At 42.1% G+C, this 116,656-nt stretch overlaps 3 protein-coding genes across 3 annotated transcripts; 2 read left to right on the top strand and 1 right to left on the bottom strand.

Moving 5' to 3' along the window:
• Positions 1–11,676: 11,676 nt before the first annotated feature.
• LOC142204499 (aminopeptidase N-like) lies at positions 11,677–40,452 on the top strand. The gene is made up of 20 exons (XM_075275813.1): positions 11,677–12,344; positions 12,782–12,924; positions 13,661–13,791; positions 14,713–14,854; positions 15,580–15,734; positions 17,312–17,425; positions 19,221–19,364; positions 22,008–22,073; positions 22,547–22,612; positions 23,862–24,040; positions 25,518–25,594; positions 25,972–26,105; positions 27,732–27,787; positions 31,441–31,588; positions 35,195–35,286; positions 36,676–36,783; positions 37,107–37,274; positions 37,824–37,964; positions 38,185–38,263; positions 40,291–40,452. The coding sequence occupies exons 1-20, from the start codon at positions 11,677–11,679 to the stop codon at positions 40,450–40,452; spliced, it is 2,973 nt and encodes a 990-aa protein (XP_075131914.1).
• Positions 40,453–62,678: 22,226 nt separating this feature from the next.
• On the top strand, positions 62,679–102,215 carry LOC142204858 (aminopeptidase N-like). The gene is made up of 20 exons (XM_075276184.1): positions 62,679–63,274; positions 65,196–65,338; positions 72,454–72,578; positions 73,350–73,479; positions 74,565–74,719; positions 75,246–75,359; positions 75,698–75,841; positions 76,859–76,924; positions 79,112–79,177; positions 80,728–80,903; positions 82,489–82,565; positions 84,009–84,148; positions 85,755–85,810; positions 86,993–87,140; positions 88,074–88,165; positions 90,149–90,256; positions 96,931–97,098; positions 100,411–100,551; positions 100,634–100,712; positions 101,990–102,215. Exons 1-20 carry the CDS (start codon positions 62,679–62,681, stop codon positions 102,143–102,145), a joined length of 2,880 nt encoding a protein of 959 aa, XP_075132285.1. The 3' UTR covers positions 102,146–102,215.
• Positions 102,216–103,632: 1,417 nt separating this feature from the next.
• CFAP161 (cilia and flagella associated protein 161) lies at positions 103,633–116,437 on the bottom strand. Its single transcript, XM_075276183.1, has 7 exons — positions 116,267–116,437; positions 109,849–109,938; positions 108,596–108,834; positions 107,936–108,017; positions 106,905–107,063; positions 104,795–104,868; positions 103,633–103,848 (listed from the first exon to the last, which is right to left on the bottom strand). Exons 1-7 carry the CDS (start codon positions 116,333–116,335, stop codon positions 103,668–103,670), a joined length of 894 nt encoding a protein of 297 aa, XP_075132284.1. The 5' UTR covers positions 116,336–116,437; the 3' UTR covers positions 103,633–103,667.
• Between the last annotated feature and the right edge of the window lie 219 nt (positions 116,438–116,656).

Raw genomic sequence — 116,656 nt, 5'->3', positions numbered from 1 at the left:
TGCACCTCAGCAGTACGGGCTAAGATTTTCCCTTCAGACAAAGGGGTTAGATCTGCTCCAGATACCTGAAATGGGTATTTCAAGGGAATCAATTCAATTCCTAGGGCTTGTGCCACCACTTCATGGATGAAGTTCATGGCGGCACCTGAATCCACCATTGCCTGACATGCAAAAGTTTTATTACCATTAACAAGAATAGCAGGGAGTAAACATTTCTCAATATTATTAGGAGGTACCTGTGTGCCTGAGTGACCCTCCCGGAAATCACTCAGGCATTGGCGTTTCCCGGCGGTGGTTTAGGTCTGGTTGGACAGTTTCTCAGGATATGTCCAGGTTTGCCGCAATACAGACACAGAGCGTTTTCTAGGCGATACTTTCTCCTGGAGGCGGTTGTGGACCCCAATATCATTGGTTCTTCTTTAGGTATAGGACTAGAGGTAGGGACAGCAAAAGGAGGTATAGGTTCCGAAAGGACAGAACAGGATTTAGCTGAGGACCCAGGTTTGCTTAATTTCTCTCTACGCCTTTCCCTAAGCCTCCTATCAATAGAAATAGCCAAGGACATAAAGTCTCCTAGATTTTCAGGGACTGGATGACTTACTAGAGCATCTTTTACAGAATCTGATAAGCCTTGTCTAAAAAGGGTTAACAAAGGTCTGTCTGTCCACCCTGACTGAGAGCTCCACTGACGAAACTCCGTAGAATAGTCCTCGGCAGTTCTAACTCCCTGCTGAATAGACAACAGATGGGACTCGGCCAAGGCAACTCTATTAGGGTCATCATAAATCTGACCTAATGTTTGAAAAAACTTATTTAATGAATTCCATTCAGGAGCTCCAGCAGGTAGAGCCAAGGCCCAGTCTTGTGGTGACCCTCGTAGAAGGGACACCACCAGCGCCACCTGCTCTGCTTCAGAAGAAAGGAAATTAAAACGAAAAAATAAACGGCAAGATTCCCGAAATGTTCGGAATCTGTCTGGTTTACCGTCAAAACGGTCAGGCAAGAGCATTTTAGGATCCTGACGGGTATTCAATGTGGGAAAAACTGGTGATTGAATAGAAGCACCTGCAGCGGCTGATGCTGGATCAGGCAAAGCCTCCAGACGCTGCGAGACTTGGTTAATTAACCCAGCCATGTCCTGCACCTGCCTTGACAGTTCGTCCAGGCGGTCAGTTACGGAGTGTTCGGCATCCATACTAAACCGCCGGGCGGCCTGCCTAGGGTAAGGGCCAGCCATTATGTAAGGATTGGAGTCAGGGGCAGGCAGTGCAAAGTGACACAGATGGGAAAGCAACACTGTGCAACTAATGACAAAAGGGGTCGCAGGCCCTGCAGCTATAACTATGCTGTAATATCTGAGATAAGGCAGACCCATGCACTTCCTAATTGAAGTGCGCCTACCAAGGCTCCTGACACTTGTATCCGGCGGCTAGGATAAGGGGAGAGGAGGCCCTGAAAGTCCTAGGGACTGGAGTCACGGGGGTCACACCTAAACAGAAAGCACAGTGTAACTGCAATGCAAAACAAAAGACTAAAACAGCATGGAACCAGGGAGGACCACAAGTCCCAGCAAGACACAGAAGAGAAGGCGAGGTCAGACGAGCAAGAGGTCGAGCCAGGAGATATAATAAAGGTACCGAATCAAAAGACAAGGGATAGTCAAAAATACAAGCCGGGCAGATTAACCAAGAGAACAGACCGAATATTAACAGACAGGGAATCAGACTGAGCAGGGGGACCAGGAACCACAAAGTGAATGGCTGGCAAGGATCCATGCCTGGGTGGGGTTTAAATAGCAGCAGAGAACACACCTGATGGCTAATGACATGGAGACTGAAGGTAAGGAAAAGATTAACCCTTAATGACCTAAGCACACCCAATAGAACTCCTAACACGTCTCCCAGGGAGACGCCGCGCAGCAAGGAGACCGCGGCGACTCCATATCCTGACTATATATATATATATATATATATATATATATATATATATACTAGCCTCTGCCCGCGACTTCGTCTGCGGGTTGTTGGATCGGATGATCCTCCTATATTCAGCGAATTGCTGCAGTCGATGATTTGCCTGCTTTGGCATTTTGGCAGCTCTTAAGCTGTCCTGCTGCTGAACTTGTTCCTCGTACCATGCCTGTGATTGTTCCGGCATCTCAGCAACTCACTGGGACACCATATAATGAGCATTTTGTTGGTGTTGATGATCCACCTGCTCCGGCTTTTCAACAGCTGTCAAGCTGGCCTGTTGCTGAACGCGTTACTTGCGCTGTGCCCATGATTGTTCCGGCATCTCAGCAGCTCGCTGCGACGCCATATAATGAGTGTGTTGTTGGTGTTGATGATCTGCATGCTCCGGCGTTTCAGCAAGTCTCAAGCTGGCCTGGCACTGAAGTTGTTCTTCGCACCGTGCCTGTAATTGTTCCAGCATCTCAGCAGCTTGCTGCAACAGCATATAATACATGTGTTGTTGGCGTCAATGATCCCCGTCAGGTCCACTTGAGAAGAGCTCTGTGACTTCTGGCTCCTTCATAGCTTTCGTTGTTTGCGACAAATTAGAATTTCTTTTTCCCAACATGTTTAAAATTGACAAACTGCCAATTTGGATTGATGGTGTGAGTCAAACACAACCCCAAGGCAGCAGGCCTGTTGCCTAGGAGTTATAGTAAGGCCGGAGACTGCAATGGATATATCAGGGACAGATCTATTAGATGGTGGAAACAGCAGTAGTTCAGTCTTACCCCTCGTTCACATCTGTGTTTGGTAATCCGTTGAGAGAGTCCACATGGGGACCCTCCGAATGAAATACCAAACGCATTGGCAAGCGCAATGCAGTGAAAGCACACAGACCCCATAGACTATAATGGGGTCCATGTGCTCTCCGTGCAGTGTCCGCACGGAACATGCGAACAGAAAAGTACTTCATGATCTACTTTCATGTCTGCATGATTCGTGTGGGCAGCACGCGGAGAGCACACGGACCCCTTTATAGTCTAGGGGGTCTGTGTGCTTTCACTGTACACCGCTTGCTAATGCATTTAGTATTCTGTTCAGAGGGTCCACATGTGGACTCCCCAAACGGATTACCAAACGCAAATGTGAACAAGGGGTTAGAGAGACTATATATACCCTTCCTTACAGCGCCATCTACCCCCCCCCCCCCATACCTTCTGTAGTCATGTTTTGTTTTTGGTTGTCATACCTTTTTAACCCTCATTTTTCTTCTAGATTGGCATTCTGATTTTTGGACTATGCTTCATATATTGTACCGTGCCTACTCTGTTCTACATATCTTGTGACATTCTTATTGCTCACCTATGTATTTCTCAGTTGTGTAATTCAATAAATACCTTTAAAACTAAATAATACTTAACTAATTTTATGGTAACTGAGTAACTAAGGGCAACTCATGAATATAATTGCATAGCTGAAATGATATAACAGTCCAGGTCACATGATTGTTCATCATATAGTGAATAGGTGTCATTAAGAATAAGAAAAGGGACAAGAAAAGGATGATAGGACAGAGAAGAGAAGTCAGTGCAAAGATACCATTAATAAAAACTGATAAAGATCAAGATACAGAAAGCTGTAAAAAATATTCCAATGTGCAAAGTACTATAAAGTGCAATAAATGGCTTCATGACGTAAGTTTCATTTTATTTTATAACCATACCAGCTATAAAAAATACTCTTTGACATTGATCAGCAGACAAATGCTTTTAAATCATTAAAAATGTGCCTATTTGTAGCACACAGAGGTGACCTCTGTGGTGTCAACATTTCACCACTACAGCCAATGAGAGATTGCCTACACTGATCATATGTGATGGCACAGAGCTAGAGCCATGTGAATCATCATTATAGTATTTGCTAATAATAATTGGCTAATATATTGCATTCTCCATTGTATATATGTATTCTGCTATTTCCTTTATCACTGACATTTTCACATATGGCCTTGGTACTATGTTCCTTCCAAGAATTTTCACCTATTACCTAATGACTTGTGAAAGAAACAAAGATTTGGTGGGACTAGTGCACGTTACAAAAATATAACCTAAAAGAAATAATACCTCATGGTTCAAGGTTAAAAAAAATCCCACCACAATTTATTCCCAAAATTTTCTTTAAACAGTGGAAAATGATCCTGTTCCATCAGTGTTCATTGCGGTTAATGTACTTAGTGCTTACTCATGAACAGGCATGTTTGACTACTAGAGGATATTAACTCCTTCCCACCGACAGCATTTTTTGATTTTCGTTTTTGACAACCCCCCTTCCAAGCGCCATAACTTTTTTATCTCTCCGCCATATGAAGATTTAATGTTCGTTATGACGCCACCATTGATTATTCTGTACAATGTACTAGGATGCCGGGAAAAAATTCAGAATTGGGGGATTTGAAGAAAAAGTGCATTTGTGCGATTTTCTTATGTGCTTCGTTTTTACGGCGCTCACTGTGCAGCTGAAATGTCATGTCACCTGTATTCTATAACTGTGCCAATTTTATTTTTTTTTAAAGTCGCCATATTCTGACATCCGTAACTTTTTTATACTTCTGTGTACGGGGATGTATAGAGCGTCTTTTTTTGCAGGGGCTGGGTGTAATTTTCAGTTATAACATTTTGGGGAATTGTTATTGCTTTGATCACTTTTTATTCAAATTTTTATCAGAGGCAAAACTGTGAAAAAATGGCAGTTTGGCACTTTTGACTTTTTTTCCTGCTACAGCGTTTACTGTGCGGGAAAAATATTTTTTATAGATTTGTAGAGCGGGCGTTTTCGGACACAGGGGTACCTAACGTGTATGTGTTTCACAGTGTTTCAGTACTTTTATATGTGTTTTAGGGAAAGGGGGTGATTTGAATTTATATTATTTTTTATTTTTTATATTTTTTTTACTTTTTAAAAAACATGTTATGCATTTATTAGACCCTAGGGGTCTTGAACCCCAGTGGTCTGATCACTAATGATCAATAGTACCAGGGATTCTATTGCTACATAGAGTAGTCTGCAATAGAATCCAGTGATTGACAGGCTGAGGAGCCTTCACAAAGCTCCCTGCTGTCATGGCAATGTGATCCCGGAGCTTGCCATGGTGCCTTGCCAACATGATCCCGGACCTGGGAAAATGGTGCCTCAGTCAGCTTTGACCGTGGCTCTGGAGGGGTTAATGCCCACGATTGGTGCGGGCACCAAATGTGGGCATTAGCGTTGGGTGTCTGCTGTATAAAACAGTAGACACCGGGTGGCCACCATAGCGCACTATCGGCTTTCCAGCGGTATATAGAACTGCCTTTGCCCAAACCCATGAAAGGTCCTCTTTAACATCGGATCCCGGAGAGGCGAGTAACAGTGTTTATTATGTTCTCTCATCTCCCCTGGGGCTCCGATTTCAAACCTATTCAAATGAATGGGTTCGAAAAATGCCTGCAGGTTTCCATTTCCTGCCCAGTTTCGGGCAGGAAACCGAAACCTGTATAACAGAGACCCCGGGAGCAGATGTGAACGAGCCCTTACTGCTAATTCCATTTTGCCAAATGAGCTGATGATGTCATATCATCTGAGTATACAGAGACCTACCAGAGATAGGCGAACCTCTCCAGATTAGTTTAGTTTTCAGTTATGGTAGCTCGGGTCCCTAGTCTGGGACAAACAAGTTTGGTATGAGCCACAACTTTAAATTGGCTTAAAGCATATTTCAGAATACTCTTGTGGCTCCTAGAAAACTGTAGATCCAATTTCAAGCTCTCTAAGGCAAGCACAGCTGAGATTATGTCAAAGTGAAAAGTGAGATTATTATACAAGAGTATAATAGATGGAGGCCCAGGGGAAATATAAAGAATTAAAAAAAAAAACATTCATACTCTCCTTCCGTTACCTCTCGTGGGCCTCCTCGCAGCATCTGGCACCCCCCATGGTCCAAGGGTCATTTCTGAGACCTGGGTCATTTCTGACACCTTGTTCCTGTATGATGCTGTTAGGATTGGGTCCCGCAGGGTCCACTCTCAGCTCACAGCGCCACCTGCGGGTCAATCTAACCCTCGCCCTCGGCCTCATGTAGTGAGGTGTCTGGAGTGTAAGTCCAGATTTTGGCCCACTGAGCATGCGCAGGCCTATTGGAGTCGCTCACAGGCTAAGTGTCACTTCTTGCCTACTGAGCATGAGCAGTGAGGGCATGGTCACCACCCTGTTGGGCGGGGACTCCCCTTTAAAAAGTGTGAGCCGACGCCCGCCTGGCGCTCACACTTTGAATCAGATTGCATGAAGTTTGTTCATGACAGTAGGTCAGGGCTAGGCTCCAGTATCCAGGCAGGGGTTCAGACTAGGCCTGTAGTTAGTACCCAGTAAGACCTGAACTGACAGCTCTATACCAGGGTTAGGAGCAGTAGACACTGTTCCAGCCCATAGAGTTGCAGCAGGCTTGGGCTCTCAGTTAGCCTCTTTACTGTCCAAACTTCCTATACTCTCCTGGCTGTTGCAGGAGAATGTTTAGTTGCTGACCTGGGGTGAGTTAACCCTTGGCAGCCTTGTTTGCTGTTTCAGCTGTACTGAGCACCTGTCCAGTGAAGTAAACTGGCAGGGCTTTCCTGCAGCCTGTACACATTTAGTACTGCGTCTCGTGTCTTCCAGTGGAGTTAACTGGTAGGGCACTATTCAGACACTCAGCCACCCATCATTGGGCCTGTGGACCTCGCTGCAGTACCTTGCAGACTAGAGGTTCTGTTTAAAAATATTATTTTTTAATTAATACACAGAACCATAACAGATGCATGTACTGAATTTTGTGGTGCACCACTTTATTAACACATATAGTAGCTTAAAGGAGGTACTGCTCATAGCTAGAAAAGTGCGCATTTCAGTCGTTCTTATGTGGCTAAAAACACTGTGTTGAACATGGAGTGACAAAACAGCCTGCCTTTTGTGCCACCTCACCTGTGACATTACAACTTGGTGGATTTCCAACTTGCACATGCTAGAGAGTCTATGTAAGCAGCAGAAAGCTGTGAATGATTATTGCAGGTAGCAGACCACAGGGACAATGTGATATTTCAAGAGTGAAAATTGGAGGCTCATGAAGGAAGGGTATGGCATTCTCAAGCCCTTTGAGGTGTCCACTAAATTTGTCAGCAGGGACAACTGCAGCATCAATGATGTCATCCCTTTGTTATATATATTACAGGAAACACAGTGTCAAGCATATTACTAGCATCAGGCATAGAGGTGAGTACTGGAAAACAATGCTTAGACCCTTGAAGGAAATTTTCCCTGCCTCCTAAAGGGAAGCAAAATTGGCATATTATCAGGATAGGCTGGAGACCGCAGCAAATGCCAGTTGTAGGTGTGCCTGGGTGGCCTCTGCCCACTCCCAGTCCACCCCGCTAAATCAGCTCTCCTCCTCCTCCAGCAGTGCCACAGCTACAAGTAGAAGGATGAAAATCAGCAGCACGTATAATATCAAATACATGATGAACCACATATATTTCATCTCGCAGCACCAACCAGACTCACAACAGACAACTGACACCCACCAGCTGCACCCACAGGTACAGTAATGCCACACATATTACCAGCTCTTCCACTACTGCCATCACTCAGTCAGACATGTTCTGCAGCTTGACTCATCATATTATTTCATACTGTACTGCCTCCCACTCATGTCACCACAGCTACCGCCACTCAGTAAGACCTGCTTCATCACATTCTACTATACAACTCTATTGTTGCTATAGTGTTGGTATAAAAGAAAAAAAAGTTATTTTAAAAAAGGTTCCCATGTCAAAACATCCATGCCATTGCATCTTTCAATCAGTTGTACAGTCATTTTTCTGCTATCATGAGTCTTCTTGTGATTTTCAATTTCTTCAATTCCTGTCCAGGGCTCTGTTACAACCAACCACCGATCTAAGAGGTGACTTGAACATAAATGACAAAAGAACATCACAAGAAAATGTCAAATAGAAAGTAGATGGGATCAGGGATCCGCGCTCAGACGTCGTGTGGGGAAATGATAGGTTCGAGGACCATTTGGTTAGAACTGAAGATTTTTAATATGGATAAAAACAGTAGGCACAACGCGTTTTGGATTACAGAAATCCTTTTTCAAGTGCAAGAAATCACAAGATCACATCAGGCGGGATGCATCCCTATCATTTCCCCACACGACCTCTGAGCGCGGATCCCTGATCCTATCCACTCTCTAGTGCTACTCCCGGTCCTCTGGTGTCTCCCACGGAACCGCTGCCACTCTCACCGAGTCCATCCATCTTGTATTTGCAGATTTTAGGTGTTGTGACTCATTCACAACCCCTCCAGGTGAGAGGCTTTATTGGTCGTTTACTTTCACTATATAAGTATTAATTTTCCTCCGCAAGTGATAACACACTTAGAGAACTCGGTGTCTTTGTTCTTGTTTTGCAAGAAAATGTCAAATGTCAGGAATGACAACAGCTGACCAGGCTTACAGATTACCAGGCTGTAATCACTGAAACGAAGGATATGGAAATGGTAATCACCCTATGTTTTTATTTACACTGCCTATGGCCACCACTGACCATGTTATTTTAGTTAGACATGTCTTTAACTTGTGGCTTTGATTTAAAATCCAAGAAAGACAACATTGTATGAAGATTTCACAGTGTTAATCTTGCAGACATGTAAATAGTTTGGATAAGATAAAGTTAATAACTTCAATTTGTCTTGCACAATCAGTTATATATATATTCATTTTCTTCCGGCATGAACTGTTATCACTAAATACCTGGACTGTAGTTTCATGGAATTTATAACTAATCTAATAATCAGAAACTGGAGAGATCTTGGAATATGGTTTATTAACCTTCACTAAGAAAATGCTTTTATGGCAGAGAGAATAAAGTGATGAATATCCACCTCTTCCTGGATCCTAGGAAATGTAAAGATTGAGAGTCCTCAATAATTGATACCTTTTTTAATGGCAAACAAAAATGATGACAGACTGCGAGCTTTTGAGACTACTAGGTCTCTTCATCAGGCATGGTATAACGCAATTTCTGATGGCGAGCACATTTATACAGGAATAGAGTGTTTGATGCACAATTGATGGAAAGCAGTACATACAAATAAATAGATAAGTGAAAAAAAAATGTCAGTTCACAGGACGGCTCTCTGAGTTTATGGTTCCTTTGATATATCCACCAGTACAATATATTTTTTCTTATACAAATGGATCCTAGGAGTCATATAGATACTGTATGGAATAGTAGAGGAGATATGTATTTATAACGGAGATGGGGTTTATGATGATATCACTTTGTATGGTTGAAAAGCGTAAAAACCCCACAAAGATTTCTGGTAGAGTACTGGAGAGCAGCCACACTTACATGAAACATGATGTACCATTAATCTAGTCATCTGACCTGTTCCTAGCAGCATGGTGACCTATTGAAGTCCAGATCGTCATTGAAGGATAAACACCAGGAGAGCACTTAGACAATGGCCTTTTCATCCAAGTCAATTTAGTTCTGTGGCACAGTGGGTCAGCTGGTACAGCTAATGAAAAGGATAGATAGATAGATAGATAGATAGATAGATAGATAGATAGATAGATAGATTTTCTTCTGTAGATTGAAATCTCTAATGGTGAGTCTCATACATAAGCAGGGGAGTTTTTACACGAGTGCAATGGAGAAGAGGGGAGTCCCATTGTGCTAATTTATCACTGCTTCAGCCAAACATAGGGGGATTGCATTATTGACTAATGCCTTGGGCAACTCTTGATAGAATAGTGAAAGGGAGAAGAGGGTGGAACAGGATCCCTGCACGCAGTCAGGACAGACAGAGAGTAAGAAGACCCACTATGGACAGTTTTGCAGAGTTTCCCAGAGAGAATCTGAATTTGCGGGGATTGTTTCTGAAAACTTGGCACAGTTGGCATGTATGTGTTAAACCAGGCTATAAGGCCCGGGCTCGCATACTGAATTGCCACGCACACTACAAAGCTACTTTACACACCTCTTAGTAGCTGTGTCCCTAAAAAACCATATAGTTGCATCCAGAGCAGTTTAAATGCACAACTACATTGCTAATCTGTAACCAGTAGGCACATAAAGCATAAAAAACACACATACTGAGCTAGGTATATTTTTGAGGAATGCCAATATATAGGTACAGTCAACTGCGCTTTTCTATACAGTAAGAAAGTTTGTAAAATAAAACAGCCCAGCTGTGGTATGGGGGCCCAAGCATACATTTAACAAATATGCTGAGCGCAGTGCATATACTAAACATGCTGCAAACATTTACTTGCCTAAACCTATCATCGACAATAAATATCCTTTCCAGGGCCAAGTGGCTTGCTGGCACCCAGCCCCTTACCTTCTAGCATATATTATAGAATGTCCCAGCACTTCTTCTCATCTCAAGGGGGCTCATGAAAGACATTTTGCTGTCAATCAATAGTAAAGTAAAATATCACAGTACACCACACAAATCCAGTGGGGAATATATATGTACAGGATATTCAATAAATAAAGATGTTAAGGTGTAATCCACCTTCATCAGCGAATATCATACATGAGGAAGGATACTGGAAGCTTATGGATGCCCAAAATGAAGCAAAACCTTTCTGAGGAGTGGGAGTCATAAGTAGGATTAAGACAAAATTGAATACAGGTATATAAAGATAGTAGTATGTGTGGTTTATTAAGACTTTAGAATATCTAGTGTATTGTGTGCCACGCAGTGAGAAAATAAAAGATATCATTTAACTCTTTGGGTTCCATACATGAGATAAGTTTGATTTAAAGTGCTTTGTAAGGGCTAGTTCACACGGTGCAGGGGATGGCGTATTCTGGTCCTGATAGTGACGCGGCTTCCGACAGTCGTGGCTTCCCGCTCCTGAGTAGGCCCAAATGAAAGGGCCTAGTCCGGAGGGTGGTGTCGTGAGGCGGACGCCGGGGCTGAATCAACCACAGAGTCCGCCTGAAGAAAGGGCAGCTCGCTTCCTTTTTCCGTGATCGGGAACATACCGCTCACGGAAAAAAGGAAGCTAGTGCTCTACATAGATCTCTATTTGTGAGGGGGTTGATTCTGAGGAGAATTCAGCGTCAAAATCCGCCCTCTCTAGCCCCGTGTGAACTAGCCCTAAAAGAACAAATAACATATTGTGATACGACGGAGCATTGTGTCAAATGACAAACCCATTTATGTTACATCAGATCCACCAAGCTCTATCACATCTATAATATTAATGTTGCCTCATAGCTATATTAAACCTATTTAGGAGAAAAAAGGTACCTTTGTGAGGAAAATGGCCAATACTATGTATTACATAGTATAGAAAGAGTAACTGAAATCCTACAACTATGTGGAGTCTTGTAAGTTCCCTTAGAGAAATTTGACCTTGCAGATGTATAATCTTACACTTAACACAAGGAATACATGTGGTTGAAGCTTATCTTCTTCCATAGGTGTACTGTACATGTCAGCTGTATATTAACAGACTGATTTGTCAAAGTTGAGGTCAAGTGCAGAAGATTTGGATAGATAACTGATTTGACCAGCTTTTACTTCAACTAGTTAAAGTTTGACAGATCAACTTATTAAACTCCTACCTTTGGGTTGTGAGGGGGTATATAAGGGAAAATGGACAGCATCTTCATTCTGCCTTCCTGCATCACCTCCTGGCACCATGGGAAAAGGCTTCTACGTGACCAAGCTTGTGGCCTTTGTCTGCATCTTCTTTGCTATTGCTGCAGTGGCCACAGTAATAGCTCTGGCAGTTGTTTATGCGAATGAGAAGAACAACAATAAGGTAGAAAATGGAGGATCCACAACAACTACAACCAGCCGTCCGACCACCACCACTACAACCAGCACTCCGACCACCACATCAACGACCACAACCACCTCTAGTGGAACCAGATCAACAGTAAAACCTACAACCACAACTCCTGCATCCAATGAAGTATGGGATAAATATCGGCTTCCAGGACATTTAGTACCAGAACACTATGATGTTGACCTCAGACCTATTTTAACAAAAAATGCCGAAGGACTTTATATCTTTCATGGGGGCAGCAAAGCCTATTTCACATGTAAAACACCAACACGACATGTCATTATCCACAGTAACAAACTCAATTATACAGTGGATCCAGTGCTCACCGATGAAAATGACAATGAGATCAGCGCAAACAAATACTTTCTAGTGGAGAAGACCAATTATTTAGTACTACCTCTCAATGTACAACTGCAGGCTGGGACAAAGTATATACTTCACACTACATTTGTGGGGGAACTGGCAGATGATCTGGCAGGATTTTATCGCAGTGAATATGTAGAAGATGGCGAGACCAAGTAAGTATCAATATAATAATGATAAAAATAATAGGCACTCTATCTATCTATCTATCTATCTATTGCATATCATCAGTAGAAATTCAGAAATTCATGTATTTTGTTTTTATCCTTACTTATAATAGAGGAGTAACAATGTATGAGCTCCTCCAAGGAGCTTTGAAAATGGAGGAACAGGTAATTTCCTTGTAAGGGTGTCTTCTGGTCTCCACGGCGAAACCGTTTTATTTTTTTAACTGGACACAAAGTCGCATATGCAGGACTTTTTGTCCGGTTGTTTTGTAGCTTGTTTTTTGCTAGATTGGTTGACTTTTTCCATCTATACAATATTGAGGTACATTTTGCTTGTTGATCACTCAAAATGTGATGTTATATTTATATCGCAGCTATTATGATTGACTCCAGTATTTCTCATTATCATGTCTGTTCAATGACAGGATCATAGCCACTACACAGATGCAGGCTCCTGATGCTCGGAAGGCTTTCCCCTGCTTTGATGAGCCGGCATTGAAGGCTACTTTCAACATCACCCTCAGACATAAGCCAGATCATGTGGCACTGTCAAACATGAATCGTATAAGTAAGTGTTTACTGTTATGAAATGTATATAGAAAATTAAATAAAAACTCCCCAGTATACGCATTCAATTACTGAAAGTATATAAGGCTGAAATTTTGCTTAAGCATAGGTAAAAGTGATGAAGGAAGAATATACTGAATTAATATATATTAATATCTACTTAGCTGTAACAGGAATGTTTAGGTTAATTATATATTCAAATATTTTACCTAAAGGGGATTTTGGCCTATGTTTAGAATGATATATCAATATTAGATGTTAGAAGGGGGCCTGGGTCTCGGCAACCTAGCTGAAAAGTTGTTTGAGGGTGCTGTAGAACTTTACAATGAAAATATTGTGTCATCATAATTTCATTTGCGTAACAATCCTGAATGTTAAATTAATTTTCATTAAATATAGTCTATGTAAAAATTTGTTGTGCGCGATGATCTCATGGACTGCATTGAATGCTCACCCACAATGAAGAATAAATTGGCATACACATGTAAACGAGCGCTGTTTAGTTGACTACAGCAACCAATCTGAGCTCAGCTTGAGTATTGCAAATTGCTTTGGCAGAATGTAAGCGGAGTTGTAATTGGTTGCTAGGTTGATATGTTTTTGTGTTTGACAGTCTTCATAAATGCGGGCATGCCACATCTATATGTATACTTATAAAGTTCTGGACGCCCGTTAAACCATCTACAATAAAATATTTGTTGAGCTAGATTGTGTTGACTCAAATGATCTTGCTTCAGGTGAGATCACTGAACAGTTGGGGACTGAACAATGGATTATCTCTACGTTCGATAAGACTCCAAAGATGTCAACATATCTGGTGGCCTTTATAGTTTCTCAGTTTCACTCTGTTGGAGACGATAGGGTAAGTATATATTTTTGCTCGCATCAATTTACAATATATATACATAAAACTGATGCCAGAAATGAGCCCCACCGCACCCACTAAAACTGTCAAGTTTTAACAACACTTTTAAACAATGTTAATAGCTATTGCCAAAATTTCCAGTTTTTTTTATGCCAGAAGACTGATGCACTGCCCTTGATAAATTCCCTGATAGTGTTGACTATGTTTATTAATATTTTGCATCATATATTTCAGTATATTTACATAACGTTTCCTTCGCCTTTCATGCCGATATTCTGACTCCTACTTGATTCTGATTACCGGAGAGCATTGTATTGTAGAAGTACAGCTGATTCCTGGACAGTAAGGACACAACCAAGCCCTGTGCATAGAAGGAGCCCTGCATGATAGTACATGGACCATGTCTGTCTCTTTTAGTGTGAAGCCAGACTGTGTGAATAAATATATCGGCCCATAGAAGCTTCTCCCACCAGAATCTGATGACGTATGCACACCATTTTATTTTCTGTTGTATTCTTACAGAAAAACCCCTCTGTGTGCCTAAATATGGTAAAAGATTATCCCACATTTTGCTTTAGGCCTCATGTACACATCCATTTTTATCTTTAGTATTTTTACACTTCATTGTTGCATCAGGGTGTCAGTTTTTAAAGTGGTTTTCCCACAAAGTAAACTCAGCAGTACCTTTGTCTTGCACCCCATTCAACTTGAGGGCTGCCAGGCTGAGTGTGCACTGGACTCACTTCAAGTGCTGTACTTCGGCTATCTTCAGGCAAATAATAACTAATTTTTATTGACTGGCAGTAAAATCAGTGTTGTATATTAACCCCTGAATACTGGAAAGCTGATTCAATGACTTCTAAAGTAATACATATAGGCACTGATGCATATGCTAGGAAATGTTTAGTAATTTTCCTCTTGTACATCAATATACAGGTTAAAATCTGGGGCCGTAAAAGAGCAATTGTAGATGCGAATCAAGGAGAGTATGCACTGAATGTCACAAGGCCAATTTTGGAATTTTTTGAGCAATATTATAATGTTTCTTATCCTCTGCCAAAATCAGGTATGTGTATATATTGCATTTATGTACAATGGTGGTTTGCAATACAAATGTATATATAAAATTATAAAAAGGCATCCACAGAAATCAAAAAGTTTAATTCACCTAGTCCCAATGATTCTACTGGTGAACCATCCAGGAAGCTTTAAGAAAAAAAAATCAATTTCCTGCACAGATTCACGGACAGCAGATTTTACCTTTTGTATTGCAGGGGGTGAAATTGTAAACAAATCTGAAGCAAAATTGACTTACTGCAGATTAGTAAATCTATAGTATGACCTCAATTATGCTCAGATCTTCTCCCACTAAAACCTTATTCCCACGTATTGTATGATAAATTGCTATGGGTCTTCCATACAAAATCCACAATAAAAATTCTGTACAGAATTTCTTTTGCTATAATTCAAATATAAGTTTCTCTGCAGTTTCCCCATGACTTTCATCTATTGCACTGACAAGGCTGAATTTGTCAGGCAATACCGGAAGTAATAATTAAAATGCTGCAGGATTGAATCCCTACTACAGGTCAACTTCTACTGAAAGTTTTTTAAGTGGTATCTGAATTGGATTTGTTTAAGACTGCAGATTTTGCTGCGGTTTTTGGAGCCAAAGCCAGGAGTGAATTGAGCAGAAGGAACCCGAATGCTGATGTGAACCGGGCCTAAGGCTATGTTTGTAGAAAGTTGTGTGGTAAAATCTGTATTTTAACAATGAGGTCTCTCCCCTAGACCAGGTAGCCCTTCCAGACTTTGGTGCAGGAGCCATGGAGAACTGGGGACTTGTAACATACAGAGACACAGCACTTCTTTATGACATTCAGGAATCTTCCATTACTAACAAGGAGAGGGTGCTTACTATAATAGCCCATGAGCTTGCACATCAGGTTGGCTATCATATTAATATTTTTTTATGATATGTTGTCCTTGTGTACTTGACTATTAGTGAATTCTATGAAGGTATCAAACCCCCTTCCATATACTAGAGGCCACATGGTAACTTGTGTCACATGACGGCACGTTTCTGGCGTGCAACTTACTGTCACACAACTATTTTCCAACTGCAGTTTGAATCACCAAATTACCAAATCACAGATATGTTGCTCATGAGTTATAATATTTTATACAACCTGAGACCAACAGACTCCCAACAGGGATTCTTTACAGCTGTCAGATACATATTAGATGCAGGTTACAATACACTCACATTGAAAATCATTAGATACAATGTCACAATGTGACACGTAGCTGTATAGCCTGAACCATAAACAAAAATTTGACAGTACTATTCCTATAAACATCTATGTGTGCAAAGTTAATCCACAATAAGGTTAGGGCTACACATAGACGTGCTGTGTGACAGAAAGTCTTAGACAAGTCATAGGACCAAAAATATCGGCGCCACATGATTCCTATTTGCTTTTGTCTGACTTTTTAGAGCTGAGATTTGGCTCACGAATCACAAACATGTCACATGCTAGTCAAAAGTCCCGCTTGCATTTTGACCTATGACTAGAAAGACCCATGCAACTGGCAACTAAACATCCAAGAAAATTATATTTTTTGCATGTTATAGTCTTGTAATGTCATGCATAGCAATAAGTCCAAAATAACAATCATTGGTCGTGATGTTTCATGATCTTTATGTTGGACAACACTTGTCACCATGTAGGGCTGGCTAGATACACCATTTGATTTAGGTAACTCTCACATATCTATGTGTAGGGGTGGGTTTAAATGCTTAGTTTCTGCTCACAGACTCCCTTTAAAGTCGGTTAAAGGGTTTATCCTTAGGATAGACCATAAGTATGCAATCAGTGGGGGACCACATGTTGGCACAGATCAGCTGTACAGGGCAATTTCTGGTACCCATGCTATACACAATACTTGGACAAAAGCAGAAAGCTTTGTGTCCTGTGCAGTGACCAGGTGGGTGCCCATTAAAGTCATTGGGAGCTGAGCTGCAGTGATGGCATCTGGCTCCTATACAGGTGACAGAGTTTTTTGCTTCTGGCACTGAACTGCCCCTACCAATCTGGTATTTATGGCCTATTCTAAGGATAAACCATAAATACCAGTCAGGTATTTATGGCCTATCTTAAGGATAGGCCATAAAAACCTCATCCCTGGAAAACCCTTTAAAGTCAAGTGCATCAAAACTTACAATTTAAGGTCCGACAGCTACTGTCCACTGCTATTGTCCGTTCAAAATCTTGTGTCGGACATCTTTGAGAACGGACAGTTAAGGACAGACACGGAGTGTAAAAGAACGCACCCGATGTCCATTTAAATCAATTCAAAATGTCATGGACACAGCTAGTGTCCGATGCTAATGTCCACACAAGATTTTGAACGGACATTAGCAGCGGACACTAGCTGTCAGACACCAACGGTAGTGTGAACGCCCCCTTAGATTATCTGTTATACACCATGGTAACAATGATCACTTCTCTTACTTTTGTAGTGGTTTGGCAATCTTGTGACAATTCGATGGTGGAATGATCTGTGGCTGAATGAAGGTTTTGCCTCTTATGTGGAATATTTAGGAGCCGACTATGCAGAGCCCACCTGGAATATAGTAAGTTATGATTTTCTTGCAATAGCATAACAAATCTGGATGAGAGACAGCCATGAAGACTGAACAACAAAAAGGACTGTCCCACAGTCAACATTTATCATCTATGCAAATGATATGTGATATTAGTTTTATTGTTGGGACCTACACTGATCACTTCAATGGGGGTCTGAAACCCCCTAACCATTTCTCTTTACTGCACAAACACAGTGAGGAGAAGATGAATTGAACAGTGATCAAGTATGCACATTACTCCTTCAAAGTCTATGACGGAGATAGCTAAGCTATATATGATCTCTATCAATCCCATAGACTTTAAAAGGAGACACTGCATGTATGGGCAACCACCACTCCATTATAATTTCTTATTGCAATTGTGCCTTTATTAGCAGTGGGGCCTTGGAACCCTCATTGCAGAGATCAGTGAAGGTCCCAGCAATACAGTCCTCAGAGGACTGACATACTGTATATCACCTATCCTGTTGATGTGTTATAAAGGTTGAATGTAGATATATCCTTTTACAAACAAAGTTAGTGAAATAAAACTTAACTTTGTGAGTATACCTTCCATATATATTGTGGATGTTTTCTGGCTACAGACAAAACTATAATAATATAATATACTCAGAATAAATAAAAAGATAGATAGATAGATAGATAGATAGATAGATAGATAGATAGATAGACAGCTCAGTCTGTCTATCTGAATTATAATATTACATACTGTAGCTAAAGATCAATGAATAACATGGCTGAATAGACTATTGGTCTGCATGTTGGGGGACTGCTTTTGACAATGCTACTTGGACTCGAGTGAATATGCCATAGAGGCAGACCATGCAACTTGTATGTGGCTCATGGAGTGAAAGTACCCAAACCTGGTTTGTTTAATCTCCTTTCCTATAAGATGGCAAAGACAAGTGCAGACTCACCTCTCCAGTAACTGCAGTGTTATCTCACACAGGAGTGGGGAATTGATACAAGGGTCATGAAAATGGTATACAGTAGAAGAGGAATCAAACACCAGGCCCTTTTGTCCTGGGTGGGAAACCCTGACATAATAATGGGCTAGGACAATTTTGATCTATACCATCCACACCACTGGCTATGCCACTATGTCATTTAGCTCCTGCAGATATAACCGGAACTCCCACCAGTATTCTTTAGGCTACGGTACAGGAGAATGTGTTATATTTCTCATAAAAAAAGAAAAGAAAAAAGAAAAAAATGCAGGGCACTTGCTATGGTAGCAAGCTTGATAAAATGCCTTTAGGGCACAAAACCATCGTTGCTTTGCATGTCTTCCAGGCATACCTCCTCTATGTACTGACTTTTTACTAAAGATGCAATAAAGTATTTCTGTGAGTTTTAAAGACACCTGGTGAGTGCACTGCATTTTTTTCTTTTCTTTTTTATGTGTTATCTGTGCTATATTGCAGTTGAGCACCACCTTATCCTAAGTAGGAGCGTCTACTATCTGACCACAGCTCCTAGTCTCGCATATTTAAAGTCTCTTTTTTTTCTAATTAATACCTGTTAATGCAGTAGTGCTACCTTTTGCTATTTTCTACGTGTCATAATTCTGCATAACATAATACAGGACACTAAAAACTAAAAATCATGTATTTGTCCATAATGATATGTCATGTATACATATATGTGAGATCCATAATAACTAGTATGTTGGTCTTCACTGACTGTTGCAATCCCCAACACAACCACAAATGAAAGGAATTGGTTTGCTGATTAAGGAAAAATAACATACTGTCCTAATAAAGCTTTGTTGTCACAATTACAGAAAGACCTGATCGTGCTTTATGATATCCACCGAGTGATGGCTGTTGATGCTTTAGCCTCTTCTCATCCACTCACATCAAGGGAAGAAGATGTGAACTCTCCATCTGAAATAAGTGCACTTTTTGATTCCATCACTTACAGTAAGGTAAATTGTTTAACATACTTAAGCACACACATGCATACACTTGTTTTACATTGGCATCTTCCTGTCCTGTGCCTTTCCTATAACTCTCATGATTCCTTGGTCTGCACTCAGAGCTGACTCACTCCCCCCTCACACACTCTCCCTTCCTGTTTCCCTAGTTAGTAGAGATGACCGAACACTAAAATGTTCGAGGTTCGAAATTCGATTCGAACAGCCGCTCACTGTTCGAGTGTTCGAACGGGTTTCGAACCCCATTATAGTCTATGGGGAACATATACTCGTTAAGGGGGAAACCCAAATCCGTGTCTGGAGGGTCACCAAGTCCACTATGACACCCCAGGAAATGATACCAACACTCTGGAATGACACTGGGACAGCAGGGGAAGCATGTCTGGGGGCATAAAAGTCACTTTATTTCATGGAAATCCCTGTCAGCTTGCGATTTTCGCAAGCTAACTTTTCCCCATAGGAATGCATTGGACAGCGCTGATTGGCCAGAGTACGGAACTCGACCAATCAGCGCTGGCTCTGCTGGAGGAGGCAGAGTCTAAGATCGCTCCACACCAGTCTCCATTCAGGTCCGACCTTAGACTCCGCCTCCTCCGGCAGAGCCAGCGCTGATTGGCCGAAGGCTGGCCAATGCATTCCTATGCGAATGCAGAGACTTAACAGTGCTGAGCCAGTTCTGCTCAACTACACCGTGTGCCGGTCAGCCCATCTGATATAGCAGAGCCGAGTGTGCTAAGCACACACATTCAGCTCTACTTCATCGGACTAATAGAATGCATTGGCCAGCGCTGATTGGCTAGAGTACGGAATTCGACCAATCAGCGCTGGCTCTGCTGGAGGAGGCGGAGTCTAAGATCGCTCCACACCAGTCTCCATTCAGGTCCGACCTTAGACTCCGCCTCCTCCGGCAGAGCCAGCGCTGATTGGCCGAAAGCTGGCCAATGCATTCCTATGCGAATGCAGAGACTTAGCAGTGCTGAGCCAGTTCTGCTCAACTACACCGTGTGCCGGTCAGCCCATCAGATGTAGCAGAGCCAAGTGTGCACACTGGGCTCTGCTACATCTGATGTAGCAGAGCCAAGTGTGCACACTCGGCTCTGCTATATCAGATGGGCTGACCGGCACACGGTGTAGTTGAGCAGAACTGGCTCAGCACTGCTAAGTCTCTGCAGTAGCAGGCTCTGCTACGTCAGATGTAGCAGAGCCGAGTGTGCACACTCGGCACACAGTGTAGTTGAGCAGAACTGGCTCAGCACTGCTAAGTCTCTGCAATCCCATAGGAATGCATTGGCCAGCCTTCGGCCAATCAGCGCTGGCTCTGCCGGAGGAGGCGGAGTCTAAGGTCGGACCTGAATGGAGACTGGTGTGGAGCGATCTTAGACTCCGCCTCCTCCAGCAGAGCCAGCGCTGATTGGTCGAGTTCCGTACTCTGGCCGATCAGCGCTGTCCAATGCATTCCTATTGGAAAAAGTTTATGTCACAAAAATCACAATTACACACCCGATAGAGCCCCAAAAAGTTATTTTTAATAACATTTCTACCTAAATAAAGGTTATCCCTAGCTATCCCTGCCTGTACAGCTATCCCTGTCTCTTAGTCACAAAGTTCACATTCTCATATGACCCGGATTTGAAATCCACTATTCGTCTAAAATGGAGGTCACCTGATTTCGGCAGCCAATGACTTTTTCCGATTTTTTTCGATGCCTCCGGTGTCGTAGTTCCTGTCCCACCTCCCCTGCGCTGTTATTGGTGCGCCAGGGAAGGTGGGAGGGGAATCAAATTTTTTTGGAGTTTGCCACGTGATGTTCAATTCGAATCGAACACATCGAACAGCCTGATATCCGATCGAACATGTGTTCGATAGAACACTGTTCGCTCATCTCTACTAGTTAGCCATTACATACTCAGCGGCCATCTTTAATCTCCAAGTTCTAGTAAGTTGAAAAATTTTAGCCTAAACTAGATACATCACATTGCACCAAAGAAGCGCCATATTGTGCCAAAGGTGCACCACATTTATACCAGCATATAGTTGTAACCACAATAGTAAATATGGATGACTGACTAGCTCCTTAGCCTGCCTCTACTCTCCCTGCCCAGTGGCACAGTGACTAGAACATGTCATCTAACTTTTATGTTTGGAGAAAACCTACCATTTGGTTATGAATTTGGTTAAGTGAAAAATCTTAAATTAAGTCATAAAGGCAGGTAGTCGAATACTGGACCAAGTCTGTATATTAAAAAGCTTTACACATTCATGCCCACCTAAATGGAAGTCACAGCAGAGCTTCTCTTAATGGTAGGCAGTACCATACTTTGTCCCTGTCCCAGAGTATTATCAAGTGTTCACAGCAGGGTTTCCCCCTCCCTGTATCAATGTGTCTGAAGACATCACTGCTGTGCATGTTCTGCTTTTATTATCAGTCGGTGATCATCTCTAGCAGGACATGGAGCTGGATGATATCAGAGACAGACTGACATTGCTAAGACTTGAAATCCTAGTCACCAGGGCTGATTCTGTAGCCACTTCCTGCATTAGACACACATTAGATGACATCCGTCATAAAACACATAAAAAGAAAATGGCTTATCTATCATTATCAGTTTCATATTGCACTTGCATTTATTTCAGGGTGCATCAGTTATTCGGATGTTGTCCACATTTCTCACTGAAGACCTCTTTGTAAAGGGACTACGTGTAAGTACCAGCCGCTGATCAGATGATATTGCTATGGGCCTCCATGTATGCTGCTCCTTTATTTGTCTACCATGGATAAGCTATACACCTGTCATGGCTATCTGCTATATGCATGCAATGATGGCTATAACTACCATACTAGGAGACTCAGAGGCCATATAAGGGTTTTGCATCAAAAGCCATTTAAAATGAAGGTAATGTAATACTAATGTGTAAAAGTGCGTGAGAAGTAAAGCTAAAATGTTTGTAAACTGCTAAGGACTCATGGACACTTTCACATTGTAGCTCTGTATGGTTCAGATCCATAATGGAGCACCCACAGAAATATAAGGGCCCATACTGTACCTATTCTAGTTTTGTATAGATTTTCAAGTATGACTTTGTGTACTGTCATATTAGCTCCATGTATAGTGCACCAGACATCTTATTATTCAGATGTCAGTCTTAACCCAATTTTCTGCTTCCTTTCCTAGGACTACCTCAACAAATTTGCCTATGAAAATACAGTGTATACTAATCTGTGGGATTCCTTACAAGAAGTAAGTTTAGATAAATGATCCATTTCTTATATTGTCTATTTGTGCATACAACAGGAAGGGATTTTCAGCTGTATCTCATAAAGAGGGTCCACTTTCATGCAAATATATGAAAGGTTTTGAGTGTGACGGCTTATTCACACAAGCAAGTTTCTTAGTCATTGCCTTTTAGGGTTGCAGCATCCCGATAGTTGGCTACACGTACAGTTTTACTTTTCCCAACAATAAGAACTGATTCTCTTTTTTGAACAGTACTATATATTATAGCGACAATGCAAAACAATTATTTTTTATTTTCAAATGTAGTAAAACTTTGAAAGAAAACTACAAATTTGGTATCAATGTAATTTTATCTATCCAGTTATCAAGCTGTTTGTGTGGCATGGCGCAAAATTTAAAACATAAAAAAAAATGGTAGAATTGCTGCATTTTTCCTTTTCCTACGTGAAGGAGTTAATAAAAGGTCATCAATTATATATATGTACTCCGAAATGATGCTGCCTTACAACATGTCCTGCAAAAAATAGGCCCTTATACATTTACATAGGTGGAAAAATAAAAAAGTTATGACTTGATGTGCAATGATGGAAAAAAACATTAAAAAATGGTTTGGTCATTAAGGATCAAAATAGGCAGGTCTTAAACGGGCTTAAATGGTAAACTGGTTACCTGCATTTTACAGTCAATGAGCAAAATACATGAACAAAAATACATCATGCTGCAAGTTACCTTAAGTTCACACTAGCGTTCAAGTCTCCACATGAGACTCCATCACACATTCTCCTTAAAATTAGTGGAGAGAAAAATCCTGCAAGGAGGTCTTTTCTGTCAACCATTTCCGTCAGAAATCAAGCAGATACCCGGAGGACCTCAATATAGTCTGCGGTTTCCACATATAACCACTTTTTAAACACACAGAGTTTCCCCATGAGGACATAAAGGACAGAAACCTGAACGCTAGGGTGCACCAAGTGTAAGTGGTTAGTGTCAGTGGCTTGTACAGGAGAATCACCTGCCCTTCATAGAGTCTGAGAGATCTTTAGTTTGTCTTTTAGTTAATCTTTAGCTATGTCACAAGTGGTAATGTAATGAGAAAACAGAATTCACTAAACAGGTGCTATTTTCTATTGCTTGTGTATTATGAGAAACAGACTGAAACACATCTAAGCCAAAAACAACATGAATGGCCCACATAGACAATGAACACAAATGTTTCCTTTTTGGATCAGCGACCTTCTGCTCTTTATTTTAGGCCTATGAACATGAAACACATGATGTTACCCTTCCAGCCTCAATCGAAGAGATCATGAACACATGGGTCTTGCAGATGGGTTTCCCAGTGGTGACAATAAATACAGCAGATGGATCTATAACACAGAAACATTTTCTTCTAGATCCCAATTCCACAGTCACTGCTGAATCTCCATATAAGTAAGATGAGTTTTATAAGGAAAATTATTCTTATCTGACAATGTACATGTGACTAGCTGAACTGCTTTATCCAGTTGTTCTGGAGTTGTTGGATGCAGTAGCCACATGGTGAGTTTATGGGGCTGATGTACGGTGAGTCGGGGGAGCCATGTACACGTTAAACCAAGACTGCCAGACTGATGTTAAAAATAAGGCAGGATCATTTTTTAATATAAAAATTCCAATCTTATTTCAAAATGGCCCCTTATGGGCCAGCTAAAAGACAGCAATCCCAGAAAATCCCTATAAATCTGGTCTTCTTTAATTTTGCTCTTTGCACATTGGAACACAAATTTATATAACAATACAAATTTAGAAACAATCCTGGAGAGTTTTGCAATTTTTAATTTGCATTTTATATCAGTATGTCAAAGTTTTCAAGAGATCTGATTGTAGTCAATGAATGGGAATCTGATCCTGTTATATGAAAAGTGTGATAAAAAAGTGAGGACGTGGCTTTGCTGGAAAGGGATATGACTTTCCCTAAAGGAGTGTTGCATAAGATGCCATAATGCGACCAGAATTGTGGCAGAAAATTGTATTGCAAGGTTAGACAGCTAAGGGGTGATAAAAGGTTAGAGGAGAATGTTTTATAAGAGCAAGTTTTAAATTCAGTTTTTTTGGATTCTGCGTTGGTGGAATTTGCCCCAAGTTTATAAAATAAATAAAAAAGTTGGCACACTATTAAGTCTAACACTATTTCTGTTCTGAGATATTACTAAACTTCCTACTGTACTTTCTCCTAAAAAGTTGCATTGATAAATCTGGTATAAATAATACCAAACAGCACAAGGCCCACTTTTCCATCCACTCTTCAAATATGGAGGAAACCCTTTATCTGCAACTTTTTGATGCCAGTATTCTGGAGTACAGGACTTCATACCTTCCTCCTAAGAAGTCTTTCACATAAACTACTTTTATGTCCATATAAAAAAAAAAAACAGACATCACATGGACAGTACATACATCTATTATAGTCGTTTAGTCAACGGTCCCTGAGCTACATGCATTACTTTAATCTCACGTGCTTTCTAGACTTGCCCATGCAGGTCTATGGGGCACAATAATAAAAGGATTAAACATGGATGCTATCTCTGTGCCATCCTTTTTTCACGGATTAGAAAGGGGATTTTTCGTAATTTTTTGTGGATGAAAACTGAGTGACACACAGAAGCAAATAAAAATTGACACAGAACTGACATGAATGAAAAATGGATCTCCGCTTGGGTATTCCACAGTCATCCCTATTTACAGCTTGCAAGATGAATCATTTGTATGAAACCAGACTTACAGAATCAGCCACTATGATACATTTGTTGTATTTTTAGACTGCTGAAGTTTATACTGCCTGAATAGTAGATAGAATTGATAATTTTACTATAAAGTTCTCTATTTGTAGCACTTTTTTATGTCTAACTTTATCTTAAATCTTTTTCAGATATATATGGTATGTTCCCATTTCTTACATCACCAAAACATCTGATTTAAGAAATGTCTGGCTAAGTAATCAAAGAGGTAAGAACGTTGTATAACGTTATGATGCTACTTTTTTCTTTATAAGCTATATAGTTTGCAGTGTTGCACTTGAATTTAGAATAATACCTGGCTTATTTAGAAAACTGCATTGAATTATATATTTTCTGTATATATATATATATATATATATGCAATATATGAAAATTGCAATAAAAAATTGACGGCATGCTTTTGCTGTAAAGGGGTGTGATTTTTGTTAAAGGGATGCTGCATAAGATGCCACAATGTCACCCATATCGTGGCATAAAATTGTAGTGCGATAAACTTGGAGGCGATATGCGAGCAATCTTGTGCAGACCATGAGCGTAGCTTTATGTGTCACATAAATGAGAATTCACTGTTATGTTCCATTTCAGACACAAATACTGAGTTTCGAATAACTGGAGACAACTGGTTACTTGCAAACATTGATGTGACTGGATACTACAGAGTTAACTATGATGATGGAAACTGGAACAGATTGTTTAACCAGCTGGAGACTAACCTTACTGTGAGTATTATCAGTACATGGGAAGGTTGGTGATACACAAGATACTACAGTGTGACTCATAAGGAAAGTACGTGCTGTATAGTGAGTAAATAGTAAACCAGCATTGTAGTGTGGGTTTATATTAGAGGAACTGGTACTTGTCCCCTTTGCTAAATCTGCTCCAGGCTTTGGCTCCATAGCAAAATTTGCAAAGAAATTAATGCAGCTTTTCTAAAACATGTAGTAAATAGAGATGAGCGAGTACTGTTCGGATCAGAAATGAATGGACATAGCCGGCACGCGGGGGGTTAAGCGGCCGGCCACCGTCAAAGCGGAAGTACCAGGTGCATCCATTCATTTCTATAAAGCGTGCTGTTCGGATCGGCTGATCCGAACAGTACTCGCTCATCTCTAGTAGTAAACTTACAATGGTCCAACACAGAGATTCCTGTTTGTGTTTCTATGTAATCAAGTTCTCCAACCCAATCAATATCCAGAAGAAAACCACAGCACACACAGATATTGGGTGCAAATACAAGATATTGTCCAAAACATGTAGCCTTGCCCTAAAACAGTAAAAAAAAAAGACAAAAGAACATTCACAAATTACAAAAACCATTTGCACATATGAAAACATCCTTAGTTCAAACAATCAATAAGTGACAGCTGAATCTGACAGTTTTGTCCTTCGTCATCAATTCTTGAGACTAGAATTAGTATAGCATGGTGGAGATTCAGCACTATGGTCAGCGCCGTATTATTACCACAGAGAACATAGTATCAGGGGTGTAACTTCAGGGGGTGCAGAGGGAGCAGCTGCACCTGGGATCAGAATCCTTAGGGCTAGTTCACACGTGAGTATAAGGGGAGGTTTTTGACAGCGGATTTCACGTCCAAAACCTCCCCTTATAATGGTGGTCTATGGAGACCACCGGGCTTCTTTTCTCCGCTAGCGGCGGGCTGCCGCTAGCGGAGAAAAGAAAGGACATGTCCTTTCTTCAGGCGGAAGCCGCGCAGGCTGAGCCGCGCAGCTTCCGCCCCCGGCAGCTCCCTCCTATGTCGGCTCATTCATTTGAGCCGACAGCAGAGGGTTAAGCCGCGACAGCGATGGTCACGGCAGGCGGGTTTTGACAAGAGAGAGACGCGGCTCACCGCGTCTCTCTCTGTGTCAAAACCCGCGCGGGCAGTTCACGTGTGAACTAGCCCTTAGGGAGCCCAAAAGCACTGGCATAACTTAAGTAGTTCACTAGCCCATAGGTCACCCTCACCACATGAGAGATGATTAAACTCCTTTGATTACTCTTCTGAAAATTGTAAATTTATTACCCCTGTCCTCTGGTAAACTGGAGTGAGTCGAGTTATCACACTTAGCCTTTTTATACCAAATGGAGCAAATGGTCAGAGTATAGTCTAGGATGGAGGTTGTAGTGCAAAAAAGATGAAAATTGCATTGGGGGTGAGGGGAGGAGGGGCTCAAGCTGGACTTTTGCACCAGGGTCTTTAAGGCTCTAGTTATGCCACTGCATGGTATCATTCATGCCTGGAGCAGGAGTCAGAGAGTCAGGAGTCAGAGTCATTTATAATTTACTTCTTGTTTACTACTAGACAAAAAAATGGAGTCATGTTTTTTCCCCTCATTTTTTACAGGTAATTCCAGTTATCAACCGAGCTCAGATTATTGACGATGCATTTAATTTAGCCAGGTGAGTGTACACCATATATAGTATTGTCAATGGTTTTATGATGAGCCCCATATACTATCAGACAACGCATTCATTAATCTACCGCATTTTCTGTATTAGGGTATAAAGGCAGATTCCTCTGCCCAGGACTTCACTCTTTAAGCCAGAGCAGAAAGCTGCTAGCATCTAAAACCATTCAATTCATTCATTACATGGCTGCATGTAATAGTACATAGGGTATCATCTGCCTCTGTGTCCTCTCTGTCCTGATAAATACTGCACCTTCTCAGACATCTGTGCCTTTTCCTTTCCTGTCTTTTGGCTATCCTTTCTACCCTGTTGTAGATCCCTGACATGCACCTTTGCTTCAGCTGCAGATGTGCCATATACAAATGTAACTCAAAATAAAGACAAAAAAAGAGAGACACCGAGCAGCCTATAGTGTAGTAATTCTTAATTCCAGTGGCAAAATTTACAAAATACAGGTTCTCACCTGATAGGGTTGTGTTCACACAACCCTTTGGAGGTGTTGGAACCAATCAACAGAGGATTCTTCTCTGTGTGGGGAGGGTTACAGCTGCAAAGAATTCCAGAACACCCCAAGGTGTAGACTGACAGTACGGATAAGGACCAGACAAGGACCCGCTGGGAGATCCAAGTCTCAGGAATTGCGCTTCCACCACAGTGAGAATCAAAACGGCTTTATTTGGCAAAACAACACTACGCGTTTCAGGCTACGCACAGCCCTTTATCAAGTGTAATATGCTGTACAGCCATGCCAGATGCACCTGGCACGGCTGTACAGCTTATTACACTTGATAAAGGGCTGGGCTTAGCCCGAAACGCGTAGTGTTGTTTTGCCAAATAAAGCTGTTTTGATTCTCACTGTGGTGGAAACACAATTCCTGAGACTTGGATCTCCCAGCAGATCCTTGTCTGGTCCTTATCCGTAATATACAAATGTAACACATAGTTCATGTAGAGATCTTTCTCTGCTATCAGAGAAAGATCTCTACTATTCATGCTATTCTACCATGAATAAATGAATAACTGGAAATTGTCAATAATATTAGCTCACATGTTTATTTTGCTAGGGGGCTACACGGTGGCTCAGTGGTTAGCACTGCAGCCTTGCAGCGCTGGAGTCCTGGTGTTCAAATCCCGCCAAGGGCAGAAAACCATCTGCAAGGAGTTTGTATGTTCTCCCCGTGTTTGCATGGATTTCCATCCCATATTATAAAAAAGACATACTGATAGGGAAAAATGTACATTGTGAGCTCTATGTGGGGCTCACAATCTACATTTAAAAAAAAAAAAAACATGTTTATTTTGTTCACTAAAACAAGCAGTCTAGTAATTTATTATTACTAGGATGTCATTCTAATTTTGAGTCTTGATATTAATATTTTTTTATACTGTACATATGTAGGACATGGAAATATATGAAATGCTATTATACTCTACTGGGCTAATTCAGAAACTGTTTTTAGTTTAAGACAAGTGCAATATTGTCTGCACAGTGACTTATGATATGAGCCAATTTAGTTCAACATGTAATATCAGATAGCAGCTATATTATATCTGTATCTAGTGAATTAGAACATTAGAGGACTGTTTATTTTGCTCATATCTAAAAAAAAATTGAAAACACGAAAGCAGACCCAATACAAATCACTTCTGGATAACATATAGAAAAATGGGTATAATATGGATATGCTTACAGAGCTCCATGTCGATGAGAATATGTATATTTATTCTGCACACAATGGGACAGATGATCTAATAAAAATGCCCCAATTCTGGTGTTACAAAAAAAAAAAAAAACTGGCATACGTACTTTATTACACCTCATCTCCTGTATGTTTTAGACACTTTCTAATAGTTTCTGTACCTCAGCTGAAAGGTTGGTTTGGCCTGTTGAAAAGGAAGGAAGGGGTTAACATGCAAAACTGTGGGCCAGAAAATGCACCAAAATTGTGTGCTACATGTTTATTGAAAATTAAACCAACTGAGGCCTGGTTCACATCTAAGTTTGGTATTCCGTTCGGGGAGTCCGCTTGGGACCCCCCCAAACGGAATGCCGAATGCATTAAAAAGCAGTGAGCAGTGAAAGCACAGGGACCCCATAGACTATAATGAGGTCCGTGTGCTTTCCGTGCGGTGTCCACATGTCATGAACTACTTTCCTCTCCGCATGACTTGTGCAGATACTGCACGGAAAACACACAGACCTCATTATAGTCTATGAGGTCCGTGTGCTTTCATAAGGTCACCGCTTGTCAATGCGTTTGGACTTCCTAACTGGGCCTAACAAGTGGTGTAAAGTCAGACTACATAGTTTTAAATTATGCAAGATTTTCAAACAACATGAGACACTTTGGAAAATCCGATGCAGCTTGAAACTGTCTAGTTTGAGTTTGCCCTGTCTAAAAGTTAGAGAGCATTAGTTATCTCCCCCTCCTATATAGCCATTTTTCTTAATCTGGATTCACACTGTTATGATATGTCCATATTATATGGACTGAGTTAGAGCTGGAAATTGTGTCATGACTGGAATTTAGGACTTGCACTTGCAGCATCATAGAGCCCTTAGCCACCAAAAATCTGTCTATACTAAAACAGTACATACTAAATAGGGAGGACATGGATGAAAGATAGTCAGTGACTATATGAGATTCATGCCGTGAGAAGGTAGGGGGTGCAGCAGATTTGCTAGAATACACATCACAGTTGTGACAGCACATCACAGCCTACTAGGGTTGAGTGATCTTTTTAGGTGGGATCGAGGTCGGAGGTTATTTCCCACAATGCTTTGCTACTGGCCAAGCATTGTGGGAAAAACTAACAATGTTAGCTAGGTCCCATAGGAATGAATGGATGCAGCCAGCACACAGCCTGTGCCGGCATCCGGCCGCTTAAACCACTGCATGCCGGCTGCGTCCATACATTCTAATGGGAGACTAGCTAACAGCTCTAGTAGCTAACACTTACCTGCATAGTTCGCTGCCCCCGCCTCCCAGGTTAGTGTTACAGACCTAGGAATAAGGTGGGGCTTGTGGCTTAGGAGAGTGTGGGCGGGTACTGGAAGGGGAGACGTCAGTGATGCCCCTGTACCTGCCCACACTCTCCTAAGGCACAAGCCCCGCCTTATTCCTAGGTCTGTAACACTAACCTGGGAAGCGGGGGCAGCGAGGCGAGAAGAGGAGCGAGAACAGCAGGGACCGGACCAGCGATCTGTGCAGGTAAGTGGACACCAGGGGGGACTAAGTAGCCAGAGGATTTTTTTTAATCATTACACAGTGTGGAGTCTAACAATTAAAGCGTTCAATTTTTAGACTCCATGCTGTGTAGTGAATAGGATCGTTTTAAAATCCGATCTTCGATTATTAAAAAAATCCCATTGACTTGCATTGGGATTGGAATTGGGACCAGGATCGGGTTCAAATGAAAAATGATCGGAAATTGGATTTTAAAATCGATCCTGAAATCTCAAGATCGGCTCAACCCTACAGCCTACCTATCCCACCAACATAAAGATAGAAATGTACATTCAGAAAACACAGCAGATGGAAGAAAAAAAACCAAGTATTTAGGTTATATGCAATATATTTGTATGTACATTGTCTAATATACAGCTAGAACATGTAAGGAGGGATTTTGATTTTGTTTTTCAGAGCCCAGATAGTAAGCACTACAAGAGCATTGGAAACTACCAAATTTCTGGTCAATGATGTGGAATACATGCCCTGGCAGGCGGCTCTCAGCGGTCTCAGTTACTTTACACAGATGTTTGATCGATCAGATGTATATGGACCAATGAAGGTAAAAGAGCAGAACATTTTGTCTTTCTTCTTAATATAGAGAAATGTAAATCATGATCTATTCTTTACACAACAAAATCAAATTTAGTCCAGCACGGTTTTGTCCAGCTCTGCCAAGTCTTACAAGGTCCCTTGAGCCAGAAAACCATTGGGACTTTAGAAACTGACTAAACAAAGTCATTGCTGGTAAGCAGATGGCAATATCACTGATTGATGCCGCCTCCTGCCCATGAAGAGATGTCTGGGAGTAAACTGAAGCTCAGAAGGGGCAATTATTCTACATAGGGGAGGGGGCTAGAGTTTATGCTTAGGATAAGCAAATGGCCGCACTGTATATATGGCTAAAAAATGTGGCCCCCATCCTTATATTATCCTGTGACTATCATAGCTATTGTTTTATGAATTGCTATTTTATAATTTGTGTACTGTAGCCAGGGACCCAATGGTTTACAAGGGTTTGGCATTACAGTGGTTTTCTTATCATGGAAAGTAATGATATATTGCAAAGAGAACTGTGCTGCATATGGAAAACCGTGAAAGGGAACCCAGCCAACTAGAAAAAAATAGCATATTCTACACATATAACTACTGTATATCGTATTAATATTATAAATGTGAAAGTTTGTGAGTTTGTGGGTTTGTGGGTTTGTGTGTTTGGATGTTTGCATGTTCGGATGTTTGTTCCTCAATCACGGAAAAACTGCTCGACCGATTCGGCTGAAATTTTCCACAAACATAGTTAATACACCCGATTAAACAATAGGCTACTTTTCGTCACAATAGCGCACATACGTTTGTGCCAGGACCCTCACAAAACCCAAACTCACACCACCATCTCTGCAATCTCACACACTTTGGACCATAGCAAGCCACAAAATTCATATTGCCCTCTTCAACCTCGCCCCTAACCCCACACAATCTCATATACATATACTTTACCACTTTGCCCCTCACCTTAACGATACTCCAGGAGGCTCTCTTTAACGCTCCGGAGCAGCCATGTTTGCCGACCCCCACCGCTCTGACAATCCGTGACACCCCCACCCATGTCAATACCCCTAGGCGGTCTAAAAAATGCAAAAAAATTTTTTAAAAAAAGTAAAAAAAATATAAAAAAAAATAAAAAGGATTAAAAATTCAAATCACCCCCTTTCCTCTAGAACACATATAAAAGTACTTAAAACACATACATATTAGGTATCCCCACGTCCGAAATCACCCGCTCTAGAAAGCTATACAAATATTTTTCCTGTTCGGTAAACGCTGTAGCAGGAAAAATGGTCAAAAGTGCCAAACCGCTGTTTTTTCACTGTTTTGATTCTGATAAAAATTTGAATAAAAAGTGATCAAAGCAATAACATTTCCCGAAAATGGTAGAACTACAAAGTACACCCGGTCACGCAAAAAAAGACGCCCTATACATCCCCGTACACGCACGTATAAAAAAGTTACGGCTGTCGAAATATGGCGACTTTTCACAAAAAAAATTTTAAACACAGTTTTGGATTTTTTTTAAGGGGTCAAAATGTAAATAAAACCATATAAATTTGGTATCCCCAGAATCGTAACGAAACACAGAATACAAGGGACATGTCATTTTGGTTGCACAGTGAACGCCGTAAAACCAAAGCCCGTAAGAAAGTCGCAGAAATGCATTTTTTCTTCAAATCCACCCCATTCTGAATTTTTTCCCTGCTTCCCAGTACATTATATAGAATAAATAATGGTGGCATCATGAAGAAAAATTTGTCCCAGGAAAAATTAAGACCTCATATGGCTCTGGGAGCGGAGAAATAAAAAAGTTATGGGGTTTAGAGGGAGGGGAGTCAAAAACGAAAATCAAAAAATGCCATCGGCGGGAACTTCAAATACTTCTGTCCCAAAGTCACTATGTAAAGTTTCTCACAACACCGTATATATAGCAGCTCAAATACAAAGTAACTTCAACACAAAAGTCTCATGTATTGTCTGAATTACAGCAAAAACAAGATACAAAGTTACATTTCATATCCCATACCTTATACACACTACGAAAACCTTACCCATGCTTGTATATACCCACTTCTACAATCACCGCAGACGAAGTCGCGGGTACCAGCTAGTAGCTAATAAAGTTGAAATAAGATGCATGTCCATCACGATTAACCTATAAGACTACATTGTTTATCCAGAAGAAGGCAAAAACCCTTATGAGGTAAATGATTGTTTCCTCATATCAATCACTTCAGCACCAGATTAAATTCTGGTCCAGGACCAGATACATATTCAGGTTGTTTGTATCTTCCGTTTTGGGGCTATAACATTTTTATCATTTGGGTTATTCAACAATGTGCCTTGTCTCAGACTCATAAGGATTTATTTTTATGTTGTTTTTATTTTTGTATGTGTTTTAATTTTTTTTTTATATCCTGGAAAATATAAACAAAGAAAGGAGGGAAAACATGTCTATTTTTCACTTTTCATTTTTTAAAATTTAATAGCACAAAGTGCTACTAAACAACTTTATAAAATAGTTTTTCCTCTCCGTTATGGTAAATTTTATTTCGTATGGTGGTGTCGTGGGTTGGGCTAAGAATTTGTAATAAGGGCGTGTTATTGATTATTTATTTTTTTAAATTATTTTATTTGCATTTTTTTTAACTTTTCTATTCATTTTTTTCTAATATTTTGTCCCCCATAAGATCATAATAGACCTTTGGTGACATCTGATCACCTTTCTTTGTGGGGAAGGCTGATCTCTACTGTAACTGGGGCTGGTACATTTACTCCAGTTGCAGTAGGAATACAACCTCCTGCCCGTTACTATAGAGCTGATCTAGGTAGCTGATCTGTAGCACCCAGCAGCTCTAACAGGCTCTGATCCTGCCGGATCATGTGACCGCTGGGTCTGAGGGGAGCTGTACCATTGTGGCGCCCATAGCTGTGTATAGAGCACTCATTGAGCAAGGTGTACACAGCGTTTGGGAAGGCAAGGATTGTAATAAACTTTCCCTGCTTTCTCTCTGGGAGCTCCGGCTGAAGTTTGCACCCGGCTCTCTGATTCAGCAGCTGCTCGATTTCACACAGCTGTTGAAAACTGCTTGGACGTACCGGTATGTCCTTGGAGAATAAACAATTTCTTTGGATGTAAAAACCCAATGGGTGGTTCAGAAGTGATTAAATTCCATTTTGACTCTCCAAGCATGGCAGACAGGATAGATCCCTAGATCAACCTCAGTAAGGCATATGCGAATAAGACCTACTTGGTGTAAAAGAGGAACTTGCTCTAGCTCCACCTTTTGGAAGGTAACTCCCTATAGATTAATGTATGGCTTTTCATACAATCCAATAGGATACTTTGGGAATATAGCCAAGCCAGAATAACTCCTCCAAAAAAGATTAGAGAACTCTAAACTATAAAGAGTAACCTCTTAACTCTAAAAATCTAATTTATTTATTTATTAAATCTTCCATATCCATTCTGGAATGTTTTATACTTTAAAAGGGCTATGTAGATAGGCTATGTGAAAACCACTAAAGCTATGAATTGATATTGCTTTATTACACCATGCAATGAAAACAGATATTGATGAAGACCATACTGAATCCTGTACATTTTCTCCAACAGACTTATATGAGACAGCAGGCGGCGCCACTATTTAATTACTTTAAAGGGCTAACAAATGACTGGACTGTCAGACCTGAAGGCTTAACAGAACAGTACGTACAATCTCTATAAAGATAAGATAATCCTTTAATAGTCCCACATTGGGGAAATTTCATAACACCTGCCTAACAGTTTATACATAGTTATAACAATTACTGGTAAAACATTATAGGCTAAAAATGTGAATGCTTACTAAAATTGTCAAAGAAATGTTGCCCATTATACAATGCCTTGTATCTTTGAATCATCACGCTATATAATATTATCTCGATTATTGGGTTGTGGGCCCACTGTGCTGCTAAACCAGTTTGATTTTGGGCCACTTCTAAGGGCACTGTCTTAGAAGACTCTTCTATTCACCTTTTTTCCCCTGTACAAGGATCTGGACCTGATTTTGCTAAGGGACGTCTACCAAGTTACAATGTCCTGAGGTGGTCCAGATATTGGTAGCCCAGTGGGTCCAAAGAGGCCACTGGAAAGCAGTCAGCCAAGAGAAAAATCAGTTTTAGGCAGATGGTCAGGGCAGGCGGCAAGGAATCAGCAGTCAGGTATAATCCAAGGGTGAGAAACAAGCATCAGACAGGAACAACAGAAAGAAACCAGAAGAGACTAGAAAGTAAAGATGATTTTTAACCCCTCAGATAAAAAGGCATAGGCTAGGAAAGGATAACAAGTGTGTATGCACATTAACTCATTAAGTACCAGAGAAGGAGGTCACAGCCTCCCTACCAGCAGGTCCATAGCAGCATTTACAGCAGGAAAGGCATGAAAATAGCAGCATTGGAGGTGCATGGTCCATAGTGAGAAACAAAGGTAACCAGGAGATGAAGCCAGCTAGGATGTAGCCTGTAGTACTAAGGGTCCATTGACATGGAGGAAAATGGCGCTTTATTAAGCCTCCCATTGACTTCAATGGGTGCTGCTAGCTTTTTTTTCCCCTATCGGAAAATTCCACTAGTAGAAAAAGGAACCCATTGAAGTCAATCAGAGGCTTTTTTTTCAGCAGTGAAATTCCACACCAAATTCCTCACCATTTTCCTCTGTGTGAATGGACGCTAAGACAATGGTTGCCCTTGTTACAATTATATCACATGAGCTTTAGGCATGCAATACCGCTCTTCCTGTGGAAATGACATATGGACAGTATGGTGGCTCAGTGGTTAGCACTATGGCTTTGTAGTAGGTTCAAAGGCTGGGTGTATATCTGACCATGGGCAACATCTTGATGGCATTTGTATTGAATGTTATAGAGAGTCATAAAATATGATTTGTCTCCGATGTTCGTGAGTGGTGTATTCATTCAGCACCCATAGCCTGACAACACAATCTATTTGGTACATATTTTCCAGTTCCTGACAGATCCAGTTTAACACTTTTGATACATGGTATTGCGCTGTTATACATATACAAGCGTCAATCTTTACTGTGCTTTAAACCTACAGATACAATGAAGTCAATGCAATCAACACAGCTTGTAGCTATGGAATCTCAGAATGTACAGACTTGGCCTCAAAGCTCTTTAGAGAGTGGAGGAATACAGGTATCAATGGGTATGTATAGACTAAATAGCAATCATTTTATTCTCAATAACTTATTAAAATATACAATGAGAAACTCCATGTTCCACACAGTACACTTCCAGTATATTAGTATTCCATGCATTGTAGTGATGATACAGCAGTTGTCTTTGCTTACATTATTGTAATGTGTCAGATAGGTATATATTTATATGTGGTATATATCTATACAGATACTGTGGCCCATACAAATTTTTATACATAAAACAGCCATCAGTTCTACCATATTGTTTTTATTGATAATGTTGTGATATGATATTGCTCACTGATGTTATTTTCCATGCCAATATGAACAGCATTCATCCAAATCTGAGGTCCTCCATCTATTGCAATGCCATAGCTAATGGGGGAGAAGAAGAATGGAACTTTGCATGGGACCACTTCAAGAGCACCACTAACCCACAAGAGGCTGATAAACTCCGGGCAGGCCTAGCATGTAGCAGGGAACCCTGGATCCTGAATAGGTAAATGAGTTGGAAAATCTGATACATATTTTTTATCTGCTTCCTAAAAACTGACATTCTTCTAAAGGAGTGTTTGAAAGAAGGCAAATGTTCATGAAGGGTCAGCATGAGTTGTCTTAGGTTTCTTCAGCGTTTTTTCTAAGCACTGTACTTCTAGACTATACTACAAATAGCAATTTCTTCTACTTCTTTTGCTACTTGTTATTGGCCATTTAGTGTAACACAACATGTAACTTTACACCTTTATGTGTCTTAAGGGGTTATAGGGGATGGTGCTTGCAGACAACTCTATATGAATAAAAGGATATCCAGCTTACCTAACCCTCCAGAAATCAGCTGTTACTGCCTGGGATTAGCTGTGTCTGGTGATACTTACAGTATATATACAGGGAAAAATCTACCACTAAATGCTGACCACTCACATGAATGCCTGTCCATTGTACCATGTTAAAAGATGCTATTAGCATAATATATAGACATGTTTCACATATATGGTTCTACATGGAAAGACATTATTTGCACTCATAAATTCATATTTTCAATTCACAGACTTTTGGAATTTTCCTTGGATCCCACTAAAATCCGCAAACAAGATTGTCTGACCACAATTACTAATGTTGCTAATAATGTGATAGGTCAGGCCCTTGCCTGGGACTTTATGAGAAACAATTGGCAACAACTTGTTAATGAGTAAGTAAAAGAAAATACACATAATAGAATGGTCTACTTTTTATTAGAATAATATTCTGTAATGTTCAGTATTATATCAGCATGTTTCGCCTACGTTCAATCCATGTGGACCTGAAATGATATCTTTTTAATTATTTTTATTTCTATTACCACATCTGTTATTCAAGTGTTCATTCATTCATTCATTCATTCACTTATTTCTTCTGGTTTTTTTCACTAGTATTGGAGCTGGAATGTCCTTCGGTAATCTCATTAATGGAGTAACTAGAAGGTTCTCCTCAGAATTTGAGCTTCAGCAAGTAAGTAACAATATTTTAGTAGTTCATTGACTCAGATTACATGGAAAGTAAATATAATTTCCTTTCCAATTGTCTTTGAAGTGAATGTGTCAGGCCATATCTGCTGCCCGGTAAGAAAGCAGGATATAATAGAGGAAGAAGAACTGAGCTCTGTGATATATAGGTTTATATGATTAGTTGAAGGATTTATGAGGAAAAGTAAATAAATCTGAACAGGACTCCTAGGAAAGACAGTGAGAGTCTGGTTTCACAGGCCTCACACAATGATTGATAGTTCTCCCTGAATCCGTATAAACACTTCTCTGTATAAACACTGTGTGTGAACAAGGCAAGCAGGACTCTTACTGTCTCTCATAGCAGTACTATCAGGATATAGTCTACTTTTTTTCTCAGAAATGATGTTCCATATAAATCTGTATATCATGGAGGTCAGCTTCTGTCCCTCTCATTTCTTGCTCTCACACAGGGCACCAAAATTACCCTATTCACTTTTATAGCCACTTAATGTGCCCATTTTATTGTGTTGACTGACAGTACACAGAATAAAAACAGTACATTCTTATGATTTTAGGACTAAATGGAAAAAACCGTTCTGTATTCAAAAAAAATTATCTATGTTCATCACAATCCTTAAAGGGATTCTACCATTAAACTACTTTTTTTTCTAATTACCACGTCGGAATAGCCTTAAGGTGGTCTCCACCGCGCCGTTCTTTAGAAATATGGGTTTTAACCGGTATGCAAATGAGCTCTCCGCAGCAATGAGGGCGGGCCCCAGCGCTGAAAGGCCGATGAGCGCATCCCCATTGCTGCCCAGAGCTCTCTTTCCTGCGCCGCCTCCTTCTTCTGCAGCAACTCCGCCTCTTCTGGCTTCTCTTGCTCTTGTAGTTCTATACAAGAGCATAGAGAGCCCACACCAAAATGGCCGCCGGCCAGCTCCTGTATTGAACTGCAAGAGAGGCCACCCCAAAATGGCCGCCGGCCGACTCCTGTATTGAACTGCAAGAGCGGCTACCCAAAAATGGCCGGCGGCGGCCATTTTTGGGTAGCCGCTCTTGCAGTTCAATACAGGAGCTGGCCGGCGGCCATTTTGGGGTGGCCTCTCTATGCTCTTGTATAGAACTACAAGAGCAAGAGAAGCCAGAAGAGGCGGAGTTGCTGCAGAAGAAGGAGGCGGCACAGGAAAGAGCTCTGGGCAGCAATGGGGACGTGCTCATCGGTGTTTCAGCGCTGGGGCCTGCCCTCATTGCTGCGGAGAGCTCATTTGCATACCTGTTAAAACCCGTATTTCTACAGAATGGTGCGGCGGAGACCACGTCTAAAAGTAGGAGACGAATAGCCTTTCTTAAGGCTATTCCGACGTGTTCATTAGAAAAAAAGGTAGTTTAATGGTAGAATCCCTTTAAATGCAAAATGACAGAATATTCATTACCCCACTATAGTAGGGCACAAAAAAAATTAGCATCCTGACCAAATGTAATGTAATTAGTCAGATAATTAGCCTGATATATTACAAATGCTCAGTCAAGATTTTTCAGGGGTGAATACAAAATTTTGTTTGTCAATTGTTAATTACTTGTAAGGAATGCAGGACCCTTGTTGGTCTTCCTAAACCAAGTCTGCCTAGAAAAAAGTCAAGAATAAGTAAGCAAATCACCAGAGCCGCACACAATGGTTTCCTCCATCCTTCCTCCTTAGACAATCTTTTCCTGATTCTTGATATTAAATGACTCTATAAGGGCAGTCTTAAAACAGATTTATGAGAAAGGAGCTATGGTAGAATACACAATACTGATAATTCCAAAATAAGACAAGAAGGAATTTTTTGCACTCTATGGGTAATAAGAAACATAGAAATTGAAGGAAGAAAAAGACCACATGGTCCATCTTGGTTCAAATGGTCTATACTGCTATTCAAGAGTATTTTTCTGGATCACCATTGTTTCCAAGTGTAAAAAGTCAAATTAGTCAATGCACTGAAAATTATTCTCAGATGAGGCGTTAACTTCTCTGTATTTTTTTTCCAGCTTAGACAGTTTAAACAGATCAACACTGATAACAACGTTGGCTTTGGCACTGCATCTCGTACTTTGGAACAAGCAATAGAGAAGACACAAGCTAATATCATCTGGGTAAATCAGAATAAAGCAGCTGTTAAGGAATGGTTTGAGAATGCAATAAAACCTTGAAATCATGAAAATCACCACCATCCACTTGTGAAGAGAAAGCTTACAAACCGCATGTGACTCCTACAGGACCTACTCATGGCTCAACATACTCTATAAGACTACAGAGAAACAAAACAAAGTGATACTCAGAGACAATCCCTTCTAGATTACTTTTCATCAGGTTTCTATGAATTTTCTTTATGAAGTGAGAAAACCATATTTGATAAAATGTACCACAATGGAGAACTTCCATCTACTGCTCAGATTCTTAAAATGCAGGCCATGGCTAGTCTGCTCTTAAAGGCCCTATTATACTGGCCAATATTCAGGACAGTTGTCAGGAACAAACAGTGTTAGGAACGTCCCCGATAACAAATGCTCACTGGTCATTTCACCGAATCTTTTATGCAAGATAAAAGATGGCAATTATCGCACCGCATCGCTCTGTGTAATACAGGAAGTGCTGACAATAATTTATTGAGGCAGAAACATTTGCAGCAGTGAGTGTCCCCCCTTACATTACATCAGCCTGTGTAATAGGTCCATGCAAGAGAGTAAAACTCTCATCTTGGCAGGGAATCAGGATGTCTAATAGAGCCCATACACTATAGAAAAAGGATTGTGGTGGGTTTAATGGGATTCTTTTTTACATCCATTGCCTAGAAGAGGGACCGGGGGCCTTCCTTATAATTCAGTTTACTGCCTTACTTGCATCTTTTGTAACTTCTCCTATGATGATCATATTTACTCCCTGAACCCTAAGAACCCTAGAAGTCACATTTACCAAAGGTTAATTTTAGCTACTGTAAGTGCCTAAAGAGATGTATATTTTCTTCTAAGCAAAGAAACCCAACCTATATTTATATCATCTAATAGTCATGTAAATAATAGATTTTTTTCATGAACTTTATATTAATACTATGAGAACCCCGCTGTTCTGGTGTGTGGTTTTCTGAATGTAAAAATATAAGCTGATTTAAGAAATGTATGTCTGGAATTGTTCTTCTTTAGTATACTATCATACCCAATGAAAACTCTGATGCAGATGTGAACATACTATACTATTACAGATGGGTCATACCGTAGATTTGAAAACTCACATCTAAGGCCTTTTTTATATCTGTTTAGCTGATCAGTTTAACATATGCAAAAACATATGCAAAAACATTAATTTACATAGAGAGCAATGTAAAAAAAAATTACTTAACATAAAAGTGTAGCATACCATTCTATCCATCAGTAAAAATATGTAGAAACTGATTCTTTTTTTTTTTTTTTTTTTTTTTTTTACATTGATCCCTATTAGAGATGAGCAAACACTAAAATGTTCGAGGTTCGAAATCTGATTCGAACAGCCGCTCACTGTTCGAGTGTTCGAACGGGTTTCGAACCCCATTATAGTCTATGGGGAACATATACTCGTTAAGGGGGAAACCCAAATCTGTCTCAGGAGGGTCACCAAGTCCACTATGACACCACAGGAAATGATGCCAACACCTCTGGAATGACACTGGGACAGCAGGGGAAGCATGTCTGGGGGCATCTAACACACCAAAGACCAGTGGCGTAACTACCGTGGTAGCAGCAGTAGCAGCTGCAACAGGGCCCGGGCCATTAGGGGGCCCGGTGACAGCCGCTACCGCTGCATTTTTTTTAAAATAGGCTGTTACGGGCCCTATTCACTTGCCGATCCTGGCTGGGCCGGGATCGGCAAGTGACATCGCGGGCCCCACAGGGGCTATCATTATACTCGGGGGTCTTTGCAGACCCCCGAGTATAATGACCGGTGGATCGGGAGAGGTAATAAACATAAAAAACTGTTACTTACCTCTCCGCGATCCTGCCAGGCCTCCGTCCTACTGTTGTCTGACGTCTCTGACGTCACATGAACCCAGCATGCTTCCCGGGTCATGTGACATCCGGCGTCATTAACGAAGGATGCGAGTGGTGGTCAGCACAGGAGGACAGCACAGCACAGGAGCCGGGGAACAGGTAAGAAGCAACAGTGGTTTTTTTTTTAATGTTTTTATTCCCCGGGTCTCCGATTATTATACTCTGGGGTCTGAAAAGACCCCAGAGTATAATAATTGTTTATGGGTGTCCACAGTGGGACACTATTGGGGTTAATACTGTGTGCAGGGGCCACTATTGGGGTTAATACTGTGTGCAGGGGCCACTATTGGGGTTAATACTGTGTGCAGGGGCCACTATTGGGGTTAATACTGTGTGCAGGGGACACTATTGGGGTTAATACTGTGTGCAGGGGCCAGTAAGGGACATAATAGAGTGCGGAGGAGGGGGTCGGTCGAGGTCTTCGGCGTCAGTTGGGATGGGGGGGCCCCATGTCAAAAGTTCGCCACGGGGCCCCGCCATTCCTAGTTATGCCACTGCCAAAGACCCTCTATTACCCCAACATCACAGCCTAACAACTACACACTTTCCACATTCAAAAAAACCTCTATCAAAGTGGGAAAATACCTGGAAACCTTCTTTACTCCCCAAATGGATGGACACAAACCTCAATTTAAGCTCAACAAACAGTAACAACCACCCCTTTAAATCATGTTCCCCATGACAACCACGGATGGAATAGACAATGGGAAATCCAAAAGCCCTCACCCTTAACTGTCATTTTGAGTGTGTGTGTGTGTGTGTGTGTGTGTGTGTGTGTGATGTGGTAAGACCTTCCAAAATTGACTTTTCTAGCCCTTAACACGAGCCCTTCCAAACAAAGTTACAGGACCTTAAGCTGAGCTACCAGCAGAGATTGAGGCCCTTGGCATGAGTATAGCCTTGCACCAGCAGTGTTTTTGGCCCTTAGGGTGAGTTGAGCCTTGTACCAGCGTGTGTCCCTTAACATCAGGCGGGTCCTAAGTTCTGCGCTTTGCACAAAAGTTCCACATTAACTAGGCTGAATGGTACAAACCTTAGTAGGCCCGAGAACCAGGAACAGGTCTTGCAATGGCTGTCGGATAACGCTTAAAGCACATTGTCCACCAGCCAGTCAGCCTCTACCTCCTCTCCTCCTCTTACCCAACAGTCTTGTCCTCCTTCCACCCAAAATTCCCAATCTTCCCAGAACAATAACCCCAACTGTCCCTGCTCCCCAGAGCTGTTCTCCCTTCCTTTGACTGTACCGCAACCTGCCCCTCCATTTCGCGATTCCACGGACCTAACAGACGAGTATCTGTGTCCAGATGCTCAAACACTAGAGTCTCCTCCATCTCCGGTCGATTTGGTGGCGGATGACCAGCAACCCACCCTCATCGACGACGATGAGACGCAGTTGCTGTCAGGGCAGCCAGTTGACATGCGCATTGTGCAGGAGGAGGAGGTGAGACAGGAGTTGGAAGAGGAGGTGGTGGACGACGAGGACACTGACCCCACCTGGACAGGGCGGATGTCAAGCGGGGAAAGTAGTGTGGATGTTGAGGCAGGTGCAGCACCAAAAAGGGTAGCTAGAGGCAGAGGGCAGCAGCTTAGGCGAAGCCAGGTCACACCCGGAATCCCCCAAGATGTTCCAGTTTGTACCCAGCCCAAAAAAACTCCCGCCTCGAGGGCACGTTTCTCGAAGGTGTGGAGTTTTTTCAAGGAATGCGCCGAGGACAGATATAGTGTCGTCTGCACAATTTGCCTCTCGAAATCGAGTAGGGGCTCTGAGAAGAGCAACCTGTCCACCACTTCAATGCACCGTCATTTGGAATCCAAGCACTGGAATCAGTGGCAGGCAGCAACGGCAGGACAAACGACGCCCGCCGTTCATGCCACTGCCTCTGCTCACAGTGCTGGCGATGCACTCCAGAGGACGAGCCAGGACATCACTTCATCTGCCTCCGAAACTTTGTTGACTTCTCCCTCATCCTCCCCTGTTCCTGTCTTATCTCCTTCTCCTGCACCATCAAAGGCACCATCAGGCGCTTCTTTACAACAACCCACCATCTCTCAGACATTGGAGCGCCGGCAGAAATACACCGCTAACCACCCACCTGCGCAAGCCTTGAACGCCAACATCGCTAAACTGCTGGCCCAGGAGATGTCGGCGTTCCGGCTTGTTGAAACTCCAGCCTTCCCGGACCTGATGGCAACTGTGGCACCTCGCTATGCCGTCCCTAGCTGTCACAACTTCTCCCGGTGTGGCGTCCCTGCCTTGCACCAGCACGTGTCACTCAACATCAGGTGGGCCCTTAGTTCCGCGCTTTGCTGCAAGGTCCACTTGACCACTGACACTTGGACAAGCACCTGTGGTCAGGGATGCTGCTTATCTTTAAGGACAGGCAGGGTGAATGTGGTGGAGTCTGGTCCCGGGGTGCAAACTGAGGTACCCTATCTCCTCTCCCAGGCCAAAATTCATGGCAGGAGTAGACTTAAACCCTACGACGCTGCAACCTCCACCCCAGCTACTAGCGGCAAACGCTAAAACACTGGCATGGGGAGACATCAGCAGGCCGTGCTGAAGCTCATCAGCTTGGGGGACAGACAGCACAGTGCCTCCGAGGTCAGGGATGCCATCCTGGCTGAGATGGCATTTTTTTTTTCCCTGCTACACCTGGGGCCTGGCATATTTGTGCCTACCTCCACCCCAGCTACTAGCGGCAAAAGCTAAAACACTGGCATGGGGAGACGTCAGCAGGCCGTGCTGAAGCTCATCAGCTTGGGGGACGGACAGCACAGTGCCTCCGAGGTCAGGGATGCCATCCTGGCTGAGATGGCAATGTTTTTTTCCCTGCTACACCTGGGGCCTGGCATTTTTGTGCCTGTGATAATGGCTGGAACCTGGTAGCAGCTCTGGAGCTTGCCAGCCTCCAACACGTTCCATGTTTGGCCCACGTCTAACTTAGTGGTGCAACGTTTTTTGAAAACATACCCAAATGTACCGAAGCTACTGGTGAAAATGCGGCGCTTGTGCGCCCACTTTTGCAAGTGTACAGGAGCCGCTGCTAGCCTCAAAACACTCCAGCAAGGCCTACATCTGCCTGATGTCCACACACGCTGAAACGCTACATACCATATCTTGACCAGAGTGTGTGAGCTGCACAGACCTTTGATGGAGTTCCATCTACAAAACCCAAGGGTTCCTCAAAGTCAGCTCCCAAAGTTTCTGCACCATGAGTTTCCAGGGGTGGCAGAGTTATGGCTAGAGGCAGGGGCATGGATAGGGATGATGTCTAGGGGCAAAAGCAGTGTGGATGTGGAGGCAAGCTAAGCAGAAAAAACTGGGGGTACAAGCAGAGGCATGGACTGGGGTGATATCTAGGGGCAAAAGCAGTGTGGATGTGAAGGCAAGCTAAGCAGCAAAAACTGGGGGTACAAGCTGAGGCATGGGCTGGGGTGATGTCTAGGGGCAAAAGCAGTGTGGATGTGGAGGCAATCTAAGCAGGGAAAAAGGTGGCTAGAGGCAAAGGGATGTCGAGAGGCAGAAGACAGCTGCATGACAGAAGCTAGACCTGAGCCAGCAATGCCCAAGATGCCCTCTTTTCTAGCTTCCTTAGAAAAATTCCCCCATCGAGGCCACGTTCCTCGCTGGGGGAGATAATTTCTAAATGTATAGGTCAAGGACAAACTGAGTGTGGTTTACACACTTTGCAATGCGACTCCCCATCTCCCAGGCCTTTCATTCCAGGCTAAAGTATAGCGCAACCCCCCCACATGCCCAAGGCTTCAACGGCCTCATCTCAAAAATTCTGGCCCAGGAGATGTTGGGGTCCCGGCTTGTGGACACTCTGCCCTTTTTGGGCCTGCTGGCTACTGCACCACCTCACTGTGCCGTCCACACCAGCACTTTTCTCCAAACGTGAGGCGGTCCCTAAGTTCAGCGCTTTGCCCAAAAGTTCCACGTGACCAGCTACGAATGGACAAGTGCATGCGGACAGGGACGCTACCTTTCAATCTTGGCACAGTGCTTGAATGTACTTGAGGCATGGACCGGGTCGCAAAATGTGGTGGACTGACTTGTCTCCCAACACAACATTCCTGGGAGGAGGGCTGAAACACCACCCTCCTCCTCCGCCGTTAAGTGGACCCCAGCTACGAGCTGGAAACACTGCAACACTGGTGTGGGGAGACATCAGCAGGCCATGCTGAAGATCATCAGCTTGGGGGACGGACAGCACACTGCCTCTGAGGTCAGGGATGCCATCTTGGATGAGATGGCAATTTGTTTATCCCCGCTGCCCCTGGGGCCAGGCTTTTTTGTCTTGTTGGAGGGCTCTGGAGCTTGCCAGCCTCCAACACGTTCCATGCCTGTCCCACGTGTTCAATGTAGTGGTGCAACGATTTTTAAAAACATACCCCAAATTAGCTGAGCTAAGGGTGAAAGTGCGGCACTTGGACACCCAGTTTCCCAAGTCTACAGTACCTGGAGCTAGCCGCAATACACTCCAGCAAGGCCTACATCTGCCTGAAGCACCTACTGTTGTGCGAGGTCACCACATGCTCAAACCCTAGATACCGTATGTTGAGCAGGGTGTGTGAGCAGCAGAGACCTTTGATGGAGTTCCATCTACAAAACCCAAGGGTTCCTCAAAGTCAGCTCCCTCAGTTTCTGCACCATGAGTTTCCAGGGGTGGCAGAGTTATGGCTAGAGGCAGAGGCATGGATAGGGGTGATGTCTAGGGGCAAAAGCAGTGTGGATGTGGAGGCAAGCTAAGCAGAAAAAACTGGGGTTACAAGCTGAGGCATGGATTGGGGTGATGTCTAGGGGCAAAAGCAGTGTGGACGTGGAGGCAAGCTAAGCAGCAAAAACTGGGGATACAAGCTGAGGCATGGGCTGGGGTGATGTTTAGGGGCAAAAGCAGTGTGGACGTGGAGGCAAGCTAAGCAGCAAAAACTGGGGATACAAGCTGAGGCATGGGCTGGGGTGATGTCTAGGGACAAAAGCAGTGTGGATGTGGAGGCAAGCTAAGCAGGGAAAAAAGGTGGCTAGAGGCAAAGGGATGTCCAGAGGCAGCAAGGGCAAAGATGCAAAACTCTCCCCTGTTTCAAGAATTTTCCCTAGGTATGGGACACGTTAATGGCACCCCCTGGGCAAACTACCGTGGTGGACTGACTTGTCTCCCCACACAACATTCCTGGGAGGAGGGCTGAAACACCACACTCCTCCTCCTCCTCCGCCGTTAAGTGGACCCCAGCTACGAGCTGGAAACGCTGCAACACTGGTGTGGGAAGACGTCAGCAGGCCGTGCTGAAGCTCATCAGCTTGGGGGACAGACAGCACACTGCCTACAAAGTGAGTCATGCCATCCTCGATGAGACGGCAATGTGGTTTTGGCCACTGCACCTGGGCCCAGGCATGTTGTCATGTGTGATAATGGCTGTAACCTGGGATCGGCTCTGTAGCTTGGCAGCCCGCAACATGTTCCATGCCTGGGCCACGTTTTTAACTCATTGCTGCTAATCTTTTTTAAAAAGTACCCCAATGTTCCTGAGCTACTGGTGAAAGTGCGGCACTTGTGCAGATAGTTTTGAAAGTCTATAGTTGCCGCCGCTAGCCTCTATGCACTCCTACAACGCCGGTATATGCCCGAACAACGGCTGTTGTGCGACGTCTCCATACTGCTGGAAATAAACATATCATCTCTTGAGCAGAGTGTGTGAGCAGCACAGACCTTTGATGGAGTTCCAACTGCAAAACCCTAGGATTCGTCAAAGTCAGCTCCCTCAGTTGCTCAACCATGAGTGGCCATGGGTGGCAGACTTATGTGAAATCCTATCCCATCCATTGCAGTGGACACGAAACATTAGCATGCGCTCATCACAACTCCGGATATGGTAGCTGCGTTAAGCAGGGTGCAGGGTACAACACAGACCAGGCCTGAGCACCAGGAACAGGTGTTAGAAATACTGCAGCATCCGCCATTTCCTTCCAATTTTGTGGTTGTGGACCCGCCACCGACGTTTGAGGATGATGAGACACAGTTGCCATCAGGGAAAGCTGTGGTCATGTACGGTTTGCAGTAAGGGGACAGTGCACAATTGGAAGAGGAGTTGGTGGATGATGAGGCCACCGACCCCACATGGACAGGGGTGATGTCTAGGGGCTAAAGCAGTGTAGATGTAGAGGGAAGCTAAATCAACAAAAATCCTGGGTAGAAGCAAAGGCATAAACTGGGGTGATGTTTAGGGGCTAAAGCAGTGTAGATGTGGAGGGAAGCTAATTCAACAAAAAACCTGGGTAGAAGCAAAGGCATAAACTGGGGTGATGTTTAGGGGTGAAAGCAGTGTAGATGTGGAGGGAAGCTAATTCAACAAAAAAACAGGGTAGAAGCAGATGCATAAACTGGGGTGATGTTTAGGGGTGAAAGCAGTGTAGATGTGGAGGGAAGCTAAGCAGCAAAAACAGTGGGTAGAAGCAAAGGCATGCAAAACTCTACCCTGTTGGAAGACTTATTCCTAGGTCTGGAACACGTTAATGGCCCCCCTAGACAAATTACTGCCACTCAGGGGCCTAGTGTCACCAGGAAGGACAAGTATAGTCACATGTTGTGGGAATACCTGGCCGACCCCAGCGCTGTCCTCTCCGATCCCTATGTGCTCTGTGCACTTATTTTCTCATCTTTTTTTCTGCACTGCACATCTCTTGCCTACTTCCTTTTGGATCTCAGAAGTGGTGGTCCACTTCAAGAGATTGGTAACTTCAGTGCTGGAGTTGTCAATAGACAGTGTAATGGGACTAGCTGAGGGATCGCTGTCTTAACCACTTTTTGGCACAAAATTAAATTCCAAAGCCAAGTATGGTGCAAGTATATGATGCAAGGACACCTACACATTGGGGAGTTCACCCTCATGCGCCCTTTTGGCCTGCACCATCATGCGCCTCTTCCGAGTCACTCCACATCTCCCAAGCTTTTCATTGCAGGCAGAAGTACAACACAACCCATCCCCATGCTCAAGCCTTTCACAGCCTCATCGATAAACTGCTGGCCCTGGAGATGTTGGTGCTTGTTTATGCTTCTGGATACCCAGGCCTTCCGTCAGCAGATGGCAGCTGGGGCACCTCCCTATGCTAGGCCTAGCCATTACTACTTCTCTTGGTGTGCTGTCCCTGCCTTGCACCTGCATGTGTCCCATAACATCAGTCGGGCCCAGAGCTCTGCGCTTTGCTGCAAGGTCCACTTGACCACCGACACATGGACAAGCGCCTATGGTCAGGGATGCTGCAGTGCTTATCTTTAATGACAGGCAGGGTGAATGTGGTGGAGTCTGGTCCCCGGGTGCAAACTGGGGTGGCCTATCTCCTCTCCCAGGCCAAAATTCATGGCAGGAGTAGACTGAAACCCTACTACGCTGCAACCTCCACCCCAGCTACTAGCGGCAAATGCTGTAACACTGGCGTGGGGAGATGTCAGCAGGCCGTGCTGAAGCTCATCAGCTTGGGGGACAGACAGCACAGTGCCTCCGAGGTCAGGGATGCCATCCTGGCTGAGATGGCAATGTTTTTTTCCCTGCTACACCTGGGGCCTGGCATTTTTGCGCCTGTGATAATGGCTGGAACCTGGTAGCAGATCTGGAGCTTGCCAGACTCAAACACGGTCCACACATGACCCACGTTTTCAACTTGTTGGTGCCATGTTTCTTTGAAACCTACACCATTGTGCCTGATATACAGGTCAAAGTGGGGCCATTTTCATAAGTGAGAACTAGCCTCTGCTAGGCAGAAAACATTCAGAGCACACTCCTCTCATCTTCGCACCGTTGGCTGGCGGAGGAAGACGAGGGGGATGGAGTGGCATCTGATGTCCCTGTCCCACACGAGGCTAGAGGGTGCACTTCAGTGCATCCCATTGCTTCACCACAAATGGTGTGAAGGGAGTGGAAAATGGAGGAAATGGAGAGTGACCCTTACAGTTGGGGCCAGCAAAGGCATGCCAAGTAACACACTGGCACACATGGCTGACTTCATGTTGGGTTGCTTTTCAAGAGTCTAACGCATACTTCACATCATGGAGAACAAATAATACTGGATTTTTACAAGCCTCGAACCACGGTCTAGGTCTAATGTCTGTTCCTTTCTTATATTAGGGGAGAGGAACAAAAAATTACTTAAGTGATGCATTTAGCGTACATAGACTGACTATTAATGTGTATCCCACTTAGTGTTGTTGGAGTTACACACCGTCACAACCTGGCTAAAGCTTCTATAGCTGTTAATAAAGTCAACAAAGTTGCAGACAGATTAGATTTAGAACATGTTGTCTTCATTGTCAAAATCCTCTATATAGGTAATGTGTTTTTTGGGCCGAGCTGTCTGGGAACTAGCTGGTGCAGCACTGACAACCTGGGTGAATATGGACAGAGCCTGAGATGTAGGGTGAATGTATCCCCAAATTATTTGGGGAATTTCCACTCAGAAACTGGCACTATATGGCAGTAGCAAGAATTGAGGGTATATGTAGGCCCAATATATTCTTTGAACTCCCAGTCAGACAATGGCACTATATACCAGTAGCAAAAATTGTGGGTGCATGTAACCCCAATATATTCTTTGAATTCCCAGTCAGAAAATGGCACTATATACCAGTAGCAAAAATTGTGGGTGCAAGTAACACCAATATATTCTTTGAATTCCCAGTCAGAAAATGGCACTATATACCAGTAGCAAAAATTGTGGATGCACGTAACCCCAATATATTCTTTGAATTCCCAGTCAGAAAATGGCACTATATACCAGTAGCAAAAATTGTGGGTGCACGTAACCCCAATATATTCTTTGAATTCCCAGTCAGAAAATGGCACTATATACCAGTAGCAAAATTTGTGGGTGCAAGTAACCCCAATATATTCTTTGAATTCCCAGTCAGAAAATGGCACTATATACCAGTAGCAAAAATTGTGGGTGCATGTAACCCCAATATATTCTTTGAATTCCCAGTCAGAAAATGGCACTATATACCAGTAGCAACAATTGTGGGTGTATATAGCCCCAATTCTATTGCTAGGGGACTTCCAGTGTATTGAAGTTAGTTTCTGGGGTGAAGGTGGGGGGGGGCACACCGTTGGAACGTGGATCAGGGGTATATATAGGGTATACGGGAATACACTGTCAGTGTATTCCATTCAGGATCCTGGGAAAGCTGAGTTGCGGCGATTGAGCCCGTCAGTGCCACGTTACACTGACAAGCTTCTCCCTGGAATTGAAGTTATATGTAACCCCAATATATTCTTTGAATTCCCAGTCAGAAAATGGCACTATATACCTGGGTCTTCATATTCATTCTGGCAGTCAGACTTCCATCAATGAGACATTTAACATATACACAGTACTATCGGTAATACCCTTAAGGCCTTCAATCTAATATGGCTGGGGCCCCATGCTGCAGAAATGCAACTCTTTTTGTTTCAGAATGGCTACAAAAGGAATATGAAATATATAGGAAGTTCTTATTTTTCTCCTTTCTGCTCAATCCACTACTGACTTTGGTTCAAAAAACACAGTAAAATCTGCAACAAAAAAAGCTGCCATTCCGTAACATGGGGCTTCAGCCTAAGGCTAAGGCCCCATGGGTCGGAAAAACAGCGCTAATGCGCTGCGGGAACATCCGCGGCGTGAACACATCGCGGTTCTTCCCGGAGCACTTTGAAGACAAAGTTCACAGAGTTTTCCTCCGCAGAATTTGTGTCACAATTACCGTATTTTTCGGACTAAGACGCACTGGACTATAAGACGCACCTAGGAAAATAGGGAAAAAAATTTTGAAGCAAAAAATGGTAAAATATTTACTATATGGGAGTTGTAGTTTTGCAACAGCTGCAAGGCCACATTGACAGGTGACCCTGCAGCTGTACGGGGATGCATAGAGTGTTTTTTTTGCGGGGCCAGAAGTACTTTTTAGTTATACCATTTTGGGGAGTATCTATTGCTTAGATCACCTTGTATTGAAAAAAAACCCGGTGGTTTATGATATATGATTTTCTACTTTTATATATATATTCTAGGGACAGGAGGTGATTTAGAACTTTTATTTATTTCATATTTTTAGTATATATTTTTAAAGCTTTTTTTTTTTTTTTTACTATTTTATTCCCCCCCGGGGGCTTGAGCCTGCGGTCACTTGATTGCAAGTCCCATAGACGGCAATACAACTGTATTGCCGTCTATGGGACATTCTGTCTATTAGTATTACGGCTGGTCATAGAGACCAGCCGCAATACTAATACAGCCGTGACAGGCCTGGGAGCCTCATTAGGCTCCCGGCTGTCACCCGAACAGGTCGGCTCCTGCGATATCGCCGTGCAGGAGCAGGCCTGCAACTTCACAGGTACGGGGCCGGTGGGGACCGGCCCCGGGGGAGAAGGGGCCGCTGATACTGACCCAGCATCCGCTGTACTAGAGAGGCGGATGCCGGCACGGGATAGACGCCGGGGCCTGAGACATCGCTGCGTTCCTCTGCCCTGCATGAAGCCAGCGGCGGGGGACGGAGGAGCGGAATAGCATCGCCCCTGCCGCTGCTGGCTTCATGCAGGGCAGAGGAACGCAGCGATGTCTCAGGCCCCGGCACCTGTGCCGGCGTCTATCCCTTGCCGGCATTCACCTCTCTATTACGGCGGGTGCCAGGCGCTACATTCAGACTATAAGACGCACCCTTCTTTTCCCCCCAAATTTTGGGGGAAAAAAGTGCGTCTTATAGTCCGAAAAATACGGTATATCTAGAGGGAAGCCGCTGGCATTTCTGTAGATATAAATAACATGCTGCAAATTTTTCCGCAAAGTGGGGACGTGATTCGCAACAATTCTATCCACTTTTTATGTACTGTAAAAAGCCACGATTTTTCTCGCAGCGTTTTCGCCACGGGCAAATCTCTGTATTTCCGGCCCGTGGGGCCCCGGCCTTAAAAACTTTTTCTGGACTCAAAGATATGTAACCTGAGAGAAAATTTCTATAAAGGCATTACATAATTGTAACACCCATTTTGTAGTGTATAAAATTGACTGCATACAATGCAATCACTACAAACACTACACGCAAAGTAAAAGATAGAATATGGGAACATTTGAACAGTGTGAACAATCATAATATCCATAATCCCTCCAATGTAACAAGGCATTTTTCAGGTATACAGTCCTATGAAAAAGTTTGGGCACCCCTATTAATCTTAATCATTTTTAGTTCTAAATATTTTGGTATTTGCAACAGCCATTTCAGTTTGATATATCTAATAACTGATGGACACAGTAATATTTAAGGATTGAAATGAGGTTTATTGTACTAACAGAAAATGTGCAATATGCATTAAACCAAAATTTGACCGGTGCAAAAGTATGGGCACCTCAACAGAAAAGTGACATTAATATTTAGTAGATCCTCCTTTTGCAAAGATAACAGCCTCTAGTCGCTTCCTGTAGCTTTTAATCAGTTCCTGGATCCTGGATAAAGGTATTTTGGACAAACAATTCAAGTTCAGTTAAGTTAGATGGTCGCCGAGCATGGACAGCCCGCTTCAAATCATCCCACAGATGTTCAATGATATTCAGGTCTGGGGACTGGGATGGCCATTCCAGAACATTGTAATTGTTCCTCTGCATAAATGCCTGAGGATTTGGAGCGGTGTTTTGGATCATTGTCTTGCTGAAATATCCATCCCCGGCGTAACTTCAACTTCGTCACTGATTCTTGAACATTATTCTCAAGAATCTGCTGATACTGAGTGGAATCCATGCGACCCTCAACTTTAACAAGATTCCCGATGCCGGCATTGGCCACACAGCCCCAAAGCATGATGGAACCTCCACCAAATTTTACAGTGGGTAGCATGTGTTTTTCTTGGAATGCTGTTTCTTTTTGGACGCCATGCATAACGCCTTTTTTTATAACCAAACAACTCAATTTTTGTTTCCAAAATGAAGCTGCCTTGTCCAAATGTGCTTTTTCATACCTCAGGCAACTCTATTTGTGGCGTACGTGCAGAAACGGCTTCTTTCTCATCACTCTCCCATACAGCTTCTATTTGTGCAAAGTGCGCTGTATAGTTGACCAATGCACAGTGACACCATCTGCAGCAAGATGATGCTGCAGCTCTTTGGAGGTGGTCTGTGGATTGTCCTTGACTGTTCTCACCATTCTTCTTCTCTGCCTTTCTGATATTTTTCTTGGCCTGCCACTTCTGGGCTTAACAAGAACTGTCCCTGTGGTCTTCCATTTCCTTACTATGTTCCTCACAGTGGAAACTGACAGGTTAAATCTCTGAGACAACGTTTTGTATCCTTCCCCTGAACAACTATGTTGAACAATCTTTGTTTTCAGATCATTTGAGAGCGGGCTGTCCATGTTCGGCGACCATCAAACTTAACTGAACTTGAATTGTTTTGTAGAAAGAAATGGTCCAAAATACCTTCATCCAGGATCCAGGAACTGATTAAAAGCTACAGGAAGCGACTAGAGGCTGTTATCTTTGCAAAAGGAGGATGTACTAAATATTAATGTCACTTTTCTGTTGAGGTGCCCATATTTTTGCACCGGTCAAATTTTGGTTTAATGCATATTGCACATTTTCTGTTAGTACAATAAACCTCATTTCAATCCTGAAATATTACTGTGTCCATCAGTTATTAGATATATCAAACTGAAATGGCTGTTGCAAACACCAAAATATTTAGAACTAAAAATGATTAAGATTAATAGGGGTGCCCAAACTTTTTCATAGGACTGTATGTTAGGTGGATCTTTTCGGCCTTTGTTTCTTAGACATTGAGAGGGTTGTCAGGGGGCAGAGACTGGCAAACTGGCAAAATCTCCATTTTACTTGAGAGAAATAGAATTTTCCCAAAGGGTTAAATGTCAGGCCTGAATCACCTCAAAATGTTTTTTTGTTTGTTTGTTTGTTTGTTTTTGTTTTTTTAAGCAGACACAAAAAAAATGGTTTCGCCGTGGAGAGGCACAAGATGCACACGGGTGGACAATTTGCAAACCTATTCAAGTGAATGGGTTTGAAAACCATTGACAGCGGGGTTCCCGTCCCCTGTTCAGTTTCTCGGGCAGAAGACAGAAACCCGCCAGATTGCCTAAAGCGGAGAGCGAGCGCTTGTGTGAACCCACCCTAAGGAGGGTATTATTAAAAGGGCTATTATTTATAAGCTATTATTTATAAGAGGACTATTATTTAAAAGGGAATATTATTGTTAAGAGGGCTATTATTTATAAGAGGGCTAATATTGATAATGTGGACTATTATAAGGTGAACTGTTATTTATGAGAGGGCTATTATTAATAATGGGGACTATTTATAAGGGAGCAGTATTATTTATGAGGGTACTATTAATGATATGGGGCACTGTTTACAAGCAGGGACTATTATTTATATGGAGGCGATGTAGTAACTTATGAGAGGGTGCAAAAATCTATAAAGCAGTACAAAGATGGCTATATAAAATGTGTGTGGGTGTAAGGGGGAGTGGTTGTTACTGCGTTGGGGACAGAAAAAGGACGTTATTAAAGGCCATTATAAATATGATAGTGTTGTTGGTATATCAGCATTTGGGGCCCCGCTTTTAATTTTTCCCAGGGCCACAGTTTGTCTAAAACTGGCCTTGGCTTTGGGGCCCATAGGGGTGAGGGGCCCATTACTGCACTTCTCCAGCTGCTGCTGACATAAGTCCACCATATTTTCTTACAGTCACCACTAGGGGGAGCTCAGTGCAAATACATTTTTACAGCTTCCAGTGAGTTCAACAGTAGCTGCATTAATTCCTGTGTACTGAGCTCCACTACTACTGGCTACAGGCAGCTGGTTTATCAATTACTATGTAAAGGAAAGCAGAAATTTTATAGCTGTATAGAGGAGAATTATAAATGTATTTATGTCAATTGTCTGGTGTAAACAGTATAGTGCCAGCTGCTATATTTATAAACATATTTATTTTTATTTGATAAAAATTCCTGTGGGGCCTTGTTATATCTGTGTATGCCCCTGTACATGCGGGCCTATTTTGTATATGTGTGCATATTATGCACATGTGGAATATCTACAGTATATGTGTGTGAAATGTATATGTACCTATTTTATATGTGCATAAATAAACTGACAAGCAAAAGTCAATGTGAAGTCAATGGGAGCAGTTTTTGGCAGCAGATTTTGAGGCAGATTCTGCGTCAAAATCTGCTGCCAAAAAACTCTGTGTGAACAAGTCCTAATAGAGAGCATGCCCAAAAGTATTCAGGCAGTGCTGAAAGTCCAAGCTGGATTTACAAAATACTAGCAAATTATTAAAAATTAAAAGATAGATTTTTAGGAGAAAAATAGTAACAATGCAGTTACATGACAAGAATCTACATAACTAATCATATGCTAAATAGTTGTGAGTCAAATTTGTATGTGAGATAGCCAAGATAATTGTCTATATAATGATGGTAGTCTGAGGGCCCCTTCACACGGCGTAAACGCTCGGCTCATTCCGAACCGTACATGTGAGCGCTTCTAAACACTTCCCATTCACTTACACACTTACGCTCACTCCCATTGAAGTGAATGGGAAGTGTTTAGAAGCGCTCACGTGTACGGCTCGGAATGAGCCGAGCGCTTACACCGTGTGAAGGGGCCCTCATGTTGGAGGCTGTAGTGGATGCTGAGATATTGAGCCTGAAAGTCAAAAGTATAAAACATTGCATGAAGGGGGTGGCAGACATTTGTACTGCTCTTTCCAAGCAGTACAACATTTACTGCTCTTAGATTCATTTGTTGTAGTCCCAAATAACCCCTTTGTGTTTTATTGCAGATGGTACTTTGCACACTGGAATATTTTATATAACTTTTAGTTTTGATCTTTATTGCTTTTTATCAGCATTATCTTTGCACCTGTTTCTCTCCTTGTCCTACTGTCCCTTTCTTGCCCTCCCCTTATCCTTTATGCCATTTACACATTATACAGTATGACAAACAACCATGTGATATAATAAAGCCTGGCTTTAAGATAATTTCTGCAATACATACACCTATTACATACTCATTTTATCATAAACGTACCCAAGTCATAATGACCGAGGTTATCTGCCAGGTAGCTCACGCTATATTTTTGATTGCTTAGACTACCGCGACTGTTTTCACAGATTATTGTCACACTACAGTTTGGAAGTCTGTTGTTTTCAACCCACAGTGGATTATAAAATTGCCAGAATGACTGATGCAAATGGAATAGAGATGAGCGAACACTATTCGAAACTCACATTTTGAATAGCACGCACCCATAAGAATGAATGGACGCAGCGCTGACTTTGCCGGCGGCCGGCTGCTTAACTCCCTGCGTGCCGGCCGCTTCCATTCACTCCTATGGTTGCATGCGTGTTCGCTCATCTCTAAAATGGAACAATTTTTGTTTGCATCAGTCAAGATTGATAACAGTGTCATGAAACAGACTAAGGCTAAGGCCCCACGGGCCGTAATCGCAGCGCTAAAGCGCTGCGGAAAGATCCGCGGCATGAACGCACTGCGGTTCTTTCTGCAGCGCTTTCAACAGAAAGTTTGCAGAGTTTTCCTCTGCGGACTTTCTGTTACAATTATACCTATGGGAAAGCCGCCGGCGTTTCCGTAGATTTAATTGACATGCTGCGATTTGCAAAGCCGCAACGGCTTTGCAAAGCGCAGCGTGTCCACACTGCGTTTTTTTCCGCAAAGTAGGCATGAGATTCGCATGAATCCCATCCCCTTTGTTTGAACTAAAAACGCCGCGATTTTTCCTACAGCGGAGATCGCGGCGTTTACGTCCTGTGGGGCCCCTAAGGCTTAGGTCCCACTGTGCAGAGATGCAACTTTTTTGTTCCAAGTTTTGTTGCTTTTTTTTTTGCTTTTTTTTTGCCAAACCCAGGAAAGAATTGAGCAAAAGGTATAACTATAAGATATAAGTACTTCTTATATATTCCCCATTCCTTTTGTATCCACTTTTGACTTTGGCACAAAAAACTTAAACAAAATCTGCATCACAAAAAGCTGTGATTTCGCAACGTGGGGCCTTAGCTTAATAACATATCTAGAATCCCAAAGAGGTAATAACAGCTGTGAGAATATTAGATTTGGATATGTTAGTCAAAATCTGACCCATCTTAGTGGAAAGAAAGGAGGTACAGGTACATCATGGGGTCCGTGTGCTTGCTGCCAGATCTCCTCACAGAACATCTGGATAGGAAAGTAGTTCACAATGTAATTTCCTGTCTGCATGATTTGTGCGGGCAGCGTGTGGCAAGCACACGGACCCCATTATAGTTTATGGAGATCTGTGTGCTTTTACTGCACACCGCTTGCAATTACGTTTGGGATTCTGTTCGGGGGGTCCCCATGCGGACTCCCCAAACGTATTATCAAACGCAGATGTGAATGAAGGGTAAAATATTTATGGTGTTTCTCAGAAATGTGATTTTCTGCTATGATATAGCAGCTGTCTATAGATTACTTTATCAGAACGTTAATATTAACAGAGAAGAGTAACTATATGATTAAAAGGGAAAAAGATCTTGAGACGGTGATGCAATAGAGCCATTGGTTTCTCTAATAAGGTACCCTTATAAATTAGCCATATAGAATTATCATGGAAATATTTAATGTAGTACATTATGCAAGTTATTCAGGGGTATGTTGGAAGGATTGTGACAGCAAAGGTATACTATTACACATGTGGTGGGTTTAAAGGTATGTCCAGAAATTCGATTATTCTTAGAATAGGTCATAAATATGTTATTGGTGGGGGCTGATATGTGGCCCCAGAATGGATCAGCTGTATGGGTCCGCTTCCATGGCCTGTACTCAACACAACACAGAGCTGAAAGTAGTTGGCTCTGTGCCCTGTATAATATATTTACTAGATTTATTCTAGCCATTTCCAACATAACACAAAAAGTACACATATAAGCAGAAGCACAATATTCTCTAAGGTCTAGCATAACGTCAAGCTATTGAGACATATGGGCATCAAATAATGGGGTCAGACATTGGGGTGAGACAATCAGTGCATTACAGTAAACGGCTTTTGAGCCACAAACTGACACTAGTTATATAATGAAAGAGCCCTCAGGAGTATTACGTATGGGGGCCCATGGGGATAGTGTACCTGCTCCAAATTGTGTTTTATTTTATATCCTAATTGGTATTTTCTCTTATTAATAAAATGGTTCTGGTTACTTTGATTTCTTACTGTATTCTCTTTAGTTGATTGAAGGTCCATCACAGGTCAGGCTGTGGTAATCCATCAGCAGCTTCTAGGTCCTTCTGATATTCTGCCCAGCAGCAACTTCTGTTAGCTGATTGGTCAGCTGAGTTTTGGCGGGAAGATTTCTGCTAGATGTAGATTCTTCTCAGCAGCAACTCTAACAGCTGATTGGACAGCTGTGCCGGCAGTTGGGAAAATCAACAAATAAAAGGAGATATTGCCCAGATGAGGTGTCAGTCATCACCGTGTCAAGACATGGAGCAGCTCCCCCCCCCCATCTTTTTTTGAAATCATAGTTGTCACAATGCTTTATTAGTGGGGAATAATGAATGTATATGGCTGCATATATCAAGTCTAATCTTGACAGTAATATTTATATGATGTATTGGCTACAATTTGCATGTTAAGGATTTTATGCAATGTCATTTTACATTATGTCATGAGAATAGAGAACAGAAAAAACATTAGCGTGGCAGTAAGTTTACTTTCTCAATCTTTAAAAATAATTCTGGGCATCCACTTGCCCATTATTGGATAAGTGGTAAGGAAGGACCTGGGTGTACTTGTAGATCATAGCTTAGATTGCAGCATACAATGTCAGTCAGCTGCTTCTAAGGCCAGCAGGATAGTGTCTTGTATTAGCAGTATGGACTCAGATGATAGGGATATACAGTAATATTAACACTTTATAAGTCTTTGGTGTGGCCCCATCGGGATTATACAGTTCAGTTCTGGGCACCAGTTCATAGAAAGGATGTCCTAGAGGTGGAAAAGATACAACAGAGAGCCACGAAGCTGATAAGGGATATGGCGAACCTCAGTTATGAGGAGAGATTAAAACTTACATTTGAGAAGCTCTGTATAAGGTGACACATTGTAAACCTCCCATTTCCCTTGAACTTCACGTTCTTAAGTAAAATATCAATGGTAAATGGAGTGAAAAAAATTACAATCAGATATAATTGACACATTTTTCAATATGTATACCATGTTCATGTCATTGATTTCTTGGGGGCTGGGGTGCATGTTGTCTCCAAGTTCCTCACAACCCTACAAGCCAGTTTTCTCTTTATGATAGTCATACAGTAAGTACTGATAGGGTGTATGCAAAGGGATGACAATCCCTTCAACTACAGTATAATTATCTCTTACATGAAACATGTCATTTTATGATAAATTGGTTGTAAATCTATCTAACAATAGAGCTATAATGTCATGTGGCTGTCCGATATTTAATAAGTAAACAGCAAAATATGAGAAGGAGACCACAGGAAAGAGGCAATATGCTAAAGAAAAAGGAACAAACACAAAGATAATACCAAGGAAAATAAATAAAGATAAAAAAAGAAAAGCTGCATGAATTATTTTATAGCATCTTCTGCAAAAATTACACCATCACACTTCCACCAACCTAGAATATTCAGCTGTGGGGGAAATTTGGGTGACAGACTAGACAGTTGTACTGAGCCTAACCTGTGCAGAGTACTCAATTTAGAAAGAGGGACATTTGATAGACTGCACATTCTACTGCTGCACCAGGCAACCGTTATCCCTCACACACAATGTGGTCGAGCCACAACATAGTCCTCCAGGCCTCATAAAAGACTTGTTGCCAGGAGCTGATACTGAAGCTGATAAGAGACTGCTACTAATGTGCAGAGTATCAGACCTTCTGGTCTTAAAGGTAAAGTTACCATCCGTGGCTTTGGAGAGAAGAAAGTGCAGATGCTGAAAGGCAGAACACTATAAACTATAAGAAAGTTGTTAGACCACTGTATCTCCTAGGAAGAGAAGCAAGACATTAGACAAACATGAGTGAAGATGCTGCAGACCCTTCATTGTTAGGCCACAGACCTCCACTTGTAACATCTATTGGCATGTCTCAATATAATAACACTTACAAAACAATGGGCTGCAAAATATAAATAATTACTATTATTAATTATTTAAATTTTTAATAAACTGAGTATTTTGGTTAAATTTCGTATATCGAAGTCTATTAGTGGGGATTATGCAGCCCATGGTATTGTAGGTTTTATTGTTTGTTTATATTGTGGGGGCTGAAAATTGGGTATCGATTTGGGCAACTCTTATGTTTGTAGGTGTTTAGTGACATGTCTGAATTTTCTGACCTCCTGTCTTTGTCTTCTACTACTAGTAGCCAGCACTAACTCTGACAGTCGTCTCTTCCTTTGTTCTTTGCGACACTGAAGCACCACTTTAGCTCCATCAAGCTTCTATTACCTACTTTTAAGTCTGATCTGGTGATATGTCTTTGCTATGCAACTCAAGCTTACTGGCTCAAAAAGGAACAGGCAAATTCCAAGATGGATCCCTGAGTCAGCGTGGGTTCCCATCCCTCTCAAACAGCTCTGTGGAGTTTACTTAGAGAAGCTTGCCCTTGAAGACATACTGGAGTGATTTATGAAAACCAGCGTATTGAACACCGGGGGAGAATGCTCCTCCCTTTATAGAGACACATGCCTCTTCATGTATGAGCAGCATTCTCCAACAGGAATGTGTATCTTTATTGAAAAATATGCCGAAAATACTTGGCGTAGATTTCAGCATCATTTATGCCATTAAACTGTTTGTAATTATGCTAAATTTGTCAGGGTTATTTGCCATGCCCTTCACAACATCCTTTAATGAAAGTGGCAAAGTCGGTACAAAAAAGAAAAAGCCACAATTTTTTGTGCAAAAACTATTTAGATACAAATATTGTGACTTTTTATGCCTTTTACACCATAAAACTCATGTACATGGCATAGTAAATCTAGTGTAACTTCCAGGCCAAATAGTGTTTAAAAAGCCGCAAACTTCAATATCTGGCGTAAACTAGATAATAAACATTCTCCATAGAATATATCTGGTAGAAAGTTATGTTATCTCCTTCCACAGTCGTACTGTACATGTCAGCTATATATTATCAGAAAGGCTTGTCAAAGTGGAGAACATGCGCTGAAGATTTGGATAGACAATTGATTTGGCCGCCGGCAACCTTTGATCCAACTAGTTAAAGTTTTACTAAACACAAATACAACCTCCTACTTTTAGATTGTGAGAAGGTATAAAAAGGACAGCATCTTCATTCTCCCTTACTGTGGTACCTCCTGGAACAATGGCCAAAGGCTTCTACGTGACCAAACTTGTGGCCTTTGTCTGCATCTTCTTTGCCATTGCTGCATTAGCCACAATAATAGCTCTGGCCGTTGTTTATGCAAATGAGAAGAACAATAAGGTAGAAAATGGAGGAACCACAACAACCACAACTACAATCACACCATCAGTAAAACCTACGACCACAACTCCTGCATCCAGCGAATTATGGGATAAATATCGGCTTCCAGGACATTTAGTACCAGAACACTATGAGATTGACCTCAGACCTATTTTAGCAAAAAATGCAGAAGGACTTTACATCTTTCATGGGGCCAGCAAAGCCTATTTCACATGTAAAACACCAACCCAACATGTCATTATCCACAGTAAAAAACTCAATTATACAGCGGATCCAGTGCTCACCGATGAAGGTGGCAATCAGATCAGTGCAGACAAATGCTTTCTAGTGGAGAAGACCAATTATTTAGTACTACCTCTCAATGTACAACTGCAGGCTGGGACAAAGTATATACTTCACACCACATTTGTGGGGGAACTGGCGGATGATCTGGCAGGATTTTACCGCAGTGAATATGTAGAAGATGGCGAGACCAAGTAAGTATCAGTATAATAATGCAACATATAACTATCAAATGTTTCTGTTCATAAATGGTATTTATACTCCAGGTTCAAGTAAACTGATCTGGTTGGATGGAGAATCATAATGTTCCATCTTCCTTATTTCTGGTTTTAGGATCTACATCATGCATTGCTGTCTACAAATATCATTGCCAGTTATTGTAAACTTCTCATACTTAAAAGTGATTTAGCATGTCATTCGCATATATAATGTATAATTGAAAAAAATAATAAAAATAGTTTGAAATTCCTCTATCAGTTATACAGGTATATTGTTTTAACAATGGCATACTGCCAGTATGATTTAAAAAGGGACCTTTCACCATTTAGCGTTATGAAATGATTCTGGCACATTTGTAATTTTTTCCTTAGTCCCCTCTATTCCTGAACAATATGCTAATTACATTCTCTACAGTCAGGTGGGCTGTCCCTAGACAGAGCAGACAGCTCAGGACTGCCCACCTGACGGTAGAAGGCCTAATTGACATATTGGGTTCTAAAGCTAACAGCACCGATTGCTTAGAAATGTTGGGGGGGGGAGCTAGAGAAAAAATCCAACTGTGCCAGAATCAGTAGAGCGGCATCTATTAAAGATTGCAAAGAGCATACAATATTATGTTTCACTTGGAAGATAATGACGTGCCAGAAGTGATAATAGCGGTAGTTGTTTGATCTGGGATCGATCAGCGAGAGCCCTGAAGATGATCTTTCCATTCCAGGAATAAAACAGGACTTATTGTGGTCGGACAATCTCTCATTAAATTTTGGTTTAACTCACAAATGATAGAAATTTCCACAACAATTTAAAAATCACCATATGGGTATGTTCACACATTGCAGATATGTTGCATGCATACCTTACAGTATATCTGAATGGTGTTTACAGAATATCCTGCTGCCAATTCACATAAATGCAAGAGGTTTTCAGTTGCATAAATTTCTGCAGAAAAGCTGCCACATATGAACATATCTTTAGTCCTTGAGTTATTCTTCTCTCATTTTTCTAAAATAATCAATAAACTGGCAAACGATGTTACTTTATTATAATTATTAAAGGCAAGGGGGGGGGGATTTTTTTGCTTTTAAAATGTAAAACTTTTTATTTAAATTTAGTTTTGTTGAAGTACACATTGGAGTTATTCGTGGCAAATTTATGATATGTCATACGGTGTTTGATAAATTTGGTTAAGTCTAAGGGAAAGTTCACGCGTCATTTTTCAGTCCAGAACCTGAGGCGGAAGCTGCCTCAGGTTCCGGACCAAAATACGGGTAGCTGCAACTGGATGCCGGTGCAGTGCACCGGCATCCAGTTGCGCACTCAGCTCCAGATTAGGCCCAAATGAATGGGCCTAGTCAGGAGGGAGTGTCTTCAGGCGGATGTCGCGAGGCGACTCCTCCTGAAGGAATGAGCATCTCGCTTCTTTTTCCGGGAGCCGGTACAAACAGCTCCCGGAAAAAAAGAACTGACCAGCTCCCATTGATTTCAATGGGAGCCGTCTTTTTGGTCAGGATTTTGAGGCGGATACGGCCTCAAAATCCTGACAAAAAATCCTGTGAACCTACCCTAACGCTTTTTTCCTGAGATATTACACTTCTTTCCACACCATCCCTTTAGTAGGTAAAATGGGAACAATTTTTGCAACTTTTTACAAATTCACGTATGGCCCCGGCCTAAAAGTGTAGTGTCAATATGTAACAAATCACAAAATTTTGGCTCAAATAAGCTCAAAAAGTTACAAATCCCTGTTTTGCAATATTTTAACAGAAACCTGGAGTGCAGCACTCAATAAATCTATCTAGTTATATACTGATTTATCTGATGTTCGTTTATCGAAGCTTGACAACTTGCTTAGGAATTATCTGCCAATTTTCTCATTAAACCTATATTTGGTGACAGGATCATAGCCACTACACAGATGCAGGCCCCCGATGCCCGGAAGGCTTTCCCCTGCTTTGATGAGCCGGCATTGAAGGCTACTTTCAGCATCACCCTCAGACATAAGCCAGATTATGTTGCACTGTCAAACATGAATGTGTTAGGTAAGTAATTGCCTTTTAAGGACGGTGGGATGCAGGGCAAAATCATCATGGTTAGTCAATACCTACAGGACAGTGGTAATTTACGGAGTCTACAGATAAATTGGTAGTTGAACCACATGCAAAAAACACCCAATTTAAGATGGTTTTGCTACAGCAATCTTGCAGTGGAAAAGGCTTCTGTATGTCCCTGAGGACAATCTGCAGCATTCCCCCTACGCCCAAACAGCAGCACAAGATGGGGTATTCCTGCCCCTGTGTACTGTTAGGACAGGTGGAACTTTTATTAAACTAACAAGTTGCCCTCCCATAAAGGCCCAGGAGACCTCCCCCTCCCTGTGTTTTTTTCTGTCCTGTTACCAGGACAGGTGGAGGGAGAGGTCTCCTCTCCCATCTGAATTGGGTGGGCCTCCGCTCCCCCTTGGGACTTACCTGGGGGTAGTGGGGGTCACCTTCTTAGGAAGTGCAGCTTCTGGTCCCGCGTCGTCGGCACCATTCTGCGCTCCGGCGCCGCTCCCAGCCGCCTAGGAACATAGTTTCCTTTGGGCGGAGGGGGGAACCTGCCGGCGCCTCTGTTGTTCCGGCCGCGGACACTGTGTGTGCGCCGCGGCCTTCCGGCTCTACCGCGCAGGCGCGGGAGCCGCTTTGCGCATGCGCGCGGATCCCGTTTCGTGGCCCGTACCGCGCATGCGCGGCCCTCCGTCCGGCGCATGCGTACCAGTGAGCCGAGGCGCCGGACGGAGATTTTTTTAATTACAGGTAGGGGCTTGTGAGGGGAAAGGTTTTCCCCACCTAGGGAAGCCAGAAAGGCTTCCTTTTTTTGGCTAGGATTGCCCAGTGTGCCCCCTGAGTTATTTAATTAGGATGAGGTGGTTGGGGGCGTGGTCAAGGTTAGCCCCCCTCCGCCCTATTTAAAGCTGCTGGCCCAATTTAGTTTGCCTGTCAGCTCTTGCTAACAGGTTGCTACTGCTTGGGCAACCAGAAGGCAGCTAAGCAAACCTTTGTGAAAGGATTTCTGAAAAGATTAAGGTGATGTATTCCCCCTAGTGGGGCCTCAGGGTAAAGCTCAAGTTAAGGTAAGAGATTAATTGATTATATATCTCTCCTTAGATGTCGTCTTCCTCCTCTGTACCTGAAAACCCTAAGAGGAAGGCTACCGCCAAGCGACGCCACCTAGCCTGCATTAAGTGCGAGGTGCCCCTTCCGGACGGCTATGCATACCAGTGCTGCCGTGGGTGCCGTGGGCCCCCGTCAGAGGACACGTCCGTCCGAGATGTTGTTGGCTGGGTGAGGGAGTTTGTGGAGGAGTCAATGAGGGAGATGAAAGTTTCTATCTCCCAATTATCAAAGAAACCTCCTTTGGAGTCATCCCCTCCTTCTCTCCCCCCTATGGAAACTCTACAGATCCTAGATGAGATCTCCTCTGAAGAGGACATCTTGGAACCAGTTAAACCGGTCTTTGCTGTAGAGAGGATGCCCAAATTGCTAAAAATTGTACGGGCCAAGGAAGTGGGAGAGCCTACTGAGGAGACTCCATCTACCTCCCTTAAGTCTTTCCAAGCCAACTCGGAAATGGTTAAGAGGATGGAAGCGGAATGGAGGTTTCCGGAACGTCCATTTAACGCTTCCAGGCGTTTCAGGGCACTGTTTCCCCTAGCAGAAGCCCAGTCCAGCTCTTGGGGCCCTCCGCCTAAGGTAGATATAGCGGTCTCTAAACTATCTAAGCGCACCGTGGTACCAGCGGAGGATGGTTCGAACCTCCAGGATGTGATGGACCGCAGGGCGGAGGGGTCCCTTAGGTGCATCTATGCCTCCTCTGCAGCGCAGGCCTCAGTAGGCATTGCGGCCAGTGAGGTAGTCACCAGGCTACGGGCTGAAGTCTCAAACCTCGAGAGAGACATCGACTCAGGGGTCCACAGAGACGATCTGCTGACAGCCATGACAAGTATTACTCTAATGTCTGACTACCTCTCTGAGGCGGCTTTCTACCAGGTCAAGCTGGCAGCTAGGGCTATGGCGTTGTCAACTGCCGCGAGGCGTCCCCTCTGGCTCAAGCCCTGGAGGGCAGACAATGCCTCAAAGTTTAATTTGTGCGCCTTACCATTTGAGCCGGGCAGATTATTCGGTAGTGAGCTCGACCGCATAATGGAAGGGCTGGCCGACTCGAAGGGCAAAAGCCTCCCCCAGTCTGCAGGGGCTAGGCAACGGTCCTTTCGGGGCTATGCGGCCTCCAGAGGCACGTCAAGAGGCCAATTTCGGAGGCGCCCAGGCGGCCAATCAAGAGGCGGTCGAGGTTCCGCCCGTGGTGGTGAAAAGAGATCCACCTTCTGACTATCACCATCCCCTCGCCTGCAGAGCCGCAGTGGGGGGTCGCCTCTCTTTACATCTAGCCGCCTGGCATCAATACATCCAAGACCCATGGGTTCTCCAGCTTATACAGGATGGCTACAGAATAAGCTTTCTTTCCCCCCCTCCAGACAAATACAGGAGGACCCGCCCTCTTCAGGGCACCAAGCAGCTTCATCTTCAGAGATCCGTGTGGGAGTATGTGGACAAGGCTGCATTGGAACCAGTCCCTCTAGACGAGCAGGGTCAAGGCGTCTACTCGCCCGTGTTTTTGGTGCCAAAGTCGACCGGAGGGTGGCGCATGATTATCGACCTAAGGTATGTAACTCAATTCATCCGCAAGGTCCGGTTCCGGATGGAGACCATAAGGTCGGTTCTCCCGTTTTTGCAGCCAGGAGACCTATTCGTCACCTTGGATCTGAGGGACGCATACCTCCACATTCCCATCTATGCTCCACACAGGAAGTATTTAAGAATTGCCATACATCTAGATGGAAGATTACATCACTTCCAGTTTACGGCTCTCCCGTTCGGTATATCTTCGGCCCCCCACACCTTCACAAAGGTAGTGGCTCCGGTCGTAGCCGCCCTGCGCCTCCAGGGGATATTTATTGTCCCGTATTTAGACGACTGGCTATTAAAAGCCCAGTCAAGGGAGGCTCTCGCCACACAGTTGGGTACCACAGTGGCATTCATAAGCAAGCTGGGCTGGCTAGTAAACTGGCAGAAGTCAGTAGTGGTTCCATCAACCCGGATTCAGTTCCTGGGCTTCAATTTGGATTCTCTCAGTATGACGATCTCCCTGCCCTCTCCTCGAAAGGAGAAGATTGGTCGTGCGGTCCACCACCTATCCCGAACCAGGAAGGTTACAATCAGGACAGCTATGAAGGTCCTAGGACTTATGTCCGCGGCCATCGAGGCACTTCCCTGGGCACTGTGGCATATGCGCCCTTTACAGCTCGAGATCCTGAGAGAATGGAACCACAGTCCTTCTGGACTTCAGAAGCCTATCCAGTTATCCATCAGTACCCGTCGATCACTGGAATGGTGGTCCCAACTCAGAGACGGGAGGTCCACGGTCCAGACTTCCTGGACCCTGTTGACCACAGATGCCTCCCTCACAGGTTGGGGAGCGCATCTGGGGGAGACCCTGATAAGAGGAACCTGGAGCCAAGAGGAGAGGACTCGCTCCTCCAACTGGCGAGAGCTTACCGCAATATATCTGGCACTTCGGAAGCTGACTCCCCATGTGCAGGGGAAGGCGGTCAGAGTGAGAACAGACAATATAACGGCCGTGCAGTATGTCAACAAACAGGGAGGCACCAGGTCTCCCTCCCTGAGGCGGGTGACCAACCAGACCTTTTCCTGGGCAGAAAGGAACTTATCCAGGTTGTCAGCGGTGCACATCAAGGGCCATCTCAATGTCCTGGCGGATCAGCTAAGCAGGGGCCTAGTAACAACAGCCGAGTGGTCTCTGAGCCAGGAAGTCTTCCAACAACTCACCAGGATGTGGGGTCTCCCCGAGGTGGATCTGATGGCCACCCAACACAACGCCAAGGTGGGAGTCTTTTGCTCCCTGTATCGGGACGGCAATCCCTTGGCGATCGATGCCCTGTCAATACCCTGGAGCTTCAAACTAGTATACGTTTTTCCTCCGATTCCGATGATTCCCAGGGTATTGGCAAAACTCAGGCAGGACCAGACGTCGGCCATTGTCATCATGCCGTTCTGGCCGAAAAGGGCATGGTTTACCCACCTCATGTTAATGAGTCGAGGGACATACTGGAGGCTTCCGCGTGTCCAAAACCTGGTAACTCTAAACAGTCAGCTCTGCCAGGATCTGGACAGGTTCAACCTCACTGCCTGGAGGTTGACCGCACCGTACGTGGAGACAGAGGATTGTCCCAGGCCGTCTTAAGGACATTGGCCCACTCTAGAGCGGATTCAACCAATCGCAGTTACCAGAGGATTGCTCAGGTATTTATGGACTGGGGGGCCAGAAGGCAATGCGATACATCATCCATTGAGGCAGTTCTGGAATTCTTACCGGAAGGATTGGACAAGGGTTTGTCCCCAGCCACTCTAAGGGTGCATGTCTCGGCACTATCCGCTCTATTAGGGACCAGATTGTCGCAGAATCCTCTCATAAGGCAATTCCAAAGAGGGGCCTCTAGGCTCCGACCCCCGGTACGGCCCCCGGCTCCCCAGTGGGACCTAGCTGCGGTCCTACAAGGGCTATGTGCCCCGCCATTTGAACCCCTGACAGAGGTAGAGTTCAAATACCTCTCATGGAAGGTAACCTTTCTGCTGGCAATCACATCGGCCAAGCGAGTAGGGGAGCTTCAGGCCCTGGCGGCCTCGGAACCATATACAACCTTCTTTCCGGACAGAGTCCAGCTCAGATTTATCCAAGGATTTCTGCCAAAGGTTCCCACGATGGAAAATATTAACCAAACAATAACCTTACCAACATTTTTCCCCTCTCCCTCCTCCGAATGGGAGGAGAGAATGCACAACCTGGACCTTGTGCGAACACTGCGGATTTATCTAGATCGGACACGCCTATTCCGCAGAGCAGATAACTTGCTCATTAATTTTTTGGGTCACAATAGGGGAAGTAAAGCATCTAAGGCCACACTATCGAGGTGGATTAAAGAAGCTATTTCAGGGGCCCTGCAGGCACAAGGTCTGCCGGTCCCGGAATTTTTGCGAGCCCATGCTACTAGGGCAGTAGCCGCGTCTTGGGCAGAGAGACAATCTCTCTCGGTGGACCAAATCTGTGCGGCTGCATCTTGGTCCTCACATTTAACCTTTGCAAGGCACTACAGACTGGACTTGCACACCACCAAAGCAAAATCCTTTGGTTACTCTATCCTGTCTTCAGCTTGCCAGGATCGCCCTCCCTAGAAGGGGTATTACTCGTTAAATCCCCATCTTGTGCTGCTGTTTGGGCGTAGGGGGAATGGAAGATTATGTAGATAATCTGTTTTCCCTTAGCCCAAACAGCAGCACAAAGCTCCCTCCCTTTGACTTATGTTGGTTATACATGGCTATATTCTGTATGATGCTTGGAGACTAACACAGGGAGGGGGAGGTCTCCTGGGCCTTTATGGGAGGGCAACTTGTTAGTTTAATAAAAGTTCCACCTGTCCTAACAGTACACAGGGGCAGGAATACCCCATCTTGTGCTGCTGTTTGGGCTAAGGGAAAACAGATTATCTACATAATCTTCCATTCTCACTGTGTGTGTCCTAAGCCTAAATATACATACTAGATATCTGTGAGTGTGCATATATGGATGGATATCAGATGTTTAGCCCCATTCATCCATAATACAGAAAATGAGTGTGTAATATGCATGATAAAACTGATACTTTTCCCATTATAGATCGTGGTGCTCTGGATACTGACATCTACTGCATAAGATGACTAAAGAGAGTTAGAATAGTAGACATTTGGCTCTACTGTATGGCACTCTAAAATGGATGTACTGTGAGCAATCACTCAGACCCCTGAAAAGGACCAAGATTTTGTAGTGTAGTGCTGTCAATCATTGGTCCTCCTCTGATAGGAGGCATTGCTAGAACTATTTGGTGCCCACTAATCTACCTTTGGTTATATATAGAGATGAGCGAGTAGTATTCAATCGAGTAGGTATTCGATCGAATACTACAATATTCAAAATACTCGTACTCGCTATTCGAATGGAAAAATTTGATGCAGAACCAGCGTTGATTGGCCGAATGCTATACAGTCGGCCAATCAACGCTGGTTCTTCTCCTACCTTTAGAAGTCTTCTCCGCACAGCGTCCCCGCAGCGTCTTCTGGCTCTGAATTCACTCTGCCAGGCATCAGGCCTGGGCAGAGTTGACTGCGCATGCCCGCGCTACAAGAAAATGGCCGCTTTGACTGTAAGTGGCCATTTTCTTGTAGTGCGGCCATGCGCAGTCAGCTCTGCCCAGGCCCGATGCCTGGCAGAGTGAATTCAGAGCCAGAAGACGCCGTGGGGACGCTGTACGGAGAAGACTTCTCGGAGGATCCAGCCCGACCCTCACTCGTGGACTTGGTAAGTTCAATTTGATCGAATGTTGCCTACCCCTGAAATGAGCATTTTTCCCCCATAGACTATAATAGGATTCGATATTTGATTCGAGTAGTCGAATATTGAGGGGCTACTCTAAACGAATATCGAATATCGAGTATTTAACTACTCGCTCATCTCTAGTTATATACAGTAAAATGTCACACAATGTCGTGTGTACTTTAAGCAAAGCTGTAGCTGGTCATTTCTTGAATCTGTTACTGTCTGCCCTACATACTTAAAACCTTGATGGGTAACCAATGACACGAGTGTCACAGGTGACACACTGAGATGTTTTTGCTGACACGCAACAAGCTAACAGCATCTGGAGGCAGGGCAATTCTCCTGCCTCCTGCAGAGAGCACTGAGTGAATGGCGGCCATCTTACCTGTTAGTGAAGTTGGTGTTAGGGTTAGGCAGTGAAGCCAAAGCTCCTAGCCACACTAAGTTTATTGCAGACTTGCACCCAGACAGCTGGGAACCCTAGAACTGTGCCCCACAGGTGCCCTGTCAGTTGCAGATGGCTGGATCAAGGTCCATTCCAGTGACTACAGGGGCATAGGAGAGTCATCTATACCGCAAGGAGTTCCTGTCCTGGTATACTTTCCAGATAGGTAAATCCGCCAACACAGGGACCGAGTTTTACGGCTTTAAACTTTAACATGATCTATATTTTGGAAAACGTGTTTAGATGTGACTACTGAACAGTGGCAGAATGAACAATGGAATATCACAAAGTTTGAAAATTCTCCAAGGATGTCAACATATCTGGTCGCCTTTATTGTTTCTCAGTTTAAAGCGGTTGGTGATGATATGGTAAGTATCTATCTATCTATCTATCTATCTATCTATCTATCTATCTATCTATCTATCTATCTATCTATCACTAAGAGATGGTGCAATCCTAGAGGCCCAGCATAAGATACCACATAGGTGAAAAACAAAAAAGCGGGTAGCACTCCAAGTAGTGAAAAAATCTATGTGGATTTATTCTAAATGACTGACCCTTGATTTTCTTTGATATTGGGAGTGCTGCCTGTTTTGTGTTGTTTTTTTTTTTTTTATCTATCTATCTGGCTGTCTCTCTTTCTACCTATCATTTATTTTTTCCATTTTTGCATAATAACTTTTTTACATTTTCCATTGATATAAGCTGTATGAGGGCTTTTTTTAATGGATTACATATAATATATTGAAAAATGTTATTATTTTCTGGATAGAAGTGTTTTTTGTTATGGATTTTGTCTGTGTACTAAAAAATTACTGGTATATAATAATTTTATTCTGTACAATACTTCATTGAACAAAAGTAATTTGTTCTTATATTACCATATTTGAAGAGTATGTGAGGACTTTTTCTGGTGGGGTGATACTCTATATTTCATTTTGGGGTTTATACCAATTTGTGATCTTTTTTTTTTTTTTGCTCAATTTTTGATAGGTAACCAATACTGACCATGTGAAAGTGGTCTAGTTGAATAGGTATATAATTCTGTGATCTCCAGAAATATATATATTAGCAGTAACAGAGATATTAAGAAATATTTAGTATACTCAGTACATTTACCCCATTATACCAATTGACAGGTAAAAATCTGGGGCCGTCAAAAGGCAATTGAGGACTTCAATCAAGGAGAGTATGCACTGAATGTCACAAAGCCAATTTTGGAGTTTTTTGAGAAATATTATGATGCTCCTTATCCTCTGCCAAAATCAGGTATGTGTATGGGTTTGTAAAATATAAATGGAGAGGAAATTAATAAAAATGATAGAGGCCGAGATATCGATGAGGTTATTTAGTTTTTCCTATTGTTTTTAACTGCTTAAAGAAGACTTCTGAAATCCCTTATGTGTTAATTTAGGCTAAGGCTCTGCATAGCAAAATACAGTTAAAAAAATGCTGCAGGAAAAAACACCGCAAAAACAGACGGCAGACACCTGGACGCTAGCCAATTGGTAAAGTAGTAGTGAATGATGAGTGCAGTGTCACTGCACAATGTTAGTGGTGAATGGGGATTAACACCAATGCCACATATAAGTAACTTTTTTGGGTTACGTTCAGGAACCAAGCCTAGTCTGTATGTCAGACATGAGCCAGGTTAGAGTTACCAGGTAAGCATAACTCAGTGGTTACCCTCATAGGAGGAGGAAGTTCCTAATGGCTCTGTAGTGGGGTGCACATCCCTGGCCTGGATGCAGCCTATGTTGTATTGTTCTTTCGTGCTCTTGAGATGAGGGGTAGTCATCAGAGGTTATCAAAGTTGGCCAAGACAATGGGCCTAAGCCATCTCAGGATGAACTGGGCAGCCAATGGTAAAGTAGTCTCTAGGAGCTCAGAGAGTGTGGCCTTACAAATGTGTATATATTCTGCCTTGTACCGGGAAGGGCAGTAGGACTACAGTTCATGTGCCATATTCATAGACTATAAATACTCTAAAGACATACTGATGATATTGGCTGTTAAAGTGTTCCTGTATACAGCTTGGCTATGGTTGATGTCTCTAGTGCTACAGTATGTGCAAGACAACCTCAAGAAAGTGCTGTGGAGGCTATTGTGAAGACTCCTTCCCTATAGGCACGCTGTTGAAGACAGGAGAATTCTACAGGGTTGATGCAATACAAAACTGTGTTATACCTCTCTCTATTCTGTATTCTACTAAAGACATTTAGTAAATCATTTCCATACTGTAAATACAGTCTCTGAAGTTTGATACCATTTTGTCTCCATAATGTTACACATTTATAAAAAGGCCTGTAATGGTGCATATTATTCATTGTATAATATCGCTTTCTCTCCTCTAGACCAGGTAGCTATCCCAGACTTCGGTGCAGGAGCCATGGAGAACTGGGGGCTTGTCATATACAGAGAGACTGCACTTTTTTATGATTCTAGTGAATCTTCTATTAACAACAAGGAGAGGGTGCTCGAAGTAATATCTCATGAACTTGCACATCAGGTTGGTTATATTTCTGAATTGATTTTATGTGCTGACCTGAAATCTTATATATTCACTCATGAAGTAAAATCCAGCTTCAACTGAAGTCCAACGAATCAGCCGTACGTGGTAGAATAAAATTCAACTTTTATTTTAGCAAAAAATAATAAAATCATCACATAATGACATTTTTTGTGACGGTTTTATTATTTTTTGCTAAAATAAAAGTTGAATTTTATTCTACCACGTACGGCTGATTCGTTGGACTTCAGTTGAAGCTGGATTTTACTTCATAAGTGAATATATTCTATACCTTGGATCCAAAAAAGTTTCCGTGCTCGCTGGTCTGGACAATTTATATTCTTGGAGAAGGGTGAGCTGGATTTACTAGTTGGCTGAAATCTTATAGTATGCCTTTACTTTGCCATGTCATTTATTAGCAGGGTCCTTCATGAAAGGGCAGCGCTATGATCTTACTACGGTACCATACATATTGATAGGTCACTTCATAAATCATGCTTATTATACAAGTTTACTTCTGTTGTAGTGGTTTGGCAATCTTGTAACAACTCGATGGTGGAATGATCTTTGGCTGAATGAAGGTTTTGCCTCTTATGTGGAATTTTTGGGAGCCGACTATGCAGAGCCCACCTGGAATATAGTAGGTATCCTTGAGACTTTCTAGTAAAGTTGCATGGTAAGCGATAACAATGAAAATGAAATATAAGATATAAAGACAGTTAAATATAACAATATATAATGTTATTAGGTAGGAAGTAATTGAAGAATAATAAGCATTTGTATTCAATGTAATGGGGAGCCTAGATCCTAGAGATACTAGAGAAGAAGCCGATCAGGACAAATTTTGTTTCTATTCTTTAATGTGTTCACAAAGACATCTTCCACTGTTTATTAGTTACAAGTGTTAAGGATATTATTGTATTATTTATTCATAACACTACTAATATCACTCATTGATTTACTCATTGATCATTACAGAAAGACTTAATAGTGAATTATGACATACACAGAGTGATGGCTGTCGATGCTTTAACCTCTTCCCATCCACTTACATCAAAAGAACAAGATGTGAACAGTCCGGCTGAAATAAGTGCACTCTTTGATACTATTACATATAGTAAGGTAAGTTGGTTACCATACTTAAGGGCATACATGTATTTTGTTAGAATATCCCTAAGGGATATGTGGTCAAAATCTGCACAGCAAGACTGATTGTGATTTGGACACAAATTCTAACACTATTGTGTGTTTACATAGGTCAAACATGATTTAAAAATAATAATTGCAAAACTAATGCTATATTTCACATCCTTGAAGGGGTTTTCCAGGCTAAAAATAATGATGACATCTCCTAAGAATAAAGTCTTCAATATTAGAGGAATAATTGATCAGCTGTTCACAGAGAATGGAGCAGGAAGGAGACAGCGCTATTCTCTGTGTAGTGACCAGGTCAGACGTTGCAGCTCAGCTTACTGCAGTGACTCAGATCAGACATTACACAGAGAACAGAGCTGCCTGCTTCCTGCTAAAAAGGTGCATTTCCACAACATGGGGCCTTAGCCTAAAAGTGAATTTACTTTTTTTTTTTTTTTTAATCAAAATGTTGTTTTTAGGTGTGTAATTCTGCTGGTAGTTTTTCACATATTTTTATAGTGGTTGGAGGTTTTCTTTTCTGATTCAGAATTTTAAATCTTACTGCCCCTTCAGTGGTGGTTGCAGGCGGACATTTGTCTATAGCAAAAAACAATGTATATTCAGCTCACCCCTTAATCATGAACACCTGATCCTGGGCCGCACGGATGTGGATGGACCTTGTTCCACTTGTAAAGCCAGCAAAAAGTAAAGAATATCCATTTGTCTATGCATGGAATTTCTAACTTTGTATCAGAAAAAGCAAAGTTCTGACCTCAAAGATGAATTAAGAAATGAATCAGAGCACAATTCTGAACCGACGTAGATAAAATCATAAAACGGTATAACGTGCATAAATCAACAATCATCTAAATACAACTGAAAGCCTAAATACATATTTATTTCTGATCAAGAATAAACTGTGCACATATGAAACAGAATATACACAGCATAGTATAAGAACCTGTGTTTCATTTCCTTTATAAAGCATCAGAATTTTCATTTCAGGGTGCAGCAGTCATTCGGATGTTGTCTTCATTTCTCACTGAAGAGCTTTTTGTAGAGGGACTTAGAGTAAGTACCACCTACCTATAAGATGTTATACCCTGTTAATTCCCTGCTATAAATGTTGCAGTGCTGTAGTTTGAATTCCCATGTTAAATAGTAACTTGGTTTATTATTTTTTGTAATTTTATAGTTCAGGTAAATCTAAGAAACTTTGTAATAAATCTTATCAGAGGAAAATGCTTCTATTTCCTTTTAAAGTCTTCTCCAGCACAGAAGTCTATGGAGAGGCAAGACACAGATGTGCTGCTGCAAATACAGCTATCTATATATCTATCTATCTATCTATCTATCATTGATCTCTATACTGCTCAGTCCTGCTAAACCTACTAGAAAACTGCTTTAAAACTGCTGGCCATCTGCTAAACACTTAGGCCGGGCTCACACAATGTCTTTTGGCATGTAATGTGGCACGTAGACGCCGCGGGAGCTTTTGCAGGACCGTATACGCGGCGCTATTTTGCAGCTGCCTCAAAATCACGGCCACAAAATAGCGCCACGTATACAGTCCCGGCTCCCATTGAAATCAATGGGAGCGTGTACAGCCCGCAAAAGCTCCCGCGGCATCTACGTGCCACATTACATGCCAAAAGACATCGTGTGAACTCGGCCTTACTGTTATCTTCAGCATAATGTGTCTGTATCTTATTCATTTGGCTGAGCCTCCTCCATTATCTCCTCTCCATAGACCTCTACATAGCCTGATCTGTCTATGAGCTGACAGGTACTCTATAAGGAAATGTACACATAGTAAACTACATGCCATAGATTTTATATATATATATATATGCTGCATAACTACTACACCTGTTGGGTTTATATGAGACAGGTGACTGTGAAATCCTAAGAATGTTAATTGTTTTGTGATTATCGCATACTGCATCCATTTTTTCTCAAGGGGTTTAATAAATATTTAATGTAATTAAATGTATCACAATGTAATCTCAATACTACTACTAATTTTCCTTAAAATAAAAAAGATCCTCCCTTAATGGAAGTCTGTCATGAGAGAAGTTACAAGCACAGTCAGAAAGTGGGGTTCATGTGAATAAAAATTTGCACCAAACAGCTCAATAGCATATCTGCCAAAAATCTAATATTTCAGCAATGTAGGCACTGATCGGGAATCAGTAAAATTGTTTCATTCACATGAACCATGGCTGACTATGATTATAGTTTAATAGGATCTTTTCTGAAATACAATTTAAATTGTAGTCAATAATATTTCGTAAGAAATCCTTCAAGTTTAACCCTTATATACACCCACAGAGTCTTTCACATATGCACCTATTGAGTTTTATTGCAAGTGTGTATTTACTATTACCAGTATACATTTTCTGTGAAGCATGCATGCTAAATTGATGAATATGAATTTTACCTATCATATCTCACCACAACTTTTGTGAGTGAAACATTCATTATCTTTATTTATTTTTATTATTTTTTATTATGCTTACTTATATAACGCCATCATATTCTGCAGCGTTTTACAGAGATATTATCAACACTGTATCAAATAGGGAGTACAATCTAAATTTCCTATCAGTATGTCTTTTGGAAACCAAAGTACTTGAAGGATAGCCATGCAAACAGGGGAGAACATCCAAACTCCATGCAGATGTTGTCCATGGCAGAACATAGGACTCCAGCATTTTGGTCTTTGATCTCAAATTGTCCACACAACTGGTATTAGTGATCTATCCTAAGGATAGATCATCAATATCAAAAGACTGGAAATCCATTTATAGAATATGTGTAATACAGATCAAAACACAATAATAACAGCAATAATAAGGGCTAGTTGAAACAGAGTTTTTGACAGCAGATTTTGATGCGGAATCCATCTCAAACAACGCTGCCAAAAATGGCTCTAATTGACTTCAATGGGAGCCACTTGCTTCTTTTTTCTACTAGCTAGTAGCGGGAAAAAGAATCGACATGTCCTATCTTGCTGCAGATACCGCAGCTCGAGACAGTGTAGGTCTATTCATTCGGGCCTACACATGAGCGGGATGCCGCGACGGAATTCCGATGCTACATCAGCATTCTGTCTCGGTGAGCGGCGCGGGGTTCACACTGCGGAAAAGGTTTCTGTGACCTTTTCCTCCGTGAGAACATACTCTAAGTCTTCTCACTCATTGAAATAAAAAAACTAATGCAGAGGTCATTATTTAATCATGTTTTTTCTCTCCCTAGACTTACCTGAAACAATTTGCATATAACAACACCGTGTATACTGACCTGTGGAATCACTTACAAGTAGTAAGTTAATATATTTAAGACATATATTATTTAATGCACAAACAATGGGTCATATGAACATTATACCTTACTGTACAGCCCAATGATAAAGAATATCTCTCTAATTTGGTGTCATATCTAGGTTGTCAAATTGGATAAAAACAAACTATAAAAGATTAAAGGGGAACTGCATTAAAAAAAATCTCAATAAATATTTGTGTGTACTACATGATTTTTTAGCAGCCAGCAAGTTACCTGATCTCCAGTTACTGGGTCTGTGTTCCAAACCCCAAGGAATGGAAGATACGCACCACAGATCAATTCTGCGAATTACTTTTTTTCTGCAGCTTGCAGTTGAGGCCTAGGCCTGGTTCACATCTGCGTTCACATTTACATTCAGGGGTCCGCTTGGTGACCCCCACAAATGGAAATATATATATGCATAAAAGAGCAGTTACGTGGGAAACCCACGGACCCCATAGACTATAATGGGGTCTGTGTGGTTTCCGCTCGGGTTCCACACGAAACATGCAAAGAGAAAAGCAGAACTTTTCTCTATATATGTTTTGTGTGGAAACTGAGTGGAAACCACATGGACCCATTATAGTCTATGGGGTCCATGTGGAGGGTTGCCCAAGTGTTCTCTCCTAATTGAAACCCAAATGCAGATGTGAACTGGGCCTTAGTTATATTTCATAAATTTTTCTGGTACTATCACATGCTAGAGTTTATCTGCATGCAATTCCACATGATAAATCTGCAGCTTATTTGGGATGTATAAACATAATCAAAGGCTGGGGACACAAAGTGTGAACATGCTGCTGAATTTCCATCAGTAAATTTCATCCACAATGCTGCAACTGTAAAAGGCTGCACTTTAGGCATCAGCTAACCTAGCTGCAATCCTTCCATTAGTATACCCAGTTAATAATTTAAAGGAGTGATCCCACTCATTTTTAAAACATTTAATAGTGCTGTTGATAGGACCAGCAAAGTAAAAAAAAAAAGTTACTAACCTTAATCTGGACCACCATCACAGCCTCCCCAGCTGAGGTCACCAGTGACGTTCTGTTTGTGCCAAGTGAATGATGCAACTAATCTCAGGCCTCAGTGGTGATGTCTTTACAAATGACAGGGATGTGCCCTTCATGAAGAAGTCACCACTGAAGCCTGTTATTGACGACACAAACAGAACGTCACTGGTGATATCAACTTGGGGCAGGAGGGGGCCTGCAATAAGAAGACCGGAACTGCCATAGCCGGAATCAGGAGACTGAAGAGAGGTTATTAATAGAGTTCCAGCCTAGACCATAGTTACAAAGTCATTGAGCACTTTTTATTTGGTGATAAAGTGATGATGATGATGATAAATAATAATGATGATGATGATAAATAGTTAAAATTTGATTTGGTGAATGTAAGTTCTATTGTACCAGTGCTTATATGCTTATATATACAGACTTTTCTTTAAGAAAAAAAAATAATTATATATATATATATATATATATATATATATATATATATATATATATATATGTAAAATTTTGTATGTTTTCTTCTGTTTTTGCTAGGCTATTGATCGAAACAATTTTCAGCTTGAAAACCAAAGAATTGAAGCTATCATGAACACATGGATCTTGCAGATGGGTTTTCCTGTGGTGACGATAGATACAACTCGTGGATTTGTAGAGCAGAAACATTTTCTTTTAGATCCAAATGCAACAGTCACTCAGCCATCAGAGTTTAAGTAAGATCAATATTCTGTATTTGTTAGGTATATATAGGCAAATTTATCTAAAAATGATGTAAAGAAAGTCAAGAGGGAATTAGGTAATATTCAAACTGCAGAATTTTTGCAGAAATTTATGTGATCTAAAAATAGTTCATTTTAGGACTTATTTACATGTCCGCTTTTAGTAGCCAAGAGATGTTGGTTTAATTCAAGTACATACATTGACTTTAATGAATGCATGTAGATATCCATGGCACCACAAGCACCCATTCCCCACCTAAGGCTGAGGCCCCACGATGTGGAAAAGCTGCTTTTTTTTGTTGCAGATTTTTGTGCATTTTTTTTTTTAGAAAAAGTCAGGAGTGGATTGAGCAGAACATAGAATTATAAGAGCTTTCTATATATCTCATTCCTTTTGTAGCCACTTCTACCTTCAGCTTAAAAAACCACAGCAAAATCTGCAACAAAAAAAGCTGCATTTCCATAATGTGGGGCCTCAGCCTAAAAATGAGTATTACCTTCAATGAATAAAAAACACACAACAAAAAGTACTTATGGTGGAAATTGGCCGCAGTGTTTATCAAAGTAACCAAATATTAATCCATAAATAATAATCATACATATATAAAATAAATGATAAATAGAATTGAAATTGATCAAAGCACATAAAATGAATAATCAATTATTACATAAAATTAATTAAACTGTCTTAGCAGCATTAGCTGGTAGACTAACCCCAGCTAATAAACACCGCGACAGAGCTAAAATAGCGGGTGGGAGGGGCTTAATTGTAGATTCACTGACAACTGACAGCCGCCAACAGCTGATGAGCCGGCTATTTAAATGCTGAAACTACGCCCTCTATATGTGGACCGACCAATCGCTGGACATAAGACATGCCTACTGTAAACAAATGTCACGTATATCCATGTATCAGAACATCTGCCTGATGACCTGAGTATGACCAAGCTTACATGAGGTAAAAAGAGCGGGAAAAACATAGAGGGAGGAAAAAGGAGGGAAAACCTGAGGGAGAAAATGAACATTAACGGAACATTAACTCAAATAAACAACTAGAAGAGGACGCTGTGGTGCCATGTGTCCCCCAAGCAAGGATGCAATGGGGGGGCCCTTCTAATTCTTTTTACACAGACTGTGAGAGAACACATATGTCACTGGCCCATCTCCAGCGATCAATGAGGCTGCTGATCTCAGTGGTCACATAGGGCACAGGGCTTCCACGTGTTGTCAAGTAACTAAGTTTTTTCTTATTGTAGCTTTTGCTGTTTTTAATTTTGTTTTTTTAAAGCTAAAGGCTAAAGTGGATGAGAAGAACTGAGAAGTATAAGACCTTCATTTATATTTCCCATTCCCTTTGTAGCCATTCTTGGCTTTGGCTCAAAAAAAACAGCAAAATCTGCAACAATAAAAATCAGCTTTTCTGCAACCTGGGGTCTCAGGATTAGGTTATTTCCAAAAAGCAACACTGTACCCATACCATGGGAGACCAGCCTTATAGCAATCTCATTGTATTTCATATTTGTTAAACCGGTTTGCAAGGCATAATTCTGTTCCTTATATCTATAATTCATCTTCTCAGCTATACCTGGATTGTACCTATCACTTACATCACCAAAACTGGTCTCCAAAATAATTTCTGGCTTAAACAAGGTTCAGGTAAGGAGATATGTTTTATGCACATGCTGTAGGAAACGTGTGTAGTACAGTCTGTATTTAATACAATTATATCGATGGTGTTAAAGATAACCTGTCACATTGCCCATGCTATGGGCAACATAGTGTAGAGCAGAAGCTGCTAAACAAATTCATATACAGTTTTTTTGAGAAAATATTGAGTTTTTTTTTATGCTTAAGAGTCCACGGGCTGGTCCTACTTAGTGACTCAAGGCTTTTTTTTCTATACACAGTCATACACATGTGAACAAAATTGTTGGTACCCCTCGTTTAATGAAAGAAAAACCCACAATGGTCACAGAAATAACTTGAATCTGACAAAAGTAATAATAAATACAAATTCTATGAAAATTAACAAATGAAAGTCAGATATTGCTTTTCAACTATGCTTCACCAGAATTAAAAAAAAAAAAAAAAATTCCTGAAACAGGACTGGACAGAAACAACGGTACCCCTGAAAGTAATGTGACCAACGGCACATGTTTAACGACGGTGTGTCCACTAATTAGCATCACAGGTGTCTACAATCTTGTAGTCAGTCAGTGGGCCTGTATATAGGGCTACAGATACTCCCTATGCTGTTTGGTGACATGGTGAGTACCACACTCAACATGGACCAGAGGAAGCGAAGGAAAGAGTTGTCTCAGGAGCTTTGAAAGAAAATTATAGACAAACATGTTAAAGGTAAAGGTTATAAGACCATCTTCAAGCAGCTTGATGTTCTATGACTACAGTTGCACATATTATTCAGTAATTTAAGATCCATGGGACTGTAGCCAATCTCCATGGACTTGGCCGCAGGAGGCAAATTGATGACAAATCAAAGAGACAGATAATACGAATGGTAACAAAAGAGCCCAGTAAAACTTCTACAGAGATTAAAGGTGAACTTTAAGCTCAAGGAACATTAGTGTCAGATCGCACCATCCATCGTTGTTTGAGCCAAAGTGGGAGATGACCAAGGAGGAAACCATTGTTCAAAACAAATCATAAAAAAGCCAAACGCAGTGGGAAAAATTGTGGCATTTTACAATATGGGCAAAATGGATGGAATTCTAGTGAATTCCATGCCCACTGGGCGGTAAAAACTGCGGACACGCTGCGATTTCCAAAAATGGCACAGTTTTGGAAATCTCAGTATGTCAATTATACCTAGAGAAACTCCAGTGGTTTCCACATAAGTATAATTGTAACAGAAAGTCCGTGGAGGAAAACTCTGTGAACTTTCTGTCTAAAGCACTGCGTGAATAACCACGATACGTTGCTGCCGAAGTTTTTCCCACAGCGCATGATTGCTGTGGGACATCCCATGTGGCCTTAGCCTTAGGTTAAGGCCACATGTCTTCTACTGAGTAGCATGATATGGTTCAGTGTGAGTTATAATTCACAATATAATATAATCCATTTATGTTTCTTGTTTTTCAGCATCACACAATCAATTTAATTTAAATGGTCAAGGAAACAACTGGTTACTTGCAAACATCAATGTGACTGGGTTTTACAGGGTTAACTATGATGATGGAAACTGGGACAGACTGCTTGAGCAGCTGAACACGGACCTTTCAGTGAGTATTGGAAACTGTTGGACCAACATACAGGATGTAGAAAAAGTTCCAGGGCTATAATGAATGAAGCAGTAGTTTAGTACTGCCCAGTTTAGGCAGTATTTGTAACCGTGCAAATGAAAAGTGTTTTTATACAAATATGGCCAGGGGATCACTTCTGGGGAAAAAAAAATATTCCTACAAAACATTTGTTTTATTCACCCCAAGACTGAGCAAATATTCTGCTTTAATATGACTCATCGGTAATAGTTATCAAATACTGCGTCCATGTGCTAGCTGCATTTCGCAGACTGGGTCATGTGAATGGAAGTCACTGCATCATCATCAGTGAGTCAGTAGTGAACTTACACTGAGCTATGAGTTCAGTCCACTCTGCAGTAAAAATGCTATGTTGGCTTTAGGTTAAGGCCCCACAGGCCAGAAACGCTGCGCTAAAGCACTGCGGGAACAACCGCAGTTTTCCGCCGCGGACTTTTTGTTACAATTATATCTATAGGAAAGCCGCTGGCGTTTCCGTAACTATAATTGACATGCTGCGATTTTCAACACCGCGATGGGATTCGCATGAATCCCATCCACTTTGCAAATACTGTAAAACACCGCAATTTTTCCCGTGGTGTTTCCACCGCAGGCAAATTGCGGTGTTTACAGCCCATGGGGCCCCAGCCTTATTCTCTGGGTTGGTAAGATCACAGTGATACCAAATTTTTATGTTTTTTTTCATGTTTTAACAACTTAGAAAAAAAAAATCTTTGAATTTAAATATACTGACATCTGTAACGTTTTATATTTTGCCGTGTATGAAGCTGTGTAAGGTGTCTTTTTTTTTTTTTTTTCCAGAACAATATGTAGTCTTTATTGATACCATGTTGGGGAATGTATGATATTTTGATAACTTTTTTTCCATTTTTTGGGGGGGAGGAAAATTGTCAAAAAAAACCCAATTCAGCCACTTTGATTTTTTTTTTCCTGCTATGGCGTTTACCATATAGGACGAATGTTTTTATATTTTAATAGTTTGGCATTTTCGGACTTAGGATATGTTCACACGGCGAAAACCAAATTCTGCCGTGTGAACTTTTATGCACCAGCATCCCGTTGTGGAATTCCGCTCCTGATTAGGCTTGAATGGGCCTAATCAGGAGGGAGTCTTGCGCAGCGGACGCCACGGCTGTCTCAGCCATGGAATCTGCGGGAAGAAGGGGCGTGTCGCTACTTTTTCCCGCTAGCGGGGAAAAAAAGCAAGCGGCTCCTATTCAAATGAATCTGCCTGCAAAAAACTCTGTGTGAACATACCATTAGGGATGCCTAACATTTACATTTATTTATTTATACTTAGGTGATTTAAACTTTTACGTAAAACTAAAAAAAAAAATTAATATTTTGTAAAACTTAAAAAAAAAAATATTTATATTTTAAAAAACTTTTTTTCGATGGTTAGAGCAGCCCTGGTTATTAGATCACACATTAAAATTATGTCTAAACTAAAATAAACAGTGCAGTAAAGCACAGGGACAGATGGTCAATGCACCTGAATAATATGTAGTATGTGGTTAATAGGGTACACAGCCTTTTGATGCCTGCTTAAATCTCTGTTGTTTTGCAGGCCATTCCTATTATCAACCGAGCTCAAATCATTGACGATGCATTTAATTTAGCTAGGTGAGTATGAATGTTTCAATAAGTATTTCCTCCTGAAAATTGTATAGTTTTGGAAAAATTCAAATATAAAGTTAGAGAGTCTAATACCACCAAAATCGCTTTTAAACCACTTGCATATTGTTGTAGGGGCAGTCAGTGCCATAGTCAACATACCTTTCGTGTGTTAAAATTCAATTCTCCTGCTAAGAGATTCAACTTTTATTCTTTATGCAAATGAGCTGTTCAGTGCACTCAGGGTGATAAGGTCAGAGGGCGTGTTGATGGCCAATTGACCAATAATCCTGAGTAACTGTCGTTGTCCTAATCAGTAAGCCTGAGTGCCAGCAGTAAGTAAATGACACCAGACACACAATGTTGGTATTAGTTCCTCTCTCAGCCGAGGAGGAAATACACTGACGTAGTTTATTTAAGACAAGGTGCGGTTAAATAGCAGCAGACAAAGGAAGAGAGATAAGAACAGATAAGTCCTGTGTTCGTTCCTGATTGGTGTAATACATCTTAATCACACAAAGAAAGAAGCTTTAAACAGTTCCATATATAGTCAGCTGCTCCGGTCTTGGGTGGATTCTCCAGAGAGCTGTCTCATGACAGCAAGCCAAACATGTGTCTCACTTGCACACAATGGGGTCTTATCCTGGGTACAGGCACCATCTTATCATATAACATTATACTCAAGCATAAGCAACCACATCTATCATTCAGCTCTTAAGGGTAAAAATGTTTTATATACATTACATGATTACAACCTTCACAAGGGAAGGACCACTTTTGTTGGAGCTCCCAGTTTCTTTTGAGGCAACCACTCAGTGCTACCCCTAACAGAAAAAAAATGTCATGTCCCAAGGAAAATTATTTGCAGTGACCACAAAGGAGGTTGACTCTCCAGCAGGTCCAGTCCCACCCTAAGTGCACTGAACTGTTTATTTGCATATTTAATAAAAGTTGATTTCTCAAAAACAAGATTGTACTTTGACCCATGTAAGGAATGATTAGCAATGTGGGCAACCAACCCTACAACAGCAGATAACTGGCAAAAAAAAATGTTTTGGGTTTGTAACAGATCTGAATGAATTAGTTTGGTATCTAATTCTAGTACCAAAAGCAGTAACATGGTTAATATCTGTAATAGTTTAATACATTGAGCTGACATTATATATTAATGCTGTTTTCATTGCATTTTAGAGCCGAAATAATAAGCACTACAAGAGCACTCGAAACCACTAGATTTCTTGCCAAGGATGTGGAATACATGCCCTGGCAGACAGCTCTGAACAGTCTCAGTTACTTTACACAGATGTTTGATCGTACTGATGTCTATGGACCGATGAAGGTACGATAGTAGCATTACTCTACTCTGTTATTAACCTATGGTGAGCATCAGTGTAGTAGCAGGAATAGGTAGGGAAGAGCTCACAGAGATAGGACCAGGAGCAGTACTGATCCTTCTGTTTTCCTATACATGATCTGAATTTTAAAAAAAAACACTGTCTGGAGGTCTGTATGAGGATAAAGGGTTTTTCTGAGATTTTTAAATGTATCACCTATCTTTAAAGAGCACCTTTCATGTCCTCATAGACGTATGAGATTATAGACCACTAGAAAGCCAACAGTACACTGAATTTAGTCCACTGTTTACTTTCCCACTATGTTCCCCGGAGTCAGAGATATTGACGCCTTTAGCTTCGACACTGATATCTCTCCACTGTCAGAAAGGTGGGTCTTACAGCCAGTGCCGCACCTCCCATGAGGCGACCTGAAGCAAGCGCTTCAGGCGGCACTATGCCAGGGCCTCAGGGAGGGCGGCATTTTTGCTAACCTAAGCCAGTCCAGGACAAGCTGTCCTGGACTGGCTTATCACTGAGCGGTGGTTTGGGGAGGCCACTGGAGCAGCGCTGCTCCAGCAGCCTCCCTCACGCTCAGGCAGAGAGCAGGCAGTCTCCGGGCCTACTCTCTGCCGGCGAACGGGGATAAGCCCCGCCCTTCACTCGGCCACGCCCCCGATCCGACCGGCCACGCCCCGATCCGACCGGCCACGCCCCCGATCCGCCCCCTCCTCCCGGCGGGAGGGGGGCGGCTTTCTGCAGTTAGCCTCGGGCGGCGAAAGGAGCAGGCTCACCCCTGCTTACAGCCTAGCCTGACCCCTGGTATATAGTCTTGTTGGATTCCAGTTTATTGTCCTGCAGAAAAACAATATCAGATCATGTAATTCTGTATACACAGTGTGATCCAGGCTGTCACTAAGTACACGGGGTTTCTCCTACAGGCTTACCTGAAGCGGCAGGCTACACCACTGTTTGAATATTATAAAAGGATAACAAATAACTGGACTGACAGACCTGCAACTTTACAAGAACAGTAAGTACCGCATAAGTGAACTCAGAGATTTACAGGGGATTTGCCATCATACAACCCCTGGCAAAAATTATGCAATCACCAGTCCCTGAGGATGTTTCTTGAGTTGTTTAATTTTGTAGAAAAAAAAGCGGATCACAGCCATGACAAAAAACTACAGGCATTTCAAATGGCAACTTTCTGGCTTTAAGAAACACTAAAAGAAATCCAGAAAAATAATTGTAGTAGCCAGTAACAGTTAGATTTTAGGAACAACCACAGGGAATAAATTATGGAATCACTCAATTCTGAGGAAAAAATTATGGAATCATGAAAAATAAACAAAATAACACTCCAACACATCACTAGTACTTTGTTGCACCATCTCTGGCTTTTATAACTGCTTGCAGTCTCTGAGGCATTGACTTCATGAGTGATAAACAGTATTCTTCATCAATCTGGCTCCAGCCTTCTCTCATTGCTGTTACCAGAAAGCATTGGCCGGCGTTGATTGGCTGAATGCCGTACAGTGTACAGCATTCGGCCAATCAACGCTGGTTCTGCTGAGGAGGCGGAGTCTAAGATCAGTCCACAGCAGTCTCCATTGTGGTCAGATCTCAGATGTAGCTGCTACATCTGAAATATAGCAGAGTTCTGTCAACTCTGCTACATCTGAGATCGGACCACAATGGAGACTGCTGTGGACCGATCTTAGACTCTGCCTCCTCTGGCATAACCAGCGTTGATTGGCCGAATGCTGTACACTGTATGGCATTCGGCCAATCAACGCTGGCCAATGCTTTCCTATGGGGAAAAGTCAGCTCCCATTCAACTCTGCTATTCCGGAGATGAAGCAGTGCTGTGCGGTCAACGCTGCTACATCTGAGATGTATAGAGCTCTGTCAACTCTGCTATTCCTGAGATGTACAGAGCTCAGTCACCTCTGCTATTCCAGAGATGTAGCAGTGCTGTGCGGTCAACGCTGCTACATCTGAGATGTACAGAGCTCTGTCAACTCTGCTATTCTGGAAATGTACAGAGCTTTGTCAACTCTGCTATTCCTGAGATGTACAGAGCTCTGTCAACTCTGCTATTCCGGAGATGTACAGAGCTCTGTCAACTCTGCTATTCCGGAGATGTAACAGTGCTTTTACGGTCAACGCTGCTACATCTGAGATGTACAGAGCTCTGTCAACTCTGCTATTCCTGAGATTTAGCAGTGCTGTGCGGTCAACGCTGCTACATCTAAGATGTACAGAGCTCTTTCAACTCTGCTACATCTGAGATCGGACCACAATGGAGACTGCTGTGGACAGATCTTAGACCCCGCCTCCTTCGGCAGAACCAGCGTTGATTGGCCGAATGCTGTACACTGTACAGCATTCACCCAATCAACGCTGGCCAATGCTTTCCTATGGGGAAAAGTCAGCTCCCGCATAACGCAAGCTGACAGGGATCCCGACTAGCATATAATGGGCTGCCACGAGATAGAGCCCCAAAGAGCTGTGTGAGTGACATTCCCACATAAATAAAGGTAATCCCTAGCTAACCCTGTCAGTACATCTATCCCTGTCTCACAGTCACATAGTTCACAGTCTCATATGAACCGGATCTGAAATCTACTATTCGTCTAAAGTGAAGGTCACCTGATTTCGGCAGCCAATGGCTTTTTCCGATTTTTTTTTCGATGCCTACTTTGTCGTAGTTCCTGTTCCACCTCCCCTGCGCAGTTATTGGTGCAAAAAAAGTGCCAGGAAAGATGGGAGGGGAATCGAATTTTTAGTGAGTTTGCCACGTGGTGTTCGACTGGAATCGAACATCTCGAACAGCCTGATATCCGATAGAACATGTACTCGGTCGAACTCTCTTCGCTCGTCTCTAATAAGGAAAGTCAAAAAGCAGAAAAGTGGAATAGTCCATAGTACATTAAAGTGAGCAAGAAATATAGTAGTAGCTAATAAATGATTATTTTTTTTTATAAACGTTTATTCTATTCTTTATCTACAGGTACAATGAAATGAATGCACTGAGCATGGCTTGTAGCTATGGAATCCCAGAATGTGTCCAACTGGCCACCAGCCTCTTTAATCAGTGGAAAATCTCTGGTGTCAATGGGTATGTATATCAAAAACATCCTTGCTAGAGATGAGCGAACAGTGTTCTATCGAACACATGTTCGATCGGATATCAGGGTGTTCGCCATGTTCGAATCGAATCGAACACCACGTGGTAAAGTGCGCCAAAATTCGATTCCCCTCCCACCTTCCCTGGCGCCTTTTTTGCACCAATAACAGCGCAGGGGAGGTGGGACAGGAACTACGACACCGGGGGCATTGAAAAAAATTGGAAAAAGTCATTGGCTGCCGAAAACAGGTGACCTCCATTTTAGACGAATAGTGGATTTCAAATCCGGGTCATATGAGAATGTGAACTTTGTGACTATGAGACAGGGATAGCTGTACAGGCAGGGATAGCTAGGGATAACCTTTATTTAGGGGGGAATGTTATTAAAAATAACTTTTTGGGGCTCTATCGGGTGTGTAATTGTGATTTTTGTGAGATAAACTTTTTCCCATAGGGATGCATTGGCCAGCGCTGATTGGCCGAATTCCGTACTCTGGCCAATCAGTGCTGGCCAATGCATTCTATTAGCTTGATGAAGCAGAGTGTGCACAAGGGTTCAAGCGCACCCTCGGCTCTGATGTAGCAGAGCCGAGGCTGCACAAGGGTTCAAGCGCACCCTCGGCTCTGATGTAGGAGAGCCGAGGGTGCACTTGAACCCTTGTGCACCCTCAGCTCTGCTACATCAGAGCCGAGGGTGCGCTTGAACCCTTGTGCACACTCTGCTTCATCAAGCTAATAGAATGCATTGGCCAGCGCTGATTGGCCAATGTATTCTATTAGCCTGATGAAGTAGAGCTGAATGTGTGTGCTAAGCACACACATTCAGCTCTACTTCATCGGGCTAATAGAATGCATTGGCCAGCGCTGATTGGCCAGAGTACGGAACTCGACCAATCAGCGCTGGCTCTGCTGGAGGAGGCGGAGTCTAAGATCGCTCCACACCAGTCTCCATTCAGGTCCGACCTTAGACTCCGCCTCCTCCGGCAGAGCCAGCGCTGATTGGCCGAAGGCTGGCCAATGCATTCCTATGCGAATGCAGAGACTTAGCAGTGCTGAGTCAGTTTTGCTCAACTACACATCTGATGCACACTCGGCACTGCTACATCAGATGTAGCAATCTGATGTAGCAGAGCCGAGGGTGCACTAGAACCCCTGTGCAAACTCAGTTCACGCTAATAGAATGCATTGGCCAGCGCTGATTGGCCAATGCATTCTATTAGCCCGATGAAGTAGAGCTGAATGTGTGTGCTAAGCACACACATTCAGCACTGCTTCATCACGCCAATACAATGCATTAGCCAGTGCTGATTGGCCAGAGTACGGAATTCGGCCAATCAGCGCTGGCTCTGCTGGAGGAGGCGGAGTCTAAGATCGCTCCACACCAGTCTCCATTCAGGTCCGACCTTAGACTCCGCCTCCTCCAGCAGAGCCAGCGCTGATTGGCCGAATTCCGTACTCTGGCCAATCAGCACTGGCTAATGCATTGTATTGGCGTGATGAAGCAGTGCTGAATGTGTGTGCTTAGCACACACATTCAGCTCTACTTCATCGGGCTAATAGAATGCATTGGCCAGCGCTGATTGGCCGAATTCCGTACTCTGGCCAATCAGCACTGGCTAATGCATTGTATTGGCGTGATGAAGCAGTGCTGAATGAGTGTGCTTAGCACACACATTCAGCTCTACTTCATCGGGCTAATAGAATGCATTGGCCAATCAGCGCTGGCCAATGCATTCTATTAGCGTGAACTGAGTTTGCACAGGGGTTCTAGTGCACCCTCGGCTCTGCTACATCAGATTGCTACATCTGATGTAGCAGTGCCGAGTGTGCATCAGATGTGCAGTTGAGCAAAACTGACTCAGCACTGCTAAGTCTGCATTCGCATAGGAATGCATTGGCCAGCCTTCGGCCAATCAGCGCTGGCTCTGCCGGAGGAGGCGGAGTCTAAGGTCGGACCTGAATGGAGACTGGTGTGGAGCGATCTTAGACTCCGCCTCCTCCAGCAGAGCCAGCGCTGATTGGCCGAATTCCGTACTCTGGCCAATCAGCACTGGCTAATGCATTGTATTGGTGTGATGAAGCAGTGCTGAATGTGTGTGCTTAGCACACACATTCAGCTCTACTTCATCGGGCTAATAGAATGCATTGGCCAGCGCTGATTGGCCAGAGTACGGAATTCGGCCAATCAGCGCTGGCTCTGCTGGAGGAGGCGGAGTCTAAGATCGCTCCACACCAGTCTCCATTCAGGTCCGACCTTAGACTCCGCCTCCTCCAGCAGAGCCAGCGCTGATTGGCCGAATTCCGTACTCTGGCCAATCAGCACTGGCTAATGCATTGTATTGGCGTGATGAAGCAGTGCTGAATGTGTGTGCTTAGCACACACATTCAGCTCTACTTCATCGGGCTAATAGAATGCATTGGCCAGCGCTGATTGGCCGAATTCCGTACTCTGGCCAATCAGCACTGGCTAATGCATTGTATTGGCATGATGAAGCAGTGCTGAATGTGTGTGCTTAGCACACACATTCAGCTCTACTTCATCGGGCTAATAGAATGCATTGGCCAATCAGCGCTGGCCAATGCATTCTATTAGCGTGAACTGAGTTTGCACAGGGGTTCTAGTGCACCCTCGGCTCTGCTACATCAGATTGCTACATCTGATGTAGCAGTGCCGAGTGTGCATCAGATGTGTAGTTGAGCAAAACTGACTCAGCACTGCTAAGTCTGCATTCGCATAGGAATGCATTGGCCAGCCTTCGGCCAATCAGCGCTGGCTCTGCCGGAGGAGGCGGAGTCTAAGGTCGGACCTGAATGGAGACTGGTGTGGAGCGATCTTAGACTCCGCCTCCTCCAGCAGAGCCAGCGCTGATTGGTCGAGTTCCGTACTCTGGCCAATCAGCACTGGCCAATGCATTTCTATGGGGAAAAGTTAGCTTGCGAAAATCGCAAACTGACAGGGATTTCCATGAAATAAAGTGACTTTTATGCCCCCAGACATGCTTCCCCTGCTGTCCCAGTGTCATTCCAGGGTGTTGGTATCATTTCCTGGGGTGTCATAGTGGACTTGGTGACCCTCCAGACACGAATTTGGGTTTCCCCCTTAACGAGTTTATGTTCCCCATAGACTATAATGGGGTTCGAAACCCATTCGAACACTCGAACAGTGAGCGGCTGTTCGAATCGAATTTCGAACCTCGAACATTTTAGTGTTCGCTCATCTCTAATCCTTGCTGGTATGAGGGTAGTGCCACATAGTTTTCCGAATGCACTGCACTCTGGGATCACAGGAGCTTTCACATAAAAATAAGTAAAATATGACTAATTCCAGAAAAGTGAGAAATCACCTGAAATTAATTGTATTTAATTTACTTGTAAGCAAAAGCACCTATGGCCCCAGCACTGAATTCTGTTTTAGCTGCATTCAGAACACTGTGTGGCACTCCACTAATAATCAGCACTAACATATGCTGCAGAACAAGAGTTGGCCAATTTCTGAAAAAATAACAAAGAATAAAACCCAGAAACAAGTGTTGTAAGAAAGTAAGAAATACTCACCTGTCCAATCCAGTGAGGAAGCATCAATGGCCATCATGTCACTTCTGAAACCAAACAATGGACTTAGTAGTCACCAGTAGTAGTAGTCAGTGTACTACTGGCATCACCCCTCAGTGATGGAGTCATTGTGTCAGGAGTACAGCAAGTGACAGCTGAGGCCACTTGTTTGCTTCAGCAGTCATAAGCTCGCAACTTGTAAGGAAATATGCAAAATACGGAAATCGCTCTACCTTGAACGTTGTTCAGACGGTATCATATGACGCGGGGTGCACGGAACATCCGACCATTAGGATGGAATCCAATTGAAAAAACGATGATAAAAATCCAGCACACCCAATAGTTGAAAATAAAATATAACTTTTACTTCATAGTGGTTAAAAACAGCAAAAGCTCCTTAGAGCATGGATCCAGAATAAAATAACAGCCTACGCGTTTCGAGACTCACATCCAGGTCTCTTAATCATAAGTTATATTTTATTTTCAACTATTGGGCGTGCTGGATTTTTATCATCGTTTTTTCACTTGTAAGGAAAGACCAGGGTACCACCAAAGAGGAATAGTTTACTGGAACATTTTATAAGACTTACTGCTGTTTTTATTTATTCTATTACTTCAATGCATATGTCTGAAATATGGAAGGGTATTTATGGAACACATCTACAAGTCAATGGAGAGATTAGAGCATGTATGGTTCTTCCTATTCACTTGCAGGCATGGGCAAGGTTCCGTTCTTGAGACAGATGCAGATTTGAGAAGTGGGACCCGCATTTTTCAGGCACTTACAGTATATCCTATGGATATAGCCATATATGCCATAGGATATGCTTAGAATAGAATACCCCTTTATATTTTGTGTACTCAGAATAGAGCTATCCAATAAAATCTGACAATGCCGATCAGAACAAATATTTAGGTGCTGGTAAGCAATATTGTAATTAGTAATACTAATTATATTGGGCAGTAAGGGTCCATTCCCTCAGAGTAAAATGGTGAGGAATTGGTGTGGAATTTCAGTGCTGAAAAAAAGCCTCTGTCAGGGTCTGGGGTTGCTAGGTGGGGTGGCATAGACACACAAGTACAGTTTCTTTTAGTCCAAAACAAAGGTAGAGTTTATTTTCACTCAAAAATATAGTGCAGCAACAAAAGGAAAACAATACAAAAATAAATCCCTGCCCGGCTAGGCTCTAACTAAACGTAGAATAGGTTACCTCCGCTAGACTAACAGAAATCCAAAAGCCAGTAGAATCATTCAGGACACAGCTCCAAAAATATGACATCTCTGTTGGCTCTCCAGCCAAACTCTGCCTAAGTGTTGCTGCTGGAGCAACTTCTTGAGCCTCCTTGACGAGGAGACTCTCTGCAGGTGAGTCGCTGCTGGAACATCCCCAAAGTGTGGACTGGAGGGAGGTGGAATGACAGGTCCCACTGCCAACCTACCTGTCATTCCTAAAAATCCAGCCCAGTACTGAGCATTTGAGAAAATGCTCAGCAGACGAAAGTTGTCTGCTGAGAACAAACATTCCTGGAGTGTTCTCATCTCAGCCACCTGATTAGTCTGGGTGAGATGTACACCCCCTCCATTACCTGACCAGCCATCAGCTTACACCTCCCATTGACTTCAATGGGTTCCTTAAAGGGATCCTATCACTCAGACACAATTTTTTCTAGGTACCATGTCGGAATAGCCTTAAGAAAGTCTATTTGCCTCCTACCTTTAGTCGTCTTCTCCACGTCGCCGTTCGCCTACAATCCTGGTGCTTATCGGTATGCAAATTAGCTCTCCATCTTCGTCAGCAACGTCCTCTTCAGCCTCTTCCTCCAGCTGTGGCTCGTAACTTCTAGGCCTCGGGCCTTGGGCAGAGCAGACTGCGCATGCCCACAGGCCATGAAAAAATGGCCACTTGCACAGTATTGTAAGCGGCCATTTTTTCGTGGCCTGTGGGCATGCGCAGTCTGCTCTTCCCAAGGCCCGAGGCTTAGACGTTACAAGCCACTGCTGGAAGAAGAGGCTGAAGAGGACGCTACTGACGAAGATGAAGGCGGCGCTGGAGAGAGTTCTCTCGCAATAGTGGGGAGGCCCCCAGTGCTGCGTGAGAGCTAATTTGCATACCGACAAGAACCGGGATTGTAGGCGAACAGCAGCACGGAGAAGACATCTAAAGGTTGGAGAAGAATAGCCTTTCTTAACGCTAATCCGACGTGGTACCTAGAAAAAATTGTGTTAGGATCCCTTTAAAATGGTGAGGAATTTGGTGTGGAATTTCAGCGCTTTTTTCAGCGCTGAAATTTCACACCAAATTCCTCACCACTTTCCTCCATGTGAATGGACCCTGTAGAGCAGGGGTAGGGAACCTTCGGCTCTCCAGCTGCTGTGAAACTACAACTCCCAGCATGCTCCATTCACTTCCATGGGTGTTCCAAGAACAGCAGAGCAAGTATGCATGCTGGGAGTTGTAGTTTTGCAACAGCTGGAGAGCCGTACATTCCCTACCCCTGCTGTAGAGCCTGTGGAGTCTGTAGGTACCAAGGGTGTCTTGGGTTAGACTTGGTTTCAAGGTTCTTTCAAGTTATATACATCCTTAAGCAGCAAGGTAACAGTCTTACTTCAAGGGAGGTGGAAGGAAGAGCATGTAATGTTTACTCAGGTAACAGTATAAGTAGTTACAACTGTTTTACAAGAGGAAACTCTCTTGATGGAAGGCATGGTCTTGGAAGCTGCACATCGTTCTAAAAAACTAATGTGGCACACTGTCCAGTGCTAGTTCACCTATTTGACAGTAGTCTCACTCAGGTCATCCCCTTCTCACTGTCAGCAGAGACATCAACTGTTGTCACTGTCCTTAGACTCCACATGTCAACTTTGTTATGTGTTCTCCTTGACTTGTATCTCAAGGCTGGCTGTTCACTATACAAGTTACTTTTAACTGAGGTGGCTCCCTTATGTCCACAGGATTTCATCATTCATCACTCACAAGCAGTTTTAGGCCATCTCGGGCAGCAAGGGCTTGGTCTTTCTCTCTCCACTTAAGAAACTATCTGTGCTGTCTTTATTAAATGGCAAATTGAATTTCCTGATAAAAATTTTATATTTTTTTGTGTCTTTTATACAGCATTCATCCAAATCTGAGGTCCGCTATCTACTGCAGTGCTATAGCTGAAGGGGGAGAAGAAGAATGGAACTTTGCTTGGGAACAGTTCAGAAACACCACTAATGCACAAGAGGCTGACAAACTGCGGGCAGGTCTTGCATGTAGTAAGGAACCCTGGACTCTGAACAGGTAAATGTATTGTAAAGGCTTAATCAATATATTTCACTGAAGGGATGTTGGGAAGGGTGACAATGCCTTCCTATTTAATTGCTCATTAATAATTGCTCTTTACTTTTTGAATAATCTTTTGGATATATAAATACCGTATATACTCGAGAATAAGCCGACCCGAATATAAGCCGAGGCCCCTAATTTTACCACAAAAAACTGGGAAAACTTATTGACTCGAGTATAAGTAAAAGTAACTCGAGCATAAGTAAAAATTAAAATGGTTGAAGTTTTTGGATGCAGTAGTTGCTGTGGAAGGGGAGGGGGTGTTTTGGTTGCCTGTCTGCCCCTTCCCTGAGCTTGAGAATTCAGTCTGGCTGAATATAGGGTATCTGCAGTGCTCCTATTAACCCCTTCATGACGGAATAGGAGCACTGCAGATACCCTATATTCAGTAGACTGAGCATTTTCAGACACAGGGATACCTAATGTGTATGTGGTTCACAGTAATTTGCTACTTTTATATGTATTCTAGGGAAAGGAGTAATTCAGAACTTTTATTTTTTAAATTTTTTTTATCATATCTTTTTTAAAGCTGCTTTTTTTTTCACTATTTTATGGGAGATTCTATATATCACTATTGTGCATGGTCATATTGTGTATAAGCTGACAAAAACTGTGCTGAAAAACTCAGCTTATACTGGAGTATATACGGTAGTAGAAGTGAATATAAGAAAATTTGTAATGAATCGTAATGAAGAAAAAAAGCTGCTTTCTCTGCTCTTATCAGACTCTTGTCCTCCTTCTTAAATTTACATTCACTCTGAAATCTCTTCTGAATTCCATCTTTTTCTTCCAAGATCATAGAGGGATCAGAGTGTAGCTCTTCACAAAAGTTTATTGAAAAAAGTTGGTCAAACTGTCAATGTAGGTCTATAGGAGTCTTGCACGTTGAATGTGACATCCTGTTCATACAGGAAACGCTGTTCACCAGATGTGCACAAAGGATGTCATTGCATCAGAGTAGAGCACATGATGTCTTCAAATATGTCTGTCAGTAGGCTATTTTATAACATTACATTACGCACAGGCCCATTTGCAAATGGAGGACATTTATTAATGGAGTCTACTGGGATACTGGAGTCTTTAAAGGAAGACTGCAGGCTACATAATGTACACTACCAGAAGTGTTGTATAGGGGACAATAAAAACATTATAAACATACCTTTGCTATCAGAAATCAATACAAAATAGGATGAAGGCAGAGTCCACTTAAATCACTGCCCAGCATCGCCTCCCTGACTGACATCATTAACGCCAAGACATAGCTACAAACAGAAGATGGCAATCAGAGATAAGAAGCTGCGCTGGGCACTGATGCAACGGGTTTTCAAGCACTGGTGCAAGTGGATTCCGGCAAACCATTTGCAGCTTAAGCTTAATTTGCATAATGATTAAAAAAAAAGTATTTTACAGTGGATAATTGTATTGATTTTTGACAGTAAAGGCATGTATGTGATGCCTTTAATGTCTCTTACACCACATTGTTAGTGGTTTAGCAGGTACTAAGTAGCTGACAGGTATAAGGTATAAATGTATTAGTAAATATCATAGTACATACAGTACAGACCAAAAGTTTGGACACACCTTCTCATTCAAAGCGTTTTCTGTATTTTCATGACTATGAAAATTGTAGTTTCACACTGAAGGCATCAAAACTATGAATTAACACGTGGAATTATATACTTAACAAAAACGTGTGAAACAACTAAAAATATGTCTTATATTCTAGGTTCTTCAAAGTAGCCACCTTTTGTTTTGATTACTGCTTTGCACACTCTTGGCATTCTCTTGATGAGCTTCAAGAGGTAGTCACCGGAAATTATATTCCAACAGTCTTGAAGGAGTTCCCAGAGATGCTTAGTACTTGTTGGCCCTTTTGTCTTCACTCTGTGGTCCAGCTCACCCCAAACCATCTCAATTGGGTTCAGGTCTGGTGACTGTAGAGACCAGGTCATCTGGTGTAGCACCTCATCACTCTCCTTCTTGGTCAAATAGCCCTTACACAGCCTGCAGGTGTGTTTGGGGTCATTGTCCTGTTGAAAAATAAATGATGGTCCAACTAAACACAAACCAGATGGAATAGCATGCCGCTGCAAGATGCTGTGGTAGCCATGTTGGTCCAGTATGCCTTCAATTTTGAATAAATCCCCAACAGTGTCACCAGCAAAGCACCCCCACACCATCAGACCTCCTCCTCCATGCTTCATGGTGGGAACTAGGCATGTAGAGTCCATCCGTTCACCTTTTCTGCGTCGCACAAAGACATGGTGATTGGAACAAAAGATCTCAAATTTGGACTCATCAGACCAAAGCACAGATCTCCACTGGTCTAATGTCCATTCCTTGTGTTCTTTAGCCAAAACAAGTCTCTTCTGCTTGTTGCCTGTCCTTAGCAGTGTTTTTCTAGCAGCTATTTTACCATGAAGGCCGGCGGCTGCACAAAGTCTCCTCTTAACAGTTGTTGTAGAGATGTGTCTGCTGCTAGAACTCTGTGTGGCATTGACCTGGTCTCTAATCTGAGCTGCTGTTAACCTGCGATTTCTGAGGCTGGTGACTCGGATGAACTTATCCTCCGCAGCAGAGGTGACTCTTGGTCTTCCTTTCCTGGGGCGGTCCTCATGTGAGCCAGTTTCTTTATAGCGCTTGATGGTTTTTGCAACTGCACTTAGGGACACTTTCAAAGTTTTCCCAATTTTTCAAACTGACTGACCTTCATTTCTTAAAGTAATGCTGGCCACTCGTTTTTCTTTACTTAGCTGCTTTTTTCTTGCCATAATACAAATTCTAACCGTCTATTTAGTAGGACTATCAGCTGTGTATCCACCTGACTTCTGTACAACACAACTGATGGTCCCAACCCCATTTATACGGCAAGAAATCCCACTGAATAAACCTGACAGGGCACACCTGTGAAGTGAAAACCATTTCAGGCGACCCCTCTTGAAGCTTATCAAGAGAATGCCAAGAGTGCGCAAAGCAGGAATCAAAGCAAAAGGTGGCTACTTTGAAGAACCTAGAATATAAGACAGATTTTCAGTTGTTTCACACTTTTTTGTTAAGTATATGATTCCACATGTGTTAATTCATAGTTTTGATGCCTTCAGTGTGAATCTACAATTTTCGTAGTTATGAAAATACAGAAAACTCTTTGAATAAGAAGGTGTGTCCAAACTTTTGGTCTGTACTTTGTATAACTACGGTATATGCTGAATGTACTCTAGTACCAAGATCACATTTCTGATTATTAAGTCACACTTTTCCAATTCACAGACTTCTGGATTTTTCCATGGATTCCACCAAGATCCGTAGGCAAGATACGATTACCACAATTACCAATGTTGTTAATAATGTGATAGGCCAGAATCTTGCCTGGGACTTTGTCAGAGCCAACTGGGGGAAAATCTACCAGCAGTAAGTGTCTACTTGTCTAAACAAAAGTATCAGAGTCTGAAGCAATATGTCGATTATTTATTTATTGGATTTCTTTTTGTAGATTTGCAGATTATTCTTCTTTTGGTAATCTGATTACTGGAGTCACCAGACGATTCTCCACACAATTTGAACTCAACCAAGTAAGTAAATCTATTCTGCAGCAAACCATTGATTTGTGTATAGAAGCAGATGTATTCTCTATGTATAACAGCTTCATTCTACACAATGTCCAAGCAGACACTTGTGGCCCACTCAGATCCCTTTAAGGTTATCATCTTATTTTGAGCTAAGGACTGCACTAAAATGAACACATCATCTCATACTACATAAAAACATTTCATGAAATCCTGTTTATATTTACAGGTATGTACCATAAACAGAATTATGCTGGGGACACACAAGTAGTAATCTCAGTAATTTCTCAATCTGCTAATTTACTGTGATCTATAGCAGCATAGTAAATGAGATGTAAACAAACCACATGCTGCAACTAAAACCCGAAGACAGATTTTGCACCTGCAGTATGTCAATTATTGATGCAGGTTTCACTCACAGCTTTCATCCTTTTGCAGTGCAAAGATTTAAGCAATGGGAGAACTGCTGTGTGGTCCCAACCTAAGGGTCCATTCACACGGAGTAAACGTGCGCTCATTTTGGCACAATGCACGTGTCATTGAAGTCAATGGGAGTCTTATATTTACACATGTATTCTTTACACGTGTATTGTGCCAAAATGAGCGCGTGTTTACTCTGTGTGAATGGACCCTAAGACTGAGGCCATACATTGTAGAAAAACTGCGGTTTTTGTTGCAGTCTTTGTTGTGTTTTTTTTTTCTTTTTGCAAAGCCAGGAGTGGCTTGAAAAGGAGTAAGAAATATAAAGGAAGCATTTCTACCTCATTCTAAATCCACTTCTGGCTTTTGCTAAAAAAAAACACAGCAAAATCTGTAACATGTGACCTCAATCTTGACAAGAACCTTTCACCACTCCCCCATCCAACTCTTTATATTCTTTAATAGGCCCCGGTCCACTGATTTCAGCACAGTTGGAATTTTTTTTAGCCCCCATCATTCTCAAGCAATCATTGGTCAAGAAAAGTGGGGGATAGGGGCCACACGGTGGCTCAGTGGTTAGCACTGAGCCTTGCAGCGCTGGAGTCCTGGGGTCGAATCCCTCTAAGGGCAAAAACAACATCTGCAAGGAGTTTGTACGTACTCCTCGTGTTTGTGTGGATTTCCACCCCATACTCCAAAGACATACCGATAGGTGGGGGATAGAAGAAAAAAATCAACTACACCAGAATCAGTGGAGCAGCAACTATGTCCTTACATAAAGTTCAGGGACAGTGAAAGGTCCCCTTAAAGTGCTTTTTTCAGAAAAAATTTTCTAACTCATCATTATCTCGGTCTCTCTGCAGCTTAAACAATTTAAAGATGACAATAAAGAAATAGGTTTTGGCACTGCAACTCGCACTCTGGATCAAGCCATAGAAAGGACAGAAGCAAATGCCCGATGGGTAAATCAGAACAAAGCTATCGTAAAGCAATGGTTTGAAGCTGCAGTAACTCCTTAATGGACATATGAAAATCTACACGGTTTACTTGTGAAGAAAGTTTACAAACCACTTGTGCCATACCACTTGCAGGTCCACGGTGGAAAACAGAAAATGCTACCAGGGAGGTTATGAATATATCATGAATCCTTTTTCTACATTACTTTTCATCAAGTTTCTGTGAATACTTATATTTGGTGATACGTGTTCCAATTTACATATCTCTGTACCTATGTCCCAAAGATTTCTGCTAACAGACAACGAAGAACTTCCATCTACTGCTAAGAGTTTAAAGAAAACTGCGCACCACCAAATCCAGTTCTTTGCATCCTTGAATAGGCACCAATCCAGTAAGTAACAGATCAAGCACCAAAACGAACTGAACCAATCGCCCAAGAACAGTGGGCGCTATAGAAATAAATCCATCTGTACTGGAATCAGTGAAGCAGCGCATATTAAAGAATGCAAAGAATTGCACATGGTAGAGGTGGTAAAAGGTTCTCTTTAAGTTTGCAGACCATACATTACCTGCTGAATTACTATAATCCCAAGGAACCTTATAGTTTATATAGAAGTGAAGCAAATTGTAAGGAAGAGCTTGAACAGGTATAAATGTCAACATATCTTTATAATTTACAATGTCAGTGTAAATAAGAGTTAAATTTTTAATAAACCATAAACTAACAGAAAGCCATGTGGAAAAAAAATAGTTTCTTGTGTTTTTCATCCCAGAAGTAAAAATACACCAATAGCTCTTCACCCTAAGCACAGAAAGGGAAAGCCGATTGAGCGCTGCATTCAGCGAACTGTTGGCTTTCTAGCGGTGTATTACACCATATGTGCCCCAGGAGGTGAAAGATCCTCTTTAAATAATGAAGAGGATGAAAACAAGAAGCTTGCAATGAAAACTGCAGGTGAGATACAGCAGAATCCACCTGGGTTTGGGTGTTTTTTGCTGCTGCAGCTTGCAGAGGTAATTGCTTCACATTTTCTCTGATGTATTTCTGCAGCGTGTTTGTTGCGCATGTTGTTCTGAAACCCGGAGTCCACAACAATCAGCTATTTTTATCACAATGTATGAAGCCAGAAGCAAAAAGTTCTGTACATTGTGCAGTGGTTAAACTGTGCTATTACAGTCAGCTCCAGCCCAGGACCACCCACCTGACAGTACAGAGACTTATTACCATATAGGGTGCTGAAATGAACTACAATGATTGCTCAGGAATGGTGTGCGCTAAGAAAAAATGGTAGTTGCACCAGAAGCGTGAGCAGTGACTTTTGAAGAATGGAGTTGGGCTTGGAGGAGGTAGTGAAAGGTCTTCTTTAATTCCCTTGGTTCATGGCATGTTTTGTTGAACATGGATTTATCCTATCACTCACTATTTTAGGGTTTGTGTTATAATGCTACTGCAGGCTTTTGTTGGTTTAATTCTCATAATAAAGATTCAATACCTCTTCTTTTTTTTTTTTTTTTTGTCTTTTTATTGTAAATAGAATTTTACCCAGTTAACTAGTTGCATGGCATTACAGGATAACGTAGATCTTAACAAACACGTCTGATTTCATCCATCTCTTCACTGGGTGGTTTAGGCCTATCAAACATTGTATTTATGTCATCACTTGGATTGCCAGTCACAATAATCCAATGATTCTCATTCTCTTCCACTCTGTGTCCATTTAGGTAAGTGTGTGCAGTGATCTCACATTCCTTGCCAAACAATGTCCTGCAATCATGAGAGATATGAGATGTGAGCACAAAGTGATGTCACTACAGATCAACTCTGATACACATATTATTTCTATCATTTGATATTTAGATATTCGATACTGGATTTTTTTGTGCCCAGTTTTTCAGGCATGACCCTTCTTTGAGTAAAATGACAAAGAAGTAAAAAAAACAACTTTTTTTTACCTCGAGGAAAAAAAATGCTAGAAAATAAATAGATGGTAAATACATAAAACTTATAACTTTGCACACGTAACCGAAACCTACAATTGTAATAATTTAGTGTGGCAAGGGTGTGATGGGGGTAGAGCCATCAGCACTGCCAGATTCATCATCATTTACGCCAGTTTTCTTGAATAATTGATATCTGAAATGATATTAGACGATCACAGTGGTGGCGGATGTGCCTGATTTATGGTGATGTCTGCACCTTATCATAAATCAGGGTAATCCTTCGGCATCATAGGGAGCATAAAGACCAGCGTATAATATGTCAGTCTTGATGAATCCTACCTAGTGTAGGCTAATCATTTCCTATATGATCCACAATTTCCATCCTCAGAACTTATCCTTTATACATAGAAGACTTGGTGCACATAACTTTCTACTTGGGTCAGTATTTTAGCCACTGATATGTATTTTCTTTACATATTTATTACTAATTACAATGTGACTTGAGATCCCAAGAGTGCCAACTGGGTCCCTCAGAAGATTCAGATGGCAGTGTGTCTAGATTCAATGCTGTTCAGAGCCAATATCATTCAGCCCTTATCATCCAGCCAACAGAGAGATCAAGTGGTAAGTGCTTTTGAGCCTTCCTTGGAACATGGAGGCAAATCTACTGTACTGTACATGTTATTACAACTTCTGTGATAGCAATGCAGAATGAGCAATGAAATAATAAGATAAACCCAAATAAGATAACAATGGATTATGCATCTTACCATAGTATATACTTCCTGAGAACAGCTAAGCATTGATTTGTTTTGCTGTGAACAATAAGGACTTTGGTGTTTGCCTGAAATATTAAAAAGATTTGTATTAATATCTAGTTACTACAATACTTATTCAATGATCACTGCACATATTTAAAAAAAATTGTACTATCTAGTTTCAGACATAGGAAGCCTTTTCACAAATCTATTCTCTAGAATCAGTACTAATTCTGAACCCCCTCCTGATGTGTGTTATAATAAGAGTATAGAGGATATCAGGTTTTTAAATATGGTAAGTGCTCAGAAGTCGAGCCAGCACCATAACTAGTTTCTCCACTGTTTTATACAGAGTAGATCCGGTGGTAACATCACAATCAAAGTCCTCTCTGATCACAGGCATAAACTGTTTCTGTGGTCTCTGTTTCAGTAGTATTGTAGCGTATAGTACAAGCGATCTAATAATCGTAGGTACAAGCCACCTAGGGGAAAATGAAAACAAAAATAGCATTTTATATGCATTTCTTTAGAATGCATATAAAAATAATACAAAAATAATCACAAATAGATTAGGTATCGCTGTGTGCAAAAATCCAAAAAGTCAGAATATGGCAGCTAAAATAATGTTTTGCATTTTCAAAGATTTTAATTTTTGTATTACAACATTAACAAAAACTATATAAATTTGGTGTCACTGTGATCATGACATCCCAAAGAATATATAGAGCATGTCATTTTTACTGCATAGTGAACTTCATAAAAAAAATCCCATGACAAAACAGAGTAAATGCAATTTTTCACTAATTCCGCCTCATTTCAATTTTTTTATCCCTTTCCAGTACATTGTTTAGAATATTAAATGGTACCATTACAAAGTACAATTTGTCCCACAAAAAATAAGCCCTCGTATGGCTCTGAGAACAGACCAATAAAAAAGTTATGGTTTTTGGAAGATGAGGAGTAAAAAACAAAAAGGCAAAAAATTAAAAATGGACAGGTTAAGATATCATCTATCCAATTAGAAAATAGTGGCAAAGAGAACAGAGTCAAGATGAAGTGCAACTCTCTAAAAGTCATCCCCTGACCAGATTATATTAATAATTCTTAAGAATAATATTAATAATACCACTTTGTACCATGTGTAACTACATTTACATATTCCAAAAACTAAGTGGAATTTTTTGCTATAAAAAGTTTTCATGACTATAATGCTCCCTCTACTGGAAATTCTGTATATCACAGTGGCACAGATATTGTCCAACAAAGAAAGGCCTATATTACTAAGGCTTTAGTGCTGACTAGTAAAGCTGTGGCAAATCGAAACCTATAATAGGGTGCCTGCCAGTGGCGTAACTACCGTGGTAGCAGCAGTAGCAGCTGCCACAGGGCCCGGGACATTAGGGGGCCCGGTGACAGCCGCTACCGCTGCGTTTTTTGTTTTTTTTAATAGGCCGTTACTGGCTGGAATTACTCTAGCCGGTAACGGGCCCCATATACTTACCGATCCTGGCAGGGGCCAGGATCGGTAAGTGACACCGCGGGCCCCACAAGCACAGTTATACTCGGGGGTCTTTTCGGGCCCCCAATTATAACGATCGGAGGCCCAGAGAGGTAAGAAGCATAAAAAACACTATTACTTACCTCTCCAGGCTCCGCGCAGGCTTCGGCCTACTTGCGTGATGTCATATGACCTGCGACACAGGGCCCTGTCACATGATGTCCCGGAAAATGGCCGACGGAGAGGAGGGGAGTCGGGAGAAAGGTAAGTAAGAGAGTTTTTTATGTTTGTATCCCCCCCTTGGGTCTCTGATTATTATACTCTGGGGTCTGAAAAGACCCCAGAGTATAATAATTGTTCATGGGTGTCCACTATAGGGACATAATGCTGTGTGCAGGGGCCACTATGGGGACACAATACTGTGTGCAGGGGCCAATATGGGGACCAATATAGTGTGTGCAGAAATGCGTGGGGGGGGGGGGTGGCGGCGGTGGTTGGGGTCAGTTGGTCGAGGTCTTCAGCGTCGGTCGGGGGGGGGCCATGTCAAAAGTTCGCCACGGGGCCCCGCCATTCCTAGTTACGCCACTGGTGCCTACATATATAAATAAGGAATGACATACTTACCGGAACAGGCAGTCCTTCAAATTCGAGCCTTAGCTGTGGGTCCAAGTAAACAATCTGCCAGCAGGTCTCAAATGATAGTTGGTCTGTTAAACTGACCTCTTGTAAATGGGACTTCTTACTGCTCTTAAGAAATGATTTACGGTCACTTGTCAGATGTAACTGGAAAAAAAAAAGCATAGCAGAATCTGTGTGCATACAAATAAAAGATGACAGACTGTGATGTGCATGTGCTGATATTTCATAATCAGTATTAAAGGGCTTCACCACAAATTTTTGGTCTCAGGGAGGAAGCAGGGTATGGTGTAATATGGAAAAAAAAAAACATACTCACCTGACCCCGATGCTTCAGTGTCCGCCGCCGCTGTGCCGTTGCTGTAAGTGCTGTATATAAATGACATGACCATTTCCTCAGCAGTCATGTGCAGCATAGGACTTTCACCATCAAAGGCATGGCATGCTAGTCTTTACAGTGGAGGCAGACATTGGTGTTCCGGGGACAGGTGAGTGACTTTTTTTTATGTTTCTCCTTCCTGAGTTCTGAAATTCGTGGCCAACCCCTTTAACTTACAATGTACAATATGAGCACAGGAATCCTGAAAGGCAACTCTGTTTCAGTATAAGGTAATATCAGTTGTACTATGAAACAGATTTGCAAGAGCTGGGACAAGCCAAGTGACAATCTGTGGGAACTAAAATAGTGACTACAGTCATGAGAAAAACAAAGTAAGAAGAAAACCATTGTAAAGAAAAGTGGGCCAAAATGATGTAAGCAATTGATGAAGTCATACAGAAAAAATTAGGTAAGGCCAGATATATTTTATCATGTCTTATTCCTGAAATGTAACACCATAGAAGTCAAAAAGTGTGAACTATATTGCTTATGGAACATAATAACATAACATATGTATGTTATTTATTAAATTAATATTTATCTAATATAAGGTATAAGAAGTAAAGGGCTGTGGAATTTGTTTGACGTTAGACAAGTAAACTAGCTAAATAAATATATTATAAGCACTGGAATCACTTACATGGCCCATGAAGTCTTCTGCTGTCCTCAAGACAAAATTCTGTCCATAGCACAAAGGTTCTCCGGGTTCGCTGCCATCTACACTGTCACACAATACAAATAGGTACAGTCACTTTACATGTAAGGTTATGCTCACAATCCATTCTTTACTATCCATTCTTTTGCTCTGTCGGAGGAGCAGCAAAAAGGAAAAATGAGGTCTGTCGGATGTCAGCATTATGTTTGATTTTTTTTTTACTAATTTTTTTTTACTAAAATTACCAATTGAAAAAGTCGGGCTTGCAGCACTTTTTTCATCTGGCGATTTATAACAGATCTGATTGACATGACTGAGTGCATATGGAATTCTGTTCTTCAGAATTTTACCAGCCCTCATCCCTAATCTCATCCAAGTACAGGAACCCCAAGATCAAGTCTGAATACCTTCCAACAACAGAGAACTGTGCAGGGTTACGCCACATCTATACTGTCATCCTCTCTGTCTCCTGCTCTGCAATGATTTGTATAATAGTCAAATCTCTACCCCATTTTCTATAACACTAGTCCTGGGTACAAGGAACCGTAGTATTTGCTAAGAGTCATGGATAAATAAACTACTCAGTTACAATAATTCAGAAAAGTCAAACTTTGCTATCTACGAGCATGTGATAATAATACATACCTAGTAATAATGAAGGCATTTCTGCCGCAGGGTTTCACATTGCTGCTGGCACTGACTCCACATGGTGCTGTCAGCTGACTCTTCACATGTATTGCACTTTCCTCGGGGTTTACGGATAGGGTATAGTTACTGTACACTGGAGATGGATTGCTCAGTGACTGCTCACTGTTTTCTGGATTAAGCAACATGACCGTATCTCCAAAATGAAGAAGTCCATCCTTACAAATAGAGAGCTCTGCCTGATTCATAGAGAGAGAAGTATTATACATATTTAAGCATACATATATAAGAATTTTTCTAATATGAGACCCTGTCATTACAATGTAACAGTATTCCAAAGCATTATAGCCTGTGAATAGTATACTGACAGGCTCCCTATAAGGCCATGCCTAGCAGCTGTGTTGCTGGGGCTGATAGACTGACAAAGGGAGCACCTCCCTCTCCCAAACACCGTAGATGCCATGGTCACTATGGATTTAGTCTGCTGGTATGGACCTTGGCGGTTGCATTGGCAGCCATGAATGCAGTCTTATGAGCAAACAAGGCAGTGTCCACAAGATCATCATTACATACAGTACTGTACATGTCCATTCTGTAAAGGCTGTGGAATATGTTGGTGCTATATAAATAAAGTGTATTATTATTATTATATTATATGATGGGGGAACTGATATATAAGTCAACAGATAAGGAGAAGTAGGTCTCATACTGAATAGTATGGTATATTTGATAAGAAACAGAAATGGAACAGAAATAATAAAATAAAGGATAAACTCACAAACACAAGTGACAACCAAATATGAGATCTGAAGATGTATAAAACTTTCCATTACAAATGTCTCTGTTTATATTCAGCTCCTGGTGTGAGTGATGCCTAATAATTTCTAGTACATAGATAAACACAAGGGGGGGGGGGGGGGATTTACTGACCCATCTATGCCAGTTTTATTGTGTAGATCATTATATGTGTCGCATCTTTGGCACATGGCCCCTTTTTTGCACTGAAGTTGCACCACATTGTTGGTTTGCAGCCTGCGTGACACTTTTTATGAAATTATATGAAGTGGGATGGGGAGAAAATTATTGAAAATTATACCAGAAATCCACACCGGTTTCTGACTGGCGCCATTTTTGGGCACACAGAATCAGCTTAAAAATTTCAGCACATCTCATGTCAGCAGATGAATGGATTAAGATTGGTGTAGGAAATGCCAAGCTTAGTAAATTCCTCTTGTTGTAGATGGATCTTTTACCTTTTTTAAAACATTTTTCTTCAGATTGCTTGACTTTTGTATGAGCAGCTCTCCTTTTTCTCTTTTTTCCAAGAAATCTTTCAAGAGATCCTAGATTAAAAAAATATATCATTAACACAATGCATAGAGGTCACCATTTGTCTGAAACAGTGATCTATGGCATAATATATATATATATATATATATATATATATATATATCCTACTAATATTATTTTACTATAATAATAATAATTATATAATTATAATTATGATGAACAAACATCCAAACACACAAATGTGAGAGTTTGTGTGTTTGGATGTTTGTTCCTCAATGACGCAAAAACGGCTGAACAGATTTAAATGAAATTCGGCACATAGATAGATTCTAACCTCGATTAAAACATAGACTACTTTTATCCCGGTAAATGACATGGTTTCATGACAGTTATGAATTTAGGTTCACATACTATATTAAACAGCTCTTAGCTGCAGCCTTATCTCAGCCAGAGCTGTTATCACTCTGTGTAAATACACCCTAACCCTCAGTGTATAGACAACTTTGCATATTATCTGATCTGCTCCAGTACTGACAAACATGGGCAAACACCTTTAATCCAAATTGGCAGTTTGCCAATTTTTAACATGCCTGGAAAAAGAGACTCTAATTTGCTGCAAACAATGAGAATTATGAAGGTAGCCAGAAGTCACAGACTTCTTCTCAAGCACAGCTGAGGGGGATCATCGACGTCAACAACACACTCATTATATGGTGTCCCAGTGAGGTGCTGAGATGCCGAAACAATCCCAGGCACAGTACAAGAACCAAGTTCAGCGGTAGGCCAGCTTGAGAGCTGCCGAAACGCAGGGGCATGCAGATCATCAACACCAACAACACGCTCATTATATGATGTTCCAGCGAGGTGCTGAGATGCCGGTACAATCCCAGGCACAGTACAAGAAACAAGTTCAGTTGCAGGCCAGCTGCCGAAATGCCGGAGCATGCGGATCATCAACGCCAAGAACACGCTCATTAATATGGTGTCCCAGTGAGCTGCTGAGATGCCGCAACAATCACAGGCACGGTGTGAGGAACAAGTTCAGCAGCAGGACAGTTTAACAGCTGCCGAAATGCCGGAGCAGGCAAACCATCGACGGCAGCAATACTGATCAATGAGACTGAAGCTACATTACTTATTTCCCTACACTCTTCTATAGGCATGTGATACATACTACATTCATGTGGAGATTGTCTATAATGATAGACAATCACATATAAACCTATAACCTCCTTGCTGTAGTTCTGAGATCCGGGTGAGGGTCAGTGCACACAGAGGTTTTTTGGCGCTGATTTTGACGCTGAATCCGCCTCAAAATCAGCCTCCAAAAAAAGCCACACACACAGATATCACAGTACAGGGATAACACACACAGTGATGTCACAGTACAGGGATAACACACACAGTGATGTCACAGTACAGGGATAACACACACAGTGATGTCACAGTACAGGGATGATATACACAGTGATGTCACAGTACAGGGATGATATACTCAGTGATGTCACAGTATAGTGATAATACACACACAGATATCACAGTACAGGGATAACACACACAGTGATGTCGCAGTACAGGGATAACACACACAGTGATGTCACAGTACAGGGATAATACACACAGTGATGTCACAGTACAGGGCTAATATACACAGTGATGTCACAGTATAGTGATAATACACACACAGATATCACAGTACAGGGATAATGCACAAAGTGATGTCACAGTACAGGGATGATATACAGTACACAGTGATGTCACAGTATAGTGATAATACACAGTGATGTCACAGTATAGTGATAATACACACACAGATATCACAGTACAGGGATAACACACACAGTAATGTCACAGTACAGGGATGATATACAGTACACAGTGATGTCACAGTATAGTGATAATACACAGTGATGTCACAGTACAGGGATGATATACTCAGTGATGTCACAGTATAGTGATAATACACACACAGATATCACAGTACAGGGATAACACACACAGTGATGTCACAGTACAGGGATGATATACAGTACACAGTGATGTCACAGTACAGGCATAACACACACAGTGATGTCACAGTACAGGCATAACACACACAGTGATGTCACAGTACAGGGATGATATACAGTACATAGTGATGTCACAGTACAGGGATAACACACACAGTGATGTCACAGTATAGTGATAATACACACAGTGATGTCACAGTATAGTGATAATACACACAGTGATATCACAGTACAGGGATAACACACACAGTGATGTCACAGTACAGGGATAATATACACAGTGATGTCACAGTACAGGGATAATACACACAGTGATGTCACAGTACAGGGATAATACACACAGTGATGTCACAGTACAGGGATAACACACACAGTGATGTCACAGTATAGTGATAATACACACAGTGATGTCACAGTATAGTGATAATACACACAGTGATGTCACAGTATAGTGATAATACACACAGTGATGTCACAGTACAGGGATAACACACACAGTGATGTCACAGTATAGTGATAATACACACAGTGATGTCACAGTATAGTGATAATACAGTGATGTCACAGTATAGTAATAATACACACAGTGATGTCACAGTACAGGGATATTACGCACACAGATATCACAGTACAGGGATAACACACAGTGATGTCACAGTATAGTGATAATACACACAGTGATGTCACAGTATAGTGATAATACACACAGTGATGTCACAGTACAGGGATAACACACACAGTGATGTCACAGTATAGTGATAATACATACAGTGATGTCACAGTATAGTGATAATACACACAGTGATGTCACAGTACAGGGATAACACACACAGTGATGTCACAGTACAGGGATAATACACACAGTGATGTCACAGTACAGGGATAATACACACAGTGATGTCACAGTACAGGGATAATACACACAGTGATGTCACAGTACAGGGATAACACACACAGTGATGTCACAGTATAGTGATAATACACACAGTGATGTCACAGTATAGTGATAATACACACAGTGATGTCACAGTATAGTGATAATACACACAGTGATGTCACAGTACAGGGATAACACACACAGTGATGTCACAGTATAGTGATAATACACACAGTGATGTCACAGTATAGTGATAATACACACAGTGATGTCACAGTACAGGGATAATACACACAGTGATGTCACAGTACAGGGATAACACACACAGTGATGTCACAGTATAGTGATAATACATACAGTGATGTCACAGTATAGTGATAATACACACAGTGATGTCACAGTATAGTGATAATACACACAGTGATGTCACAGTACAGGGATAATACACACAGTGATGTCACAGTACAGGGATAATACACACAGTGATGTCACAGTACAGGGATAATACACACAGTGATGTCACAGTACAGGGATAATACACACAGTGATGTCACAGTACAGGGATAATACACACAGTGATGTTACAGTATAGTGATAATACACACAGTGATGTCACAGTACAGGGATAATACACACAGTGATGTCACAGTACAGGGATAATACACACAGTGATGTTACAGTATAGTGATAATACACACAGTGATGTCACAGTACAGGGATAATACACATAGTGATGTCACAGTACAGGGATAATACACACAGTGATGTTACAGTATAGTGATAATACACACAGTGATGTCACAGTACAGGGATAATATACACAGTGATGTCACAGTACAGGGATAATACACACAGTGATGTTACAGTATAGTGATAATACACACAGTGATGTCACAGTACAGGGATAATACACACAGTGATGTTACAGTACAGGGATATTACGCACACAGATATCACAGTACAGGGATAACACACAGTGATGTCATAGTATAGTGATAATACACACAGTGATGTCACAGTATAGTGATAATACACACAGTGATGTCACAGTACAGGGATAATACACACAGTGATGTCACAGTACAGGGATAATACACACAGTGATGTTACAGTACAGGGATATTACGCACACAGATATCACAGTACAGGGATAACACACACAGTGATGTCACAGTATAGTGATAATACACACAGTGATGTCACAGTATAGTGATAATACACACAGTGATGTCACAGTATAGTGATAATACACACAGTGATGTCACAGTACAGGGATAACACACACAGTGATGTCACAGTATAGTGATAATACACACAGTGATGTCACAGTATAGTGATAATACACACAGTGATGTCACAGTACAGGGATAATACACACAGTGATGTCACAGTACAGGGATAACACACACAGTGATGTCACAGTATAGTGATAATACACACAGTGATGTCACAGTATAGTGATAATACACACAGTGATGTCACAGTACAGGGATAATACACACAGTGATGTCACAGTACAGGGATAATACACACAGTGATGTTACAGTATAGTGATAATACACACAGTGATGTCACAGTACAGGGATAATACACACAGTGATGTCACAGTACAGGGATAATACACACAGTGATGTTACAGTATAGTGATAATACACACAGTGATGTCACAGTACAGGGATAATACACACAGTGATGTTACAGTATAGTGATAATACACACAGTGATGTCACAGTACAGGGATAATACACACAGTGATGTCACAGTACAGGGATAATACACACAGTGATGTTACAGTATAGTGATAATACACACAGTGATGTCACAGTACAGGGATAATACACACAGTGATGTCACAGTACAGGGATAATACACACAGTGATGTCACAGTACAGGGATAATACACACAGTGATGTCACAGTACAGGGATAATACACACAGTGATGTCACAGTACAGGGATAATATACACAGTGATGTCACAGTACAGGGATAATACACACAGTGATGTTACAGTATAGTGATAATACACACAGTGATGTCACAGTACAGGGATAATACACACAGTGATGTCACAGTACAGGGATAATACACACAGTGATGTTACAGTATAGTGATAATACACACAGTGATGTCACAGTACAGGGATAATACACATAGTGATGTCACAGTACAGGGATAATACACACAGTGATGTTACAGTATAGTGATAATACACACAGTGATGTCACAGTACAGGGATAATATACACAGTGATGTCACAGTACAGGGATAATACACACAGTGATGTTACAGTATAGTGATAATACACACAGTGATGTCACAGTACAGGGATAATACACACAGTGATGTTACAGTACAGGGATATTACGCACACAGATATCACAGTACAGGGATAACACACAGTGATGTCATAGTATAGTGATAATACACACAGTGATGTCACAGTATAGTGATAATACACACAGTGATGTCACAGTACAGGGATAATACACACAGTGATGTCACAGTACAGGGATAATACACACAGTGATGTTACAGTACAGGGATATTACGCACACAGATATCACAGTACAGGGATAACACACACAGTGATGTCACAGTATAGTGATAATACACACAGTGATGTCACAGTATAGTGATAATACACACAGTGATGTCACAGTATAGTGATAATACACACAGTGATGTCACAGTACAGGGATAACACACACAGTGATGTCACAGTATAGTGATAATACACACAGTGATGTCACAGTATAGTGATAATACACACAGTGATGTCACAGTACAGGGATAATACACACAGTGATGTCACAGTACAGGGATAACACACACAGTGATGTCACAGTATAGTGATAATACATACAGTGATGTCACAGTATAGTGATAATACACACAGTGATGTCACAGTACAGGGATAATACACACAGTGATGTCACAGTACAGGGATAATACACACAGTGATGTCACAGTACAGGGATAATACACACAGTGATGTTACAGTATAGTGATAATACACACAGTGATGTCACAGTACAGGGATAATACACACAGTGATGTCACAGTACAGGGATAATACACACAGTGATGTCACAGTACAGGGATAATACACACAGTGATGTCACAGTACAGGGATAATACACACAGTGATGTCACAGTACAGGGATAATACACACAGTGATGTCACAGTACAGGGATAATATACACAGTGATGTCACAGTACAGGGATAATACACACAGTGATGTTACAGTATAGTGATAATACACACAGTGATGTCACAGTACAGGGATAATACACACAGTGATGTCACAGTATAGTGATAATACACACAGTGATGTCACAGTACATAGACAACATACACTTGTTGCAGTACAGGGATAATACACACACATAAAGATCACTGTGTACGCTGTGACATGCTGTCTGCAGGTTTCTCCAAGGTCACAAGCCCCAGCTCTATATTCCATACTACAGGCGATCATGCATCATCTGTTACCTCGTCCAGGGACACGTCCTCATTCCAGTTGCCCACTCGCACATTGGGGTTGAAGGTTCGGACACTCATACTGATGGTCGCCCTGGCTCTAGTCTCCAATGTGTTACAGCTATGGGAACATCAGTCTGTTTACTGCTGCTATAGCAACCAAGTATCACAGAGGCTGTTCTGTCTAACCACCAGCAGGGGGAGTATACTAACGAGGAATAGAGGAAGACTAATAGTCACAGAATATACTGCTAATACATATATCACAATTCTCTTATCAGTGACAACTGAAAACACGTTATATTAGTAGCAGTTTTGATTTTGGCCATATTAGATAACATTGTGTACGAATATGAATGCCATTTTGTTGTTTATTCTGTACAAGTGAGGGATATATACTGA

The sequence above is a fragment of the Leptodactylus fuscus genome, chromosome 5 (genome assembly GCF_031893055.1).
Source record: "Leptodactylus fuscus isolate aLepFus1 chromosome 5, aLepFus1.hap2, whole genome shotgun sequence".
In the NCBI taxonomy this organism is placed as follows: domain Eukaryota; kingdom Metazoa; phylum Chordata; class Amphibia; order Anura; family Leptodactylidae; genus Leptodactylus; species Leptodactylus fuscus.
This window is presented reverse-complemented; position numbering and strand designations above follow the sequence as displayed.

What these genes read in the sequence shown, in the direction of transcription:
- LOC142204499 (XM_075275813.1), top strand. Translation starts at nt 11,677, where the DNA reads ATGGGAAAAGGCTTCTACGTGACCAAGCTTGTGGCCTTTGTCTGCATC. An exon ending in GTCAAACATGAATCGTATAA is followed by an intron (nt 12,925 to 13,660) that starts GTAAGTGTTTAC and finishes ATCTTGCTTCAG; the next exon opens with GTGAGATCACTGAACAGTTG. An exon ending in TTGGAGACGATAGGGTAAGT is followed by an intron (nt 13,792 to 14,712) that starts ATATATTTTTGC and finishes TTCCTCTTGTAC; the next exon opens with ATCAATATACAGGTTAAAAT.
- LOC142204858 (XM_075276184.1), top strand. Translation starts at nt 62,679, where the DNA reads ATGGCCAAAGGCTTCTACGTGACCAAACTTGTGGCCTTTGTCTGCATC. An exon ending in GTAGAAGATGGCGAGACCAA is followed by an intron (nt 63,275 to 65,195) that starts GTAAGTATCAGT and finishes ATTTGGTGACAG; the next exon opens with GATCATAGCCACTACACAGA. An exon ending in TGGGGGAAAATCTACCAGCA is followed by an intron (nt 100,552 to 100,633) that starts GTAAGTGTCTAC and finishes TTCTTTTTGTAG; the next exon opens with ATTTGCAGATTATTCTTCTT.
- CFAP161 (XM_075276183.1), bottom strand. Translation starts at nt 116,335, where the DNA reads ATGAGTGTCCGAACCTTCAACCCCAATGTGCGAGTGGGCAACTGGAAT. An exon ending in AATGCCTTCATTATTACTAG is followed by an intron (nt 108,018 to 108,595) that starts GTATGTATTATT and finishes ATTGTGTGACAG; the next exon opens with TGTAGATGGCAGCGAACCCG. An exon ending in CTCAGGAAGTATATACTATG is followed by an intron (nt 103,849 to 104,794) that starts GTAAGATGCATA and finishes TCATGATTGCAG; the next exon opens with GACATTGTTTGGCAAGGAAT.